Source organism: Paramormyrops kingsleyae, chromosome 21 (assembly GCF_048594095.1).
Source record: "Paramormyrops kingsleyae isolate MSU_618 chromosome 21, PKINGS_0.4, whole genome shotgun sequence".
Classification (NCBI taxonomy): domain Eukaryota; kingdom Metazoa; phylum Chordata; class Actinopteri; order Osteoglossiformes; family Mormyridae; genus Paramormyrops; species Paramormyrops kingsleyae.
This window is the reverse complement of record NC_132817.1, coordinates 6,301,138-6,416,747: the sequence shown is the minus strand read 5'-3', so window position 1 is coordinate 6,416,747 and position 115,610 is coordinate 6,301,138. Positions and strand designations below refer to the sequence as shown.

At 46.4% G+C, this 115,610-nt stretch overlaps 2 protein-coding genes and 1 long non-coding RNA gene across 5 annotated transcripts; 1 reads left to right on the top strand and 2 right to left on the bottom strand.

Moving 5' to 3' along the window:
• Positions 1-11,480: 11,480 nt before the first annotated feature.
• Positions 11,481-46,310, top strand: LOC111847352 (uncharacterized). 2 transcript variants are annotated; one of them, XR_011984575.1, is made up of 16 exons: positions 11,481-14,422; positions 16,206-16,391; positions 16,717-16,837; positions 17,230-17,336; positions 20,767-20,890; positions 21,351-23,294; positions 25,705-25,796; positions 26,116-26,244; positions 26,389-26,515; positions 27,181-27,388; positions 29,736-29,939; positions 30,264-30,490; positions 33,479-41,132; positions 41,379-41,470; positions 42,504-42,599; positions 45,839-46,310. It is a non-coding gene; the product is annotated as an uncharacterized lncRNA (long non-coding RNA). The 2 variants fall into 2 exon arrangements; XR_011984574.1 differs by lacking the exons at positions 11,481-14,422; positions 42,504-42,599; positions 45,839-46,310 and adding an exon at positions 41,613-41,695 and having other exon boundaries at positions 14,525-16,391.
• epha4b (eph receptor A4b) lies at positions 19,722-82,185 on the bottom strand. Of its 2 annotated transcripts, XM_023818438.2 has the most exons (17): positions 81,844-82,183; positions 70,489-70,553; positions 66,952-67,612; positions 48,178-48,333; positions 46,416-46,763; positions 45,020-45,132; positions 43,303-43,465; positions 42,883-42,991; positions 36,031-36,095; positions 35,427-35,552; positions 34,621-34,806; positions 28,789-28,850; positions 27,251-27,460; positions 26,414-26,563; positions 25,179-25,372; positions 24,284-24,421; positions 19,722-23,267 (listed from the first exon to the last, which is right to left on the bottom strand). In XM_023818438.2, exons 1-17 carry the CDS (start codon positions 81,929-81,931, stop codon positions 23,168-23,170), a joined length of 2,934 nt encoding a protein of 977 aa, XP_023674206.1. In that variant the 5' UTR covers positions 81,932-82,183; the 3' UTR covers positions 19,722-23,167. The 2 variants fall into 2 exon arrangements, with proteins under 2 accessions (XP_023674206.1, XP_023674207.1); XM_023818439.2 differs by lacking the exon at positions 24,284-24,421 and having other exon boundaries at positions 81,844-82,185.
• Positions 82,186-101,635: 19,450 nt separating this feature from the next.
• Positions 101,636-105,552, bottom strand: LOC111847398 (uncharacterized). Its single transcript, XM_023818535.2, has 3 exons — positions 105,416-105,552; positions 104,830-104,944; positions 101,636-104,354 (listed from the first exon to the last, which is right to left on the bottom strand). Exons 1-3 carry the CDS (start codon positions 105,528-105,530, stop codon positions 101,930-101,932), a joined length of 2,655 nt encoding a protein of 884 aa, XP_023674303.2. The 5' UTR covers positions 105,531-105,552; the 3' UTR covers positions 101,636-101,929.
• Between the last annotated feature and the right edge of the window lie 10,058 nt (positions 105,553-115,610).

Below are 115,610 nucleotides of genomic sequence, written 5' to 3'. Positions count from 1 at the left end.
CTGAATGCCCTATCACACATCCACACTGTTCTTTTATTTCTCGCTGTGTCTCTCTCTCTCTCTCTCTCTCTGTCTCACTTTCGCTCTCTTTCTAGGGGTGTATTTTGGTACCTGTGTGTAATATCCATCCATCCATTTCCCATATCTGCCTGTCCAAATCTGGGTGGCAGTGTGGCCTATCCCCGGAAAGGCAGGGCACCTTGGACAGGGGTATCAGTCCAATCACAGGGATTCACACACACTTTAAGGGTATATTAAAGACACTGACTTACCTAAAGTGCATGTCTTTGTCCCACAGGCACAAACCTGCATATATAAATATATTAGATACATTTTGAGCTTGTCTGTGAACTGGATCTTAATAGGCTGTAGACTTATACTCCTAAAGCACTGTGGAGTTATACTAGTCGATTTGCAACTTGTTCACGATATTAAATTCCCATTGACGTGTAGATGTATTTCAAGTCATGATATATATATATATATATATATATATACATAGAGGCACTATATATAGCTTTGTGTGTGTTTCTTTGCTGTGTAAGTTGAAAGCTGCACGTCAGACTGTAAGTATGAGATGTCATCTACATGAAAGACTCCCAGCAGAACACATCCTTCTGAATGCTGGGTCTTCTCTCTCTAAGCAAAGTCACCTTGGGCTACGCTAAGATCCGAGGGAGTGAGACGATTAATCTGCATGTCAAAGTAGCCGCATGTTCTTCGCCTCGCAGAACACACCGCACAGGGTACCGCAGGTCATCCCTCCGCAGTTTAAACCCAGTGACTGACAACTCTTTTTACTGTTTATTGGATTTTAACATGTCTTCTCAGCATTCTAATTGAGTTTTCCAACTTTTTTATGCGTAATACGGTAAGAGACAAGCTCCTATTCTCAAAAAGAGAAAGATCAACTCAAAGGCCACAGAGATGAAAAGAGAATTAAGAGGTAGGAAACAGAGGGAGAGATTCGAAATGATCCCCAATATCATTTTCCTAGCGCACCAGTTTCATTCCATGTTTTGCCAGGTCATTCAGATTTGGAGTCTCTGCCTTCCCCCTGATTCCAGCAGAAGCTTCATCTTCTCCTCTCTCAAAGATGGACAGACCCTAACTATTCAAATGAGGTCCCCCTCTTGGCATTTTACATATTCATTCAAGCTCGCGATTAAGACCTTGCACAGACAGGTTCATTTTCTCCAACACCCTCCGCGGTTTTTGCAGCTTCTCCTATCACCCCTGGCCATTGCGGGGGTTGGTTTAAGATAGAGAGCAGTGGTGGTTGACAGGGGAAGAGCTGAAAATGGAGATTGCAGCAGTCACACATAATACCCCCCCCTAGCCAGAGGACCCCATAACAGAGACTTGCCCCCCCCCCCCCCCACTCGCTGTAGCCAGTAGTACATGCTTGCCAAAATCAGATGGTTAGAACTCCACTGTGTGTATAAATGTAATTTGAGAAATTCATTTATTTGTTGTGCTTTCACTGAAGATTAATCACCTGATACTGAGGGGGAAAACTGTCTCACTGTAAGTACAATATTGCCTTCCATCGTATTCTGATGATAAAAGATCGTTACAGACTGTGGCCCTTTTATATATACAAAAAATGCCATTTATATAAACACACACATATACAGACATACATACATACATGCACGTGTGTGCGCATATATATATATATATCATGTTTAGTTTTTCTTTTCTTAGTTAGCGCCTCTCCTGTTTTGTGGTTTGCAGAAAGAGTTACGCTCAATAGTTGCTGACAGAGATGACGGTAATTTATTCCTGTTCGTTTGGCAGAGCCGAGAATCGTCTAATTTATTTGAGTGGTGATTAAAGGCTCCAAGCTCGTGGCACGCCGTCCTTGCGCGCGTATGGTAAACAAAACGATTGCCATGATGTCCAGTAATCTTAAATGCAGGAGGTTTGATGGACACTGCCACCCTTATGAGATGAGCCCCGGGGAAGGAGAAGGCTTGAGTTAGAGCCCGTTGTGCCAGCTGTACCCCCTCGTACCCAGACAGACACGTCGCTCCACGTGTGCGTTTACACTTCTATCTATGCCAGCAATTTCAAGCCGGCGCCACGTTGCCATGGCAACGCCAGCAACCCCATGCTTGGTAGCTGGAGGCTCGACAGTGACTGCAGGGGTATAAGGCGAATGAGATGCCCGGCGTGTCGAGATCAAGAGCAAGTCGCGTCCTACATACATTTCTCTCACGTGTGCCGTGTGAAAGCGTTCACAGCTAGCTTTGTCATTAAAGCGAATTTATTTTAATAGAATTTATATTTTTTTAAATGATCTTTAGAAGAGTTTTCGAAGGAGACTTTTTTCAGTCAATTACCAACCCGGTCTCTCACCTAAACTCTCCCCACTAAACCTTTAATCACTGTACTTTTTAGCCATCAGCTGCTTTTGCTCTCAGTAATTTATGTGGCTTACAGTTTGGCTGTTAATGGGCCTGTGTGTTTCTACTAAAACGATTGAGGTTAAGCGCCTTGACTAAGCGTACAGCAGCCCAGGCTCCCCCAGGCCATAAACCTGTGACCGCTAATTTCCAAACCAGCGCCTGCCCCCCACCCCACCCCCGTTTTTTTTTCCCTGTGCCCTTTATCGACAAAGAGACCCATTACAGCGTATAGGCGATCAGGGATAAACCAAGGGCTCAGATCCGTGTGAATGCCAGCTTTCATCCACACGGCATTCTTCCATCCATGCGTGCATCCATCTTGCTGCTGATTATTCAGTACAGGGTCACAGTGAACCTGGAACCTACCCAGGAAGAGCAGGGCACCGGGCAAGGGAGCACCCTGTACAGGAAACCAGTCCATTACAGGACAAACACACACACACAATGGGAAATTTAGAGTCACATGGTGCTTTTGGTCCTATTTTGAGAAAGAGAAGCACTACACGGATCAGTGATAAGATATAAAGCTGCATGACGTGGAGCTACTGCGCTTATCTGTGGTGGTTAGTGAAGACGTAACTACTGGCTAGGGAAAAAAAACAACAAAGCCGGGCCTGTTCGTAAGGCAAGGCATTAAGTTGCAAAATTCTTTAGTAAGCCATTGCAGATGTCAGCCCCCTCGATCGGTGTGGAACTGCCTCCAATTAAACAAATGCAGTAATTCAATAAAGCAAAAAAAAAAAAAAAACCTCAAATAAGGGTTTTGCTTGGCAAGCATTCCACATGCAGTTAGTCCTAATAAGGTACATATGTCGTTATCCGTCTGCAGTGGATAGGAGGGCCACAGTGGGTAGGGGCCGTGTGTATGGGGGTTGCTGCCTGTCTCAAGCTTGTCCTGTCCTCCCAGGGGTCATGGGAAGCATTTCCCCAGCAATATAAACATTAGGAATGGGCTTTAGTTTCAGTGTGTCCTCAGTACATAGTGGGTGATGGATAGCTGGTACTGGGAGGGTTCGGCCTGCAGGACCATGTCCCCAAGCCCACGAGCATCAGCTGGGAAACTGAAGGGATCGTGACTTGTCATTCACTTTTCATTGGAGTAGGCCGCTATATTGCGTGCCAGATCGCTGATCCGGGATCAGTCTTTGTGGCGTCCATCACAATAACTAATTTTCATGGCAGACACACAGAGCCAGTGGACCTTCTTGTTTGGTGGAGCCTTTTAGGGCTGCATGTATTAGGGTGGGGGCAGTAGAGGGGAATGATGACCCGGTCACTGCCTTGTCACCCAGCTTTTGCTTGTTTTGTTGCTGATGCATCAAAAGGAGTATTACTGGGCTGGTCCTCCCTTGTGGTACCCGTCAGTGCTTTGCCGGAACAGTCTCTGAACGGGAGATGATCTCCCTCTCTGTAAGCAGTTAGACTTTCTCTGGAAATGAAAGGAACAAGTATGGCTTTGCTTTAAACTTCAAAATACTTCAATTGATTGCTGGGTTATAAGGTTCTGTGCTCAATTAAGTTCCTGCACGCCACCCCCCCTCCCCCTCCCCAATGGCATACAGTTGATTGCTCCCTCCTAACCAACCAAACAGTGTTCTTCACTGTCACATTGCACTGGTGTGCAACACATAGCATGTGTCTCGGAAGTTCAGGACAGGATGTTAAATTACTGTAATTGCACATTGACATTTTCCACAAAAATGACTTTTGTTCTTAGATACCATCGAGTGCCTGGATGGCTGTGTCAGTTTCCAAATGCGCGGTGCCAATTTTTCGCATTAGAAAATCTATCATTTGTAGTGCTATATTCTGTGGACAGTTTAGCTATTCCAAAATTCATGAAAGTTTCATGTGCATTACGACTCAAGAGTTACGGTTATTTGAGCAATGCTCAATGTTAGAATGACTTTATTGATGTTGAAATGTCATACAATGTTTTATTTAGGGTGGAAAAGCCTTGTTCACCTTTCATGCATGTTTATTTGTCTGCAGATCAAATGCAGTTTTGGAACAGTGCTGCAATAGAATTCATATATTAACCCAATTGCAACAGCGGGGATATTTTATATTCTTAAAAACAGTAAATGCTGTGAACCTTGTTGACTCGGTGTAAAGTTCTCCTTTTTGAAATCCGGCAACAAGAAACGTCCACAATTAATCACAACGCCAGTTACATAAAGTGTCTCAGGATTGTTGTTTGATTAGATTCGGGTTTGAACTGTAAAATTTGCTCACTTTCTCAGAGCTGATTAAAAATTAAAGCCGAACATTTTTAAATTAAGGCAGAAGCTGGAATAAGAAGCCTGCCTCGACTCCTCGTGCGAACAGCGGGAGAAGCCTCTGTCGGTTTAATTACCGCTTATGCATTTTTATGCACGCATGTTTGCACGCGTCCCGATGAGTATGTGTGCGTGCGCGCACGTGCTTGCGCGCGTGCCTGAAAGTTCCCGGCTCTGACGGATTTTTTATTTTTTTTTGCCACACGCATCTCGCACTTTTCCCACGGACCGACACGATGCATTCAAATCAGTTTAAAGCGATTTTCTATGGTACTGTTTCTGCCAAAATATGTTTATGTCCCTGTCACTCATCTACGGAGGAGCGATTTGCATTTTCCCTGATATTCATCAGCGGTGGGCAAATCTGCTGCCCCTGCTCCCCCAACTAACCCAGTAAAACCCAGGTGGTAAGCACTTATGCACCGTTTCCTACATAAACAGCCTCGACTCTATTTCTGAATGGAAATTTTTTCATTTAAATAATCACAGTTCCATGCATGCTGGGCTAGACCTAGGAAATTAAAAAAAGCTCTTATCTTCCTTATAAGTTGTTGTATTTGTAACTTGTTGATTAATAAAATGTCCCAGAATTTGTTGCTGCTAAAATGCTTTGAAACCAGTGATGGATGATTGTGCTTTAATGAGATTGTTTTATAGATTACTGGATGATGCCCTAATCAAACAGTTTAGCACATTTATACCAATAATGCACAAATGTCAGAATGTGGTCCAGCTGCCCTTCTGCTTATGGCATACAGTGCTGCACACAGGCTGAACTATAGAGCACCACACAGGATGGGTTAAAATTATGCAAATAAAATAAATTACTTTTCTCACGTCTCCTAAAGAACACACATTGTTACACTTTTTGCAGCGTAAGCGTCTCTGATCTTTAGGGAGAAATAAGCTACCTTCAAAGAGCTCTTTTCTGGGTCTGACAGCTGCCACAGTTTTGGGATAGAAGTCTAATGTGCCGATTGTGAAGAGGTTGTGATATGCAGACATTAACAAAGCACCGTAGCCTGCTTGCGGACGGCAGCACACATCAGACCGGATGTAGCCGGATGCATGTGGCACTTCTGGACTTCCCCCCCGCTCTCGCTCTCTGTTGTGTCCCCAGCCACTTCGTTAAGGAGCGCCGGCCCGGAACTGCAGCAGAGCCAGAACCGAGAACAACAGGGTGATTAATGCAACAGTAATCCAATTAATGACATAAGCCATCAGTCAACTTTACGGCAACATATCGGATAGATGTATTAACACTGGACCGCCAATTAACTAATTAACTTCTCACGTTTGTCATGCCGATGACGTCCCACGCCTCGTGAAGTCGTGAAGGCAGCCATTAACTATATCTTTTTATATCGTATTTTCCTATTTAATTGTGTCTCAAACCAAATGTCGAGGTCAGTTACTTTTTGGGAGACCTTATCCTCATTTCTTGTATTTTGACTGTGAGTCAGATTTCAAATGCCATACTGTATAACCAAGGCCATTGAACTGGATTCTTTTTTTTTGCTGGGTTTTCCATCTTTTTATTGTGGAACCTTTGTGTGGAAGAAACACGTTACCTGCAGCTTCCTTCCTGGGTGGGCGAAGAGAAGATCCCTTTGCGAGGACATGGAGCTCCGTTTCATGTGAGTGAGCCCTGGATTTAAGAGCTGCCCATACTGTTCTCCATTAATCACTCCTCTGACAGTGGAGCCGGCAGAGAGCTGAGCCCGGCCGGCCGGCCTGCTCCCGAGGGCAGCGTGTGCCTGTTGGATGTGTCAGGCTGGCAGAGCATTGGGTAGAGCTCTGATGTGTAAGTGGCAGGGACCAGCACCCTCAGCCACTTAACTGGCACTTGTCAGGATGTTTTGAGACAATGTAATGTTGTGATAATGCGTTATACAAAAATAAATTTGTTTGTTGCTGTTGTTCATCACATTATAGCAGTTAATGTGGTCAGTGCTATGGACGAGGGTTTGGGTTGGCTTGATGTTTAACTGCAAGCCTTGGCCTCCCACTTTAGTTGGAAACAGGTCTGGTGGAGATCTTTATATGGTCCCTTGTTCTGAAAATCCAGGGATTAATTCCAGAATAGTTCTAAATATTATAAATTTCCTGGAATGAAAGAGGCAGCTGAACCGAATCTAGTCTCTTTCTTCAGATTTCACCTTGTAATCGAGACCTCTGCCACGGCTTTCAAAAAAACACTGTTAAATAAGCCAAAGCTTCTCCGCTCAGCCCAGCCATGTCAGAATTTCCTGTCAGGTATTCTCAGAAAATCAATTATGGTGCAGGAGGGAAATGATCTTACCCATCATCTGGTATGCACATTTTCTTGTTGATACAACTTGATTCAAATACCGCAGCAACCAGCAATTTTGAACTAATTGTGTCCACAGGGGCGATGAAACCTGTCTTGAATCTTACATACTTAAAAGACAAACTAAATGCACTGCGGTAAATTTATATTGTGTGGCTCCCTGTGGACACTGGAAAATATAGTCTTGGTACACGGAGCCTCAGAAGAGTCCCAATATATGCATCCTCATGTCAAGATGTTTCTGGAAAAGAATAATTGTGCACTGTTAATATTCCTGTGCCTTTTAGGGTGTCGGGTGATGGGGTTGGAACGGCATGGAGGCTGTAACCCCACAGAGCCCTTTTAGGTTGGGGACGAACCTTTGTTTTGTCCCGCACCTCAGGTGACATCGATTCCGGTCATTCGCGAAGTGTTCCCAAGAGCGTTTCACAAACGAGTGCTTCTGGACAAAAGCAGGGATGGGCTGAGTACCTCCCAGACTACATATGGGGCCCGGGGGGGCGGCCGGTGGAGAGGGGATGAGGGTGTCCTTGATCAGGTGGGCTGAAGGTGCTAAGGAGGTTACAGCATCCTGCGAAAAGTGTCAGTGATTGGGACGGCGTGGATCCCTGGGGTGGGTGGTGTTTGGCTCTGGTCCGGGTCCTTCTGAGGTGAAGGTGGACAAGGGTGTTTGCTCCACCCCCCCGGGGACCAATACGTCTGGCACAAAGGACGGACTGTCACAGGTCAGCGGGGGGTAATATAACGGCTTCTCTGCAGCCTGGCTGGCTGCTCTTTCCGTAGGTGTGGCACTGTCATGGAGGTGGCCTATACGGCCTGTCAGGCCATGGCTGTGTGCGCCTGTCTTGCCCAGTAGCATCTGGAGGCCAAAGTTTATGACATACAGTGAGAAATCGAGCGTGGAGAGGTTTGATAATTACATCCCCCCGCATTTTGACGAATGTGATCGCCCCGCCGAGTTTTACGCCTGCTATCTGCAGTATTTCTGTTGTAGCCCTTCTGTTTTTGGAACATGCATGTATATTTATTTGCTGCAAGCTGAAATGGCGATACGGCTTTTTTTTCCACGGGGTCCTGGTTTGTGTGTCTCCGGCACTGCGGTCCCGTGGGAGAGGACAGGAAGGGCATCGTATGAGAGTAACGGTACGTCGTTGGCAGTGGGTGGGCCCAGCACGTTTTTATTTTTTGCTTTCGGGAACATTCGTGTAACAAGCCACCTGGCTTTGAAGCTTCGCCCTCTCCGTCAGCGAGAATGGCGTCCAGTTCGCTTCGTGGTATGTGGGCAGGCAGGACCGCGGTCCGCCACCCCAGTTTCGGATGTGGCTCTGACCAACACTCACCGGACCTCCTTGTCAGCGCTTGGCTGGGGGATGATGACATAATTTGCTGGCGTGTTGGAAATGGCTCGTATCTGTCACCGCTGTATATACTCTACCTGCCCATTCTGTATAAATCCTGCATATGTCCCAGCTGAGAGAATCCCTCCGCCCTCAATGGCCGTTGGGATTCAGAACATTCTAAATGTTCTTAGTGTATTAGTGGACTCACCCATCCAGGGTCACAGGTTCGTTTTTTCTTTGTAGTTGTTCTACATGAGAATCTTCTTGGGTTTAGGTCAGATTCCCATGGATCCAAGTCCAAAGAAGTGTGATTGAGCTTCCATAGATGTCCCTAATTTCTGTAGGGGGGCACTGTGGCATCCCATTCACAATAGGCTCCAGGCCTGTTTGTGACCCTGCATTAGTTTAGTGGTCATAGAATATGAATAGATCAATGTCTAATTGGTTGTGCTGATTTTTTTTCCACATGCTTGTCAATCTACTACTGTCTCCCTGCTTTGTTGTACAGTATGTATTTGTATATGCTGTATATTTGTAGTAAACCAGAATGGCTGTGGACATGATCTAGAATATAATCTCGACTGCATCCTTTTGCTGTCTCCCATCATTGGTCCGCTGTGTGACTTTTGTCCATTTCAACACCCTCAACATTTCTATATGTTTAAAGGCAGGGAGTTAATTGGCTCAGCAGTTGATGTCCTGCATTGACACCAGGCAATCTACATCTTGCTGGTTACGTGGAACACGTAAAACCTTTATTTCTAATGATTGGTTTAATGAGTTAAATCATTACTTGTCTCTCTATATAATTGCTAAACTGATTTCATGGCTAAATCTTGCCTCTGAGACAGTGAGTAAGGGTCGGCCTTGTTACCAGTACGCTGTTGGTTCCAGGCGGAGCGTTCAAGATTGAGCAGCCAGTAGGCCGAGTTTGATCATTTGCTGAATATGTGGAACCGGCATTGACCTCTGACCCCCAAGTCACTGCTCATTTTTATGGCCAGTACAGTGAAGGATGCTTTGCCTGTAATCAGTGATGGAGTGAGCACTGATGAATGGGAAGGGTGCCCTTTGGATAATCATCATTCGCCTGGGATGTGGGCTGTATTTTAGACTCAACTGTGAAGTACAGGGTATGAACACTTGACAGATAAAAGCTTATATGAAATGCATTTCAAAGTATTCAAATAAATGTCCCACAAAACAGAGTTAAATAAAAAAAAAAGCACAAACAAAACTCATTAAACAAAGTCTTTTTAGAAACTCATATAGAACCTGCATATTTCAGAGTTATTGGAAATGCAGAGATAATGGCTAGATTTTTTTATTGCATTCTTCTTTAGAAATACTATTCATATTTTGCCAAAAGCAACAATAAACAATGTGCATGTCCGTGGAGTCAACATGAAAATGTTCCTGTCCATACAGCTGTTGCTCCAACAGTTGTATTGGCGTAGTTTGAAATTGCAATAATCGGCATTAGCCTAATTGCATGTTGTCAAGTTTTAAGCTTAATCGTATTGTACAGTGCAAGCACATATAAAAAGCATGGTGTGGTACACTCTAAAACTGTGGTGTCTGCTGTATCGTTTCCATTTTTACTGATTTAAGTCAGCAGCTTTGTATACATCTTAATTCAGGAGGTCAGTCTCTGCTGTTGTATGATTCTTGTCACACGCTCATTATATTATATATAAGGATAACGTTGGTACAGTGGGAGTAGGAAAGGCTTCCTGGAAACCGGGCAGCCATCTATCTTGGGTATAATAGACAACGAGGAAGCGCAGCAGTTTGATGTGGGTTATGTTTGTGGGGGTGGGGGGGGTTCATTCCCAAAAAGCACCGCAATTTGAAATTGATCGTTGGAGGGCGAAGAGTATGCGGACCCTGCGGGAAATTAAATGGCATCCCCGTGTGTTGATAAGGTCAACCTTCAATCTTCCACTGATGAATAGGGAAAAAACGGACATGGAGACTCTCTGTATGGGTTTTTGAGGATGTCTCTGACATGTTCATCCTCAATATAATTACAAGCACTGTTCTTGCCCTTAATGCTATCTGAAAATATCTCGTTCTATATTTAGTACTTCTCTGTCCCTTTCTCTAGCTAAATATTTCTAGATAGATCAGCGATATCTCTGGCGCCCATGTTCTACTGCTTTACTTATTTTCCATGTTCGCTTCATCCGCAGCAAACATCTGAAATTAGAAAATGCAGGAATACCAGGGCCTTGGTGGTCACTGGGACACTGCGCTTTTCTCCGCCTGCAGGGCCGCTGGGTGTTGTGGGTCATTGAGTCGGCTGGATGCTGTTTGACCCATTGGGGTCCTGACCTCCTTAAGCACGGTCGTTCCTGTGTGAGAGCGTGGCTACAGTGTATTAATGTTAGCCCTTTAACACTAATGTGCAAAGGTGCTCGTATCACTCTGAGACTGGGTCGCTTGCCACCCTGGGTGTGTCCCTTCACGGAATTAAAATGGGGACTCTCTCCACGAAAGGAGGGTGGATGTTTTTAAAGCCAAAGCAGGCTGTTATATAAGAGCTTGGCTCCAGAAACCACTGGTAATGTGAGTATGATCCCGGCATGGTATCACTGGACGTGTATCTGATTAAATCCCCATTAAAGCCCAGAAAGCCAGCCAAGAGTTTGTTTGCCGCCTCATCCTGCATATTTACATTTATATTTGCATTTATTAATTTTTGCAGACGCTCTTATTTACAGCAATTTACATTCCCATTAAGACAGACGTGCATTAGCTGCAAATGACATCAGGTAAACAAAACAAATAATAAAATTGCCAAAATCAGCGGTGATTTGTACCATCTTATGTCACAGGGTGTACTGTGGCATATTTGGCAGCATCTTCATGCAGAATATATGCGTGAATATTTAACGTCTTTAATTGGACATACATACTGATGTCATAAAATGCCAATGGCAGAAAGAATAAGGTCATAGAAATGCATGTCGTATTTGCTTATTATATATTAATTACTTGGATGTTTTGGAAGCCATGTGAATGATTATGGTTCAGTTTTTCTGTTACAATCTCCTTGGTTTGTCGTCGTCTGCTCTTTATTATTCTAGATAATTCTATGGATAGGAGTATGTGAAGAGAATAAAGGACAGAATATTCTTCATGCCAAGGTTACGGTGCTTTTCTCTACTCCTAAACATCTTAAGTACTGTAGCTGTGGTACGTTTTATTTAGTCAAAACAATGTTGCACTAAATCTCCAAAAAAAAAAACACAACATCATTGTAAATGATGATAAATGGAGGTATTTCCACTGCTAGGTTGCCTTTTATTTGGTATTAGATGACACATTTGCTAATATGTGGCTTTTGAGCGGGACAAGGAACTGCTTGATGGGGCCGGAAAATGGATATTGATTATAAAAGGCAGGTTTTTCTCTCTTCCTTCTGATGGTCCAAGTGCAAAGCATGATGGATCGCCAGAGCCGTTGTCACGGCAGCATGCCCAGGCACGGGCTTGAGGACAGCTAATTCAATTACTGGGCCTCCTCTTGGGAGTCCCACAGAAGTCCCAATTGATTCGTATTGCCAAATCCCAGCTATGACAATGAACAAGTGTTGGTATATGGATTAAATTACAAAGATAAACTTGAAATATTGCCTTATGACTAAATCTCAGGGCATTATCCTGTCTCTCTAAAGTTCTTTAGTCTTCATCTCCTACAGCATTCATTAATTAGCTAATAAAAGGACAGCACAGAAATTTAGGCAAGGTTTTGCATCGGGGGAAAAAAAAACACGTTTATTGCTATGGATTAGCGTAGCTACTTACTAGCTTTGTGTTTTTACTAATTTCTTCTGAAATGGACATACCACGACTTGCATGACCAGCGTTTCACTGAGTGTACTTGTGGCTGTGCGACCGAAGCAATTTGCGCGAATGAGGTGGGTGGGGTCAATAAAATTGATCAGGGAGATATTTGCGATTTCCCGAGAGGTCAGAGGGTAAGTCATTTAAACTGTCGTTAACACTCAGAGTCAGGTTCTCCTTGACTGCTTAATGGAGAATAGGGCCTTTGCTTCTGTTACTCTCTCCGGTACTGCTGGTTCACCCTGGGGATATTAGGTATATGCATCGAAAGGCCACTCTGTTCGCGGCCATGAAACCGTTAAGTCGAAAATGCTCCGGATCATTCCTTCCGCCAGCGATGCCTTTAATACGGAGAGCGGAAGCGTGGTCAGGGAGACGAACATAACTTGAACAGAGACGGCACATTCGATTGAGCCGCTCTGCCTGTGTGAAGCCCATATAGCTTTCAAAAGCTGCATGCATTTCTTTGTACAAAGTAATATGAAATAATAAGAAAATTTTCAATTTTTTCATTGATATCCACCAGGGGAAGAAGGACTAAATGGGCACAGACCCTGACAGAAATGAAATATCCTATGTACGTATCGAATCGCAATCGATTGTTCCGCGTAAGGGCTTGAAGGCCGTGCAGGCCTTCAGTAAATGAGGGCTTATCTGTGAGTCGCTGCGACAATTGGAGGCTGATTAAATATGAGAGATGATGGAATGTTTTCCAGCATTTTGAGAGGTGAGAGAAAACATATCAACTGTAATGAGGGGAATTCCCCCTTCAAATTGATTACTCTTTTTTTTTATAGTGTAAAAGTGTTATATCACCTCCAGAGCATGGCATTTGGTTTGCTGCTGGCTAACACAAGTGTTGTCCTCTGTAATTTTCGCCTCTGCTGCTTAAGTTCCATCAGATTCTTTACAAGAGACCGTTAATTATCTCTGATTTGATTGAGCCTTTCAGTTAGAGAGAAAGCTTTCTATTTGTTTGGAGCAGGTTTTTTTTTCTGCTCTTTTAAGGCATAAATGTGAAGTGGACGGTCTTCTGGAGAAACTGAAAGACAGTTGGGCTGAGGGAGCTGAATGGTCATTTGATTGTTTGGGTGCCAGTTTGGCCATGAAGAGAGGAGATGAGGGTACAGTGGACTTTTGCCCCCTGAGCCTATTAAGGGTCATAGGGTCACTGTAGCTCCGGGCTGCCCTGTGGCTACTCTGGCCAGCCCGATTGGATCAGGTGCGACATGTGAGCGCTGCCCCATTGGATCAGGTGCAACATGTGAGCGCTGCCCCATTGGATCAGGTGCGACATATGAGCGCTGCCCCATAGGATCAGGTGCGACATGTGAGCGCTGCCCCATTGGATCAGGTGCGAGATGAGGTTGTAGCCGCTGGCCCAGCAAAGAGATCATGAGAAAGCCCCCCATTGCAAGTGAGCCTATTTGCAAAAAACGCTGCACAAAGAACAACGGTGCCAGGCTGCAGAAGGGCTGGGGTCTCACACCTGCTACTCATCGTCGTCTTTGGGCTGCAGATGTTAACATTTGTATTGATCAGTGCCTCCCGCTTTAATCCCATTTTTAACCCATGTGAGAAACTGCAAAGCCAAGTAAAAATTCTGGTATACTAGTAAAAACCCTAATCACATGGTCATTTTTATGTCAGATTAAGGCGTAGGGCTCAAGTTTGTCTCAAGTTTTTCCCCTTCCAGGTCATCTTCTGCTAATAGAAGGACAGATCAGTTTTATTCATCTCTTGTCATCAAGAATAACACATGTTTGCATTTGCAAACAATGGCCAGGGATGATATGAAATGCCGATGTCTCTGAGAGAACACCGCTTGCTTTTAATGGGAAGGGGGTGTCCACACCCAGCTGAGAAGAATGGCAACCTGCACAAAAACTAAACGATCCGTGTGGCAGAAATTGCCTCATGGTACACTGGAGATTTATATGATAATAGATGATAATCCTTGGGCCCCTCAGTACACACCGATAACGGGCTTTTCATCCAGGAACATGCCACCTCGTGCTTGTGTAGCCCCTAAAGGCTCCTCATCGCTGCTGCTTGTTGTGTCTCAGCCCACTCCTTGCTTTGACATTTGTTGACAATCTCTCTTGTTTTTTCTCCTGACGTCTGGTGGGCGCAGTGTCTTTCCCATTTAGCTCATTCTTCGCCCCAACCCCAACCCCCATAGAGGCCAACAGACAGCAGCTGGTTGCGACGCCGATTACACCGTAATCTCTGGGTGAGCATGGCAGGGCACCCCCCCCCCCTCAGGTGTTACTCTGTGTTGGGGGTTGAGCTCAGGGAACGGCTCTCCTCTCCTGCTTCAATTCAAAACCTTTTCTTTAATCCTGCAAATCTGTCTTTTTTATTTATTTATTAAATAATCGGCATCTTGCTGTTGTACCCTAGTGAAGTGCGATACCGATGTCATTATGCGGTCGTTCTCCTCACTGTCCTACCGACATAAATAGCGTGTTTTTTTTAACAGAATCTGTCTGTGCCGCAGCATTTTACGAGCCCTGTTTGTACCACAGCCCTTCGCAGCATGTTCGTGTTTCAGAGAGTGTGCCTGTAACTGTATCCCCTTGCAGTAATGCATACAGCCCTATTTATTTAAGGCCCTAATGCTCCTCAGAGCCGTATTGTTGACTCGAGCCGCGCCGCTGATTCGAGACAGACCCGGCTTTCGTAGCCCCGAGAGAGGGAAGCGAGCTGCACATTTTCCAGCGTGTCATGGGATTAGCTGCACCACCTAGGTCATGCTCTCGCAGGGAGCGAGGCCCTGCTATCTTGTCTGCTTCATCCCTGTCCAGATCACTCGCCGTTCCCATCCCCGACATGAGCATTTCCCCACATTCCAGCCCTCTGGCCAAAGCCCTCGTCGATGAGTCCGTAAGACCATCTGCGGCCAAAAGCTTTTCCGGCTCTCCCAGGAGGCGTGAGCCTGTATGGTGGAAGAGGAGAAGTAGAGTGCATCTGTTTGACCGGATCTACGTTTTTCTGGACTTCAAAGCACTGTTCTTGAGCTTTCGCATCAGTTGGTTTGATCATGTGATGAAAAAGGGGAGGGGTTAGGGCGGTTCAGGGCATGTCAGTGTCACCATGGGGCACTTCCCCTAATTGCCCAGCTCACATGGTATTTCAGACACTGTGCCCCGCTTTAGTTGAATGGGAATCTGGTTGGGCACAGATGTTTAGGTAATTGGATAATGATCCACAGAAGGCATTCTTTAAGGGTCAGCCCCGTCCAGGAACGGCACAACAGGACGAGAGTTTGGCCGCTGGCTGCAATCACGTCTGCCTCCTCGTTCCACCACCATTTCGAAGGTCCCTGTGGTTGTAAACTGGACCATTAGCAGTGGTCTCTCATGAACAACCACATTCAAGCACCATCTCAGCCCATAAAGAAAGAAAAAAGAAGCGCTTCAGGACTGGCCGGCTCTGTACGCACACAGAGTTGGTGATGCCTAAATCGGCACGGGTTCGGTGTGCTTCCTTACACCTCCACATTTGGTTTGCCTCCAGGAAGTGACTGACAATCGAGAGGCCCGGAAAACCATCAGAAGACCCAACAGATGAGTGGAAAACACAAGCTTTGTCTGAATCCACCCAAATCCAATAGATTATACCAGATCTCGAAAATCCCCTGATCCCCTGATGGAGGATATTAAAAATATACAAATTTGTATCTTTATATGAGTGACATATCAGGTTATTCAACACACTGTGGCTGACTAGCATGTATCATTTGACCAATTAATGACCCATTAACCTAGTATAACTTGATTGTGAGCAGCACAACTGATCTATTAATGCTTCCTTGCTTAATCAAGCCTGGCATGCTGGGGTATTCGAGGAGAGGTGTGTGTGTATATGGGGGGAATCTTATTTAAATTCAATCAGAGAAATGCGGACTCTCAGCAGGACATGCTGCATCTCCATGGAGACAGAGCAGGCCTGCGGTCTCTGGCACACCACTGCTGCAGTTGACTGTTAGCTCCAGTGTTGTCGTTGCTTTCCAGACCGGGGCGGGATCAGTGGCGGCACGTGGCGGCCCAGCTTCCTTTGACTGTCTTCCTGAGCTCGGGATCTGAAGGCCAATGTGGTTCCCGCTCTGGCGGAACGCGGACCCGCTCACCGCCGCGGCCCACAGGGACTGCGGCTCACATTCCGGCCAGCGTCCTTCTCAGATACCAGCTGGTGGAAAGGCAAGTTTCTCTCTGTTGAAATAAGTGCAGGGAACACTTCTGCTGATAAAGATGCAGCGCGACGCCTTCCGCAAATGGTCCGAGGTTTTATTTTTCACATTAAGGGTGAAGCAATTATCAGTTTCATTAGACGTAATTGATTCCCTGATGAGCATCGGAACAAAACACAGAGTGGCCTTACCCTTTTATTTTGGGGGGTGGGGGTGGGCGGTACGCAGGCTGTTTGGATGCACTTTCTGAATATCTGACTCCCCCTTACAGAATGATTGTGGGGCTGTTGCTTTTAGGCAAAATGCCACTTTGCATTTTTTTTTTTTTTGCGCAGTGTGGAGATGGAGTCACTGTCTTCTCACCTTAATAAAATGGTCAGCGCCATCCAGTTCAAAGCCAGTTGCTCAGGAATAATGCAGGCCTGCAGGTGGAGGTTCTACTGCATCTTGAGGCAGGTATATTTGAAGGCAGGGTTCTACCTATTGCCGCCCCCCCCACTCATGGGAGAACGAAGGGTTTGAAGCAAAACACAATAAAGTGGTGGGGAATCTTTTTTATAGTAGCCTAGTAATTACTACCCCAATCCTCTTTACTGAACCCTCCCCCCCCATGCCATCAGGGATGGTGAGCTTTGGTAGCGATTTAATCCTGCTGTGCAGCGAGGTGGAGGAGCAGCATAAGATGGATTGCAATTGATTGGTTAAACCCAGCTTGACAGCACTGGAATATCGGTGATTTGAGCGTTCCAGAATTGAAATTGACCCGGGTCAAATAGGGGCGTGGGGGGCTTGGAATTGGAAACACATCAAATGTGCATCTGTGTGTGTGCATGTGTGTCACCAAGCAGGACATAACATGAAGGACATGGACGTTATGCAGCCGGAGAGCGTTAATGTGTGGCACCGATCATGCTGAGCTGAGTCTGGAGGAGATGTTCTCCACCTTCTGTGAAAGGTCAGGGCTTTGGATCGAATCTCGATCGAACTCCACATGTGTTTGCTATGCAGAAATCCTCCTCCGCGATTTGTACCATTTTACACATGTTACATGGTTCATTATCATGTCAGATTTTAATCTGGGTGCTGTTCACTGGTGTAATAGCCATGATTTGAACCCAGAAGCCCATGGAATGATTGTCTGGCTCCTGGAATGTGAGATCCACACAGGTCGCAGATTTTCTAATCCTAACCAAATGGTGGGTTGGTGTAGGATTAGACCAAGCAGGTAGATGCTGAAAGAAAGGGTCCCCAAACTTCGGCCATGTGGATTAGGAGATCGAACCGGGTAATCTCTTTAAATGTGACTCTGGCCATTGAAGAAGCAACTTGTTCCTACTTATGGAGCGCTGTGGAAGGCTGAGTGGATCAAGAAATGATGACGTTCTCCTTTGGTGATGCTCCTGCAGACCACTCCCTCCTTCTCAGCAGCGGAAAGTCAGTCCTCACACTTCCTTCCTCTATAAACGTATACACAGGTCCGGAGAGTGCGGATACTTTTATACACTTCCTGTTAAGGATGTACGGAGGCACATGAGTGGTCGAAATCAAAAGCAGCTCTGCCGGCGAATTGCATCACTGCTTTGAATTGAGGGTGTTAGTTAGCGTTGTCCTGGTAGCAGAGTTGTGGTGTCTGGACCACTGCTGGTCCTTCGGGGCTGTCTCCTGTTCCCCGATGGTGGTGTTCTGGTTAAAAAAAGCCTCCCCTCTCCCCCAGCAGAGCTCTTAAAATGTCTGGGCTGGCAAGTATGGGAACTTGCCAGTCTGTATATGGTAGCACTCATTAGCTGGCCACAGATTGACAGTAAGAATATCCTTTTCTGTCAGTGCTTTGTTTTAAAATTTGCCAGCAAAGATTGGATTTCCACGTGTTCGAAAACCAATGACCTTGTGTAAAAGCCCATCACCTCTGACATTGTAGCAGGTGAACCTGGGTAAGGAGACACTGGGGCTCTCAGCCAGAAGCAGTGTCCTTGGCCTAGATGTCACATGACACCCAATCAGGAGGAGCTATTTATTCAGCGAAGACAATGGGGACTTTTTCATAATGCCAGTAGAACTTCGGGAAAGGTTCAGCTGAGATCAACCTTCAGTGTTTTGCTGATTTAAATGTGTCTATGTGTGTGCTTTTGTGGACTGGGGGGATGCATTGCATCATAGATCCATGATGAACTTTGCAGGGGGGGGGGGGCAGTCTAGCTAGCGGCATTTGGTTAAATGCAGCTCAAACGGCTGCTTCAGCACCACTTGGCAGCTTGTTGAAGCAGCATAAACTGAGGCTTCCTGGCCTTCATCCTGGGGATATTGCCAGATCCATCACTGGGAGGTCTCCCCCACCCCCCCCCCCCCGTCGTCTCTTTGGAGGAACAATGGCGCCTACCAGAGCTGCTCTGATATTATCTTCATACTTGCTGAGATCAGAGCTCCGCTCTGAACAGCAGGCCGTATTCATCTCCCGTCTGTAATTACCCATCCTCTTTTCTTCCCCCCTCATTCTTTAACCACAAAGTGATATTACACCTCAGCCTCTTGGAAACCTAATGCCGCCTATGCTCCTGTTTATCTCCGGTGCGTATTTCTGTTGTTTTTGTTGATATCATTTTAAAAAGCTAATATACTGTCAGTGCATAACCACAAGCTTGTATCACGCCGTGCAGCGCTCCTGGGCTGTGGGAGGTGAGCTCAGAGCGCCGTGTGTAATATATATCTCATATACTGCTTCAGCTTGTGTGACAGGTCAATCGCATTCCCAGCAGCCAGTCAGGCAGGTTAAGAGGGATACTTGTACCGCTGTAATAAATATTCATTATAATTTCTTTAATCTCCTCTTAGCCCTGATGTGTAATGCACAGTTAAGGCTATATTTTGCAGCCTGCCTGTAACTGGCTGCAGAATCATGAGTTATTCCACCGCTCAGAATTACAAGCTTTCTTGGGGGGAAATAAAAATACAATTAGCCACATTTTCTTTTAATTATTTCGCCGCCGTCGGATTCATTAGGGATGGTTTTCGCTCCATCTCTGACCTCCTGTTGTACCTGCTAGCAGAAATGCGGTGCGTGAAATCCAGTTAGACTTTTCAAAAACAAAAGCTCAATTCAAAAGCAAGGACTCCCCTACCCCCCTCTGCCCCCCCCCCCCCAACCCAGCTACTACAGAGACACCACACCCCGAATCCCAAACCAGGGTAGGGGGGTGATTCAGGTTTCGGCGAGCACCGGAGACAGATTGAGGTTCTGTTCGGGGTCGGGGGGGGGGGGGGGGGGGCGGTTTCATGTGTGCTGTAGCAATATTTCCTCCTACGCTTCCCAGGCAGGGGCGAAATAACAGTGAGACACAAAGCCTTCGGGTGAGAAATTAAAAATATTAGCATATTTATTACAGCAACAGGAAGTCCAAAATGTGTACATCTTTAACAAGCTCATAGAAACCTGCATGAGTAGGGAAAATGAGCACAGGGGCATGAAGGAACAGGAAAACAGTCTGACTAAGGAGCAGAAAACCTTTACAGCAGAGACGGGGCCTGACTGTGAGGTAGGGGCCGCCCTCATTTCTCACAGTGACGCCAGGCCTGCCGCAGTGCCAGGCTGTGGCCCCTGAGCTCCAGCCGGGCCCCTCATTGTCCCCCTGCAGGTGTCATGCTCATCATCAGCAAGGGCATCATACAGAGTGGAATCCAGTTCACTTCCTGATCCTGTCCCTCCTCCCGCAGATAAGCCTGACAGTCGCGGAAGAGCATGAAGGCTCACACACACACAATAGTTTTACACCTTCTTATGCCGGGGCCTTGCTGCCAGTGTGAACCGGTGAACCACGGATAACTCTCCGAGCTGCCAATCACCGTCTGCTGCCTCTCCCGATAAGACCCCCCCCTCCCCTCGCACCATCCCTTCTGCCATTGTATATGTTGCATGTGTGATGGAACAATCCTTGAGTGACGCTTCGGTCGTTTTTTTTTTTTTTTGGATCCTCAGTTTTTGGAGATTCCCCCAGGTCCACCGTCCATGCTAATTAACATGCAGACGTGTCTCCTGTCTTCCAGTGCCACAGCCTTGGGTAAATTTGACGTCATACGCAGAACCCGGAATTCAGTTGTCCTCTGGACATGAAGAACTGACAGTTTTTTAGCTTAATCTCTGAACCCACCCCCCCACCCCCCAAAAAAATAAAAAATAAAAAAATACAAGTCATCCCTACCGGCCATAGAACATTGTATAAAACACACATTCTCTCTGTTAAATTAGATGTTGCCTAAGATGTATATTAGCAGCCTTGAAGCTGGAAGATATCTGAGAGAGCCTCACTTAAAATCCATGTGCATCACATATAAATCATACTATTGCTTTTACATTAAGTTACATTAAGAGTATCTATCTGTGCCACTTACAGAGACTCAAGAACGACCGGAACATCTTGGGACGAAACGACTGTATGCATCTTGGTACATTGTCACCATTAATCAACACGCTCCTCTACGGGCACACACGGCATCAGATGGACGCTGTTTACCACGGTACAAGGAGCTCGGGGAGGGCGTTGCCGCGGCTCACGTTTAACACACTCTGCATTTTAAATAAATCGCCTCCCGCCTCACAAAGGATCATGGGAGCGAATGGAGACGTACGCTTCAATGACTCTCCAATTTAGGGGAGTTCACAACTTATTAGCAGAAGGAGGATCAAACGTGTCTTGTTTATAGATTGTGATGGGCTTATTCGCCGGAATAATCCGGATAAGTAAACATGGGGGGCAATGCGAAGATGACATTGCTTCATGTGAGCATGTATTCTCAAAAAAACCTGGATGCTAATACAAGCGTTCGTAATTATAGCAGTTATCACCATGATCTAAAATGTTTCATTAATTGATTATCGTATGACAGTTTGCGGGTTTTGGGGGGGGGGGGGGGTATTCACTGGAGATGCTGGGAGTAAAAAAAATAGCTGAACACGATTTTCGCCATCCCTCCCCAGAAAATGTTGCAAGACACAGCATATGTGTAATACAAGAGAGAAAAGAAGTTCCACGGCTTATGAATCTGGACAGAGCCGGCTGACATCACATATCCAATGGAAGACGCACTGGGAATGTCCGGCAGGCTAGACGGGCTTCTGTCTGTCTCTTGGAGATACAACAGCTGCCTGTTCCTCTAGGTTAAATTTAATATGTGATTAGAAAGGACCCTGATTAGCCCTGACCTTCGACCCATAGACTTATCTACCTTTTCTCTGAATCCCACAACATGATTCGCTGTTAGCCTTTTTTAAGTCCATAAAGGCTATAAATGCACACGATGGTCCGTAACACAGGACGCATGGATTTAAAGGAACGGATGGGACAGTAAATAAGGCATTTAAATGTCAAGTAGTTTGTTTTTTTACCACTTGCGTGACACTGCAGTCACCGTGACCTATCAGTCAACAACGGAACTAAGTATCCATGCTACATTCCACAAATCAGTGCCCCAACACTGTTGCCTGCTGACCAATGAATTCAAACACATCCCCTAGGGGTTCTCCTTCTTCTAAATAAAAGTACATCATTACAAACATTCTACACTCTTAAATCAACACTGTACATTTTTACACTATGATACAACAATCTAGTTATTTGTTTCCTGGAGGTTTGTTGCTGTAACAACTTTTCTTTTGAAAAACACACATCAATTGGTGGTATATCTCTAAGGTTCTAGAGCCTAGACAAGATGGGTATGGCTGTTTGTACTCGCATGCATTTCTCTGCGGGACCCATTTTACCATAATCCAGTGCTTGATTTGGATTCAGAGTCCAACTCCATGCTTGCATTCACTGTGGCAGTTTTAGAGTTGAAAATACCTTCTGTGTTGCCTCAACCTCTGTGTCAGGGGTGTGTGGGGGGGGGGCTTCAACCTGGGCCCCTTTTTGCCTGAAAACATCTGTATTTAACTATTGAAGGACCAAAATACTGGGGGAAAAGGAAAACCAGGGAAATAAAACATAAAGATCAAACAGCTGTATTTGAGTATTCCAGCCTGAATGTATCTTTCTGAGGTAAGTAATTGGGTTTCTGGGTAACTTAGCACAGACAGCCATACTCATGTTTTCTAGGTGGGGTGTTGGTTTGTAGACTGCCAGTAACTGCTAACCACTCCATTAACATTGTGGCCTCATTGAATGAGGACCAAGGAGGACATAGCAGAACATTCACGAAAGTGATTTCATAGTGCTGGTCCTCATATATATATATATATACATGGAGACTTGTGAGAGGCCATAAACCCACACATAGATGGGTCTGGTCTCCACCACTGGGCATCACGGGTCACGTGACGTGGGACGAGGTCATTCTGAAATGGAATGGTTCTGGGTCTCGGCCCAGTGTGCTGCACAGAGCACGTGTCAATGCACTTGAGCAAACACAGATCACCTGACCCCCGAAAGAACGAAAAGGAAACAAGACGTGAAGCAGACAGTCAAATAAAACTTCCAAATGACCGTATGCTAAACTCCATATGCCAAATTGGCTGTTTTTTATGTTTTTGTTTGTTTTGTTTTTTTTCTGGGATGCTTGGTGGTGACCTAATGTAGATCAGTCTCTGGTTCTCTGGGTGTCCCGGCTGTTGCGGTTGGTGCTACGTGCTCAAACGGAGGGTGGAGTGCTTTCAGCGAGGTAACATCCAGCGCAGGATGAGTGGTGAAGCCTGTCGGTTGAAAGTAACGAGGGACCCTTCTTGCAGTTCTCACCTTCTCCCGGTCTCTCTTCTCCTCTACCGTCTCATTCTGTCTGGTTGGGGTGGGCCGGGGAGCTGTGTTACACTTGGACATGAGTCCCTTGTGTCTGCAGACTCTGTATGCTGCTGAGGATCTTCTTCTGGTGTCCGGCCAGCGTCACGCCCATCTTCCCCAGCTCGCTGTGAGAACAACAGGGCCATGGGGAGGTAGGGGTACAATAAAAAACAAAATGTCATAAACCTGTCCAGCTATGGGGACACCGCTGGAATGACACCATTGTCCTTCAAGAAAAAGATGTACTGAATATTTAACAACCAGTTAGCTCCCTTTTTGTCTTCTGGTTTCATCTTAATAGGCATTTCTTGACTTGCATCAGTAATCCGTTCCACAAACCCTTATGGAAGTCGGATTTACCTTCCCATACCATTTAAGAGACCTTATAGCAAAAAACGTACAGGCCAAAAATATCCTGATAATACTAATGAATGTATATTAAATAAATTAAAATATAAAATGTAAATTTACCTTCATGTGTATGTCACCTTTTAGCGTTAGTGATTCTGTAATCTGTTTAGGGGGATTCTGGAAACGATGTGCCTTTCTGTTAACTAAAATGCAAAAAACGAATATTCTGATTTGGCGGTTAACAGCAGGCGGGCGATGAGCTTAATCCCCGAGGTGCTGCCGACCCCCCTCCTTGCTCTCAGTGACCCAGACATCTCACCTCATGGTGTTAATGGTCTACCTGGGCCACCATCAAACACCTCTAAACAGCCGGCACACACGTGTCACTACACAAATCAGCCTGCTTTTATGGGGCTGCTGTTTTAACACCTGTCTGGAGGCCGGCTAAGTACTTCACAGAGGCTGCCCTGCGAAAGGAGATTGGTGGGATCATGGTTCTCGGTGTCCAGCTGGTTGAGGGGTGTCCCAGATGGGGAACTGCTGTTGAGCCTTTAAGGAGAGCTTGACTTACGCCTGCTTCTTTGGTTATCCTTCTGCATGACACTATGCGGTTAGACACATTTATGCTATAAACTTCATCTTTCTTCAGTATTCAGCTGTTATTTTACTGTGTAAATATATGGTCAAGCCAGTTTCCATAATGAGATCTCAGCATGTTGAAGTGCCTGTAGATGGCTTCTGCCCCCTGGCCAGCTAACGTTGAGTGTAGGGGACCAGCGGCGTGACGGACCTGATGTTGATGAAAAGCAGAGAGTCCAGTGTGACGTATCCTGCGCTTGCGAAGTGCTCCTTGTACTGGCCCATCTTGATAGAGTCAAGCCAGTCCTCAACTGTGCTGGCAGGGGGCTCTGGGGAGGCAGGATCCTCCCTGTGGGACGGGCAAATGGCGTCGTCACGTTTGCAAACCACAACTTCAGGAATCCCCTCCCTGTGTGCTAAGACATCTTGTTTTTCTCAGGCAGTTTGCTTCATTTGTTGAGCGATTGGGGTAGAGGTGGTCGCGTATTTGCAAGGAGAGATGGGGGACGAAGCCGGTGCCCGATTCAACATTAGCTGAAAACAAGAAGCGAGAGCGGCGAGAAAACCACGGCTTTAATTCCGGCTGTCAAGCTAACAGCCGCTGGAGGACGGGGAGCACACTAAGTGACAGGCAGCACAGAGAGGAATTGCAGAAAAGCCCTCTTTGAGCTCAGGGTGCATCTGACAGGTGTGAGAAATAATTTAGAGCCTTGTGACTCAAAACAAATCCACATCCTTTCTATTTCTTGATCCGCATAAAGCAAAGGGTCTCATTGAGTTTCACGTTGAGTCATGAACTGGGCATGGAGGGCAATACGTGCCCAAATTTGTTTCTTTTACTTTTGGGAAGGACAGAGTGCTATGCCTGCCTCTGAGTAGGCCATGTAGAGTTATTTCAACAGGTGTAGCAGTTGGTTCTTGACTGGCACGATGGTCAACAAATCCAGATAATGTTCTTCCTAGCACTCGAGCTTGTTATTTAACACAAGCTAATATAGAAGTGCAAAGATGTAATGTAAAGGCTGCTTGCTGCCTTCATTGTTGACTGTAATAACGACTCAGCAAATGAGGGTGGGTTTGGACACGGAGGATCCGGGGGGGCTTACCAAACAGAGCTGTTGGCCAGCGGCCTCAGGTTGCCAGGACTACGAATCAGCTTGTCCAGGGCATTGACAATCTGCCCGAAATTGGGTCGATCGCTGCGGCCCTTCTCCCAGCAGTCCAGCATGAGCTGGTGCAGGACCAGGGGGCAGTCCATGGGGGCGGGCAGCCGGTAGCCCTCGTCGATGGCCTTGATCACCTGGAGCACCGTGACAGAGGCACACTTAGGACCACATATGTCAATTTCACATGGACATACGCACTAAGCCTTCAGCCCCTTCCCCTGCCTTGGGAGGGAGATGTATTTCCATCGTCCTTTCCGGAATGAGGCCCCCTGCTGAGGGATGTACGTGACAGGCAACCTGAAAGTGGTTGCAAAAAAAATCCTCCACGCCATAAAAAACAGGGATAAAAATCAGTTACGAGGGTTTGGCGGAGGATTCCGCGACTTAACGACAATGGCTTTTTCAAACAATAATAAAAAAACACATGAAACGTGTAATAATATAACAGTGCCTCCTGTTTTACCAGCCTAGTAACCCTTGTAAAGGCCCAACGAAGAGCCACCATTCGGGTGATCCTTGCAGCCCCCGCTCTCCAAGACCCATCCATGAGGCCGTGTGGTGAGGGCACTATTCCCAGTTTGGACAATTTTCCAGCAGGCCTTTAATGGTTCTCCAATGCTTTGTTGGCACACGTCACTGGGAAAGACTAAGACACTGTGGTATGAGTGGGAAATCAGATCGGAGCTCAGAGAATAGATCTGGATTCTGAGTACAGCCTGAATGCTGAAATAGACAGATATTTGCCCAATAAATACCTAATTATTTTACCTTAAGCTGAGCAAGGCCTCCCATCTTGTTTTCATTTTTGTTTTTTTTCCAAAGGTTTCATCAGAGTTTGGACTTGCTGAACCTCTCTTTCTCTCTCTCTGCCTCTCAGCAATACAGATATGCCATGTGAGGGGTGACCCGGGCGGCCGTGGGGAAAACTGAGATGAATCGCAGCCCCGAGGATGGGCCGCTGATGTCTAAATCATAGTGCAGATGAAAACACTGGACACCTGTAAATGTAATCAACATTTGTGTGTGCCAGATGATTGTGTGTGTGTGTGTGTGTGTCTGTGCGCATTGGGGTGGAGGATGAGGGATCTCTCTCCCAGGCCTGATTAATTCAAATATCCGCAGTGGATTTTGATTTACTGTAGCCTCTCAGTCCTCCAGGTCAGAGGGACACTCACATCCTGATTGGACATCTCCCAGTAGGGCCGCTCGCCGTACGATATGACCTCCCACATGACGATGCCGTAGCTCCACACGTCGCTGGCGGATGTGAACTTCCGGTAAGCGATGGCCTCGGGGGCCGTCCACCTGATGGGGATCTTCCCCCCCTGAAAAAAACAAACATGGACAAACAAAACACAGCAGGAAGTGAGTGCCTCGCACATACTATTTTCTTTTCTCTCTCTTGCGAGTTTTTATTTCTTTATCCACCCCCCCCCCCCCCCCCCCTTGTTCTGAAGAAAAAAAAAAGGCTTTGCGGCCTGTTTTTGTCAGCCCATGTCCCTGTGTGAGGAAAGGAATCGTCTTTTTAAAAAATGACTCTCCTTTGACCATTAGTGCATGGACCCTGCAACTCCCCCAGACTCAGGACGTGCCTTCATACAAACCCAAAACTAAAGAGCCACGTCTCTCTAACACAGGGGTCTCCAACCCCGGTCCTGGAGAGCTACTAACCAGTAGGTTCTCTATCCTACCTGGCTTCTGATGAGCCACACCTGCTCCTGGTATTTACATCAGTATAGGTGTCACTCATCAGAAGCCAGGTAGGATAGAGAACCGACTGGTTAGTAGCTCTCCAGGACCGGAGTTGGAGACCCCTGCTCTAACACGCGCTTTCACATGTATGTGCTGAAAAACTAGTCGGTTGGTTGAAAACAAACCTGGTTTGGTTGTGCTACAGACCCATGACGCTCCTTGGTGTTGATTTTCTTTTTTTGCCTTCAAGATGGTCACATATTTTTAAAGATAGAGGACAACAGCCACTCACTGCTCAGACAAGTCAAGGATGGTCTTACCCTGGTGGTGTAGGCGGCCTCCGGGTCGTCCTCCAGGACGCGGGACAGGCCGAAGTCGGACACCTTGCACACCAGGTTGCTGTTGACCAGGATGTTCCTTGCTGCCAGGTCGCGGTGCACGTAGCTCATGTCTGACAGGTACTTCATGCCCGAGGCGATGCCACGCAACATGCCCACCAGTTGGATCACCGTGAACTGCCCGTCGTGTTTCTGCGGAGTAGGGTGGGGTGGGAGCAGAGAAACAGGAAGTCTGGTCAAGTCCATGCACATGTGAAATGGCGTCCAATTTGACGGGGTGCAGAGGCGGAAATGCCTGCTAGCCCCCGGCAGGATTTGTGTTTGTATTCAGGTGTAAAAAAACACTTCTTGCTGTGTAAATGGGGACAGAGCAGAATAAGGTCTCCAGCTGTGATTTCTCTTTGGGATCCGCTCCGGGATCCGCTCCGGGATCCGCTATGCCTCTCTCGCTGATCCCGCTCATCTCCCCCAGTAGCTGGCTTTCAGTGAAACGGGAGAAACGCATCTGATCGCACGGCTGTGGTCACCAGCACAGACCAAGCTGTCTGTATTTACCGAAATGATGTCACCGTTACCAAGAGCAGCAAGTCCACTGTCTCCAGTCTGAAATCGGTACCGGTAATGTAATCTAGTTAAAAGGCTGCGTTTCTGTGTGAAGCAGCATCAGTTTCCAATGTGCCCTCCTCCCTGAATATGGAAGGTAAGCTAATTATGGCATATTCTCTAAAAACCGAAAAGCCCTGATTAATGAACACCTCCAATCAATACCAAGACTCCCTTTATCTGCCTCTCCAAATGCTGTTACTTACTGTAAGAGCTGTCAAGACAGAAATGTTTGGCTTTGCCAGTGAGTGATGCTTAATTGATCTATGTCCTAATTAAACACATGTATTCTGAGGAGCAGGCTATGATCTATTACCCATAAAACTGATACAGTAATTAAATTAGCTTTTATGTAGGCTTTGTGGATTATTTATGATGTTTCATTATGTCCTCCGGGGGGAAATCGAAGGTTTTAGACAGGACGTCTTTTTTTTCTTTCTTTCTTTTTTTTTGTCTGTTTTAATTTTCATTCCAGTACGTTTGCAATTAGGCGAGCCGTGCTTTCAAACAGAGCATGTTTGCTTGGTCTAATGAAATTAGGACCCTCGCTCCTTTCTTTGCGATCAAACGCTCCATAAATTCACAGGCATGTCTTCTGCACGTGTGCGATCAGCCTCAGTGTGGTCTTGTACTGGATGCATCAGGACCGGAACTCCCCCAATAACATTGCTTAACTAGAGTGATTCTGCTGAAGTTGTTTGCACAACAGTGGAACAGCCGAATTCCTCACGGGAATCGAATGTGGAGCCATTTAATCATAATTCCACCCCCCCACCACACACACACACACACACACACAAACACACACTCACACCAGCTGCCTCAGTTACAAACTTTCACATGCAAAGATAATCATCACCATATCATCACGTTGGCGACTGATTCTTTGCCACACCAGCGAAAGGGGGCCAGCTCACCTTCAGGAAGGTGTCCAGGGATCCGTTCTCCATGTACTCCGTTATGATCATCACCGGTTTACCTGGGATAGAAGACAAAACACTGGGATGTGCGGTCTGGACATTAACTATGGGCCACGAGAAAAAAAAAATCAAGAAAAAAATGTTTCTTTGCAAGGCCCCTTTGTAGACTGTGGATTATCACCATGGAACATCTGAGCGGACTTAAGGATGGCCACGTGTTACAGACAGTGTCAGGAGAATGAAACGTGCCCAGCTACAGCCATCCCTGTTATTCATTATGACAGTCCTTAATCAAAGCCTTCAATAAATGTCAGGACATAATTAGAGCAGGGAATTCACCAAGGATATCTTTGTCCAGAAATCCCATGAATGTTAATGAGCTCCTGCGATCCTTAGGGGGCTGGGTTAGGGGTTGAGTGTTCTGGGGGAGGGGGGAGGCGGAGACGTGGAGCCGGCTGTGGTAAATCTTTGCAGAGACGTTCTGATCACCGGTGGCTGCTCGTGTCCTGGGGTGTTGGCTGTGCGTGGCATTAATCTCCCGATTGGCTGTGCCTGTCTGAATTACACTTCCTACGTGTGTCAGGGCCATTACTTAGGACCTGAGCCCCCAAACCCTTATGCAGATAAACAGTTTGTCCCTGGACTAAGACCCAGATTCCCAGCCCGTCACACCTATGCCAAGCAGGAAGAAGCTGGCAGCTCTATGTCTGGGCATTGAACCTATAACCTTCTGGTGCCAAGTTGCAGTAAAGTCTGAAGGTTTTGTGCCCAAACAGCTAATTATACCCTTACATGGAAATCAAGTTCTTAATTTCTGCATAAATTATTCTGCATTGAAAAGGATACTGGGAATGTTTTCTACTCTCAGGAACAGCTGTCACATGCATGAAGATATAAACAAAGACGATCATTGCAAGTGGCGTGTGGGATTGTGTGTTTTCCAGCCCGCCAAGACACTGGATGCTCCTGGCAAAGCATGCTTGGAAGGGTGGAAGCCCACAAGGGTCGGCGTGGTAGTGGATGCACGGCCGGGACCGTGTCTGTCGTCCATGTTCACCCATCCATCTCTGCTGCATTTCCATGTTCCGCCCGGCCAGAGGCAGCAGGTGTGAGAAGGGCGACAGGAAGATTGCAACAGCTGCCCTACAGTGAGTAGCTGTCTGGGGCCGGGACTTGTAAATGAAGGCGATGCCAGCCGTGATGAATTGGCCTCATTTCTCCAGTCTGAAGGCACTAATGCTGGGAAGCCTGAGGGGGACTGAGGGATGGGGATGGGGGGGGGGCAGCCAGGGTCAATAACCGCGCAGAAGAAGCACACCGCGGGAAGCCTGGACACCAAACTGCCCGGGTGAGGCCTGTTACACATCACCCAAATTAAATCACTATCTCTCAGTGATAAATTCCCTCCCCAAACCTCCACACTGCCCCCCCCCCCAAAGAGGAATCCAATTCCTTTTACTTTTATCCTGCAGACTAATGTCGCTGTCACTCCGGACACAGCAGGACAACTGAGGAAACTCATGGTGGGGGGATGGGTGGGGAGACTGCGATGGCTGACCATCTGACGTCCGTTGTCAGCCCTCCGAATGAGCGCTCCGTCACATAGATGGATGGGAGGGCCACGGGAATTGATCCTGCGGGAAACGTCGTGGTCTTGCTGGACAGATGCTGGTGACCGACTGGACTCAGCATGGTCAAGGTAGAAGTATATCTGTATATCTGTGTGTGTATGTGTGTGTCTGTCTGCAAGGATCGCATGGGTTAAATGACTGCTGTACCCTGAAGGACTGATAGGTTTATAAAGAGGCACATTTACCAGACTTAAATCTGGCCCTAAAAATCTGGGAAAATAGTCCAAGAAAACAGATATAATACTATTGCTATGACTAGTGTGCAAAATACAGGGGAGTCCGGGGTGGATCCGACACCCCTGATTAACCCATGAGACCCCCTGAAAGCCTCAAAAGCAACATTTTAAGGGGGTCTCAAGATCGGTATTGCGCAACAATAGGGAGATGGGGACCCCCCCCCCCCCAAATATTGACAGGTATTTCGCTCACTGGCTATGACATATTTAGTGCTATATCCGGTATTCTGGGTAACGGACTTCCTCAGGAGAATAAAAATAATAAGAAAGGCTAAATTCTTGATCTAATAAAAGGACATGTGAAAAATCGCTTGGGCTGGGTGTAGAAGTCACTGCAAGTTACCCATGCGTTTTCAGTTCACTGCCCTGCTGATCAGAACCAGCACAATCTCTCCAATGACCGGGCCTCCGATAGCGTCACAGTCCTAAGCCCAAACACGCCAGTCCCGGCTGGATGCCCTGACCGCTTAAGACAACAGTCCGTGAAAGGTGAAGAAACTCCAGAGGGCAAAACAAGGACAGAGCACTTTGGGTAGGCCTGACCAGCGTGACAGTCAGCTTTTGGTTTGTTATTGTTGGACAAATAGTTTATATTTGCAGTGGTTGTGGATCCTGTTAATCTCTCTCAGCCATGTGCCCATTGCTCCACTTTTGCCCATTTATACTGTTGAATATTTTTTTCCTGTAGAACTTTAAGATTAGTACCTTAAAATGTAATCTCAAGTGTAGAGCCTCCCTCAGACCTAACTGGTGGCCATGAGGTTAAAAGTCCTTCTTAACCACAGGGCTATCGCCCCCACATGTCAAACCGATTTGTGCACAGATGCCTCGACACCACCCCCCCCCCACCCATCCGATGAGACTCTCAGCCGCACTGCCATGTCAAACGGGGTCTACGAGATAGACAGACTGCGCCGTCCCACTGCTCACATCTGCTCACACTCAGAGTGATGTATGCCCATAACTGCTGGCCCTCCTGTTGTTCCAGTGCCATCCAGAAACGGCATGAAAAAAATCACCGCTTTTGTTTCCGTGCATGCGGACAGTCGTTTCCGCGGGGGTGGGGGGTGATTTGAGGACACAATGCTTTTCCTTCCAAGTGAACGTGGAACGTTCAGAGGCACAGACACGGCCTGCCATCGTCTGGGATCACATTACCGCGAGAAGCACTCCGGTTGTGACACCAGGATTGGGAACGGAAGGGGAGATTCTTTTTGGAATGGGGTTTCCTGTTTCAGGAGTGATGGGGAGTGGGCAGAAATGGGATCGACACGGCGACCACAAAAAAAACAGAGGAGCCATTTGAAGAAAAACAACCAAGCCAAGGCACAGGAGTGGGGGATGAAAGAAAGAAACCAGAGGCGGATATGGGCTTTGGGCCTGGCGTCTGGTCTTTGGTTGAGGTTACTGGGGGCAAAACGAAAGAGAACGCACTCTTTTTTGCATAATGCACTGAATGAGGAACAGGCAAAACTAATCAGTATGTGAAACCCTGGTCACCATGCCCCCCCCCCCCCCCCAGCCTACAATTACCTACTTACATGCACTGCATTCACCTTCTGTTTGACCTTTTAGTTGCAACTGGATACTTCACTAATGCGATCTAAATTGGGTATTTTCTGCAGGAGTGCAGGAATACAGTCCTGGGACATAAACCTGTGGGTGTCATCCGGGGGTGCATTGGAAAATATATCCAAAGGTGAAAGGGCAGGGGCCGGTCAGGAAAGCCACAATGGTCCTTCACCAACACGTCATGTTCTGTCCAGATCCCACCAGAAGAAAGTCCTATAGCTACACCTCAAGGTATTCAAATTCCTCATTCCAGAGACAGCGAGGGCTCAAACCTCTGCCTCACCAAGACAGCTCTACAGGATTGGGGAAAATGCAAGCAGGGGTATGGATTTCCTACCTCAGCGGGGGTGTGGCCTCTACAAAGACTTTGCTAGCGTTGAGCTCAGAGGAGCTCAGTCACACCTTGCATCTGCACGCTCCCCAGAGTGATATATTCAACAGGCAAGTCAAGCTTATTAATAGGTTATTAATTAATTGTTTTTTGTTTTTGTTTTTTTTGCCCTGGGGAGGTTGCAAGTCTTCCCACCACACCTGAAGAATGAACACGGGAACAAAGGGGGAGTGTGATTGAACTGTGGCCCCACCTCCGTCATTTATGAAACAATCAGACCCTGAAGGTGGTGTCCGCAGTGGGAACCCAACATGCATGTTAGTTACAGGGACGGAGGCCGCAGAAACAGGAACTGTGCTCCTACACCCGTCTGAAGGGCAGTGGCAGGGAACGAGAGGCTCGCCTTTATTATTCTCAACCAGGATTATTTATGAAAATACACACATTAAAAAGGAGGAGAGAGCGCCATTTGGGGTCCTCCCAGATGATGACTGTTGATAAGTATTACCCAGTTGAATGTTACCTGATTAGCTGATTGTTAGCAAAATAAAGGGAAGATTGCAGAGATAATGATAGCTATTCCATTTTTTTTTTTAAATATGTAGCGTGATAAGGAACAAAAGGCCATTTTCAGCATCCTCCGTCAGCCTGCAATTTGCATCACAATGCGAATAATCAGGCCTTTACATCACCTTCAAATATTTCCCCCATAAAATAACCTCATCTGAGAGCCTGAGACAGATGACCTGCCACAAATACGCACGTGCACTATGGTGAACACACTTTTTTAACACACACCCCCCCCCCAAATGCTCTCTTGCTTGTCCTGTTCTGATTGCACTTCAAGACGAGGCAACAGCCGAACAGCTGGGTCCTCAGTACAGCCCTCCATCATCATGCCCCCCCCCCCCCTCCAGGCCACCACCAATCCGAGCTGTGATCTGTGAAATTGGTCTGGATCTGCTGCCATCATCCCCTACGCTGAGTGCCAGTGACCCCACCCCAGCCCTTGATGACATCACTGTGGAGCCCCTTATCCATGCTGTCTAGTCATGGGTGAGTGCAGGAAGCACACACACTACACACGACACACTACACACGACACACGCTTTCCACACAGCATGCCTGCCTGCTAACCCTGACCCACTGCTCGACTCGATCATTCTTTTTGATTTAACGTCCCGCTAACGACGGCTCCTTGAATTTGCATAACATTAATGGGCTGCCTTTACTGGAAGAGCCCCAATTATGCAACATCTGCTTTTGAAGTACAACCCTAACTGACTGCGAGAAGTTCTACAAATCCTTTAAAATGAACAAAGACGTTTAGAATTAGTATTTTATATTAGACACGTTGAAGAAAAGAATCCAATTTTTTTATGTGCATTATTGCATATTCATGATGCTGGGAAACACATTATGTTAAGTGTTTAAATGATTAATATTAATTACGATGTAACCACGAATAGTTACTTTGTTGTACTAGATTAGTGACTCATGCCAATCATGATTGAGGGTGACAAACAAATTTCTGCTGGGAAAATGCCCATTTGCTTTCATACTTTTTATTCGTTGGGGGACTATGGACAGCCTTGCGGATGTCACAGAGCATATGGCAGGGGACACGGTGGGTGGAATGTCAGTCCATCAAAGGGGAACACACACACACACACAGGCAGAACACACACACACTCCTGCACACAGTGGGAGAATTAGAGACGCCCATCCACATAACCTGCCTGACGTTGTGAGAGGAATCTTAATGCAAGCACAGCAGATTCCCCAGAAATCAAAAGCAGATAGAACCTCAGTTGTGGGCAAACCTTGCCCTTGTGTCTATGTAAAAACTCACGCCATGCTGTCAGACAGAATGAAGGGTGAAAGTGCTCTCCCTTTCTGAACACCGCGCGCAGCCGTTACAGAATAATTCATATTCATGTTCATACTCTAAAGCTGGCAACAGAGATGGGAAGGTGGATGGAAAGAAAAATCTGGAAAACATAGCTCCCTGCAATACCCATAACTGCAATTGGTTTGACCATATTGGACTTTCACTCACATTTGGTGACCACTCCCTCCAGGTGGATGATGTTGGGGTGGTCGAACTGGCCCATGATGCTGGCCTCGCTCAGGAAGTCCCGCCTCTGCTTGTCAGTGTAGCCCGCCTTCAGGCTCTTGATGGCCACGCAGATCTCCCGTTTTCCCGGCAGCTTCAGCCGGCCGCTGCACACCTCGCCGAACTCCCCTGCATGTCGACACCAAGCCTATCCTTAGCATGTGTGGCACCATGAGTATCACAACACATGTTTACATATATGTATGTATTTTGTGGACCATGAAGTTGGCAAGGTGCTCAGCTTTTTTTCTGTTTCTGCGGCCTGCTAAGAGCTCATGGGATATGAGAGTTTCAGATCAGTACTTCTCAACAGAGAAAAGCAGCTTCTTAGAAGAGGAAGAAAGGGACTCAAAGGGAGCTTCTTCTCCTTCAGCAGACACACACACACTCATGAATGCACACACATACAGACACACACTCACAGGAGTTAAAGAGCTCTGTAAAGATCTCTTTTAGGGGGTGGTCATTAACAGAGGTCAGAATCGGAGGGTGACTTTAACTAGCCACGTGGAGGAAGTGAGGAATTCCTGCTGCAGCACATTTATGGACAATTATGCAGCATTATCGGCACAAGACCTAAACCGCGAAGAACGAATAAACCAGTTTTGTAGGGAACAAATCAGGCCTACAGACTACTCCGGTGCAACTTAAAAGTTCATGGATGTCTGTGCTCACAGTGTTGTGCCATTCCCTGCTTTGCCTGGCTGAGGTAGAAATATTGTCGATATAAATAGACAAACTTCACTCACCTGCCCCTATAACTCGCTCGATGCGGATACTGGATGCGTCAATCTCCTTGGCAAAATCTCGGACAGCTTGATTGGGGTCCTCGTAGGTGTGTGGGTGGATGTAGGTCCTGCTCCCTGGCAGCTTGACTGGCAGAGCAAGCGGCAGCGATCAGGATGGGAGGAGCAGATGAACAGAGATGGGGAGTTTTGGTCGGATACTGTTGTTCATTATAAAGCCGTCCACTTACTCAAAGAGGATCAGGCCACATTTTCAACATCATTAAGCCCTGCTCTCTTGGGTACATGGAAAACTACGATTTTTAGTGGTAAGTATCCATCAAACAACACATGACGTCAATATAATCGTTCATCACAAGCCAGTGCAGAGCCAAGACTCATGGATCTTTACTTACTATTTGTCATTGGAATTACAAATGTCTGGGATAGTTTATATTCAGCATGGTTCTTGTGTCTTTGGAAGCAGCCATCCACTCAACATAATATTCGTTTAATGGAGCTGGTTCCTTATAAAAATACATGCACAAGTGCCTTGTCTTAAATGGTTATTTGGAATCAGTTCAACAGGCACAGCTTTAAATACTGGAGGTTTTCGGAAAACTCTTACCACGCCCATGCTGGAACTGCATCTCTTCGTCGGGGTCTTGCTTAGCTTTGATGTATCCACAGTGTCTGAAATAGGGTGAGATGGACTAAGGGGTCTCGCACAAATGAGGCACAGACGGGCACAGATGCACTAAGCTGCGATAGCGACGGGTTCTGTGGAGACGACTGCTTCCCTAAAGACGGCGGGGCTTAATTCCAGTGACAACCTCCGCATGAACTGACAGCTTCTGTGCTGCCGGGAGCCTCTGAATGTGTGACACATAACTGAATCCAGGATGGGCAGTTTCTGCACAAACAGCCAGTTATTCTCAGATAATGGCCCTGACGACTCAGAGGGAGTCCATGGCTCTAAGGAACATCTGGGTCCTGGTCTCATATGGCGTTTTGTGATGACTGAACACCATTTTGTTCTGCTTCTCTATGGGTCTGCTCAGACACAACGGAATCCTGTAGCCTACGGGCTAGAGTGTACAGCAACCTGACTGTTATGCCGCTAATTGGTTTCTGGCCCGTCATTAAGGACCATTGAGTTTAATTGTTTTTATTCATCTCAAAAGGGAAATATGTCTAACATGGGATCCCTCAATAACATACCCTGATTAAAACAAGATGCAAGGAATTTCTGAAGGGGTGTTCATAGTTGCCGGCACACTTCCCGTAAGTAATCGACCATCACGACCGTTCATATTTTGTATTACCTCCAGAAATGTTTCACGTTCAATTAAATATCTGAGCAGCCAGATCACAGGTATGTTTTGGTCCTTCTCCACTCGCTGAGACATACTCCAGCGTTTCTCAGGGCCGGGCTCCCGGAGGATACCACCAGGAATGGCCCAGCAGGCCATTTTTCGCTGGAGGCACACTTTTATGATCTTGAGCTCTACTGCAGAATCTGTCTGCTCTGGAGAGGGCATACTCTGTCACACACACACACACACTCTCTCTCTCTCTCTCTCTCTCTCTCCATGAACCCCCGTGAGTCTGAAGACCCAAACACTGTGTCAGCCCATGACAGGAGAAGCCAAGAGAGCCCCCTCACCCCTGCCGCCTGCACCTCAACCACACCTGACCGGGAGCCATATCCTCTACACGACCCTCAATAACCCTCGGCCTATATTACATTTTAAAATTTAATGTTCACTTTAGGATGACAGGAAGAGCGGAGGCAGAGATGGTTCCTCATTCAGGTTTCACAACCCATACTGACTTTTTTGTTATTTTCCCTCCCTTCTTACTTTTTAACATAAGGCAGAATTATTAATACGGTTTCTCACCGCGGAAGGCAAGTGAAAGTCATGAGGCTTTTATTAGGCATGGTGTAGCCACACTGGAAATTAATATGAGTGCAATGTTAGCAACAACACATGCTGCTGCAGGCAAATGGACTTTGGGTAGCTCTTGCACCGGCCTGTGGAGCCCAAGTCAGTATAAGCTGTGAAGTGCACTATGTTGTATCATTAAGAGCGCCCCCTAGCAGCAGGAATAAATTGGGGGAGGCGAGAATCAACCACAGGCATCAACTGCCCCTACGCAAATCATCCTAAAACACAGAAAATGTTCATAGCGACCCATCATTTAACTCTTCCATCTTGATCTGTATTATATTTGGATGGTTTAAACTGTAGTTGAACATCATGTAAACACAGATAATTAGCTGCAGCAATGGAACCCCATCTGGACAAGTTTCCATCGCGGATGTCAGGGGACCAGGGGCCGCGGGCTGTCTGGTGGGGATGATACTGGATGGGGTGGCATGGAAGATTGTCTGTTTTGCCTGAGGCACTGATCAGAGGGGTGCGTCCATCGGGCTTGGCGAATATTACGGTCTATAGAGGAAAATGAATCACAGCGAACCTTGTGGCAATGAAAGTTCATGTGCACGCGTGTGTGTATTATCCCATTTTTTAAATAAATGAGCAGAAGTAAATCTTTACATTGGAAAGGCAACCAGTTCACAACTTGCCAACCCTTTGTTGTAAACTCAGGCAAAGCTCCAGTGAAAGCAGCAGGAGGCACTGAATGGCCATCAGACTCTCACGAGAGAGAAGAAGAAACTTGGGAAGAGCTAATTGGGCTGCAATCCAAGGTTTTATGTCATCTACTGAAAACCACTTAAACGTACAAAGAAAAACAACAACATGGAGGGCAACAGCAAATCCTTCAGTGCTGGGTAGGGTAGGTGCGTACTCAGGTGGCGCCGGTTTACCACCCCACACTCAAAGGAGCTGTAAAAACGTCTGAGAGACACTTCCGAATTATTGCCACAAGATAATGTTTAATTGCCCATCTCGGTTGTCTCGTGTCTCTTGCCTTATTGAAATGGTGTGAATCCAACCGTAGCCTTTCATTTGGCAATAAGCGCATGACCTTGGAATTAGACCCACTGTATACTAACCTCCCTGAGCACAACTGTTAAAAAGGTTTTTGTGGGTGTGAGATCAGCATACACCCACATCCCTACTGTTTAACCCTCTGTCGCTGTGGGGATTCTCCGGTGAAGCTGTACCAAAATGACATTTAGTTACTATGTCTGGTCTGTGGTCCCTTATGAAGATGTTCAGTGGCTGCTTTAAAAAATGGATTGCATGGTCTGAAGGTGCTTGATGAAAATGTAGGATATCTCTTCAAGTTCACTGCATGATTAAGGCAGCTGATCAAGGATATACAGATAAACGCTATTGAATATCTCGGAAAACCTTGTCTCGAATAAGGTTAAAGACTCAGAACGTCGACGAAGCAAAGGTACATTGACTGAATCTGCATTAAAACCACAGATAGTGGCCCCAATTAGATTTAAGAGAGAAGAGCTTGTCAACATTCAATAATGAACTCATTAATGAAGCTAGATCCATTGTTAATGGATTCCTTTGTTGTTTTTAAAGGATAATAAGCAGGCATATGGTGGGGGGTGGGGGGGCGCTCTTGGGTGCCAGCGAGTTACATTTGTGTCAGACGCAGAGGTTTAGAAAGAAAAGAAGGTGACATTTCATAATAGAATTAGTATCCATAATCGTTCTTGAAAGTGAAAAGGTAGGTGTATCGCCTGTTGATCCTTCAGTCACGCCGAAACTCGCCTGATGAGTGTGGCCGTGCGTGCATCTCCCCAGGATAGGGCCTGTAATCATCCGATTGCGGATGACCTGTGAGAGGGAGGGAACCTGGGAGGGGCTTTTTACTCCACTGCTTTAATCACTTGTGGTGGGCCCTCCAGTTAAAGCAAATCAGTGGCACTCACTCATTTTGTCTGCATCAACAGACGAAATGAGGGGATCCGAAGGTGAGCGGAGTCTCTGCAGTGCCGGGATCTGGGTGTACATGACTGCCAGCCCGGTAGCGTGGCATGGATACCCATTGGAAAGAATCAAATGACCCCTCTGCCCATATCAGAACATCCCAACTGCCCCATCTGTATGCATCACACTGCTTTATTTATTGTAATAAGAATCTTAAATCTTATATTTACTTGTGCCCAACAAACTGGGGTCTGTTCCTCAGAAGCTGTTTTTCAAGCCATAGAGTTAGTACGTCTTCATTGTCTCTAACTGGAACCATGGAGGAATATGGATGGGATCATGGCATCATTCAGGTGGGTGGAGACAAGGTGGGGAATGGAACATGGGCATCTGACTGGTGATAACAAGGAATGCTCAGTTAGCAAGTGGTGTCTCTCTTTTGATCTCCATGAAACCCTACCAGGAGAAAGGCTGCTATTGACAGATGTCAGACTGCGGTGCGTCAGATTAGCAGTAACAGCATGAAAAGCCATTCAGTTCTAAGAACAGTGCATGAGCTCATGCAGAGGTCCCAAAAACAAAGGGGAAGACCAAACCCACAAGTCAATATCAGACCAAATTACTACTACTAATTACTCCTCGGACAGAGTGCTCTCAGTTCTGGACCAGACCTGAAGCAGAAAAATTCACTTTTTATCCTTGAACAATCAAATGGCGTAACTTGAAAATGACGTGTGTCTGTTGGTTTGTGTAAGCAGAGTGATATTACACTGGCTTTTTTTAAAACATACATTAGGAACAAAGTTACGTATTTTAGTTTCTTCTTGAGGAGAACGAGGACAAAGGGAGACGAAAGCGGCCTGGTGAACACACTCCATCTGCTGACTGGTGCGTGCCAGTCGCTCATACCCGCCTGCCTGCCAGGTCTGTTAAATCGGAGTGGCGGCTATTTCAATAACGCGGCCGGCGCCCACTGATGAACCCGTCTGCGAGTTTTTGGCTGTTAGCGGCAGCACCGTCACACCCACAGCTAATTGGCACACAGCAGCGCAGGCAGGCATGGGCATTTGATACCCGCGACAGCCACACGCAGCCAGGTTTTCAGCCTCCCCTCACACGCAACGAGCCCGCTTGTAAATAAACTCTTCTCCTCATAACTGTCCAATTCAGAGAGGTGGGGGAAAGGCTCTGTCACAAGATTTCAATGGGAATATGATTCTGTGCAGGACCTCACACTGACGTAGCCACTGTGTCCCTTCCTCTATGCCGGCCATAACCATGGGATATGTGGCGGCCAGTAGCTGTAGACGTCAACAATACAGCAAAAAAAAAAAAAAAAATGTGGCAGTGTTCACTCCTTGGCTGCAGAGAAATGGAAATAGACAGCATGCAAAAAAAAATCAGTCTGACCACTGCTGAAAAATTATTTAAGGCAGCTATTAAATTTACAAAGCCTGCTTTACTTGTATGGAATGGAAGAAAGCATTCACTAACTGTAAATAAATGTTACTAAATGATTCAGTGTATGGACGTCTTTAACTTCAAGCAGACGTTTTGTTTGTATTTGGTTCTTTCATTTATTCTGGTTTAATGGACAAATAAAGTACCATACACATGTTCAGAGACTAGTCAGACTATGTTTCCTGTTACCCTGTGGACAAAGCCAAGGTCGGCCCACCTCCCCCAGCCCAGCTATTTAACCCAGAGCTCTTCAGCTGTTTGAGGGTCTCTTCCATCACCGGTGTTCCCTCTGGGGCTGGTCTGTAGGACATTCGGTCAATGTGCTGAGTTCTGTGACCCGTGACAGTTTCATCTGGACCCACTACCCAGCAAGACTGCCATGTGCTCAGGTGATCGGCCGACATTACAGGTGATGATTTCTGCATTAAGATTCACGCACACACATACACGAACACTTTGATGCCTTGACTTTATAGTCCACACAGCAAATGCACAGCTAATTTGTCTTCTGGAAAACTCCCAATCCAAATATAACATTCTAGTGGCTTTTCTGTTGACGCCTAATTCATTTATCAAAACAAATCATTACTGGAACAAAATGACATTGGTGTCACTAGAAGAAGGGACTATGGGTAATAGTTATGTGTCTATTTAGGGCTCCAGTGACCCCCAGACTTCCCTCTTCCCCAACCACCACTGTGGGAGCAGGGATAGCATGAATCCCAGAGCTGAGACAGACAGTGAGAGGTAATTACCAGCCTGTAAGCCCTTGGGAACCTTTCTGAGTTTTCATACCTATGTTGGCACTGAACTGCACTGCATATAATTCAAATTGCACCTAAAAATGCTAAACCCCTTTTTTTCTCTCTCCCCCCCCCCTCCGTTCTAGTTCTCCTGCTCTCTCTCCACCTGGTCTTCCTGAGCTGCACTCCTCATCCTGTCTCCTTTTCATTCACCCCCGCATCCCTTCTCATTGTCCTTTCACTCCCTTTCTCATGCTCTTGCCGGCCTTTGCTTTGAAGTGCTTTAAGATCACTCCCCGTATTACACATACACACACTCATAAACGGACATGCACTTTCTCTGAAGGCCTTTTGATGTGTCTCAGTTGAGATGCACCAGCAAGTGCCTCTCATTCGCATTCTCTGTCAACACTCCCCCCCCCCCCCCCCAGCATTTCAGCCCACCTCACCAACGTGCTTTTAATTTGGCCTCCGCAAAATGAAAAGGCAGCAATGAGTCATTCCTGGAGATGTATCGACTGCCCCGTAAAACCTGGTTAGCACCTAGTTTGTCAGATGCCTTCGCCAGCAAGCTGTAATTGCCTCTCCCCTTCGCTTCTCTTTGGCCAGATTTCTTGGCTCTAAGGACTAGACAGCTTCATCACCGATGATACTGGCGTTAGAAACACTTATACCAGTTGGGGTAGAATTTCATATAAAATGGTTGTGGAGGTGGCAGAGTGGGAGTACAGGAAAGATGCATCAGTGTGGGGTGCACGCATGCTTGTGCACGCAGGCTTGTGCACACAGGCTTGTGCATCTTGGGATGAGTTTGTGTATGTGTGTCCATGCATCTTTATGATTCACAGTGCAGAATGTGTGTATTAGATCACAATGCAGTCAATACAGAATACACCACTCAGCATCGCAAGCAATCACATTTGATCAATATTAATGTTTCTGCAAGCTTTGTCATGGAATGGAATTGAACTCTGCCTGAGTTTATACACAACAAACTGTTTAGAGTTTGATACAACAATCTTATGTTCCACTTTCAGTGAGAGGAAACCCAACACAACAAACTCCAATGCTGATTCATTTAAACAAACTTCAGTTTATATCACAAAGAGCACAAGCACAGCAGTGTAAACTAGGTAAGTATCCAGGGGTTAAACCAGAGCTGCAGTTACACAGATCCTGAACACAAACAACGTAAGCCAGGTGAATGATCTTGGATTAAACCATTGCTGCACACACACAGATCCTTAACACAAACAGTCTAAATTTCCTCAGATTAAGCCTTATGTAAAATAAATTTAATTTAAACTGACCTCAATCCAAAAGCTTCTCAATAGTTTCCCACTCTTCATCAACAGACCACAGACATCCCACAATGCAGCTGGGAGAAACCATAGACATAATAGCTAGAGATCTCACCTCCCACTCACAACGAAACAAGCCACCAGAAACACAAGCAGAATGACGCCTCCTGCGATGGATATCGCCAGGATGGTCGACTGGTTGGGGTCCCCGATGGCCAACATGTCTGTCATGAGAAAAAGGAGGGAGGAAAATTGTGTCAAAGTTAACAAGAAATCATCCAAGATTTTCTGCTCAAGTTCAGCATTTAGCCCATAGCCAGACACCTGTCAGGAGCCTGTTAGGTGCCATAAATATCCCTGGCACAGAACAATATAAAATTATATGAACTGTGCAACCTAAAGATTTACATGGCGCACAACATACTTTAATGCAGGACCTGCAAGCAAGTTCAAGGGAACCATGCTAAAATCACTGCTTTTCAGACTTGATCAGCAAAAAGCTGTTTTTCATGATCAAGCACATTCTGGCACTCACCATCATGGCTGGTCTCCAGCTCAATTTCTCCTCCGTAGTTTCCATATCCACCATCCATGCGTGCCCGCACCCGGAACACATAGGTGGTGCCTGGCTTTAGACCATTCACAGTCATGATGTTGGACTTGGTCTTCAGAACTGTGTAATTCTGATCTCGCTGATTCTGATTGACAGGGGAGGCAAAATAACAAACACATATGAGCCCTACATATACATTTTACTTCTGTATCAGGCGCTTTTGTTCAAAGCGACGTATGAGAGCCAGATAGTGCATCGCATGTTTACAGCTGTGAAGGAGCCAAATAGGCATAAGTGCAGCTAGGCTGAGCTGCCAATGAATGCTCATTAACAAGTGCAAATTAGCACTGGAGCAGGAGCTATACAATACATTACAAAAAAGCATTGTACAAACCCAATAGAAGCTATTCAAATCAAAAGTGCAAAAAAACAAGCGCGTCCAAGAACAACACAGGTAGGCGGCAATGAGAGCGCCATAAAAAAAAGGAAAAGGGTATAGGAAACAAAAAATAAAAATCATTTTGAACTGATCTATGTGATGTAGGAGATGTTAGGGTTGTACATAACATTCTTGGTGCATAAATAGATGACTATTTTGTGGTAGCATGAGAATGAGTCAGATTAATATTTATTCTTTTTTTTTTAGACTTGCTTCCATTATGGAACTACCCTTCATCAGATCTTGAGTCCTGCATATGAGAGACCGATGCTGAAATTAGTCCTGACATGCGAAAGCCTCCTTTCGGGGTTCTCTGCACGTTCGCTGCACGTCAGCTCTCTTCGTTATGAGGCACCGGGCGACCCTGAGGGGAGGGTCATCTTTAATGTTCGGATTCACGTACGACAAACAGCTTGTTAAGCCATCACCCAGGAAACAGTGGAATGGCTTGAGGGTTGAGTCCATGTGAACATAGGTTATGGGGATTGACTGGGATGGATATGGACGCCATGTTTATTTGTTTGGCCCACAGTAACGTAAAAGAAATGCAACCCTTTCCAATGCCCCAGGACGGCTCACTAAAGGCCAATGAAAACTCCATTATCTTATGGTTAGATAGTGATGCATCAAGGACGGTGGAAGGCATGTCCGTGTGAACTCAGGGGATGCCTGTTTTCTGCTGCTTCTCCAGTGCATCATGGCCCTGCCTTCCAGCACACTGTGTTTTCTCTGAACACTGTGGCTAATGGCCTTTCGTTTTGAGCAGCCATGCAGCAGCGCCACCAGGCAATTCCACCCCATCAAATGATCTCCAGCCCTCTCTCCCAGCGGGATCGCCGGTACTGGGGAACCCCACCCTTCACAAATGGGGCAGCGTTCTCACTTTGCTTTTTAAAGGCTACTGTGGTTTTAATGCATATGTAATTGCAACTTTCAAGGGAAACAAAACATAAGATCACTGTGACACTACCCGGGGATATGCATGATGGAGCACCCCTGCCTGATACGTTCCGTCATCCGATTTCTCTGCCTCTTAATGTGATTTACAAACTGCCATTCATTACATGCATGTGTATAACAGAAGACAGCCCAGTTCTCAGACGATAAGGGAGAGCTCGGTTATGTGGAATGGCTATAATAGATGAAAGCAGCCATTCCCCAAAGCCCTGGGACCCATAACATGCCTCACTGGCTAGCTGAGCCTTAGTCCCGCTTGGGCACAATACATGGAGCCGGCTGGCCGGCCTGGCAGAAGCTCACCTTCTCGTAGTAGATCACCTCATACTCCAGCACAGCCCCGCTGGCTCTGTCGGGGCCCTGCCAGGCCAGGGTCACGCTGCCCTTCCTCTTCCTCTCCTTCAGCATCACACTCACTGGGGCAGAGATGGCAAGACACAGCCTGAACATTGCCAATGTCTGCTTTTACTTAGATTTCCCTTGAAACTTTTGAACATTGCTTATTTTTAGTATGACATGCAATTATCGTGTCTAAATGCAATGCTTAGCTGTACGTGAATTTTATGCTGCGTACACATGTAAAACTGACGCCGTATGCATTTTCTGAGCTCTCTATGTATGGGCGCACACATGTTTTAAGGGTTGGCGAATGAATTAACAAGTTATCGCCCCAATAATGCATTGAACTGAAACTAAGAGAGGGAGGAAAAGAAACAGGAGTGGGGAGAGAGAGCGAAACAGAGAGAATGGCAGAGATACAGGAAGAGAGAGAAAGGTAGAGGAAGAGAGAGAAAGGCAGAGGTAGAAGATGAGAGAAAGGCAAAGATAGAGAAAGAGAAAGGAAGGTAGAAGAGCAGAGAGAGGTTAAGGAGGGAGGGGCAGGGGGAAAGGAGAGGGAAGGAGTCATGGAAAGGAAGATGGAAAGAAAGGAAGGGAGGTAAGGAAGGAGGTGACAGAGGTAGTTAAAGAGCTGAAGCCCAGCAGGGGAGATCTGGCGCTCTCATCTGACTGGAGGTATAACTGGAGGCACTTTAGTCCATGTGAAACGCTGGTCTGACACCTCCCCAAGTGACCCCCCCCCCCCCCGTCCGCCTGACCAAGAGGCGCTCCATCTGCCCCCAGGTTAACCCTACAAAGCGGTGTGGCCAATGTCCCGACTTCCCCAGACCAGAGATGCGGACAGGCGCATGGCTGACATCTCCTGCGACCCCCCCCCCCCTTTGCTCTCAACAAGCGCCTCTATCCACTTCCAACATCAGGTAATTACCTCCCCCCCACCCACACACTCAGGGAAGTGCACCCTAGGTCCTGAGTCGAGGCCTCATGCATATTTAAATGCCCTGCCCCCAGGCGTCAGTCCGGGGGACGGGGGCTGCCTTCTTGTCATTTCCAAATTACCCACGATGCCCTAGTGAGCCAAACTTTATCGCCGGCTGTGTTTTTTTTTTTTTGGCCATGTTGGGCTTTTTTTTGTTTTTTTGCCCACTGAGAGAGCCTCTTCTCGACGAGAGCTTACAAAAGCACTTCAGAGAGCTTAAAACTCCACAAAGTTCATCTTCTCAGCCTCTTTGCTGAACGGCATTTTTTAAAGAGGAAAAAAAAAAACAAATCATTTCAGCGCTCTCCAGGTTTCAGGCTGACGTGCGGGCAACTTTAAAATATGCCCAGGCCATTATTGTGAGGCCTGTGCGTTACCCACCTGTCTGGCTGGTCGTGATGTTCACAGACACCTGCTGCCGGGGGGTGGGGCTCAGGTGAGACACGCCATTGAGGGCCTCGACGCTGAAGGTGTAGTTGGTGTGGGCTTGCAGCTCCGTGACCAGGACCTTGCCCATGGACAGGCCGAACTGGCGGGGGGTGAAGTGTGGGCCGCCCCCCCCGCCGGGACCACAGGGCCCGCAGCTTCGGCCGGCCCCCGGACAGCGAGCGCAGTGCACGTTGTAGGTGACGTCCCCCCGGCCCCCATTGTCAAGGGGCGGGCTCCACTCAAAGGTCACCGACGTCTCGTTGATGGTCGAGATGGGATTATCTGGGGCAGAAGGGGGTCCTCGAAACAGACAGTAGGGATGGCGTGAGGATGAACACAGCAGGAGGGATGAACCCATCAGTTAATGTGCAAACTTCCCTACGCAACGACTTATTGCCATTAATCTACTGGAATAAATTTGAGGAATCCTGAGCCGCTGCAAGGTCCTTCACAAGGGAGGACGGCGGGTGAAAATGGGCCCCGACTCCTCGCCTGCACTGTCAAAGTGACGTTATGGTAATTCCGTGTCAGACACACTCCCGCTGGTAGATGGTTTCGGCCCACCCCCCAGGACAGCGAAACTCTACACCTCGCTACCCCCACAGCGTGGGGCACGGGGTGGCGAGCTGCCAACTGCAGCCTCCCGTTTAACGCGCGGTCGGCTGTGAGCTGGTCGCACCCCACGCTGTCACTGGCTTCCTGTGCCGCTGCCTCCCCCCCAAGGCCGCACTCGGGGCGCCGATGGCGGAGCTGCACTGCCTGTTTGCGTTCGTTTCTATTCGCGCGGCACGCCTGGTTACCGATTGCGCCGCATACTCATTTGGGCCGGAGTCACACCAAACCTTTTGTTCAGAATGACTCATACCATTTATTTGCTTATTGTTCCTTTTTTTCCAGTGTGCCCAATTAAAACTTCACCTGTTTATGCCTCAGGACAGCTACCACTCGTGTGTGTGCCCAGGCAGTGGTTACCGTGATACCTGGCCTGAAACACGTTTTAATGTTTTCACGCATGTGGCAGAGTGCAGGCGTGCGAGATAAACACCGCGTTTCCGTGTGTGTGCGTGCAGCTGGATGTGTTACCACGTGTGAAGTGCCACAGAAGAGACCCGGCCATGTGTGCACAGGTTCATGATTGCGAGCTGTCTAATTAGATTGGCACATAATGGCCTTGTTCGATGGGTCCCTTATCTAAACAAACCCGTAGATGTTCCCCACCATGATAATTGGGGAAATCATTAAATTAGGACACTTCTGCTTTAAAAAAAAAATAAAATGGCTTGCGCTGAATGTATTGAGCCTGAATTTAGTCTCCTCCTTTGTCCTTCTAAAGCTGTTCGCCTTCCTCCACACTCTGTGTTTCTATTTTTCCAAACGCTGACAAGGTAGTAAAGGGATATACTTTTTCTGTTTGTGTGACGATAGGGGGTACAGAGGAGGGTCGAGTCTCATTCCAATCCGGTAGGGGTCTGTTCGCATGATCCCGAGGACAGTCGCATTGCCGGTACAGAGCCTGCGGTGATAAAGCATCACACTGTCTCTCCCTCCCTCTCCCATCCTGTCCATCTCCGAGGCAGCAAACCTAAGGTCATGTCTCTCATGTCATGTAATCTCCCCTCACGCGCCTGCTGACAGCTACCAGCTGAGTGATGTGCGGCAGGCCGGATAGAGGCCTGCATGTGTACATGAGGGAGGGTGGTTCGGGTGGGCTTACTGGTGCAGGCCATGGAGCGGGAATCCGCCTCGGCCCGGTAGTAGCCCTTCTCGCAGATGCACTCGGAGGCCTGTTCCTGGGGAGAGTGGCTGTGGCCGGGGCATTTGGTGCAGTAGGCATCCATGGCTGACGCCTTGTAGGTACCTGGCCTGCAAGCTGGTGGGAGGGAATGAAGCGGGGAGAGACAGACCTTACAGCCAGGCCATGTGCACGCATGTATGTGCAATCATACACACGCAAACACACTCCTATACACCATACACACCCACCCCCACTCAAGTTTCAGCGATACCAGTACTTCAAATCCTGCAAACCCTCACTGCCAGTTCCCCAAAGATGTTAGAGAAGTACATGTGACATTTTTTTCGTAGGCTACAGAATAGATTTTGGCTGTGATGATTTGCACTGCAGATGAAAAGCTAAAACAGTTCATTCAAATACACTGCAAATTATGAAGTAAATCAGTCCACTGATGTACACTGCAAATTAAAAGATAATACCTCACATCCTTTGGAAGTCCTGGGTAACAAACAGCCTTTTCATTTGTATACCCTGTACCTGTTTAAACAGCAGCCTGCTAGACTCTTTGGTTGTTTCAGTGATTCTAGAGCTACTCCACCTAAAAGCTCCCCCACCCCCGACTGCAATGATAATGGCTGCACACCTGCCAGATGACTGCGGAGTTATGTATACTAGGCAAATCGGCCCAGTGGCACAGATTAAATGGAGACACCATGACTACAAAGCTGTAAGGATCAGGTGCCCCGGTCAGTTTTTTTAAAGAGAAAACCCAGGGAAAGTTTACTTATTTTCTACTGGATTTGTACATCTGATAGGCCACAGCTAACCAGTGCGCATTTGGCGGAAAGCACTGCATCCACTACCCAGCCAGGCCTGCTTCTGCCTCACTGGGTGCCTGTCCACTTTCCCTGAAGTCTGGCCCAGTTTCTCACACTGCCTGTGGGACTGGCTCGCTCTCCGGGGAGGTCCTCCTTGCTGGATCGCTCGTCTGCACCATAGCTCTGCCTGTCCACCTGTCCAGCACAGTACGTTTGCATGTGCACGCATGTGGCTGTTTAGTATGGAACTGGGCTGCGTTGGGGGCAGCAGTGAATTTTTTTAGCATAAGAGGAGAATACGAGAGGCGTCCTATTGTTTGTAGAACTTTCTGGAACACCTGGAAACCACATCAGAAGCCTGACAGATTGCAATTAATCAAAAGGCATTTATGTGCTCGCAAGTCACATATGCAGATGACATAAAAGCATATTTGATGAACGAGAGGATAGTTCCCTTTAATTAAAGGAAGTAGTTGTTTACAGCTTCCCAGAGTGGCATTGCGTACAGGGGCATAAATCCAGCCTGGTAAAGTCATACAGATCCATGCCAAGTGCTGTGAAACAGGGCCAGGCGGACCCCAGGGGGCGGAGCCAATCAAGTGGGCGGAAACTCAATCCAGCTGATGGATCAGCGGCACGTGGGCATTGTTCTTTTATTAAAATTAAAAACAGTGGGGCAGAGCAAACCATCAAAGCCGATTTGAGTAGAAGTGTCAAGCCGGAACAGAAAGCTGACGATAATTAAAAGATCGAGAAAAGCATTCCTCCATCTCCCGAGAATTTTCCCCGTTAATTAAAGAGAATTGGAAAGAATACATGCAAATCCCGGGGACTTTGAGTCGCTGCAGAATTCTTTTGTGGGAAAGGATGGCGGGCTAAAAATCAACATGGCCACACAGGGTATGAAGGAGTACGGCGCACTGACAGCAGCGGTCCTTAGCGTGAATGTCAGACGGCACTTATCCGGTTGGACGGGCCACCGAGTCTGCAATAGGCCTCATGGCAAGTGAAGTCATTCTAATGGGCGGGGGGGAATAAGGAAAAATGCCTCAGTTATCTTAAGGAGGTCTGTCCTATTAAATATTAACATGCCACTGGCTGTTCTCTTTGTTTCTAGCGATCAATTTGCTTGAAATATACTCTGTGAAACCGGCAAGAGTGGGACTAGGGTGGTGGATGGCGGAGAAGTCCAACGAAAACCTGGAGAACCGTGAACTTTTGTTTACTAATTGGTGTCATTCGTTTTGCTGCAAGGAGGGTTGCCGTTCAGCTCCGTCATGCTATCTGCAAGGTGAAACTTGCTTTCATGGTGTATCGTCTTTCTTTATATCTTTCAACGTGTCTTTTTGAGTACCAGTATCGAGGTTAACGCTCGTGTGTGCGAGTTTGTAGTTAAAAGCTGTTTTCATGGGTTTTTGTATGTGATACCGCGTAGTTGAACCCATGCAAGTGGAAGAGAGAATATTTGGTGCAGATATCATAGTTAACGGTGTGTGTAATCAATTATGAAATGAATTATTCAGCACCCCAACACTCGCCGGGGTTCTGCACTCAAAATGAAGGCAAAGGCTGCCGTTCGCTTCCCGCAGTTTACAGAAGGTCACTTTGATCCCTGGTGTCTTGGGACCGCCATACCGGCCTAAGTGCCCTCACTGACAGACAGTCGTCTCACAAGTGCCGTAAGAAGCGGCTCCGGGGGGGGCGTAATGGCGCCTTAAGCCCAGTAACAAAACTTCCCATTGACTCTGTGGTTCATTTGTCTGTACAAAGTCCACCACAAGCGTTTATGGTCAAACATGGATTTCACTAATTAAGCAATATTTCAAAAGCAGACCCAGTGCATTGTATCAAGCATTCATTATTGTCCTCATTTTTGTTGTTTTATAGGTACAGCTTTGAGAACAATACAAAATGACATTGGTGCATTGTTAATTCATACGGGATCAACTGCAGTGTATTAAGGTGTGACTGAATTCCTGTACTTGGGATTTAATATTTAATATCGGCAATGTTCTTTCAGGATGTCTTTTGTCTTTTAAAAGCAAAGTAACATCATCAAGAAAATTCCCATAATGCATAATGGAATTCCTATAAAAAGAAATACAAGCATGTTCTCGTGTACAAATACATCAATGCCTATATTTTTATTGAGAACCCAGTGAAAATGGGATTCGCTAAGAATTACAATTTATTTCTGGCAATTTTTTTCTTTCATAGCTTATCTGACACCTTTATTTTTTCAAATGTATATTTTTTAAAGTCCCTTTTCCCTCTACGCTGCTGCAGGAGTGAGGTAACCCTGTGCAGACCTTCTAACCAGCCATTACCGGCCATTAATGAAGCATTTTTTGGGGGTGGGGGGATGGGGATGGGATTGCATGGGGGGACAGTGGGGGAAAGGGGCGGCTGTGTGGACACTATCTGCACCTGCAGATGCCCGAGCTCTGAGGGAGTCACAGGAGAGCTTTACCGAGTGTTGAAATAGAAACTCGTCAGTCTTCAGCAGAGCAAGCACAAGGGGCTTTGTGTGTGTGTGTGGGGGGGGCTTCTCTGCAGGCGTGAAACTGAGCAGAAATAAAGCCGTGGTTGCCATCTTGATATCTCCTCCACCGGAAAGGTGGTGGCAGCCGGGCAGTGGAGCCCCCGAAAATGGCACACTTCCGCCTATCCGTGATTCACACCCCGGCGGATTTCAGGGAGAGCCGCCATACCGCACCGCCTGCCACACAGGCCCAGCCACCCCCCTCCACCGCAAGACTCCGACCCTCCTGCCTGGCCTTTGATAAGCACTACGTCGTGATATCAGGTACAGACGTGAGTCTGACAAGCAGATTAGCCAACTATACGCTTCCCGGGTCATGTAATATCACAGAGAAAAACTCCTTGGCTGCCAGGAAGACTCTCTCTCCTTCTCTGTCATATTAGTCCCGAGCTGGAGGCCGATGAGGGTGGTCATCAGACAAAGAAGACTGCCTCCCCATAACCAAACAGGCTGCATTTGATTTTACAAAATACAGACGACTAGGGATTATGCAGTGAAACATTACTGTGGTAATGCACAACATAAATTGCAGGGGCAGGGGGAGCGTGTCCTGTCCATGCCTGTTTTGTATGCAAAGTGTTACGTTTCCAAACGTATAAAAAAAATAAAAAATCTGAGGTCTCTGAAGGGAGGCTAACATAATGGTGACCATGGCAACATAATTCTGAAATAGAACCCCTTTTGTGGGTGAGAATTCCGTCCTGAATGGCACATTTCCATGGGATTGCCAGGCCCTTGTTCTGCCTATATAGCTAGGAAATGGACCTATTGAGCAGAGGCCGGAGCTGGCTGAATGTATGGGTCTTGCATTATTGTGAGGAGTCCATAGGGGACAGACATAGAATATGCTTTCAGCGGGCCTCGGTGCTGTGGAAGCGCACTGTGCGACATAAGACGTGTGTCCAATTTATCGTTATTTAATAAGATTCAGGAGTCCCAGAGCTGTTAGCCAAAGCATGGTAAACATCTTTTATGTAGAAGCATATAAACACCTTAGTGAAACATCACCCATCATCCCAGCTCTCAAACCAGCATCTCCCCCAGGAACAGCACACCAACCCCACTCCAGAGCCCAATGCAATTTCCAGCTCCAGCAGAGGATGCAAAGCAAGCTTTTCTAGAAAAAAAAATGGGAAAAAGACATGGCTTTTGAGGGGATTTGTTGACTGGTGCAGTGTGTGGTGACACACTGATAGGAGTGGCTTGCCACAGTCACCTATTTCCACGCTTTCCCGCTGTGTGCTGGTGAGGCACAGCTGGGCTCACTCCTCTGGGCACATCTCCCTGCGCCCCCCCCCCCATACAATAAGTTGCCTCCTCACCCAAAAAACGGTTCCCCTGATGTGTGAGTAAACACACTTGATGAAGGAATCCTCAGTCCTGGCATCAAAAGAAGGACTAATAGTAGTTTTGTGTAAGATCAGCTGCCAAGACAAACTTATTAGCCTCTCCCGTGGAACGCCGAATCCACGTGGACGACCTTTCCGGTACCACAATAAAACCACTGATTCACTTTTTGAAGGCAGCTGTCCAATGAGCTGGTCCTGAAACATTCTAGCGCCTTACTATAAAAGGCGATCCATCAGATCGCTGGGCCACGGCAGGTATAATAAGACGTCTACTGTGACACCAGGAATCGGGTGGGTGGAGTCTCAGGTAGAGGCTCGAAAAGGATTTAATTCAGTTTAGGGTTTTACGGCTGTCACAGTTACTAAGGATTGTTTCTAGCTAAGCTAAATGCCAAATGCTATGAATAAAGGTCAGATCAGTCCACTTCCTTGCGTATTCTGCCTGCAGGTGCAGTTCTGGTTTGGGTTCCATCTCTGGGCTGTGGAGGACATGCGGGGGGGTGGCTTCTTTGCTAAGGGTTTTTCTCTGTGTGATCCTGGAAAGCCTGTTTCCCCCATGCCCATTGACCTTTCTGCGGCCGAAGGCAGCTGCCCACCCCTGCCAGCCTGGCTGTCCCACGACTGGGAGTCTGTCTACCTCTCTGAGAGCTGAGTGCCCATTTCCTAGCCAGGGGAAGCCATCCCAGCTAACACTAACCTGCTGCTACCTCCAGTTCAAGACAGACCATTAAATAGAAGTCTCCATTAATGATAAACTATTATGACTGAATGCAGGATGACGACAGAGCGTATGTTCAGCTCAGTGTTGCCCTCACACGCTGCCTCCTGCACCAGAGCAGCTAGCTAATGGGCCAAGATGGCCTTCAGTCTACTCGTCCAACCAGAACATAGAGGTCTGCCGCTTCTGTTCCGGGTCACTCCCCCTCCCCAGCCACATGTCAAGCTGTCCAATGTGAACCAGCTGCCATCAAACCTCAGAAGCCACCGTCAGACCACATACAAATAAACATTAAAGCAGAGACACCTTAGACGGACACACAGACACGCCCACAACATGTATGCTTATTTTCATTCACACGTAAATGCTTCAAAAGTACTCTCTGTCTTGGGAATCTTGCCCAGTTACTGGGGTTGGTGAAGGGGAATTATTGAGCTTCTTGCCTTTGGAAAGCATCCTGCCTTTTGCTGTCTTCCAAAGGACAGTGGTCTTTAGAAGATCGTCCCCCACCCATTACAGAAGCAAAAGCAATGACCCCAGCCTCCAAGGAACACAGAACCATGGTGGTAGGTTAGAGTACTGACACATCATCATCTTCACCGAATAGCACATCTGTATCCTCTGTCAGGAACGCGTCGTGTGCTGCAGTGGTGATCACATTGGAGGTCCAGAGGAAAGGTTTTTAAAATCCAGCTTAACTCAAATCCACACCCACAGACGACACAAGCACCTTACATTCACCTCACAGGCCTTGTGGCGGTTGTGTGTGGCACTCCTTTCATCACCTCCGTCAGTAGAGGTGTAACCATTCTCCAAGTCTATGGTTTGGTTCAGACATTTTTTTGGTTTTGTTGTTTTTTTTTTTTTGGTTGGATGAATAAGAAAATTCAGGGTTTTATTAATCACCAACAATTTGGAACAGTAAACAGAACAACACTAAAGAACATGTTAGATTACCTAACTTCACATAAAGTACTATAATCTGCTGGATCAAAATGTTCCCACAGCTCTGCCTTGAATCTCAGGGTTATTGTCCATCTTGAGCTAATGAAGCTAGCTTTTACCACAGGTGTGATCCTTCAATCATGATTGAACCAAAATAGTCACGTGACACACGCAGTTGAAAATCAATAAAATAGGTGTAACATAAAATTTTCAAAATACACAGCTTGCCCTAACTTTAAATGTAACAATAATTTTGTGATTTACATATATTATAGTGTGAAATTAAAAATTAGTTTTGTAACATTACTAACGTAACTGAGAGCTCAACAGACTGCACCTGCAGCAGGTTGGGGGGTTGGGGGGGGGGGGAGTAGATATCGTGTTTCTGTCTTCCAGAACTGTCTCTATGGCAGTTTCGATCTGTTTCAGAAGTGTTACACCGTTACACATCTGTCAGGCATTTGAATTTCCTCAAAGGGGGGTTTGCCCTCAGCTCAACATGACCCCACCACCACCACCACAGGGACTTCAACATACAAGACTCAAGCACATTGTTTCACAATATATCTAATTGTGTAAATAGACAAATATTGGATTCTGAAAGCGATGGTTATACATGACAAATTTTTATGACTATTTTACAAGCACAAGGTTAAGACTAGTCCTATACAAGCTCATAAGCCAGCTAACCAGAGAAATAGGCAAAGTAGCTCTAACTTTCGCTTGCAGGGCGTTACGACTGACAGCACAGTTAAACCATGACAAAATCTTCATTACTAAACTCAGTAAGCCGGCATGACCACGGCTGGACGACCAATCTGGGACAATTTAACCAAGCAATGAAAAGCAATCTGAAGTGATTTTTTATATATATACCAGACGTCAAACCCCTTCAGGGTAAATCTAGCAGAACGACACGTGCTTGTTATTCCACGTTGACCTTCGGGTACTACAGAAATGAGTGTGAAATAAAATAAATATTAGCACGGCGGATCTGTTGAAGGTCAGAGCCAGCGGCTGACAGGCAGAGGGACGGGGGCTGTCTAGCCAGCGATGTCCTCTGCGGTCGCCGCCCATTGAGGAAGAGCTGCCATCCATGTCCCCAGGCTCATGTGAGCTCTGTGTGTGCTTGCTTTTCTATCTATAGCTAGAAAAGCTGGAAAAGCAGACATTGTAGGGACGTCCCCGTAAACCAAATACTTCAGGGGCTTAAAAAAGAAACAAAACAGTTGGTGTTTAACTGTGGTTACCAAATGTAATGCTTTTTTGAGTTTAAATGATTTAGTGTGAATAATTGCGTTAAACTGTTCAATGTGAAGTCCCCACAATGTCAGCACGTGTGTAAATGCCTGCATCTTTTCACGGGTCTTGGCTAAATATGTGGGTGTCCATGTGTATATGTATCTCCGCACGGACATTCATATGTAGGGAATGGAGTGAGGTGTCTGCTATAGAGTGATTTTGGTTACAAAGATGATGACACTGACATTTCATACATTGCAAGAGGTGCTACAGTCTGCTATAAACATGGAAGCCAGGTGCCTTTCTGTGGGACAGCGAGGATTTGAGGGCTTAGACCGATGTCCTGAAGTGGAATGATGCTTCTTGTTTTTATTCACGCGGTGATGGGGCAGGAGACTTAAGGGGTGCTGTGTGGAATATGGGGGCTCCTTCAGCTGGCATACTGGGGCTCTCTCTGCGGAGTAGGGGGGCACACTCAGTTACAGGTGGCGGACCATGACAGCCTCACTCTGTGGGTTTCATCCAGATGGGGGGGAGGGTGGGTTTGATAATGCTGACTGCCTCCCAGGATGGGAGACAAACCAGACTGTAAAATATTTAAAAGCACTTTCAGTGCCTCATGTTTGACCGTCAGGTAAGGGAACCGTTTGCTGTGGGTCCACTCCACTTAGCATGGAGGATGGTTATATAAAAGGAGTGTAGCATTCTCGTAAATATCACTGCTTTTTCAACACTTGATGCCACTGCATGACAGAGGCCCCCGATGTAGACAGATTTGTGTGTAGATTAAATTATACCCACAAACAATGTCCCAGCTAAGTGCTAAATGCCTGGTCACCGGAGGCAGATCACTAGTCGTTGAAGAATGTTGCTGATGTTTAACTGTGTAAAGTTACACTCATGTAATTGCTTGTCCCTTACAGCAAGGCAACAGAGCCTCAGCTATTGACTTCATAATACAACAGAGCTTCAGTCAGGGGAGTTGGTGAAGGGCTCTGTCATGGTGACTGCACACAGTGGACATGACTGGGAGAGACAGTGAGGCTACTGCGCTCACATGACCCCCCCCCCCCCCCCACGCCCATTTGCTGACATCATCTGCCACAGGATTCCCCACTAGGTCTGTTAATTTATTAGTTTATTATGAACTCATCTCCCCATTCTTAAATCACATCACGTCTCTGTGACATCTCAAAAAAAAGGAAAGTGCAGCGGAGACAGAACATTAATGTAAAATGTTCAAATACATTTTTGGAGGATGCAAAAATAAGTGAGTAACAAATGGTAGAACGCCACATGGTGTCTGAGCAGATATTCAAATGCCAAAATAAATATGGAGTATTGCAACCATAGTCTCATAGCACCAGTGGATTTTATTGGTGCAGGAGGCCACTCTTGTCTTAAATTCAATCTGTTAACTCAATAGAATAGAATTCACATATCTTAGGGAAATTCATTTTTGGTTCCAATCTACTCTTGGAATCTGGTTTTGTTGAATTAGATTCACTTGTGTCCTCAAACAGGCTGTATTCTTTTCATCTGCTTGTTAAAGGACTGCTCACTTAAGTGATAACCTTTGAGAGCTGGAGCTCTTGACAATGCTACCTGCTCGGACCATTTCCCTAATTCCAAATCCATTGTCTGCAGTCATTCCGCAGGGATGAAAGCGGAAAAGGTACAGCCGGCTTATTCCGATTTTCACTCATTTGCGGTGAGGATTGAAACACACCTCGCTATTCAGTCCCAGCATTAATGAGGAGCGATTGTCTTCTTCTGAAGGGAGATGATTGGGGTAGATAACTGATCTACGTCAAAGAAACTTTGAAAGCACAGACCAGGAGCTTTCATGCAGAGCTCCTCAGCTCCAGGGATGGGTTTGGGGTCTGCATGGACACCTACACCAAAGCCCCTTTCAGACATACACTGCTACCCTGAACTTTTCTAGACATTACCAGGATGACAAAAGTCCAAGACAGCTGTATTGGACATTAAACGGACTTTATCCTGCTAGCTCTCTAGTACAAAGACCAGGTAATTTCCGACTGAGCCCCACATGTGAATGGAGCCGGAAACTCACTGCGACCGAGCGAGCATGTTGATGAAATATGCAAACATCTGCAGGTGAAGAAGAAGGGTCATTTACACCCCAACGAATACGGCTGACTGGAGAGATGACGACATTCGGGAACTTCTCTCAGTAAGGGCCGACACCAAAATCGTCCGACAGATTCACAGAATGGCAAGAGAGTTGCGTATCAAATTACAAACTGGCTACTTGACCGTAAACAAAACGCTGCGATTTCCGCAGCGTACTTTTTGCGTCATGTCCTGCCTCCTGCAAGCACGACCCCAGCGCCACCCTCATCTAAACCAACTGGAGTCTTTCTAGAATGTGTGAATGCATCTGACGCGATCAGTCTCCAGTTGTGTGCCAACCATGTTTAAGAGCAACTCCAGAGAATGTCCGGACCTGATTCTCCAGATAATGTCTGGAGTTCATGCTTTAAAATGAGTCAGTAAACAGACCAAACATTAATCATCCTCAGTCTCTACCGTAAGAACGTTACTCCATCTTAATCGTATGCAAGAATCCTTCCAGACAGTAGTGTGCGATGTATGCAGGGAGGGTGGATGTCCTATCCTGGTGCCCATTTGAGGCTTGTAGCATATGCAATTAGCAGCTTCTGTTTGTCCTCCAGGAGACTGGTGCAGGGAGTTTGGCAAGGCACAACAGACAGACAGCCCCATCTCTATTCTGTCTGTCTTTATCTCTCCCCCTCTCACATTTTCTGTCTCCATCTGTCTACACCCCTGACCCCCAGCATGTGGCCGTGAGTTACCACGACTAGCCATTTCCCCAAGCATGACGGAGGAGAAGCCCAGTTTCTTGCTAATCCTAGATTCCCATTCTAACCCTTCCCGCCCTCTGCACCATGCCTGTCAACCTGACACTGTCTGCCCCTGTGTGTTGGCTCCCTCTCCAATGCAAACTCAAGAAGGTAAGTAGGAGGAAGAGGACCAAACAACTGCACTACGATCCAAAACACATTCACAAAGAAATTTAATTAATTTTGAGCTTAACGGTACATTGCATTTTGTTTATATGGCACGTGTGCATGACTAATGGTAATATAATTTTCCTTCCTTGACAACTCAAAGACAATCATACCCTCCAGTCCCAGCTGCACAGCTGGAGTTTACACTTCAGGGCTGGCAGATGGCCGGCTGGCTTCCACTGACATCTCACTGGGTCAGCTTAACCGCTATTTGCTGTGGGAGTGCGGCTGGTAGATGACGGTGTGGGAAGATCCCAAGGACTAGATGCCTCCCATCTTTGCCCGCGGCTGCTTTCAGAGGGGTGAGGAAGGCACACAGCCGGTCCTGTGACTTCACCACCTAGGCCTTTCTTCCCTCCTGTGGCTCAGTAGCTGAATTATTGAGCGCTCAACTGCAAATTAAGGTGTGGGGGGGTGATGCTGAGGCAGCCTACAGGAGGCTGCGGACACATGCACGCCTCTCTCCCTCTCTTTCCTTGTCACACACTGACACGGGCAGCTCCCAGACTCTGTTTGAACTCACTCAGGGTGCACAGAAGCTTCTACAACATACCAAGATTGTGAAAATTGTAATAACGTGGCTACATTTGCCTCTAGCACAGTATCTTCGGTCATGGCTACATTTAGCAGGTTAGCAAGTAACCCCTACAGAACCAAAGTGCAGATGAGGAAAAAGGGTTCCGCGGATCTAAAATGGGAGACTGCGGTGCGTGGATATCTTGGGGGCCGAGCCGAAGTCAGCTGATGACCCCACTCATTCAATAAATCTGTCCCGATCTGCTTTTTTCTCAGCTATAGTAAACATGCATCCAGTTGCCTTCTTGCGTATTTTCCCTGGGCTGACACCAAATCGGCTGTCTTGTTTTTGTTCTTTCCTGCTGCTTCTGTCACACGCACACACTCCCGTCCCCAAACAAGGCGCCCATTTCCTCCTCCCGTTTGCCTGTCACATGCTTCTGTTCACTGGCCCATCCCATACCGAGTATTACAGCAGACAAGAGCCACAGCCGCTTCTGCTTATGGATGTACATTCAGGATCAGTGTCGATAAACCCCGTAAGCTCCATCAGCCTGGGATTCAGAAGGGAATCTCGGACAACTAATATATCTCAGGAGTAGCCGAGGATGAAGGTGTCTTCAATCAATCGATCAGCTTTAGGTACCTCATCACCTCACTACAACGGTGATGGCAAAGAATACTCTTTGTACCTTAATAAGACAATAGGTACAGCAAAATAAAAGAGTGAAAAAAAGGAAGTGAAAGAAACTTAAACCCACAGTTCACATTGACTGAAAACCACTGCATTGCAGGTCTTCAGAAGGCCCTGGGGATTGTGGGTAATCTGCAGCATCGCACAAACTTTCACAAATCCTTTAACTCCGGTTGTGGTGCGGCAGCCAGTTTTCTGAACACACTCGCACAATCATGAAATCAAAGGGTGTTTCCCGCAAAATCTGTTGCGACACCCCTCTGAGGATCCTGAGGTCAAGGAAGGTCACAGACTGAGAAAAGAGGATACTTCTGCCCTCTTCTGTCCAAACAGGTCAGAGCAGGACCTGGCCCATCCCAAGCTGGACCTGGCACAGCACAGTTCTCCACATATCTAATCTGACCAGCCAGGCAGCAACAAGATTAATGGGCCAATTATGGACTGTCCTCCAGCCGGTTAAAAGTACAGCGACAAAATAATCACAAGCCCGACAAAAAGTCAGGCATGGGTAGCTCTGCTTCCCCTCCCCAAAAGTGACCTGATTAGGATGACTAGAACAGATGTTACGCTTTATGAATGGCCAACACAATAAACTGAGAACATTCTTCTCTAACAAGTCCAGTGTGATGCCTGTCAGCTGACGAGGGTTTGGACGGGAAAGACAATCTGAGGCTAATTAAGTGAAGAAGCAAGAAGACAATGCGGTAAGTTGGAGCCTTAACAAAAATGAAATTCACCATAAAAAATGTGAATGTGAAAGGATACAGTGAAACATTTGGACAAGATAATGCTGAGGTAAATGCGTTTAATGTATCTCACGCTCATCGACCCTAAATGTAGACATAATCCTTCAGATATCACTTTTTAAACGCTTATAATTTTCAACACACTCTATCCCTTTTTACATCAGAGACAACATTAAGAGCACATTTAAAGAGCATGATTTTGAAAATGTGATTTTCATCTATCTATCTATGCACACACACACACACACTTATAGACACGTGTCTATTTATCTATTTGTCTGATCAAGCTGAGGATCTGTTTCACCAAAAGATGAGCTATGAGAACACCGGTTCTGGTCTGCAGGGTGCCCGCCGCCCCCCCACCACCACATGATGACACTTCTGCAATTTCTTAAAGGAAAAAATCAAGGGGGTTTTAATCGTTAGGCAAGAGTTCAAGGAAGTCCTTGTCCTTAAAATGCAGCGCGGATTTAAGGTAACCAGGTGTGCACGTCTGAATCCGGAGCCACTGCTGCTGAAAACGACCGTACACACACACGAGAACACACATCACCACTCAAGGGCTGTTTTCTTTAAAGAGTGTGTAGAGCCGCCAAAGAGAAGCCTTTGAAATGTATTAAAAGAGCCTTGATTTCCCAACAGAGCCTCAAAAGGACCCAAAGAAAAAGGGAAATGTCTTTACCAGCCTTGATGATAACCTTTTTTCCAGTGCAAGCGAATGTTAGTGCTAACGTGTCATTACTTCGTAGTTACTTCAACAAGACAGAAAGTGTCGTTTAATAAAAATTCAGCAAGGAGATTTACCCTTTCAATATTCTCAAATTTCCATTCTTTTCAAGCACCATCAGACCAAACTTCAAGCCTCGACCGCCCGGCGTCATTCGCACACTGAAAGCCCCGCATTGGCAGCTGCGTGAGGTGATATATTAACAGCAGGCATAGAATGGTGTCCAAGCAAAAGAATGCAGCAGCACCACATGTGGCAAGTATCGTGTATTACAAGGTGGGAGCACCATGCAAGCCATGCGGCAACTATGATAAAATCTCACCAGACTGTTTATTTGTCAGAGATACGTTACTTTTGCTGCAACCAATTTCAAAAACTCGTACCACTGATAGTTTTTGGGTCTTTATTATCTGTCCGGTAAAACCATATGCCTCGTGTCCAGTGACCCACAGCGAACACCCAAAACCTAAACGAAAGCGGAAAGCACTGAGATCTGTGTTCGCGTTTCACACTTTAAGCATTTCATTTTTCCCCTGGATCTCGCTGTCTTTCTGAGAAGCAGAAATGCAGTCCTGACGAGACTTTGGATTTGTTTGATGGAATTGCTCTGTGGAATCAGTCATGAAACAGGCCTTTTGAGCAGCCACATCGATAACCTACCACCATAACCCCCCCCCCCCCCCCATGATATTACTTATACATTCCACAAGGAATGTGCTGTTTGCTGAAATCATATGAGTGACATAGAATAATTGACAGCTGTCAGAATAGACAGCATGTTATCCACTACATATACCATAAGGGAAAAAAATTAACCTCAGTATTGTCTAGCATCATCTAGTCTGACTCATTTAAAAATCACTCTAAAAAGTGGCATCGTACATATTTATAGTCCTTTGAGTAACTAGGTTGTGGTGTTTTCAAACATGACTTATTGGCATGGAAGCCCACTGTCCTGGGCTGATGTCATCTACACAGCAGATTAAATCATATGAAATGATTTCTGAAAGTCAGATAAAACAATAAAGCAAAAGTATTATTAGCGCAAGCCTGTCAGAACCTGAAGGTCTATGGACCTGGTCTTTTGAGGTGCGACCATTCAAGTGCGTTTTAACAGCCTAAACATTGAAAAGTAAAAACTGCAGGATCAGACCCTCGAGTGATGGATTTTGAGTGTAGATCTTCTATAGGAAATGAGCTGCATGGTTACACTGTAGCATAGGGGACCCAGTCCAATCCGTCCCAGGGAACCTCAGGGGTGGAAGGTTCCATTACACTGGCTTTGCTTGAGAAGAGGAGGGGGGATGATATTGGCTGAAGCCCGAGTAATTTGTTCAGCTCAGCAGCCAGAGTCATTAGATGTGTCTCCCAGGCCTGGACTGAACCACACGAAGCTGGAAGAAAGTTACAATCATCCCTGTGTGTTTTTATCTCCCCTGTCACAGAATCATCCAAAGAGAGAGAGCAGAAGGAGAGAAAAAAAGTGGGGAGAGGAGTGATGGAGACAGAAAGAGAGAGAGTGAGGTGACGGGTGTCCCAGCTCCACTGGACTCCATGCTGGAGTGGTAATGGTTTCTTGCGAACATGACCCACATGGACATAAGGCTGTGGCTCTCCTGAGGTGGTCGGACGTGAGCAGTAGGTTGCCTCACAAACAGTGCTGGATAATAATAGATTGGGGTGGGATGGGAGAATGTTACAAGAAACAGAGAAGAGGCAAAGGGGCTGTGTAATGACTGCTCAGCTCCATTTCATCATCATATAATTCCACTGTCATTACTAATGGGTCATTTCCTGCCCTTTTCAGGATTCCACTCCACTGCAGGAGAAGGAGAGATAGCAGCTAGTACTTCATTGTGTGGAACAAGTGAAAAGAACGGCAGATAACACCTTCTACAGGGATGGTGCCAGCCAGGGTCTAGCACCTCTTACTCAGCATAGCGATGAGAGGACATCTCGGGCTTCAGAATACTTCCTGAGAACCTCGACACCTGAGTGGTCGGGCCGACGCAGAGGCCATCAGCGGGCCAATTTGCAGAGGCGAGGAGTGTGTGGGCCACAGTAACGAGCATGGGGGCCCCCTTCTGGCTGCACTGCCATGGCGGCCAAGGGGGAACAGACGGCATATAGGACAAACAGTGTCTGGTGTTTAGAGGCAGCAGTGGAACATGGACACACACAGGTAAACAGATTCGTACCCAAATCATTTATCAGATAAAGCCACAAACTTACGCAAAGCATATCAATCCTAATTCCCTCCAGTGCCCTTGATGGGATCAGTGAGGGGGTTTTCTACACAACCAAGGGCTAGAGCAGCCCGCCCTGACAGGTGAGCCTGGGTTACAGGCTCCAAGGGAGGACATCCTGAGGTCACGTCCATCCCCATCTCCAAGCTGGAGTTTTAATGAGGAATAGCTGAGTCTGGCAACAGTCTGTAAGCAAGGCACACTCTACGTGATCACGAAACCAATCTCATTTCAGCAGGACTTCCTCTCCTGCCCCCTCTGCTACGCCACCACCCTCCATCAAAGTCACTGACAGGAGGCAGCTTTTCTGCTCTTGACAGATCCTCTCTTTCTCAGCCGTGTTTCCTCTTAGTTTTGTCCTTTTCTCAGACGTATCGACTCTAAGTGTTCGTCCTGTAGAACGCCGGTGCCGTGTTTTCTTTTGTGGAAGTGCCTGAGCCCTAAGCTTGTGTTGTGTTACTTCTACAGTCCATTCCATGTGTCCCTGCCTGCTCCATCTCGCCAGACCTCAACCACAGCCGCACAGCAGAGGCGGCCTTGGAATCACGCCTGACAGCCAGTCACAGAACGCCAGCTCCAGTCCAGAATGAGCTTGACAAACGACATGCTCCTGTTTTTTTTCCAAGAAAACGAGATCTCATAGGGTTGTTTGGCCTACATGTCACCGTGGGAATGCTGAGCACTAAAGCTTAATGCTTCGCTAAGTTATGATTCAGACATTCACGTATACCTTATCGGCCCATTTAACAAACCCACACATGTTTGTCTGAAGAACACCATGAATTGAATTGCTCTGCTGAGTCACCATTTCAATGCCAAACCTACAAACAAGCACCACAGCAACCCTTCACAAATGGTGCCCAAAAGCATTCTGGATTTCCTTATTTACCTCCCTTTTTTGCATGTGGTTACAGAGCCGGACCCTTGAGACATGATTAATGTAGAACCACATGATTAATGTAGAACCACATCACTGGACTTGTGTAGGAGCCGCTCGGCCATGGTGTTGATGCTGTGCTGGTACCCTGACTTTCGCCGGAAAGCTGCAGCGAATTGGAAAATCAGAGACAATAATTATGAGCAGCAGAGGTGCCAGCTGGAGACTGGGCCATGCTAATGAGATCCATTAGCACCTATCGCATAAAAAGGAGAGATAAAATGCCTGTATTACGGCAATTGCTGTTTTCCAGTGGAAACTAGGCACCGAGCATCCCTCCTTTTCCCCTGACAACAAGGATGCTGGCCCTGTTTACCAAGAACTGCTTGATGGAGCTTAAAAGCTGAGGATTTATCTCCGCCATGGATCCACCTCTCCTTCAGGAGCCTCAAGAGTTCCATCGTAACCGTTCAGAAGGCTTGCAACATTCCACCAATAAAATGCTGGATGTGCTTGTTCAGTTTATCCTGGAAGCCAACTGCCGCAGTACAACATAGGATACCATCCATCGCAACCAGGCCGCGGCTCACCAATGGTCCCCAACTGCTTATTTAATTTTATTTTTTGAAGAGTCCTTCTTCTGCTTGGCATGCAACACAGGCAACGAGAGCTAAGCATTTGCTGAAAAAGCAAGAATGATTTACGGTCCTTTTCTTCTGAGAGTGGAGACCCTCCTGGGCAAGTCATTAAACGTTTTTGGCAGAGACAAGAGGAACCTCTTCACACTCAATCCAAACAGCAGGAAAAGAACTCTCAATGGGCTGGTGTTGGCCTTTTAGTGAAGACATTTTAACCCCCCCCCCCCACCCACCCCACAAAAGCACATTTTTATTATTCACCTCAGTACCACCCCATCTCCAACCTAGCCTTACAGAAGGGTCAAAGAAAAGGTGGGGGTAGAGAGTTTTGCAGTCCTGAAGCCTCACAGCCTGTTAATTGTGACCATGGGGGTGGGGCATGACAGAGGGTGGTGGGAAGCAGCTTTTCCTCCATTGTTAACTCTCCAGAAAGAAGGGGTGTCATCATTTTCCTCTGTTCCCATTGTCTGTTTAGCACGTTAGTAAGACTCAGCAGAGATCCACAAAGCAACGTTATTCCACTCAGCCACTGTCCACACAATGCACATGTGCAATCTCAATTTATCATTGTTTTCCTTTTTCCCCCTGCCCTGATCTTACTCCTTAAGATAAACGTCTGATCCGAGGCTCACTTCGCTATATATGAGGGCAGGACCTCGATCAGTTTCCTGTCACATAATCAGCGAAGGAATTTTGATTTTGGCTCAGCCGCTGCCACACTTCAGCAAAAATTTGACTTCTTGGCTGCCGATCTAAGCAACCAAGGGCAGAAAATGTCTACATAAACGATAAAGACGTCTTTCTTAAACGATCTGGATCCAGGTTCAAAGAGACAGCTCTGTCTCCTCCGTTTTAGGTCTGCAGGCCACTGGGACCCATCAGCTTCACCACAGGGCTCGTGGCACTGCAGTCTGCAGTGCTGTTTGTAGCTTCATTGTGAAAGCAGAGCAAGTCAACAAAGATTAAATTCCTCGGGGTGAGGGGTGGCGATTATTACTGGAAGTAATATTTATCAGAGGAAGCGGGACACATGGGCATAATTGACCGCTAGGCTTGATAACACGCGGCAGTGTTGTGTGAAAGGGGAACCAGGCTGTGACATGCGGCTGGTATTTAGCAGCACGGCTGGGGGCCCCGGGATAACACTTGCTTATTTCCCTCAAATGTCAAGCACAAGCAAGCAGAAAAGCACACCTGCACCACCACCTCCCCCCCCCCCCCCAATCACATAGCATCATCCATTCCCATGCACACCCCAGCGAGCAAAAATGGTTTGGCTCAGGCTAGGCGGAGTCTTTTAGCGAGAGAAAAAAAAAAAACAGCATCCCCCACTGTCTAAAAGCTCACTGATCGGTTTAACTATGGAAAAAAGCTAACAGATATTCCCGGCAAAGCCCAGGGGATATAATACTGATGCTCGGTCTGGTGTTGCACCCAAACTGACATTAAGCCTTTTCGCACAGAGTCAGTGCAGGGCTGCTCTAATTCACTTTCAGGCAGGGGGGAGCGGCTCATTTGGGCTACGGTGCTAATCCAGCTTGAGAGTGTCGTACAGCACGTTTCGGCGGCCTGGCGCGACACGCTGCGAGGTGTTAATATAGGCGGCGTGTTTGACACCGGGGTCAGGGGGAGTACTCACGTCGGCAGGCGCCCTCCTCCTCCTCGAACCCCGGCTTGCATACGCAGCGGCCGATGGGCACCAGCCAGCCCCCGTCGGCGCCGCAATACATGCGCGGCGCCTCCAGCTCCTCGGCGTCAGCCACACAGGAGCCGCGCACCTCCACCAGTGCAGAGTCGCCGCCGGTCACCGTGTCGGGGAACTGCGCCAGGTTGCGGACAGCCAGCGGGCAGCGTTTGTAGAAGACGCGTACGGAGACCAGGGCGATGCAGGCGCCCACGTCCTGGAAGGCCAGGTAGAAGCCCTTCTTGCTCAGGTTGCTGATGTCCCGCACCTCCGTGTTGAGCTTCATCACCCGATCACCCACGTCCACCTGCGTGAAGCTCTCGTCGGCGGCAATGGTATCGATCTTGATGAACTGGCTCTCACGCACGTGCCTCAGGTTGGCACTGTTAGACTCGTAGTAGTACATGTTGAAGGTCTCCTTGCAGGTGCCCGGCACGCCCGGCAGGCTGTTGCAGTCGCGCAGCGTGAACTTGATCTCCACGTAGATACGGCGGGCGCCCTCGCGGGCGATGTGCCCCGTCCGTAGCCAGTTGTTCTGGCTGGCCTCCATCACGTTGCACACCTGGTAGGTACGCATGGGCGTGTTCCTCTCGTCCATCACGCTGATCTCCTCCCACTGTGGAGACAGGGATGGCTGTTAGGGACCCAGGGGCCACCAGACAGATGCCATGGCAGCCAACTTGAGTGTCAGTTGACACGGGTGCGTGTGTTTGCTCATGTGGCATGACGGACGTGCTCGATTTAAATGTCGCCGATCATGCACATGCTCTGGCCTCATGCCGTTAGAGCTTGGGATGAGGCCTTCTCTACTGCATTCAACAGAAATGCTCTCATGAAAAGTGAAAACGATATCCTTCTCCTAACTAAATAATTACCCAGATGCGCTGGTGAAGCTGCGAGCGTGAACATGTGATTCTCAGTGACAAAAAGAATATGCATCGCCAAAATGAAAAGGAGCGATTTTATTGTAACAAAAATCCAGAACTGAAATAGGGAACGATGCTCGAACCACCTAGAGCTTACATTAGCTTATTTGAGGCTTCTTCTCTGCAGCACGCGAGCCTGTTCTTATGTGAGGAACCGTGTGCGGAAGAAACACGTGTCGGCTCTCCCGCTCTGCAGTCAACATCTGGGGGCCCCGTGATCATCGCTGCATGCTGTTACCCCCGGACGAGATGCTAATTCGCCTTGACTGCTGTATAATGGATGTGATGCAAGAAAGGTTGGGGGTGCAGGGAGGGGGTGCAGTGCTTCTGCTGCAAGTTTTGACAAAAATGTTTCTTGACGTACAAATAACCTTGCACAACTTCCATGCATTATGCATCATGTTTATCATGATGTCGGCCGAGGAGATTCCAGGGCTCCAGGTTCTGTTTATTTAGCAGGCAAATCGCTGCCGAGCTGTAAGACTAATTTAGACACCGTTCTCATTCCTGGGATGTTTTAATTTCGTTATAAATGCTTCCTGCCCTGAGATGGATCACTTTGGCCTGGTAGCCATTAGAATGGTGTTTCTTTTAAGACCAGATGTTAAGCGGTTGGGATTTTCCTTCTATTCTGGGGAAACGGCTGCGCAAAACAGTGGTTGTGGGGAGATTTGTTTTCTTTTTTTGAACTGGCAGGCAGGTGAATAAGTGACCTTTGCACAGTCGCTTCGCTTTGAGCTGTAGCAGATCAGACTAATGTATGCCGAGGCCAAAGGTTGCTGCTTGTTGTGGCCAATTGGTGAGAACGTTCCTGATGGGTCCCAGCCCTCAAGATTGAAGTGAAATAAAATGACGCTGCTTGGACAGAAGGGAAAGCTTAGGCTCTCACCAGCCCACACTTGGGGTTTGATCTTTAATTAGGGGCTCGGCCAGGGGTCTGTCAAATGCTTCTGCCATGGAACTCAGCTTGGAGCGGTAATTGAATTTCAGACAGCGCGATTGCTTTGAAGCCCGAGTAAATATGACGGTTCGGGGACTCGGTGAAACTCTTCACTGGCTCATTCTCATTTCGCTGGCCAGTCATTCAGCAGTTTGAGGTACTTAAGCATAATTGGCTTTAAAACCCCAGAGAACGTCTGCTTTACCCTTGCAACTGAAGGGTAAATGGTTTACCTGACTTTTCATTGACCGTGCCGTCCAGCCCCTAGATGAATGCTGTTGATCATCTCAGAATCCAAGGCAAACACTTAACATCTGGTTGCGTAGAAAGCCTGTCGTGCTTGATATGACCTGTGGGACCACCGGCCTGTGGAGAAGCGTATTCACAGGAACGGCCAGCTCCCCTTCCCACCCAACCCCAGGCACCTCACGCTCTGAGGTCAGATGTCAAGGATCAACAACATAATCTCCTTGAATTAAATACAGACATTCGGGCTGTGCAGAGAATGGTTAATGGGGGGGGGATAGAGCTACTAGTTTCCTGTTTCAGTCATTTCTTTCCACTGTGCCATTTGTTTATATCAAGACCTGTGCGTCACCCCAAGGTCAGTATACATAGCCTCCTTATCTCTTTAACATTGGACTTTGTAGGTTCCCTGTAGGCACTAATGCTGTGCCTCTTGACCCAGTTTGTGGCTCTTACTGGGCACCCCTTGATCATCCTTCCCGATCTTGGCCCTTCAGTCCAGAACCCATCTGCCTACGTCCTTCTTCAGGGACTGAGGATTGGGTCCGCTCCGCAGAACTCCTCCTCTTTTCCCTGTAACGTGGTAGGCTTATACCATAGGAAGAACCATCTACTGCAACAGCTATTAAATGATTTGTAACCTCAGCTTGTCTCCGGATTTAGCCGCTAAGAGGTGGTGCCCTGCCTCCCCCCTCCCCTTGTTTTACACGGCATAACGTGGGGCCATCTGATACCAGTCCCGACAGCTCAGCTGAATCATTTAATAGGCCGCTCTAAAAACCCAAAGATTGATTTTCTTTAAAGCTCAGTATGAGTTTTACTAACTTGATTATTTTTAGGTCACAGTGGCTGAGTCATAAAGAAGATGAAGTTACCACTCCCTCTTTAAGGCACGTCGGCCCCCAGCTGCCGGAGCTGGTGGGACCTCATTAGGAGACTCGGCCACTTTCTGCCCGGCCGATAAGAAACAGGAAGTACCGTTGGGTCTCAGTATGCATTCGAGGGAGACGTGGCTCGGCGTGCGTGCGAGGCATGCTGGGATGCGCATAGTTTTGCCTGTCCCACATCGGACTCTGATTTGACTGGGAGGTGAGGGAAGCCCGGAGGGGTTCTACCTTGCACGTAAACAGGAAGTGCGGCTTTCAAGCGGCACTGCCAAGGCAAGGCTGCCGATGGCAAGTCTGGCCGTGAAGACGGCGGACATGTGACTCTGCCGCTGCACACGAACTGGTGATGCGGTGAACCTGGGGTCCGCATGCTGGGGCCCTTGGTGAGAAACAGCGGCAGATACGCAGGGGCGCCTCTGCTTTCCGCACGTGTGCCAATGGGAAGAGGTCGCCCGCAGGTAGTGAGGCGGCAGGCTTTCACGGTGGTACTCACCCCCTCCGCAGGATAGGCCTCCCAGCCCAGGTCACCAAGGGCCGACATGGAGTCCAGTAGAGTGACTGGGAAAACAGACCGGGGGGGTGTAGAGGGAAGGGGAGGAAATGATCAATGAATTGTTCAGAGCAGCACATAGTGCGGTAGTTGAATAAGAAGGACGTGCTGCTTGGACACAATCACAGACTTATTTGGGGGGGAGGGGTCTAGTGCCATGGAGGCTACTATCTTCTGTACAGGTATGGCGTTTGTAGTTCCGCAGCTCCGGAGACTGCCCCCCCCCCCCCATCCGGATCCACAGACGTGCCTGTGGTGCCCCGTCAGCACGCCGATTCCGGGACTGGATGCCGCTCAGCCCTACGGTGCCGCTGCCTTTGCAATAGGGCAGAGCGATTTACTGCAAACTAAAGGGCAGGAGAAGAGAAACGGATAAAAACGAAAGCTAAGTGGCCATTTACATTTTGGAGCCCATCTCCTTAACCCCCCCGCCTGCCCACCCCACCCCCATGGCTGCAATCCCCTGCCTTCCCGAAACTCTCTGAACCACGCTTTCCCTTTTCAGCTTCATTCCAAGCCAATTAGAGTCCCAGCACCGTGAGTGATTAATTTTTAATTACATCCAATCTGCAGATGTTCCTCTCTCACATGTGTTCCCAAACACTCGCCCGGCGCCGGAGCAGAGGCTGAGCGCATCCCCGTAAAACAGAAAACACTGAAAACGGAAACCAGATGCACAGGGATAAAACTCAAATGCAACGGGGGGAGATAAATTGTGCGTGTGTGTGTGCACATCCTGGGGAACCGCGTAGGACGTCATAATAACGCTTCTCCAAGGTCGCTCCATATGGAATAAAGAGTAGAACTGCTGATTTAACATGTACCAGATCTAAAACACAGACTTGGAAAAAGACATGCCTTATAAAGTCACGTTTTCTCTTCTCAACAGCGGTTTGGTCAAGACTAATGAGACACAAGTTCGTTTGCTGTCCTGTGAGCACCTCTGCACACACATACACACACACATGTTTGCTGGAGCTGCATTCTGAAGCCTCACAACCTCTCGTCTCCCTAAGGGGGCAGAGAGCCCACAGGGATACGAGTCCTGGCTGCTGTAGCAACCAGGAGTAAGCTGTCCCCCCCCCCCCCCCCCCCAACCTCGGCCTCATTCTCTCATTTCCTCTCTTGTTCCCCCCCGAAATACTGCGGATTGATGAAGCCCGCTTCCAACGAGAGGTGGCCGCCAACTCGCTCTCACAGAGACGCCGAGCCGCTCTCCTCTTGTGTGATTTGAATGGGCACCTTTCAAAGAACGCCAAAGACGAGGGATGAAATGAGCACCGGGGCATTTGATGCCCATTTTTCTAACAGGCAGGTAGCTGAACACCCTCTGAGGCCAGGACCCAACAATGGGAACAGTGCCGTCTTTTTAAACAGCAGATGATCTCCGCCGCTCTGCGGGCCTGGTTGCTGCTGGGGCTAGACCTCAAAGGGAACGCGGGAGACACTGGAGGTAACCCCGACTGCATATCTGCGTGCAGAGGAAAATCCACAAACTGTATTATGCCAAGGCACTAATCTGACTCCAGGGAAGGCTTCCATCCAGCGCATAAATTCTCCATTTCCATACTGACTCACATTAAAGCAAGAGTCATGTGCTGCCTGCATCGGAGAACAAAAATATGCAGCGAGCTAAGTGCGCGCTCCGCCACGGTGTTTACAGATCAGCTGCACACTGAGCTAAGTGCGCGCTCCGCCACGGTGTTTACAGATCAGCTGCACACTGAGCTAAGTGCGCGCTCCGCCACCGTGTTTACAGATCAGCGACACACTGAGCTAAGTGCGCGCTCCGCCACGGTGTTTACAGATCAGCGACACACTGAGCTAAGTGCGCGCTCTGCCACCGTGTTTACAGATCAGCGGCACACTGAACACTGTCCCGATCACTGCTCACGCATTACTGACTGAGGTTAATTTGGGAAGTGGGTGAGTAGAGGTGATGTCCTCCATCCAAGGCCTCCAGGTATGTTTCCGTGGATGCCCCGGTTTGTGTTGAGGCTGCTTGTGGTTCAGCCACGTCTTCCTCCCTCTCTCCGGGGACTTCCCAAGACCTACACGCTGCCTGGATTTGAAACTTCATCCTGGCTTAACCCCCCCCAACCGAGATAAAACCCTGGACCATTAGTCACCTTGGCTGGGATCGTGTTCGATATTATCTAATAAGCATAATAGGAAACATCCACAGGGTAGGACATAGTGCAAAACCACGGAGGTGCAGAGAAATGCCTTCTCATCTGGGATGATAACAGCGGCAGCAGATGAAGTTTCCGCATCATATTGGATTCAGCTGGGCACATGCGAGGGTGCTGCAGTGAGGCTCAGTCGCATGTGCCTCGTCCTGCTGCCTGTCCTCCGAGACACCACCCCCACCCGCCACAAGCACGTCTGAAACATCATACAGCAGCTAACTCCATTAATAAACACACGATAGCGGCTTCCCAAGGGATACAGTATGGGATTTTAGAGGGCTTTGGGTTTCAAAGAAACATGCACAGTTATTGATTATCATGCATTTTGGGCTTTTTTCAGTTTCGGGGGAAAATAATGCGATGAAGCCAGCAGACAATGAGAATACACACTGCAAAATCATGCCATCATTTCACTTACATGCATTAAATGTGAATTTCTGGGATGTTGGGGATAAAACAGTATTTCCCGTTACTGTAAGGAAACAGAGCTAACGCCCTACTGTTGAATGTTCTGGCAGTTTTTTAAAAGAGTACTGTGTGACTTACAGTCATAAAACCCTCATTACAAAGTCCTCAGGTGGCAAGCGTCCAGATGAGCACTGGCCAATCCATATCTTCTAAATTAAGCAAGCAAGACCCTTAACCTTAGTGCCATCAGTCAAAAGGTAAATACAGTTAGGTGCTCATTACTGGTAGGAGAAATGAGGTTTTGAGGAAAGCTTTGATTGGCAGTACAGTGATCCCACCCATAGTGGATTTCTAAGCCTCATTTCACCCATCGCTGGATCAAGCCGCTTCAGCAAGCTGTTAGCCAGTGGGTCATGGTTCTGAGTGAGCCAAGATGGCGGCTCCACCCACATCATAGCAGCAGTCTCCAGTGAGATGGGGTACATTTCATCTTCTGTCTTCCCTTTGCAAAAGTGGCATTAGCTAGTCACAATCTGGATTTCTCTTTGGATGTCACAACTGTTACTCATTTCGGTAGGTTCATCTACCAAATTAGCTCTCGTCTTCCCTGTTCAATCGAGTACTCTCTTACTAGCATATTTTTTTGATATACCGGGTGGAAGATCCAGTGAGTCTCACTCAGGGAGATATACCACACAGTGGCGGATTCAAGCACACACAGTATCCACACGACCCACTGCAATGCCACTGAATCACGCTAATAGAATTCAAGTATGAGTGCTGCTGTCAGATTTCAAACAGGACTGAAAAATCTGGGTCTCTGTTGAGCTGAAATATGCCATACGGGTGCCTTGCTGAGACTAGCATTCAGTCATGAGAGAGCGAATTTTCTCAATTAGCACACAACATTGACTATATCCAGTTCTACCAGAAATGGCCTTCTGCTTATAAATCTTTTCATGTTGAAACAAAGATAATTGGTCTCTTTGCTAGTGAGCTACTATATGACATTTAACAGACATTACAGCATAGCGAAAGCAGTTAATGTAATCGTCTAAAATAATCATTTCGAAGAGTCCACTGCAATATATTCAGAAACTGGAGGTATTAAAATCAGTAGTCAGTCGAGGTCACAGTAATAACAGACACAATCACTTAAATACACACATTGGCATTTTCAGGATGATTGGCAGTTACGCGTTACAGTATACTCAGGGGTCTTGTCATGGGTGTGTGTGCGTGGGGGGGGGGGGCAGCCACCAAGGGTCACACGGCAGCCAATGTTGCATTAACACCAGTTTAGCTGCCACCGCAAATCACATCCCTCTACCTGAGTACCACTCGATGTGACTCATCCCCAACTATGCCTACGCCATTCATCGTCAGAGGCTGGTCTTGCCATTTGCTGGCAACCCACGTTGATCTGCCAGTTATTCAGGAATCTCATTTGATATCTGCATCTGAGAGGCGTGGCCTATTACTAGCGAAAGGCCAGGGACAGCGCTAAGTAGGGTAATGAGTGTTTGTTCACATGACTCAAGCTGTTGCAGAGAGTCGCAGGTGTTCGTAATTGCATGGGGAATAGTCTTCAGAGGAGCGTTCTGGCTCAATGGCTGAATGTGGAATGAAAACGGGGCCCCCGACACCTGCTGCCGCCAAGCGGGTCGTGCACAGCACCGGAGGAGCGAGGCGTCACGCTCAGACCCGAGTGCCTCTGGCCCCCGCTTTTACCCCAAGCAGCCTTCGCCGCTCCGGTGTGGCTCTGTCTTCTGTCGCAGCACGATTGGCAGCTTGTGTCCCCTTGAAATCTCCGGGTGCAGAAGGAAGAGGACGCAGGAATGGTGGCCGGGAAACAGGTATTCTAAAGCGACGTCTCCCTGCATAGAGACGCTCAGCTTCCGCCCAGGAGCACGTCTCGCCCCGCTTCCGCCCAGGAGCACGTCTCGCCCCGCTTCCGCCCAGGAGCACGTCTCGCCCAACTTCCGTCCAGGAGCACGTCTCGCCCCGCTTCCGCCCAGGAGCACGTCTCGCCCAGCTTCCGCCCAGGAGCACGTCTCGCCCCGCTTCCGCCCAGGAGCACGTCTCGCCCCGCTTCCGCCCAGGAGCACGTCTCGCCCCGCTTCCGCCCAGGAGCACGTCTCGCCCAGCTTCCGCCCAGGAGCACGTCTCGCCCAGCTTCCGCCCAGGAGCACGTCTCGCCCCGCTTCCGCCCAGGAGCACGTCTCGCCCCGCTTCCGCCCAGGAGCACGTCTCGCCCAGCTTCCGCCCAGGAGCACGTCTCGCTCAGCACGGCCCACGTCTGGGGGAGTCATTAATATGAAGAATAGATTCCCTAAAATTCATGAGGTTGCAATCACTTCACCTGCAACTTCGTATCTTAACTTGTGGCAAACATAACATTCGCAGGAAAAGATTCTCCATATTTGTAAATGGTTGTTTTATGAAACAAGGGAAGACCTACACCTTGGCCACAATATAGGATCTTCAGAAGTAATGCAGAGCTAATACTGCCAATGTGTTTGCAGGACCGGCATGCAATACCAGATGGAGGCTGTACAGTTAATCACACACAGCGGTAATCATTTGCTGCCTCTGTGTCTCCCAGCTTACTCCCTGTCCTGGGCCTTTACGTCTCTGACTCATCACAGACACTGATAATGGCACCGGTTAATGGAGGTATGACAACGCCTCCCCACAAAAGGACTGAGTAAACCTCTCAGGGTCACATTGTACCTTGTTCTTAATGCTGCTGTGGAACTCTATCCTGACTCTTTTGCTCGACATGGCACCTATGGGAGCGATCGCATGCAGCACCCAACACTCGCCGGGGACCACCGATATTCCTGTGGTGCATTACAGTATCCGATTCACACCGCGCAGTGACCTAAGAGGGGCTTGTGTCTGCTTAGCGGCACGATGCTCCTATGTGACGAATCCCGGGTCTGATGGAAATATACGCTTTTAAAGATATTCAAAGGTCAGAGCTCTTGTTTCTTGGTTCCCCACATGTGGCGTCGGGCCAAATTAAGCAGCCGTCAGCAAGAGGCAGCAAGGGCTTCTATGGCTGTATCCATAGGGAAGGGTTAGTGTTTTCAGCGTGGAAGGGACCAGAGACTCAAAAGGGCTGATGCAAGGTCAGAGCCACTGGGGGAGGGGGTGGGGGCGGCAATGGCCCCCGTCACAGACAGGCCTGACTGCTAACAGGATGACAAGAAGTACTTTCACTAGACTGACTGGAAGTGGATGCGGACACTGAGGGGGGAAGAGTTGGTCAGCAACTTAACGCAGGCTAACCAGTCCGGAAAAACTCCAGCTGTTTACTTTGCCTTCCATTAATGTTAATTTAATTTCAGAGCGTGTGAAACTGAAAAGAGCACCCGGGGGAAAAAAAATAAAAGTGCTTTCAAAAAATAAAAAAAGAAGTTTACAGGAAACAACCAGGGGAAAGAGGACTGGTGGTCGGTAGAGAGCAGGAACAAAGAATGTAGGAGGTGGGAGGTGGTCAAGGCAGAGGTGAAGGTGTGTGGGAACAGGAAGCCTGTTGTCAGGAAGGTGGATCTGCCATGCTCTGTGCGGCCCCAGGCCAGCCAATAGGAGAGCAGCTCTCCGCAGAGGTCCAATCAGCAGTCAACCACAGCCACTAGTACCATTATACAAGTGCAGCGCGGTAGGGGGAGCGATTCTGTTTCCACATGCATATTCTCTTATCCCTCTACCCAGAAAATGCATTTTATTCAGCGTAGGGTAACACTCTTCAGTTTTGACCTGTTTTCTGTTTTTACAGCTGTATAAATACTGAATGTAGGGTGGTGGAGTGGTTAACACTGAGGCCTCCAGGGTGGGGGATGGGGGGGGGGGGGGTCATATCTTGCCGCTGTCTCTGAGTGTGTGCAGAGTTGGCATGTTCTCCTCATGTTCATGTTCATGTAGGCTTCCTCCTGGTTCTCTGCTTTCTGCTCACATCCCAAAAAACAGTGGAATCAGGAGAAATGGCAACTAAAAACTGCAAATATTTTGAGTGCGAACCTTGTGATAGACTGGTCCCCCTGCCTCGTGACCTCAGGTCAGTGAGATCCCATACTGGGCACAGTTACAGAAAGCAGATGGACGATTAGTGAGGGTTCATCCTGATGGGCCTCGTTCCACGTCCCACATATGGCGTCTGTGACATTTCCAGCCCCAGTCCGGTTCCTCGGCACCTGAGAGCTCGAGTCTCCGGTGATGCTCAGGTTTGCCGCATCTTCTAACCAAGATTCCGGTGAATGCTGAGCCGTTACTCCCCAGGGTGACAGATCATTAAGATGTGCTGAGCATTGCCAGTCGGGGGGGGGGGGGATTGTCATATATACCCGCACCTGCTGAAGAAGTTGTGTCAGAACGAGGTTCCCCTCAGCAACATACTAAAAATGCAAGAAAAAAAAAAAAAAAAAAAACAGCCACATGTAACCTACGATATTAAAAATCCTTCAGGAAAGAGACAGAAGTAGACAGCCGTCCCCTATCTGCTCTCCTGGTGTGGTGGGGACAGCAGGATAGTGCTGTCCCAGGCAGCACAGCCATAGGGACACCCTAGACAGGCCGCCAGTCCATCACAGGCCGCCACAGCACGCACCATTTACCCTAACTAGGGGAAAACCACTCACACAGAGCAAAGGTGAGACTGGACCCCTTCCAAACCTGGTGCTGCTACACGATAGTACTACCCCACTGAGCTACCTTAAAGCTCATTGAAAATCGTTTCATGCTTTTCTCATTGCTTAGCAGTTCTGTGCTTTTTATATGTATTTATTTGTGTTTTAGTGAAAGAAATGTATATATTTTTAATATATTTATATAATTTTTATATATATATATATTTAATTATTTATTTTAAAAAAAATTTTGCTGAAGGATCCAGTAACATCCTGGGATTTAAACCCGTGAGCCTATGGTGTGAGCAAGTAGCAGGTAGACAAATGACATAGAGGTGGGTTTTGGTCAGTTCATGCATCTCCATGGTGACTGAGCAGCTGTCCTGCGTCTACAGATGAGTCAGGTAATGAAAGCCAGCTGACGGTGATCAGCGTGATCACATTGTTAAGGGTTAAATAAGGTCAGCCGGGCTCACTCTGGGAGACTGAGGGCGGCCGAATCACGGTCCCTCTAAGAACATATTTGTGTGCAGAATTAGAAGCATAAGGTTTTGTTTGCTAGGTTCCCGTTTATTAAATTAAAGACCTTTACTCTATGCTTGCTGGTTTATTTAGTTTAATAAGTCTAGTTCCTTAGGTATTCTGTTACAGGAAACAAATCCGATAATGTGAAAGAAGGGAAGGGGTGTGATTCATTTAGCTGACTGCTGCAAAGTCCTTATATCAGCAGGTGAAGTGCTTTCAGAATATTCTCCAGGATGTAGTTGTGCAAATGGCTATACCTGTATATCATGTTGTGCCGGGGAACTCTAAATAGGATCAGGAGAAACAAGGTCAGGAAAGCTGATATCTTTCTGCGAAGCCACATCTCATTGAGGAAATACAGGACTAGCCAAGCATATAAGTATTAGAAACCTGGGCAATTAATGGAAGGCTGACCCTCTGCATTCACCTGGCGGTTCAGCAATCTTGAGTCATTCAGCCCAAGCAAGCCTGTTGAACGAAGTGTGTCTGACAACAGGCCGCCACGTCTGTGTGTGTGTGTGTGTGTGTGTGTGTGTGTGTCACCATGAAGAAGTGATAGCTAAATCCAGCAGCAACACTGGGTAGCGAAGGGGACACTGGACAATAACAACAAAATGAAGCCACAAATGCCAGGGAGAATGAGCGTGTCGCGTTGAGGGGCGAGCGGGACGGTGTCTCTCCCATCTCAGAGCCCCTGACTGGCGCTGTGGGGCTGTGACCAAGGAAAAAGCCGCAGTCTGCCCAGTATTGAGGATTCTTGCTGCTCGCGAAGAGAGGCCCATTAGATGAAGGCTCAGGCTCCATGCAGCTCCGTCGATAATGTCCTCCACACATTGATTTAAAGAAAGTGCAAGGACAGCTGTAAGAATGGGCATCCAGGTGGGAGGTGTCTATCCCCTAAGGTTCTCCTCCAGGGAGGAAAGGCAGGAAAATGGGAGCCTCCTTCTCATGATCGACACCCTTCAAGAAAGTAAACGACCAGCTAGGACTGATTCATTAGCTTCTACACAGTCTGACTGTCATTTGTTTGCTTGCTTTCTAACTGTGAGCATGACAGCAATTTTATCAGCAGGTTTCCAGCTAATAGTATTTTATGCAAATAACATTTGTTAAATGGATATTTTTTTATAAATCTAATAACATGCAAATGGCGCACACAAGGAATTTTAGCGAACAGTTTAGTGTTGGCTGTTTTCGTGCCTTTGTTTTTACTTCGTTGTTCTAACACCATGCAGACTGTTGGCGACCGACAGGTTCCTCTGAGGAATTAAGGTTACGGGACTTTTTCGCTGAAGCCTGAGCAGGTGCTCCTGATTGGCTGGTCCGTTCTGCTCGGCTCTTTGGCATGTGCTGGACTGGAAGCTACACGGACCTCAGACCTTGAAGAGAAGCTTGAACTACCCCCCTCAGTTCATGGTCTCCAACAGGAAGTTCTCCCACCTACAAAGGTCCATTTCACTTGCACTAGGTCAGAAAGATGCGTTACCTCCCCTAGTATAGTACTGCTCTGCTACAAAAACCACTACCAGACCTGAGCCAAGGTGCCAAAGACCACGTCATTAAAAAGAATAGCTACAGGGGCGCCATCTGGTGTATCATGTTGGAACTGCATGTTTCAAAGCTGCCCCACAAGATTTTAGGGGTGCTGTTTGGGCAGCTATAAACACATAAGAAACAAATCAGAGGCAGTTTATCTTGGCCGTGGTATGTATATTCTACATGTAAAGCAATCACCCAGATTTTGAGCAATGTCTTCCAACAACCTTGGAATTGTATTCACTCAACATATGACATGGGGTCAATGAAAAGCCAACTCATAGCACCAGCTTTTTGTGAATGAAACCAATAGCTGCATGAGATAAACATACCAAGAGCCTCTAATGGCAGCCCCTTTACATGAAACAAACAAGCCAGTCATCACAGCCAACATTTTGCGAAATGGCTCAGTCTTGCAAACAGCCCAGCAATGTCTGGACACTTTATAACCTGGTTCAAATTAGGGTTTGGGAAAGATTCAAGCTTTGGCCCTCCCTGTGTCTGGGGGAACCACCAGAATTCGGTGATTTATAAAGAAACCAGAAAATCCAATATGGCAGCCATAGCCGCCTGCTTTGTTTGAAATGCAGTGATGTGGCTTCCTGTACAGCAGAGCGCTTGGCGACCCCAATTTTAACTAAAACCAGTTTAATTTTTCGAAAAACCTTATGGAAGCAGAATTGATCAAGGATTAAATTAAGTCACTGATGACTCATTGATAAACCTAATCTCAAATTGATGCAAAAGTTTAAAAAGGAATAGAACATATTCTTAAATCATTCATGAACTGAATAATAACGTTTATACAATGTTTCTTTGATGCACACAGAGCTTTAATCCAATTTTCCATCGCATCAGCAAAGTTGAACACAATTCTATACAATGATCCATGACCGAAATCCACAGTAGCCTCACTTCAGTTATCAATGCGACGCCGCCTGATCGTAGAAAACACAGACCGCCGACGCTTCATTATAAACATTTGGCGCGCGCCGTAGCTGTCAGGTTAACGCAGAGCTATCGCAGGTGGATCCAAACACAGCACCTGCAGGACGTCTAGGCGGGCAACGGCCACATGAAGATGTTTTACAAGGAGTCCAGTTTGTAGATCCACTGTGTAACATCACTATTCTGGAATCAAGGGATTTTATTGAGTGTATTTATATTTAGGAAAATTCACTTGTTAAATACAGATGAATTAAAGCAGTTGATCGACTTTTAATTAAGAGACTTGAACACACGCGCATGCATGCAATTGCATATATGCTGTTGTGTTCGTGACATTTTAGAGACACCGGTGAGTTACGACGCTGATGTCGTTTCGCCGCCGAGCCGCCAAACTCCGTAAACTCAGTAAAGATCGTAATTTCGCGCTGAGCTTTAAACAAGCGGACTGCCGCTCGTCTGCGGAATCAATGTTATGCACTTCATCCTTTTTAAAAATAAGCCTCCCGCAGTATCAGTTGCGTAAATCAATTGAATAGGCTGTGGCTTACATATCAGTTAGCGCTTGACAAATTGATTGTAATTTCTCTTCCGATTTGCTTTTTGAGATAACGTTTATTACGCGCAATATTGTAAAATGTAGTTGTATTACAGGCTATTTAGCCTATTATACAGTATATGAGTAACAGATAATTAAAACTTAGGTGTTTAAGGGTAGATGATGATGCAACAGCAACAATAATAACGATTGCATTGTTCATGAAGTTTGAAATATATTTATTTATAAAGTAATAATAAAATGTAATGCTTCTTTAGCTATGACTTAAAAAGGCGCTCGGGTATATACATGGGCTACATAGAATTCAAATTTAATGCCAGTGCCCTAGAAAAGAAATGTTACACAATTTTCCATGCTTCTTGGCTGTTTCCTTGCTTCATACGTGATTCATTCCAACCACAGGATCCTAGCAGAGACCGCACTTATATGTATTAAATAAATGGGTAGGTCCCACCACAAATCCGCGACAATTAATTTGGGTCAAAAGTGGTTTAACGAACCCTACCTTCATTCTCCGGGTAACTCCGTAAGGCTTGGTTCTGCGCCACTGCATAGAGGATAAGCAGACAACGGTAAATCCAGCGGAGAGCCATTTTCAGGCTGTGCTGTGTGCCCGACGCATCCCTCTATACAAAGTTACTGAGAACGAGGGGAGAAGGGAAGGAGGATCCGCCGCCAGCCTGCTCTGTCAATCACAGTGGGGTGGTAAGAAAGCGAGACCCTGGGAATCGGGGCGCATCCACACTTTTAAAGGCACACACGCCAGATGAAGGTCTGCATGAGATCTCAATCAGGCTCCAATCAAGCGTCTTTTCAGGCAAGAAAGGGGGCAAAGAAAACTTCATATCGAACGGATGCGGTATTAAACTGCTCCGTGCTGGATGCTTAAATACAGGGTGTCAATGCCCCTTTTTTCCGCTTGTTACACAAGGTTGGGCTGAATGAATTTCAGACGTCGATTTTAGTGATATCCATGCATTGCTTTGCGTAAACTGACGTATAAACTGGGTGAATCGGCTGGATAAACGGTGGCTTTTATCGCAACTGTAACTAATCCTGATATTCATTTAGAAAATCTAAGATTTTCCCGAATTCCCTTTTTAAACAGCAAGTGAGAGCAGTATCTCTGTGACATATCCCACAGTAATTTTTAGATATCTTAAAATTGCAAAAATACTATTAATGCGATGGAGTGGCATCATGCCCAGGGTGACTCGTGCCTTTTGCTATCTGCTCAAAAAAATGCATTATGCATTTATTCATGTAAGTACTGCGAAACACACACACACATAATATACATGTATGAATATATATAAATGGTTTCATTTATCAATAAGCAGTACTAAAATTAATATTTGCAGAAAAAAAGATTTGTAAGAGTTAATCAAAAACTATGCAAAAACAAGCACCTAAGCAGATTCCTTATGAGTGTCTCAAGCAGAAAACAAACCCCTTCTATTAATGCGATTTGTGTCAAATTCTGAGTCTCCAGTTTCACACCTGATTTCCGCAATGCAGTTACCACAGTTTTCATCATTATTATTGCGTTCATCTTCTGTGACGGTAAACATGCCTCTTTATCTGTGGCTTATGTCCCGTCGGAGCCGTGGGAATCCGAGCCTTTTGCGTTCCTGTTAGCATCGTAATGCTACTTATGTAACGCGACTGGGGAAACCTCACGCTAACATTCACAGCAGCGCATCGCAGAGGCTGCTCAGGTATCTCTGAAGGCTTCGGGGCAAGAGGGTCAGGCGACGTGTGGGGGGCTTTGCTCGCTGTTTACAGCCAGGCTTCACGTTGTTTGTGCTGCAAGGCGACAGTATTTGTTCCACCGCTACTTAATCTGCAGCACACATCCAACCTTCCCGTTGACCTCATTATTACTGCCACTAACTGATTTAGTCTTTAATTAGACCTGCGTACTCCGCCGCCCATTAGGAAACAGACTGAGAACCACTAGTTTAAGGCATTGCAAAGGAGGAACTTTGTAAAAGGAGATTAATGAACCGTGTATGTGTTCAGGAGGCAGGGGACGCCCTGCTTGGGATGCCAGCCTGAGGTGCAAGCTCACGCAATCACACAGTCGAAAGGCACAGATTCACCTGCCCGCACACTTCCGGATGCAAACACAGGGAGCGCGTGCAAACTGCACGTGCTCCGAGACGGAGCGGTAACTGCATGGGCCCACAGGCATTTGCATTTACATTATTATTTTACGTATGGGTAAAGTGCATGAGAATAATATGTCAGAGGTGACAATCACATCAGCACTGAGGAGATCAGCTGGACTGTAAATCATACAGGTGATACTCTGCTAAAGAAGCCGAAATGTCTGGAATTAGTTGTGGGGGGGGGAATATGGGTCAGCAGCAATGAAAGGCTCATCTGCCTGGTCGAGTCTTTAAAGGTTATTCACTGGCATTGGGAGCCGCTCACTCTTGTGTTAATGTCTCTATTGTTGGGAGGGGAGGCCATTTAATGGCCAACAGCTTGTGCTCTCGTTTTAATGGAAAAGAAAGGCTCCGGGAGGGCATTCAGCATGCGGCTTGCTCACACCACCTCCGCCGCATTAAACCACCGGGGCTGGCACTGGCCTGCGAGCCCGGCACCGCCTGCACGCGGCTGGGAGAAGAGGGAGACTGAGGAATAGATTCCCTTTCGGCACCTTCCAGATGAAGGAGGGCCGTGACAGGCGGGCAAGCCGATTCATCATGTTACCCGACCCCCGGCGGCACACTAAAGGTGACAGGGATTGTGGGAAAGCATGGCGCACAATGTGACCAGTGTCCGCCCCCCCCCCCCCCAGGTTTGTGGGACCCTCTGCAGCAGGAGTCACCGGAAACGGCCCCGGGGCCCATCTGCGGCTTGGGCCTCAGCCCTGCTGTATCTCAATCTGCTGCTCCGAGGGATCAGCAGAGGATCAGCAGAGGATCAGCAAGCCGACCGGCAGGAGCCTCAACTCATCCGGCCCGTGCATCACATGTGGTCACCAGCAGCCCAGATCAGCCCAGCTATCAGAGCGCGCCGCTGACAGCCCTGCTCTACTCCACATTATTGATGGCATTGAGCATTGTGTTGATTTCATGACTTCTCTGTGTCTGGAGATACCGATTATTTTTTTATGGCTGTTCCCGTACAGGATTCCCTGCAGAAAACTCATTTATTAGTTTTTCGGGGAAAAAAATGAAAACTGTAAATGCTGACAAATAAGTGTTGAAATTTCAACTAAAACATTACAGCCAGACCACAAATCTTACCGCAATCCTGACCACAAGACAGGAAGCACCAGTTATCTGCTTTATGACCAGATTATTGCCGGAGCCTTTCTGGCCTTCATGGATTTGGACAGCACTGTGTGATTTGTCATGATTTCCCCATGAATGGTCACTGGCCATGAGAACCGCAAGCCTATCTGGGTTCTCTATGCGCTACACTAACCCCCCCCCCCCCATTGGTCCACCAAAGGGAACAACACAAGGTGATTGGCTGAACACACACTAGTACGAGTATCGACCACAAACACTATTAATGCTTATTAATGTCTAATGATGGTGGTCAAGTCAAATGCAGAACGTGGACCGTGGACTTAGTCGGCACCTGCCCATCCTACATACATGGATTTCCATGGCAACCATAAGCAACATGCCAAAAATGTAATGCAAGGGGTATCTTATTGACCAATGAGCAGCCTCGACTCAAAAGTCACCAATTATAACCTGGCAAACCAAAGAAGGAACTGTACGTGGATTGAAACACGTCAAAGAGGCCCAGACATTAGAAGCAAGAGGGCGATATATCTCTCTCGCATGTGATGGGCCATAATTGGATCTAGCAGTGCTCCTAGCCGCCATGAAGACACCATTTTCCTCACGCTGAGATTGCATTAGCCGTGTTAGAGGAGCTAAGAATAGCGGGTCTGGACACTGCCCATTCATGGACTGGAGCTGGAGGTTCGAGCAGCAGGCGCAACAGCCAAGCAGCATTACCGCCAGGGAGGGGGGGCGCCTGGGCGGCATTACCGCCGGGGGGGGGGGGCTTGCCGTTCAGTCCCGGCATGGAAAGCAGAGTATAAACTTCAGCCTCCTTCTCTTCCCTCAGCTGCATTTTGTTTAAAATGTTTACATTCCGATTCACGGGTTCGAAAACGTAGTCATTTAGACGAGTACAATGAAATACTTGCTTACCTGCCTCCCTGCAGACTTGCACAACATATAATAATTAATAATAATAAATGCCAAATAAGGGCCGGCGCGGCGTTGCAGAGGGTAGCACTGTCGCCTCACACCTCTGGGACCAGAATTTGAGATTGTGCCATGGCTCCATGTGTGTGGAGTCTGCATGTTCTCCCCGTGTCGTCGTGGGGTTTCCTCCGGGTTCTCCGGTTTCCCTCCACAGTCCAAAAACATGCTGAGGTTAATTGTAATTACCAAATGGTGCGTGAGTGTGCCCTGCCATGGGTTGGCACCCCGTCCTGGGTTGTCCCTATAGGCTCTGGACCCCCCGTGAGCAGTGGATAAGCAGTTTCTGAAAATAGATGAAAATAACAAAATAGTGAGAATAATAATATTGTGTGTGTGTGTGTGTGTGTGTGTGTACACAATACATATGCATATACAATATACTGTACAATAACATCTAAGTAGGACAGCAGGATGCTGAGGTTATAATGCTTAATAACTGACGGTGGAATTGAAATTCTAATGCGAGTTCTCAGTGCGTATGTAGCATTCTTAATACTCTCTGGAAGAAGCTGTTCCTGAGTCTTGAAGTCTGGCTCCTGATGGGTCTGTAGCGTCTTCCAGTGGGGGAGGAGGGTGAAGCACGACTGTACTGGACGGGGGTCTTTTCGGATGCAGCTTAAGGGGTAAAACCAGAAGTAACCCGGTGGCAGCGGTATCCGGGTTCGGAGCGGAGCGGATGAACAGTCCACCTGTAGGAGGCGCTGAGAGCTGAAGTGTTACTGTGGCCTCACAGCATAAAGACTGTTCAGATCTTTGGCTGTTTATGGCAGCAGTGCCATAACCCCCCTCCCCCCCGCCCCACCCTCAATGGAACGATCGTTTCTGCCATCAAAACACTGCCGAATGTCCAACTGAGCAGCGCGAATCGATTACAAGACAAAGCGTGTGAGTTACGACAGGGACGGCGTTTCATAATTTCTTTTAATTACCAAACAGCTGGCTCGTCCTTGGCTAGAAGTGATCAATATTTCATTAAACAGACCGACGCTCACAGGGATGTGCAGGGGCCAGAGAAAGAGGCGGCGGCATCTGAAAACGCTCCCGTTTCGCGGCATAAAAGAGTGCGGTGTTCAAAGAGGCCGAGGGCTTTCCAGCTACTGAGAAAGGGACAGTGTGGCCAGCCAAGACATCCTGGGGACCCCCAGAAAGAGGACCCCCAGTGGGAGAAACAAAATCACAGTGTTTTCAAGCAGTGTTTTCAAACATGCCAAAAATCTTGTTAGGGACAGGTCATGCCCCTCGCAGGGAGAGCCCCCGGAAAAGCCTTTCACCGTGACCCCATTTAACCTGCTTGTCTGAACAGACGACCCGCAAAGTAAATTGAGGTATCCTGTCACACTGTGGCTGCTAAACAGAATAGTTTAGGTTCAGCCCGCAGCCAATGGGGGAAGAAAGAGCAGATGGAGGAGGCGGAGTCAAAGCGGTGCATAAAAATGGAAAAGACAAAAAAAAACTAAAATGGCTACATTTATACAAATTAAGATATCTCTGTGTTCTGATAAACAACAGAAATGTTACAATGATATTATAAACATTACGTTTTTAAAGTCAATTTTAGAAGGACTGGATCCCAAGAATGCTTAAAGGATCATTACATTAAAAATCAATGCATTTATTTTTTTGAACATTGCTACAGTTGCAGATGAATATGCGCCATCTAGTGGTACATAAGCAAATCACATAACTGCAAACTACAGAAAACCGCGGTCTAAAGACAACGTAGTTTGACTGCTGATTTGTATAATGTTTGAGAGGTCTGTAGTTAGATCTGTACTCAGAATGGATGTTTAGAGGTCACTTCACAAATCTTAATTATGGGATAATTGTGTAATGACTGTACATGGTAAACGTTTCCTATTTTTTTTTTATTATTATTTTGAAATGAGGTTGAAGTTCTTCAGTTGATGGGGGTCGTTGGGTTTGTAAAATTGACACAGCAGACAAGCTGGCGAAGCGGTAAAACTCTTTATCTAAAATGATTGTTTCTGGATCGCTGGTTTCTTTGATCTGACGTGAACCGTAAAATCGTCGCAAGCGGCCGGCAAATGAAGCTGCTTATTGACTGCAAACCGGCCCCTAGGCTGCTTTCTCTCGCCAAGCCGACGCCGCCCGCATCCTTCTGCTGCCCAAATATCCGCCTGTGGTGTCAGCGCCGTTTAGCAGACCTATGTTATGTAAATGTCCGTATTTGGATAACGAGGGCAATGAAAAATATTATAGGTGCTGGGGAAAGGAGATAGTACGGAGTCAAAGTGACAATGCAGGGACGTGATGACACGGCCAAAGAAAGCAAAGTTTGTCCTTCAATGCATGAAGTGTGACCATAAATAACGAAATCATGCAAAATAAATTAAAGGGGAAAAAATCGTGGGGTTATTAAGATCGCTTCCTCTTAAAGTTTTATTTTGTGTTTTTATTTTTTTATATTGCTGGCTTCAGTTAAACCCTAAAAAGACCACAAATTTGATCAGTGTCGATTTCTATTTTTATTTTTGCTTTGCCTCTTAACAAGTTCTCCAATTTCTGTCTAATGTGGGAGAGAGAGCTGACGTAGGCGCTTCCTCCTACCGGCATGTGACAGACGTGCATGAAGACCCTCAGCAGCACGTGCGGCAGCACCAACACCGTAAATTACCGGGAGCCTGGCTAAAAATAGTGTATCGTAAGCCACTCTAAAATACCAGCTCTTCTACATATAAATACTGAAAATAGGGAGTGAGTCCTTTATAATATACCTGTCAGACTGCTCCACTATCCAGGAGCCTTAGACCTAACTGTCTGCAGTTCTTTTATTTATTTGAGGGATTACAAGTACTCTGAGATAAGCGGCCAGAGGATGTATGGATGGGGGCAGGGAAGGAATTATAAGGCTGGCCTGCCTACTGTGTTCTGGGTCGCATGCATTAATTAAGTTGACTAATTACCAGTTGGATAAACAGAGGACTGACCTTTCAGTTTCAGTGAAAATTTATTCAGTCCCAAAGCCAGTGAGCAGACATTATGACACATGAAATGCAATGATACTTTCAGCTTCTGCGGGTTACAGATCTGTCGCAGCAGGTCATTGCAATATCTCAGTCTGCTATAGGCGAAGAGAAGTGTTAGTCTCCTCTAGCTTTAGAGAAAATTTCTTAATGTTTCAGAGATTCGGGAGGCGTGTGCTAGATAGGGAGTTTAACGCCAGTCTTAAGAGAACAGGCTTGTGTTGGAAATGACACCTTCGCTGACTCAGCAGAGCTCAGGGTAAGGAAGGCAGGAGCTGTCAAACAGGCTGTTGCATCAGTGCCGCTTCGTCCAGGGATCCGAACTTCAAGTTTTACGGCACTTACAGATGGAAAATTCCCGCAGTCTGGGTGTAGGGTCTTCAAGACCGACTGAAAGTACATGGAAGTGATGATGACTGTAAGGGGCAAGGAACTGGCATGGGACTCAAGCCCATGCAATAGCGATGAACAGTCAGTCAAACCAAAAACAGCACTATGTACAGAAGTGTAGCTGACTTTCCTGCATCAGAGAATAACTGTATATCTTCTATGACTCATGTAGGTTTTAAAAATTTGAATAAGAACTCACTATGGATACGGCTTAGTGTTGTGTCCCATGGGGGTCTTATGTGTCATAGAAACCACCTTCTGATTTTGGGGTGCGTGGTCGGACAAACTACACCTTGCTGGGAACTTAAAATTTTCCCATCATAACTCCCATTCCCATCTGATACGATTGACAAATAAAGAAAAAAAAAATGGACTCTTTTGTTCCGTGACACTTGTAGGCCTTTTAAGATCAGCAGAAACTTGAGCCTTTGTGCTTGAAAGGGAAAAGCGATAAGAGGAGTGAGTCTTCGTGCTCCATCCAGAACTGGAGTGTGCAGAATTTTAAAGAAGGCCGTCTGTGAGCGGGCGGCAGGAGTGCAGCGCGCACGGCCTGGAACGTAACCCCCTGAGTCATGTTTATTCACCGTAAAATATGACCTTAACTTGCTTTCCAGTTTAACAAGGACCATCTCCTTGTCAGCAATTATTGCAACCTTGAGCTTTTCATGAGATGGGGAGCAGGCTGAGTCTGATTCAGCTTGGGAGCCGAAGCAGGCTGTTCTGCCTGGGCTTGTTCCAGCTTTGTCAAGTGCTGCGTTGGTGTCGAGGCCCGTAAACGGGAATGCTGGTATGGTTCATAGCTGCTTCAGTGCAGTGGAGCTTATTTAACTGACTGCTGATGGGCAGAATGGGTTCCCAGCAAACACACGCACGTGTGCACACACACACACACACACACACACACACACACACACACACACACACACAATGCACAAAGGTCATGAGTACTTGCAGTCGGCAGGTCGCTCGTACACAAACAAGCCACAGGATCTGCCCTACTCTAGACACGCTCCAGACACGGCCCGGCTGTCTCGGGTCAGGCAAATCCACCTTCTCGGAAGACCAAAGGGGAGAGAGTATCGATTTTTTTTTTTTCAAAATCTATTCGGACAGTTAAATTAAGCTGTAAGCATCATGAGGTCCTGGGAGTAGAGGAATCTAAGCGAGGTCTCCAGACGGGTGCAGCAGAGAGCTGAGTAGAGTAGTAAAGCACTACAGAAACATACAAAATGTTTGTATATGATGTCATTAGCTCAGTATTGCCTTATAAACTGCATAACCTCAACTTTCCCTGTATCTTTTCTATGCTGGATATCTACCCCCCCCCCCCCCCCAACCCCCCCAGCTCTCACTACCCACAATCTCCTCCCATGTCTTTAGGCTGGGGCCAAATCGCTTTCACTCTGCGAGGTTCACTTAGCAAACTAATCACCTTTCCACTGAGCCCATTATGCAAATGACAACAGTCGTTTCAACAGCCATAAGTCTGCTAATGGTAGACAATGCCAGTCCATTGTTTCCTGCCGTGTCCCTCCCCGTGGATTAAAACCCATCCACGCTCCACAGACACCAGTGGCTGGAGCTCCAGACCAGGATGGATCTCTCCATCACGCTTGGCGTTTGGCTCAGTCTGCAAGCTAGTCACAGAGTATCAAGAATGCCCTGATGTCCGTCATCCCTGCATGTCAGGCTGTCTGAATGCCCCGATGTCCGTCATCCCTGCATGTCAGGCTGTCTGAATGCCCCGATGTCCGTCATCCCTGCATGTCAGGCTGTCTGAATGAATCTTAGAAAACATTTTTGATTTAACAGTTAACCATGATAATTTTTGATCACTTTAACATTCATACTTACTTAAGGGTGATGGCACCTCTTAACGGCTCTTAAAAACAACCGATCAGCACGAGACCTCTTATCTCTAGGGGTGTGGGTTCGATTTCTGCCAGGCTCTGACCTCCCTGGTTATGTGTGAGCTTCTGGTTTCTTATCACAGTCTGAAGACATGCGATCTAAGTGAACTGGCGTGTCTAGCCCGCTCTTAGCGTGTCATCGCGTGTGCGAGTACAGATTGTTCACGATTTACTGTACGACTGGCTTCCCTTCTAACAGACAGGTCATATGTTCAAATGGATGTATGTTTTAGTAGGACAATCTCACTGACTTTTAGCTGTCTTGGGGATGTGTGTGAGGCGGGGATGGCTGCTCCCATACAGTACAGTACTTTCCCATGCTGGCACTGCTGGGCGTATGGGTGACCGAAATTTACTTTTACATATGTTTACTTGTTTTATTACTTTTTTAAAAAAAAACTTTGGTTATATGTCCACGTCATTGTAAGTTGCATAGGTTGTACATTGGGGATAGTCTGTATGTGCCACTTGATGGGCTGACATCACGTTCTGGGTATACCTAGTACCCTCTTTCTCCTGGTATTGGCTCCAGGATAATCGCAGTACTACAGGAAGAAATACATTTTGGTGGGGTCCCCCTCAGTAGATTTTGCCCGCTCGTTATTTTAGTACGGGGCTCCGTACCTGACTGGATAGGGGGTTAAGGGAAATGGTCGGAAAGCAGCACTTTTGTACGTTATTCCTACACAAGAGGAGCCGTTATTCCTACACCAGCACCAGCCATGTTGTACTTCAACCAGCAGGTGGCAGTATACATATGAGTGTTACTGTGGTTACTGTTGGTTTTAGCCTAACAAATGAGAATTGCTCCACTTGATATGGCAAGCAAAACCATGTGACACGGCAGTTGGGCAAGGAACATGTGACACGTTTATTGTGGGGGGGATGGGGGTGATGTCAACACACAGGAAAGGCACAAAAAAGGCAAGAAACGAAAATTAAACTTGGAAATAAAACAAACAGGGCTCAGAAAGTGTCTCGGGATCTGGGTTCAGGTTTATTTTTTGCAAGAAAGAACAGAGCATGTCTTTTCGTAGCTTTAGTCATGAACGACACATGAAGTGAATCCAGATGAACAGATGAACAGATGAACTCACCTTACTCTTCCTCCCAACAGGACCATGCCCCCTCCTACCTTCTATTACCTCATCAACAAAATTCTTGAAATTAATATAACTCTGTCTTGCAGAAGAGTCTCTTCCTCTCTGCAGCTATTTAGGTCAATGCAGGACGAGCAGAAGGAGTTAAGAAACCAGGCTCGCCTCAGCGCCTTCCGGGCTTCACGCGGACTTTCATTGCACGGCACTGAAAACGGCATCAGCGAGGCTTGTGTTTAGCCAAGTAAACAGAGCTTTTGTTCTTCATTGTCTCTCGCTATCTATCTTTTTCTCCAAACAGCTCAAGTTAAGCGCAGTTTGGAGCTTTGAAAATAATGTACCGGCGTCGTGCTGCAGGCCTGCGAAATGTGGCAACCCGGTTTCCATCTGAAACGGCGGCAGCGTCTGAATCTGCCGGCTTGTCAGTCCCCATTCTGTCTCTGGTGGCCCGTTCTGATTGACATATTTCACAAGGCGGTGACTCAGGGAGAGGCGCAGGCCGTATGATCGTGATTACCATGAATACAAAAAAATATATAGCAAATATATTAATAATATAGAAATACAGGAGGGTTACAGGAGTTCATGGAATGAAAGTTTGTTGTGACACCATAGAACCCTGTGTTAGTCCATCCATCCATCAATAATAAAATTATACGTTTTCATTCTAAATGTTGCATGTTCGTGAGTATAAGCATATGGTATGTTGGCAAACACATGCACTGAATACCGGCTTTAATCTGGAGATAGCAATGGTGTTTTATACGTACAAAAACCACACAATAAGTATCCCTGCTTATCTCAGTGGACTGTCCCATGACAGCTGTTTAGAGCTATTGCAGTATATTAATTTCTATTAATTTTAAATCAAGGAAACATTTGAACTGTAATCTTGTTGAGTTGGCGAGAGGATATTTTAACTGAGTTTTAACGATACAATTTTAACTGTAGAAGTTTAGCTATTAAAGAGAACTTTAGTTAGTCAGATGTTGCCTGGAACTGCATGTCCCAGATGCTGTACGAAGTGCAACTGCAGGTTTGTAGCTCCAGATGTTCACTAACACTCAAGTACTTTGTCTCTGACTCCATCGGGTGAATCTGAAGTTTTAGTTCTCTGATGGAACAGAAGTGTAAGAAATTTGACTTTGTGAAAGGTCAACAAATGATGATTTCTGGGCAGCCCATTGCTGAGGAACTGGACTGCTAACATGAGTAGCTATCGAAATATTTTTGTCACCAGACTGATTCTCGTAGGGATGTCACGGTCAGGCCCTTGAGTGCAGTGCTTACCCCATTAGCTCCACGGACACTGGCTGACCCCGTTTTCTCACTTTTATCCAAAAAAATATACAACTATCTGCCAAATGTATACAATGTAATATGTAATGCATTACATTGTGAGGACCTGTTATTTCGACGTTGTGGGGACCATTTTTCAGGTCCCCACAAAGCTCTGTGAATGTAGTCAAAAAAGTAAAAATGCCAAAAGTCTCGTATTTTGTTTGGTTACTTATGGTAAAGGTTAGGGCTGAGTAGGAGTTAAGGTCGTCATGCTGGGATTAGGGTTCTCGCGATAGAAATGAATGGAAAGTCCCCACAAAGCTGTGTGTGTGTGTATGTGTGTGTGTGTGTGTCTGGCAGAGTGAGGTCATTAGCCACTAGCTTGCTCCACCGCCACTGAACCCAACCTCAGGGATCAGCTGAGGCTTTGGTGTCCTCCTGCTGGTGGAGATTGGACTGCAGGATGGCCTGCAGCTTGTGTTGGTCTCCCTGGAGCATGAATAGATGCAGTTACGCCATCAGGGTACTATGTTCTGCCCTGCCCCCCAACCTACACCCACCAACACCCGCCCCCCCACCACGTTTCCTGACCTGCGGCCTGGTATTACTCAGAAACTGCTCCTTACCCAGAAAAAACCACATAGCATGCACACTAAACAGTGGTAATTTTTTTTAGATAACACTTTGCCTTTTAAATAAGCTGATAGGCATAGGTGTTGCTACTCTACACGTTTATTTTCTACTCTTCTGCAGACACTGGTGTCGTTTGTAGGCTTCCTGTGTGCAAATAAGACACCTCGATCAGCAGCTGTGCACAGGTCGGCCATGAAGATGCCTTTATGTTGGGTTGCTTATTCGTATCAAGGTCCCCTGGACTTTAACAAAGGTCTGCTTTGTTCCGACACCCAAAGTACAGCCTACAATTCATATTCCACCTCTTTAACCTGGACAGAAAGGAGGGTCAGGACTGTGTTGGACTGGTGAATGTGTTGTGATATCCTGTGCTCTCCTATTCCAATCACAGCCCTGACGTTGATTCCAAAGACGATGACAAACCCATCCTAATCCTACTTATAAATGGACATGGGACAAAGAAATAAATTATTATTTTATAATTTATTATTTTATTTTATATAATAATTATTTTATGGGGTCTAAATACCACCATCCCATTTAACGTTCAGTCAGGAGTTGATAATGTAAATGTTTATTCTACTGTTGCTGTAATAATGTCTGTTTTCAAAGGTAAGAATACTGCCTGGAGGGTTGAATCGGGGTAAGACCCCCATCCAGCTAAAGTCAGTAAAAGTTATCTGTGTTTTATTTGCAAAGTGATACTTGACTCTTTTTTTTTTAGCTTAGTGAAAAAGAGACGTCGCATTTAGGTGTTCATATCTTCACACTGGGGTGTTTTATGTAAAATAAAAGGCTTTCAGCATCCAGTTCCTGCACAGACCTCAGTTTTGCATTTATTCACGATGGCCTAGAGCAGTGTTTCCCAAGCTGGTCCTAGGGGAACCCCAAACAGTCCACAATTTTGCTCCCTGCCAGACAACCCACATGTTTGCTCCCCCTCAATCATCTTGGGAGGAAGCACTATCCGGGGGTCCCCAAGGACCGGTTTGAGAAACACTGCCACAGAGGGTAATTTCCCTTCGGTTTGAACTACTTTTGCAGTGCTACTCCATGTCGCCCTCTAGTGGGAATATTTAAAAACATTAGATGTGACAGTGATAATCACTCTTATGCTTGTTTTTCCTGTAGAATGTCAAACAAGCGAACATTATTACAGAGAAAGGGGCTGTTATTGCTTTTAATTTAAGGAAATAGAGGAATACAGAAATAGAGTCTGTGTGTTTCATTGTGTGTTCGTATGACATTTGTGATGTCGTAATGTGTGAGTCTGTCATGTGTGAGTATGGGATGGAGAAAGAGCATTTCTCTATGTGGTATGGGATTAGATAGTGAGTGTGTGTGTGTGTGTGTGTGTGTGCACTTTTGTAGGAGGAAAGTATGACAGCCTGAGCAAACACTAAGAAGGGGTGACCTTTCTGTGGCGGTACAGCTTGTCACTGCTGCCACTCACACCCTTGCTGCTGGCCACAAGCCTCCCCCCCCCCCCCCCCCCACCTTCTCCAGAAATGCAAATCTATCTACTCATCTCATTTTCTAATCCCTTCTTAAGGTGCCTTCTCTCTCACTGCAGCACCATTCAGATACGGTATATATTACTGATGCTGTTATCACTTCTGTCTGTCTGGTGCCTTGATTGGGACGCCGCTTCGATGTGTAAGGTTAAGCACCTCTCTCGAAGTAACAGCTGCCTTCACGCCGAGTGAGATCTTCCAGCCAGTGTGCAGATCCTTGGGTACATCACTCACTGGCCCGGCCCCTGCACCCTTAACAGAAGACAGGGCCCTGATGTCACTCTCATCCTCAGACTTTGACCGCGTAACATATGGATTCCGCAAGCGCCAGTGCGCAGACGACAGTGGGGTCAAAGGTTACCCTCACATGTTCCTGTTCACCCTGCCCACCCCCCTCACGTTATCTGTCTCCAGCAGTGTTAGGAATTTGCATAATTTTATGAAGCGCCCCTTCCCCCAGGAATCGTCGCCATCTGTGATGCAGGAGCCCCCAACGAGGGCCTGTAGCTGATGCGCTCGCCGAAAGTGTCACGACCGAGTTCAGCTGTCTACCCTCCTTCCCGATCAGTACCAGTCAGCTCTGCCCTTCCCTTCCCTGAACTCCCGTTCCCTCTGTTTTCGCCCGTCACCCTGACTCTCCCAATCTGAGAACCGCACTAGGGAGTGTGTGTCCTGATAAGGATGCGGGAACTCAAGCGCCTTACAGCGAACACATTTTTTATTATGTACCTGAGTGATGTTATTCAGGGAGTACCTGACTTTGCATTACATTACAGCATCACATTTGACTTTACAGTCTGCAACTTAACAAGCCCTTCAGTCTATTTACAGCCCATATAACACTATGCGACACAGGCGGTTGGAGAGCCTGTTTTGGGGGGGGGGCCTCAACCCCCCCGCCCTCCCCATTTTTGTTCCAGCTGCCCCAGAATAATATGTTTTTTCTAAAGCTATTTAGTGATTTGTCCCATATTCCCGTAACCCTCCACTCAGCAAACTTTACTGTGGGGAACCCTCCCCCCTGGAAAATTAATTTGTGTTGGGTTGTCAGAATAACAGACGGAACACAGGCTCGCTTGCCCGATGAGCATGAGAAGGGTCAGCCCATTCCCAACATCGTGAGCTTTCCTCCATGACTGCTGGCTAGAAACGCTTCGTATGGGGGGAGCGAGGCCCCCGCTGATGAACTGCGCTGTTTCTCCGCCAGCTGCGAGGCCTTATGGTCTGAGGCTGAACACCTCCCAGAGCAGGACGTGACACATCCGCAGAACATGCTCTCTATCTTTCATGAGTAACAGACAGGCCTAGTTCAGACAACGTTAGCAGAGATGGGATGTTTCTGGTCCATGTGAGGTCCTACCTACTGTCATCCCCAAGGTCGTTGGAAGAGAGGGACCTTGTTGTGGACCCTCTCCACAACACTCCCATCGGCGTTCTTGGGCATCACTCTACCTTGGCTGAGGCTGGCAACTTCCTCTTTGCTTCTCACCTCTTCTGCATGGCTGTTGCAGCTCAGGTCCTGCTGGGCTATCCTGCTGGGAGACTCCTTCCCAGTTTTGATGAGCCTTTTGTCCACCTATTAGACCAGTGCTTCCCAACCCGGTCCTCTGCGACCTACAGACGGTCCACATTTTTGCTCCCTCTTAGCTTCGGGAGCTGGGAAGAAGCAAAAACGTGGACCGTCTGCAGATCCCCAAGGACTGGATTGGAAACACTTTGCTTATTAGACAGTCCATCACCCTGCAGGTAATTTTATCAATTATTTCCCCTTTTTCTTTATACTCGTCTACACACTCATGCACCTTTCTCGCTTCAATTTCTCCACACATTTACTTATTTTTAGGTGATTTTTAAAGCTTTTGCTTGTCTATTTACCCCTGCTTTAATCCATTATTACTTCAATCATTCTGAAGGCCTACATCTTGGTTATTCAAATCACGGTCCTCAAGGGCTGATTTTCCCGCCTTCCTTTACCTGTGAGCCGAGTATGAAGCCTCTGGCCAATCAGAATCAGTAATTATTAAACTGACTACCTGGAAGAACTGAAACCAAGGCCTGGATTTCAAATTGAGGACCAGATTTGAAGAACCCTGTTCTAGATGTACCAAAGGCATCTTTTTTATCAGCCAGAAGGTAATTAAGTCATAGTTTATGTTTGGGGGTTCAGACCCAATACTATACTGTGTTTTTTTATTTGCTTGCCTGGACAGGGTGCGGGTGCATGCAGCAATAGTAAAATACACCCCCGCATTCACTTAGGGAATACTCACACTTGGCCCGGCTGCATTGTACTGTACCGGAGTATGATTCGCCTGCTGGCCTGTGCTCACATTGTACGTAAAGATCCTGGTTGGAGCTTCTGTCATCACCGTGTTTTTCTGTTAAACAAAACATAGGAAATAAAACGCTATCGCGCAGCGCAATGGGGTTCGCGATTAACGTCTTTATTTTGTGCCTTTTTTGCAGTCGTTTTGGGCACGATGACACACAGATACATCATGTATGCAACGCAGTGATTTTTATTTATTCGTGCTGCTCCAGTAAGAAGACAGTCCCACATTTTACCAAATATCTCAGAGATTGTGCAGACTAGTGTTGCACTGGATACCGGTACTGAAAAAGTACCGCGGTACCGCATTTTTGAAAGCTGTTCGGTATTAAATTTCTTTAATACCGATACCAATTACACTATTACAGACATCTATAACGCTAACTATCGAATCAGAACCATTGACTCAATATGTCTGAACCATCATGCTATATGGAATACTAAAATATCAGCTATTTAAATATCTCCCAAGCTTCGAGTCAGTGATTTATGTGAGGGATCTTATAATACGGCATTATCCTAGCAAAGTCATCCTTTGCCATCCTGTTTGTGAAATGTTTGTCGCTACTCGAGTGTGTGCATTATTTTTTTCACAACGCACTACGCGGCCTGAACAGCCTTTGCAGGCTGTGTCCTTGGGATCTAATCCATTTCTGGGCTGCATATGAAGGAACCATCAAAATGGGACTCGCTGCTGTGACACATTCGGTCTTTGAAAACAGCATTTGAAGGATGCAGCTCTCGTAATTTGGTTCATGTATAGTGCACATGTGTGTCAGTCGCGTCATTGACGATCGTCTGTGTTCCGTACCTGGGCCCGGTTTGCGATCACACTAGGTGCCCAAATCCGACTAACTGTGCTGCGGCCCAACTCACCAAGCAGGCCAGCGCACTGGTACGGACTGACCGCAGTAGTGAAACGAATTGGAGTTTTGGGAGTCAAACGTGTTCGGGCACAGTACAGATCGATTAGTGCGAGTGCACCCTCAGACGGCGCTGTTGCCATCGTACTCAGGGTTTCGCTGTGTGACGGAGGAAAATACGTCGGCACTCACTGTTCTTGTGGTTGTGACTTTCCTTTCTCGCTCAGTGCACTGCTGCTCTCTGCATCGCAGACCTCAGAGGTGCGACGTGGAGCAGTTTAGCGAGTTGATGAGGAAGTGGAAGAACACAGGCAGCAGACCCAGAGCGAGCTTCCACGACGCAGCGTGATCTTCCAAGCGGAGTGTCAGACACCTCTGAGCAATAGCTGGATGAGGGTCCCCCCCATTGGGGTCGCGTCTCGGTCAGTGGGTTATGACACAAGGCCAGTGATCAGACATTCACCTGTTCAAATCCCAGCTTTAGCAATAAGTCGTCTTGTTGATATTCTTTTCTCTGCACATCTGGCATTGCAATCCAAAAGTAACAGGAAGAAATCAGATTATGTTTCTTAAATATTGTGATTCTTTGATTGGGTGACTGACTATGTTTCTTGCCAAGTTTTTGGTAATTACATTTCTAAAGTAACCCTTCAAGCCCCGGTGCTCACACCCACAACTGAGCCGGCAGGCTGTAGGGCCGATGCCCCCAGGTCGTGCAGGCCGGCATGCGGAGGCAGCACCGTGGGTCAGTTCCACGCCGGGAAGCCCGGCTTTGGCCGCGCGCTCCTCCATCATCATGCCTCTCCAGCTCGCAGAGAGCAACGCTCACGGGGTTTTTTTTTTTTTGGCATTTCCGTTCCACTCACCGCTGCTAACACCCATGAGTCTAACCGCTCAAGAGAGGGGCCATGGAAAGCATGAGATCATTTACGGGGTCCTAAATGATCAGGTGTCTGACCTGCAAGAAAGGGAGTGGGCATGGATTAATGAGTAAACTGCAAATAGACGTCAGAACAAAGGATCTGAGAAGTACCGTTCTATTTATATGACAATGAATCTGTCCCTTCATCAGAATTGATTTCTGCCATTGACTATTTCATTATCTATTTACTTAGCATCACAGTGTTCTTTGCAAATTTATCTATGTATATATTTACATAATGATACAGAAACCACATTCACAAATTTGACATTCGTGGTTTCGGTTTTTCATGAGTTAGCCATTGAACAATTAAACGTGAATATTTTTGAAGCTTGCAGAAAGTCGCAGAGCAAAGGTGAAAGAATTAATGAAATCTTGAATCACATAAAATCATGTAATATCTAAACATTAGGCATAAAATTTTTGGTTTACTGTATCCTGAATATTAAACACCCTGATTTGGGTACGCCGTGTATCTTTGTCTCGATTACCAGCTGCATTCGTGTGTTCGCTGTCGTTGTGACAATGGAATCTCGCTTTTCTCACAGTAACTTTCAAACTTTTCAGTGCCGTTAATTTTAGCATTTTTAATATTGGGTCCGAAACGTAGTGCTCCCAGTTTGTACATACGGGGGCATAATTTACATGGTTTGTATATTAAATAAAAAGGTCTAAATGGGAAATGACAAAGTAGTTTGACACGAAAAGTGTGCAGTACAGTACAGTACAGTACTAGCAGACTGTTATGGGTTGAGATTAGGGAGCCCAAGTATCATCTGTGAACTTTCACATTGGCCGGGATCTTCTGCGCTTAACCTCCATGAATGTGAAAGGGGGGGGGGGGGGGTTACTGTAATTATCAGGACCAAGCCCAGGCTGGCTTTTCCAACTTTTCTGGATCCTTTAAAATTGTGCCTAATCCATCAGTTTTCCTGAATCACCCGTCCAGAGCAGGTTCATGGAAGCCTGGAGTCCATCCCCAGGAACATGCCCGTCCATCGCACGGCACACGCTCACACTCATGTACACTATAGGAAATGTACTGATGGGGCTCCAGGGACAACATGCCCGTCCATCGCACGGCACACGCTCACACTCATGTACACTATAGGAAATGTACTGATGGGGCTCCAGGGACAACATGCCCGTCCATCGCACGGCACACGCTCACACTCATGTACACTATAGGAAATGTACCGATGGGGCTCCAGGGACAACATGCCCGTCCATCGCACGGCACACGCTCACACTCATGTACACTATAGGAAATGTACTGATGGGGCTCCAGGGACAACATGCCCGTCCATCGCACGGCACACGCTCACACTCATGTACACTATAGGAAATGTACTGATGGGGCTCCAGGGACAACATGCCCGTCCATCGCACGGCACACGCTCACACTCATGTACACTATAGGAAATGTACTGATGGGGCTCCAGGGACAACATGCCCGTCCATCGCACGGCACACGCTCACACTCATGTACACTATAGGAAATGTACTGATGGGGCTCCAGGGACAACATGCCCGTCCATCGCACGGCACACGCTCACACTCATGTACACTATAGGAAATGTACTGATGGGGCTCCAGGGACAACATGCCCGTCCATCGCACGGCACACGCTCACACTCATGTACACTATAGGAAATGTACTGATGGGGCTCCAGGGACAACATGCCCGTCCATCGCACGGCACACGCTCACACTCATGTACACTATAGGAAATGTACTGATGAATCACCTAACCACAGGTTTTGGGACTGTGGGAGGACACCCCCCCTAAAATGAGTAGAATATATAACCACCAGATGTATGGGGGCAGGAAGCAAACCCACAGCCCTGGAGGCGTGCAGCCACAGAGCTACCCAACACAACACGGCCCCTCCCCGAAACAGGACTGAGTACATCATACGGTCTCAGTCATACGGAGTACCCAGGCGCGTCCCCCCAAGGGTCAGCCACACAATCATTTAGGGGGTCAGCCACACAATCATTTAGGGGGTCAGCCACACAATCATTTAGGGAGTCAAGATCTGAGGTTTTATGCATCAGTCTGCTTCATGTTTTTTGACTTCATTGAGGTGTCAAGTTGAATGAAGCATCACTTTGTTGTACTTTACTGTATAAATTATTTAATTGGAATTTAGTACATTAATACCATAAAAGTACCATTGCTATCTATTTCCATTCATTAGCAAACAAAAATTGATTACAAAAAAGCCCCCCAAAACAACAATTTGGTATTTTTGGTGTGCTTGTTTAAATTTGTTTACATTCATTTATTTAGCATTGCACTTGTTCAAAGCAACATACAATGAGTTAAGTCTCTTCTGGAATAAGCAAACAAGGAATTAATTAAAGAAGTCTGAAGTTTTAAGTTGCACATGAGAAAAGCTACATTTAGTAGTGATTTTTCATCTTTCAGTTTTGCAGTTTGATTGAGGGATTTGCTCGGATACCTGCCAACATTTTCTTGTTGTTTCTATTGTTTGCGGGATTTTCATTGGGAAGAGGTGTGTCTTCTGTCTTTCGTTTGGTCTGGCATTTTCGTTGAGGGGTGCGGCACATCCTACGGGAAGAGGCATGCCTTTTCATCTTTCGTTCGGTCTGGCATTTTCGTTGAGGGGTGCGGCACATCCTATGGGAAGAGGCGTGTCTTTTCATCTTTAGTTTGGTGTGGCATTTTCGTTGAGAGGTGCGGCACTCCTCTTGGGGCAAGATGTGTTTTTGTAGTTTTCGTTCAATATTGCATTTTTGTTGTAAGGTGTGGCGCTTCTGTTTGGGAGAGGTGTGTCTTTGAAGATTTTGTTTGCTGTGACATTTTTGTTGTAGGATGCAGCTCTTCCGTTGGGAAGAGTTGTGTTTTGAGTGTAACTGTTCTGCTGTGGGGTCTGCTTCTGCCGTTCTTGGATATAACTGTATTGCTGAAGAGTTTGGTTCTTCTGTTGTTAGGTGTGCCTGTTCTGCTGTGGGGCCTGATTCTTTTGCTGTTGAGTCTGACTGTTCTTCTGTAGGGTTTGATTCCATTGTTAGATGTAACTGTTCTGCTAAGGGATCTGGTTCTTCCGTTGTTGGGTGCACCTGTTCTGCTGTGGGGCCTGATTCTTTTGCTGTTGGGTCTGGCTGTTCTTCTGTAGGGTTTGGTTCCATTGTTAGATGCAACTGTTCTGCTATGGGATCTGGTTCTTCAGTTGTTGGGTGGATCTTTTCTGATGTGGGGCCTGATTCTTCTGTTTTTGGGAATAACCGTTCAGATGTGGGGTCTGGTTCTTCTGTTGTTAGGTGTGCCTGTTCTGCTGTGGGGCCTGATTCTTTTGCTGTTGAGTCTGGCTGTTCTTCTGTAGGGTTTGATTCCATTGTTAGATGTAAGTGTTCTGCTAAAGGATCTGGTTCTTCCGTTGTTGGGTGTGCCTGTTCTGCTGTGGGGCCTGATTCTTTTGCTGTTGAGTCTGGCTGTTCTTCTGTAGGGTTTGATTCCATTGTTAGATGTAAGTGTTCTGCCAAGGGATCTGGTTCTTCCGTTGTTGGGTGTGCCTGTTCTGCTGTGGGGCCTGATTCTTTTGCTGGGTCTAGCTGTTCTTCTGTAGGATTTGGTTCCATTGTTAGATGCAACTGTTCTGCTATGGGATCTGGTTCTTCAGTTGTTGGGTGGATCTTTCCTGATGTGGGGCCTGATTCTTCTGTTTTTGGGAATAACCGTTCAGATGTGGGGTCTGGTTCTTCTGTTGTTAGGTGTGCCTGTTCTGCTGTGGGGCCTGATTCTTTTGCTGTTGAGTCTGGCTGTTCTTCTGTAGGGTTTGATTCCATTGTTAGATGTAAGTGTTCTGCTAAGGGATCTGGTTCTTCCGTTGTTGGGTGTGCCTGTTCTGCTGTGGGGCCTGATTCTTTTGCTGTTGAGTCTGGCTGTTCTTCTGTAGGGTTTGATTCCATTGTTAGATGTAAGTGTTCTGCCAAGGGATCTGGTTCTTCCGTTGTTGGGTGTGCCTGTTCTGCTGTGGGGCCTGATTCTTTTGCTGGGTCTAGCTGTTCTTCTGTAGGATTTGGTTCCATTGTTAGATGCAACTGTTCTGCTATGGGATCTGGTTCTTCAGTTGTTGGGTGGAACTTTTCTGATGTGGGGCCTGATTCTTCTGTTTTTGGGAATAACCGTTCAGATGTGGGGTCTGGTTCTTCTGTTTTTTCGGGTAACTGTTCTGCTGTGGAGTCCAGTTCTTCAGTTGTTGGGTGAAAGTGTACTGCTGTAGGGTCTCTTTCTTCTGTTGTCGGGTATAACTGGTATGCTGAGGGGTCTGGATCTTCATTTGTTGAGGACAACTGCTTTGTTGCAAGGTCTGTTTTTTCTGTTGTTGGGTGTAACTGTTCTGTTGTGGAGTTTGGTACTTCTGTAGCTGGGTGAGGCTTTCCTGTTGAAGCGTTTTCCTCTTCTATTGTTGGGTCTGGCTGTTCTACTGTGGGACCTGATTCTTCTGTTGTTGGGCGAGGAGAGAGATGTTTTCCAGCAGATGTCAGTGGCTCTGGCTTTTCCTTTGTTGACTGATACATTTCCATCAAGGAGAGGTGTGTTATGGTGGTGGTTGCTTCTGTCTGTTCTGTTGTTGGATTGAGTCTTTCCATGTATTGCTGTTTGTTTGTTGTGTGTGATGTTTCCATTGAAGAGAGGTCCTTAATGGAAGATGTATGTGGCATTTCTGTTGAGAGGAATAGATTTTCTGATGGACGTGGCAGTTTGGCTGCATAGGTATTTCTCGGATGTGGCTTTTTCTTGGCATCCAGATGCTTAATGGCTTTAATTGCCCAATTATCAGATGGATCTGAGCAGATGGTTATACCCTTTACAGTAGTAAATCTGTGATGACACAGGGGGAACATTGTCAGACATGGTACTACATACTACAGTATGTTTCCTATTCTGAATGGGACAGTAAGGTTCTCACAACTGTAGTGCAATATAAAACACAAAGCATTTTGTTATTTTGGATTATCCAGGAGTTAATAGTTGGGTTTGACATACATAATTAGGAGACTTGTAAAACTTGAAACTTAAACATTAAACATAACGTAAAACATTAAAATTACCTTTAAAATCACTTCATAAATCATAAATGCCCAGTAAGAATTTTTCCATTTTATTGCACCAGAAATTCTTGGGAACTTGATAAAACATGTAATGCTATTAGACAGATTTAAAACTCAATAAAAATATGTTTTATATATGTAGGATATTGTCTGCATATAAGCAATCCAGACTAAAACTGGGTGAGCGTCCCCTTTAAGGAGCAAGTAGATATTTTTAATAAGCCGAAATAAATAAGAATGCTCACCGAACTGCCTTCACTGGACACATGTCAGTTTGTATGTAGTACATCTTCAGCTTCTCCATGGGGACTCTGGTTTCACTGGTTTTCAAACAACAGCTGACAGTGGGCCCAACTACCGCTGAAACAGCACATCGGGACACATGGCATTTTAACAGCACCAGCACCAGGAAGACTCAGCCCAGTATCGCACATGGGATAGCAATCGCATTTAACCCATAACCTCGCATTCCCCCTTAGTAATGTCTTCTCCTGCAAGGAGCCACGTGGAATACAGAACATCACACAGCAGTGAGGTGTAGCTGTCTCTTATGTAGCTAAATATAGACCTATTGAGTGTTTCAGACCTTCAACATCTCTTTCTCTTTCCTTTGATTTTTCCATCGCATGTGTTTTGCCAGTGAGTGACTTCCTGTTTCACACCTCACCGCTGTCTGCCCAGCGTCTGCGCAAACCCATGCAGCTAATGACAGAAACTGCATTTGCTGGGTTTTGTCATTGAAAAACGTATTTCTCCGCATGAAAGAGGGATGAAAGCTGTAGGGGAGTCTGTGCCCTGGTGGCCCCAGGGTCCGATCTGACAGGGACTCACCTCGGCCTGAAGGAGCCGATAGCAGCAGCAGGAGCAGCGAGAGCCTCAGGACAGAGCAGCTGAGTGGCATCACTGTGACCGCTGGCTTTCTGGTGTCTAGTCTCATTTTCTTCATGCAGGTCTATCTTATATGATCTGACTGAGTAAAGCTTATAAGTAGTAAGTCACAGTTGCTCTTTCCACGCAGCCCCCCAACCTTTGAACCAATCAGCATTTAGTCACAGTGACAAAAATAATGATACTGGTTTGCACAGGAAGTAATTTTGGTTCCATGGTTCATCAAGTTAAAATAGCACCTATTCAGCACCAGAAGTTACATGACCAAGTGCAATTTAACCCTTAACTTAACACCGTGTGTGTTGCCTTTACTCTCGCTGACCTACTTTTACCTCGTATCATTCTCTCCATGTGAAATCTTTGTCTCACTGATAGACTATCAGAAGTCTTCTTAGAAAACATGTGGTCAAATTCATCGCCGTGCAAACAGGACCCGTCTCACAGAATATGATTATTTTCCCGATAAGAAGCAGATTCACAGACTGAGAAGATGTTTCACATGTCATTTAATAGAGACAATTACATCGTTGTGTACAATGTAATTTTCCTTTTGAACACCAATATCAGTGATGGAAATACCTAAAAAGGCTCTTATTATATAGGATTGTCTGTAGTCTTTATTGCTTTTCAAAAATACTGCACACAACAAAGACATATGTTGTGAGTATTATAGTATATTAATACTTTCCAGTTTAGTATTTCAGCGATAGGACAGTTGATTGACTAGAATGTGTTAACATTTAGTGTTTCAGTATATATTTATTGTGTATGTGTGGGCATTATTAGAAGCTAATTAATACTAAAGAAGGAGCATCAAATTGAGATTTTAACCAATTTGTACATAGATTTTGGTACCTTGGGACAGAATAGTACAATACATTTTTCCTGGAAGAACTCAGGGGTCAAAGGTTAAGCTGTAAGCATCAGAGCTGGCAGGTGCTACTGGGATTCCTGTTTCTGCGTTCGCATCTTTCTTTGCCAACACTGGCAGGTTTGTTGTTGCTAGAGCCGCACTCAATATCTCACTTTAGTGACCCCTGGCCCCCAGTGTAGTGACTCTGCTGGCAATAGGGGGCCTCAAACATTGGGGCCCCTTGCAAATGCATGGATTGAGTGTTTTGGTAAACACTGTCGCTGCTTGTCAGTCAGGGACCGCATAGCCCCCTGTGCCCAGGGGTTCGATGGATCCAAGCAGATGGTAGCGCCCCCAACAGTCAGTTTTTTAATTCATGTGATGGTTAATTCGCATACGCTGTTAATTCTACCATGAAAATTCAGCTCAAGGAAAAGTTTTGGAAACCTTTGGGAGTAATTAAAATTCTTCTTAAGATTTAGGAAGAATGCCGTTACAATGGCTATTGCCAACCAATAAAACAAGAGCATTACATTATTAATATAGTGTTTTATATATTAGAAAAATTCAATAGTGTGGAACTTTACAAAATTTCGAACACCTTAGAGTAGGAGAATTTCCTGTTTATTACCGTTTTGCACAAAAAGAAAACAAGACCCCGACTTACAAATCAACACACATTTTATACCTTTTCCAAGATAGATGTCGTTGCACAAGATCAGCAGATGTTCCTTGTTATTTCCTGTTAGCTCATCTCTGGCCTGCAGTCGTCCAAGGTCAGTCACTCCCTATTCTCCCTTTTCTCATGCAAACATTTCTCCCCCTCTCAATATTTTGGATAACTTACAACACCTTCTTACGGGATATAATGTTAAACAATACACTTCTTCATCAGTTTTAAGACTACAGAGATTACATGTACTTACCATTCACTGATTCAGTTATATGATTCATTACCACTAAATCCAGCTACATCATATTGCATATGCTCCCTACTCTAACAAAGCAAGAGTTAACTTCATATTTGTTTGTTGTTCTGTTCTGCACATAACTGGGGCTGCATTCCCCTCCCAGCCAGGCAGGGGGGGAGAGGGTGACTCAGAGTCCTGCTAGCAAATTGGGATACATTGTTCCTTCATCTGCAGCCTGTGCAGATATTTGCAGTACATAGTCACATTCATGGTGGACAAGGCCCAAGGCATTGGCAGCAATCCCAGCAGCCCTCAGCTCTGTCACTCCACAGGGCTACCAGACTTCATTTTGCATCCACAATAGCAATAATGAATTTGTGTAAAATGAGTATTAGTTCTGAGTTTAAACACACAGCAGTAATTCTCTACTTCAGATACAGCATATACAGCATAGTTACTACTTCTGATGATCAGAATCTTATTGTATAAGATTGCGGAAAACATACTGATGACACTTAAATATTAATTATAGATGAATGCTTGATGGAAGATGGACAGGGCTGGCTTTCTTTGCCATTCCCAGTAGCTTCTGAGTACAGGAGTCCGCTGGATCAGCGCACATGGTGAGGATTTTAACACTGGTGAACAAGAGACAGTAAAGCATTTTAAAATGAGCTGCCTTGTTGTAATTTTAGTTGGCTACTTTTATTCTCTGATTTGTCACCTTTTTCACACTGATACATCTTCAGAGGTAACGGTATTGTCATGTTCATACTCATCTGATACTTGCAAGCGAGCTTCAAATTCAGGGGTGGCAAGGTTCTGCTAATCTGCTAATTAGCAAAGCTAACTTTTTCGTTAGCAGATTAGCATTTCCATTATCTTTGAGAACCATTAGCAGAAAAATTAGCATTTCCTCAAAATTTAGTTCTGGCAACTGTAAATCCACTAATATTTTATGCAGGAAAAGTGAATAAAGTTTGCAAGCCCTAAAATCATATATATTTATTCCTGTCTGTTGTGAGCATGTCTGCAACAGTTTATCTGGCACGCTGTTGGCTGACTACGTGTAAACACAAGACGGGATTGGTTGATAACTCGTCGGATTTAAGGAAGTCTGGGTTAAATGTAAGTGAATGAAGATGAATGAGTTTAAACTGGGGTACTCGGAAGTCAGTGGAGAACTGGGGCCTGTATCACAAAGCTGGATTTCTTGCTTAGCCAAATAACGCTACTCGGTTGAGTAAGGCCTAAATATCCCCTGGTAATCATTCTAGTCTGATAGATGGGACTAAAATGTTAAACAGGTTAAAATTTTAGCTCTCTAAGTGTCATGCTTATGCATTGTGACACTAAGTATATTTTAACGGGTTTCTGAGTCACAAACCAAACTGAAGCTAAATTCATATAAGTTAATGGTTAATGTTTATCATTAGCTTCTGCTAAATGTTTTAGCTGTTTATTGGTATAGCATTATCGAATTACACTTTGGAGTTAGCAGATTAGTGGTCATTAAAGCTAACTCTTTGGTCAGTGTGGTGTATGTGCTCACACACAAAAGATTAAAAAAACGAGAATTTTAAATTGCGAACTGTTAGCTTTGCCCAACACTGCTTCAAAAACAGTATAAGAGAGCAATGAGATCTTCTACTACAGAGCATCAGGATCCCTCACACAGACTGTTATCTTCCCAACAGGAAGCAGCTGTGTTGTTTCTTGGATTCTAGATGCTGCTGTTGCCTTTTTGTTCTGCTTTGTTGTGTCTTCGATTCTCGATGCTGCTGTTGCTTTTTTGTTCTGCTTTGTTGTGTCTTCGATTCTCGATGCTGCTGTTGCCGTTTTGTTCAGCTGTGCTGTGTCTTCGATTCTCGATGCTGCTGTTGCCGTTTTGTTCAGCTGTGCTGTGTCTTCGATTCTCGATGCTGCTGCTGCCTTTTTGTTCAGCTGTGCTGTGTCTTCGATTCTCGATGCTGCTGTTGCCTTTTTGTGCAGCTGTGCTGTGATTGCTGGGAATGTCGTTGCTGTTTTTGTCAGTTTCTTGCCATCCAGGTACTGCATGGCCCTCTGTGCCCAGGGGCTCGATGGATCCAAGCAGATGGTACGGCCCAGTACAGTCCTGAAACTGGGAAGACAAAATGGTAACATGACTGATCACTTGTTTTATTTACATATTGGTTAATTAGCTGGTAGTTTTACAATGAAATTTCGGCTGAAGGAAATGTTTGCGTGACCAGTGTATAGTACTGTAAGATTTAAGATGAGTACTCATTACAGTGGCTATCACCACTAATAAAACAAGATTCTAATATATTAGTTGGGGCTGTTTTGTACACTTGCTGCAGCTTGTGATACACAAAGCGCCTGCTATTGCAATGAAATGTAAGGGACGCTGTTGCCAGTGGGGGAAAAATTGTGGAGCATTTTAAGAAAAAAGTAAAATGAGCTCTTGTATCGGAATCTGTATCAGTATCGGCAGTTGTGTGTCGGAATCAGATCGGAACTGAAAAAATATGGACCAGCCCACCCCAAGTTTAAACTCACAAAAGTAACTTTGTCACGAGGCAGAACAGCGGGCGCAGGGGGGCAGAATTCAGGGCAAACAAACAGGGTTTATTAACACCACTGACACCAAATAAGATCATGGTGGATCAAGCCGGGGACTTGCGACGTCAAATGGCGAAACTAAACTGTCACTAGACAGGAAAACACTTATAGGAGCTAACAGGGATCAAACAAGAGGCAGCTGAAGTGAGTCACACGAGGGCTGGAACAAGAGGGCAGACAAACAACAGGTGTGGCTTATATAGAGCCACTTGGTCACCTGCTGATGATCAGAATGAATTTAATAATTATCTCTGTAATAGATACTAAGGATATTTGAAAGTTAATTATATCGGAAAGCTTGTTGAAGGATACTCACTGGACTGCTTCCACTGGACACACTGCATGCTGCATGTGGTAGCTCACCAGCCTCTCCAGGGGAGCTTTGATGTCTTTGGTTTTCAGACAACAGGAGGCTATTAGAGGTACTAATGCTGAATAAGATGAAGGACACGTGTTAGATGTGTGGATCTTAACAAAATCCCGGGGCCCAACTTGAATTAGAAGAAACTTGTTTGGATAGGAACCTCAGCATCACAGACCTCATCAGCAGCAGTAGTATATTAAAGCAGATACTTTTGTATTTATTGTCATGTCATACACATCAACTTATTCCGACCAGATCACAGTTAATGCTTGGATCATTTAATTTGTCCATGCATCCATTATTATTATTATTATTATTATTATTATTATTATTATTATTATTATTTACTGTTGTTTTATTATTTTCTTTTTATTTAATTGTTTAATTATTGTTTTTTTATTATCGTTTTATCGTTTATTATTATGTTAATTTATCGTTGTTTATTATGTCAGCGTATCGCTGCCACCATAAAAAATAATATGGTCCCAGTTTCTTGTAACGAGATACGTATCTTGTTATAACGAAATCCACTGAACAACAGACCGAGTTGATGAGTGAATAGGTGAACAAGAGTCTCTTGGTCACCCCTTTGGGACTTCTGGTCTCTAGCATTAAAACATGACAACTGTCTCGTTACGAGATATAAAATTATCACGTCATAATGACATTTTAAAGTATCTTGTTATAACGAGATATTGAAGTATTTTATTATAACGAGATATGAAATTTTCTCATGAAAAATGAGTAAGGCTTGCGGTATAATGTAATACCAGGGGTGTTTCTATAGCTATTGAAAATATCCGGGGCTAAGTCAAGTTTGCCTGAGACTTTACTTTTTTTAAGATATGTAAGTTATCATCATTTAGCTATCGACTATTAAATACCACTAATATAATTCATCACATTTTGTACCTCAATAACATTTTATGAATACTTTTTTGCTTGCGACTCCATATGTATATATATCGTAAAATTCAATCTATAACCAGTATACTTTTGTATAATATTGCTGGTGCGGCTGTGAAACTATTAACGGTAAATCATTTTTGAATTCCGTCAAACCGAAAGATGTATGTCCCGGCCAGATTTAATAATGACATGTAAACATCTCAGGGGTCGTTTGAATAAGGTAAAAAATGGGCTGCGTCCAATTTTGATCGTGATCCTCCCCATAATTAACAAATAATGTAACAAAACAACTTGCTCATTATCCATTGTTTTGGGTGGTGTAGTTCGAATTAAGTGTGACGTTCAATCTACAAGCTTTTCGCTTTTTGCATGTCCCACCCCAGCTGGTTTGGTACTTTGAGTACTGGTACCTGATCAGAATTCAGTGGAAAGGGTAAAGTACTGATTTTTTAGTACCAAAAGTACAGCACCTGATGAAGTGGGAAAGCCCCCTTTCCCTCTTCTATTACATTCCTACATCACCTATGTTTTGCCAGTGAGTTTCACATCTCACTGCACATTTCACATCCTCCTGTTTTATATCTCACTGCACATTTCACATCTTCCTGTTTCACATCCCACTGCTGTCTGCTTAGCGTCTGTGCAAACCCAAGCGGCTAATGACAGAAATTGCATGTGCTTGGTGTTGTCTGTGCTTTCCAATGACAAGTAAAACTGGATGGTGGCCCCAGGGTCGGATCTGACAGGGACTCACCTCGGCCCGAAGGAGCGTATAAGAGCAGCAGGATCAGCGAGAGCCTCAGGACGGAGCGGCTGAGTGCCATTGCTGTCGCTCCTGGCTTTCTGGTGCCTGATCCCACTTTGTTCGTGCCACCTTATATAATCTCACTGAGTAGAGCTTTAAAAAAGCACACAGTTGCAGTTTACTCTCCCCACAGTTTCCCTGCCTGCTGAACCAATCAGCATTTAGCTTTAGTGACAGTATTAATTTATCTGGTTTGCACAGAAAGTAGTTCCACTCATACCATGAACTTAAAATAGTATCTGTTCAGCAGCAGGTGTTACATGACCAAGTACAACTTAGTCCTTAATTTAAACCCAATTATGTGTCTAATTATGACAGACACCCTGGGCCTCTACCAGTCACACACCTGTACCTCACACAAATTGGTACAAGATCACATTCAGAAAATGCCCAATCCTCCGACATTTTAGCATACTAGGGGTGGAATACTCTAATGCTAGACTTTTTCTTGGTTATGGCTGATGTGTGCTACCAGTGTACTTGTTCATTCTTTTCACTTATGTTACTGAAAAGGTAGATTTTGGTCTTTCCTTGGCACATTATGTTTCTGATGTTGGGTCTCCCTATTCCAGTGTCCCCTGGCCTGTGTCAAGGGGTCAGCTAGATTGGAGCAGATGGTGAGGATTTCAGCGTCTGTGAACAAGAAACATTCTGACATTTTAAAATGAGTCGTCTTCTCTCTCTCCCTGAATTGTTTTTACTTATTATCATTCTCTTCTTGCGACATCTTTGTCCCACTCTTACATCGTCATAAGTCGTCTTATAATACATGTGATCGTGTTCAAAGTCCTGTGAACAGGAGCCATTTCACAGACTGAGATTAACTTGGGAAGTTGTTTCACGTTTTGTTTAATGGTGTCATTTCATTTAATGTTTCACATTATGGAGGTAGTTAGATCAATTGTACATTTAAAATTTCTGTTAGAACACCAATGTCAGTGGTGGAAATACTTAAGAAGGCCCTCATTACAGTCTTTTGTAGCAGAGCTGGGTGATATATCAATAAAATAACCAATCGTGATTATGAACATTCATATTGTTAACAATTTGAATATTGTGAGTGCTGTAATATAGCCTAAACATTTGTTTTCTTGAATTGTTGAGTTATTTAATGCACAGTCGTTACACAAATTCTATCAAGGAATGAGTCTCTTGTCACAAGCTCCATAACGATTAGTAAAACAATTTGGTCGTCATTATCAGAAAAACTGAAAAACAACTGTCATATTTTGCTGTTTTACACTTCTGGAATTTTAGAATATTATGAGAAATCTCAATATTGATGAAATCTCTGAAAATATTGATATCATTTTCAGGGCCTATTACTACGGAAGAGGATTAGGGCCACCATGAAAATATTATTTTAATTCTGACTTTAATGTCAGAATTCTGACTTATTTTCTCGGAATTCTGACTTTTTTTCTAAACTCAGAATTATTACAACTATTACGGAAGAGGAGCCTCATGATTATTATCTTCTTCCTATTATTTTGAGATCACCACTTATTCTACTTGTGAACTCGAGATAACAGAAATTTATCTCAACATCGCAAACTTTATTTCCTGTTTTCTTGACGCAGGTGCCTGCCATTTGCTGTGCACACAGGACCACGCTGTCAAATAAACTCCCAGTTTGAGATGGGGAGAGGGACACAACTTAATGATTTAAATACAAAGGTCTGTTTATTGGGGGGACAAATGACATGCCCCCACCCACACCCCTTTCCCCAGTTCGTATGCCCCCCCCCCTTCCCCGGTTCATATGCCCCTGACCCCTATATCGAAGCTTAATAATCAGTCTTACTGAAAATGTATTGTTTCTGTCCATTATTTCTGTTACTATCTGGTACAGATCTAGTGAGTAGCAGTGGTGGACAAGGTTCTGCTAATCCGCTAACCTCTAATTAGCGAAGATAACTGTTCTGTTAGCGGATTAGCCTTTCTCTCAACTTTGGAAACCATCAGCGGACCAATTAGTTTCTGCTAAATTTAGTTCCATTAACTGTAAGCCTACTAACGTTTTTCTGCTAGTAAAGTAAGTCAATGGTCAAAAACATTTGTAAATCCTAAAATCATACATATGTATTCCAGTCTGTGGTGAGCTTCTCTGCGACAGTCTATCTGGCACGCTGTTGGTCAACCACATGTAAACACAAGACGTGATTGGTCGATAACTTGTTGTATTTAAATTAGTTTGGGCTAAATGTAAGTAAACCAAGATAAAGTCCATTTAAACTGGGGTACCCTGCAGACTGGGTTCGTATGGCATTCTCCTCACAGTCAAACTAGTTGGTCTGTCAGTGGTTTTTGATCATACATTACATATGTTGGTTTTATTTTTCTGGTACTGGAAAAAAACACAGCATACTCCTCCAACCAATAGCAGTAACACATGACACATATTCTCACTGATGGGTGAAATTACCATACAAATTACTCAAAGTGGGGGAGCGTAATCTCCAAACCTTGAATGCAATAGCATGGCATGATCACTCACCTTGGTCAGAAGAAGCTCCCAGAAGAGAAACTCACAGGTGTAGCAAAGCCAGACTTAGGAATGTCATTGTCACCTTCTGCTGTCCGCCATGCCATGCGGCTGACAGAGAAAAACAGTTGGGCTTCCTTCAGCATGCTCTGCCCCCACTGGCAGCCAACGTGTCAAGCATCAGCTGAGCAGGATGACTGTCTAACAGAGACAAACTGGGCAAGAACCTGCATCACGTGTCCCCACTTCCAGTGTAGGGTCCGTGGTGAGCCTGGAGCCCATCCTAGCATAGACACGGTGGGGAACACCCTGGATCGGACCCAGGTCATCCTAGCCAACGCATATCTTAGAACACTCAGAGCAGTGTTTCCCAACCCGGCCCCTAGGGGACACCCAGACGGTCCATGTTTTTGCTCCCTCCCAGTTCCCGGAATGTGGACTGTCTGGCAGGGAGCTAGGAGGGAGCAAATATGTGGACTGTCCACGGGTCCCTGAGGACCGGGTTGGGAAACCCTGCCTTAGATGATTTAAATCAATGTAAAGCTTTAAGAGAACCTTTGAGGCTTGAGCATCAAGGAGCAGATAATGGTTAGAGAATCTCCAACGGAAGTGCGGGGGGCCACCCAAATGCCAGCAGTGACTGTGCAGAAGTGAAGACCAGTGTGGAAAAAGTGACAAGTCTGAGCGGGAGTGAAATTGAAGAGCACGCTCACTGGTGGTCCGCACTGAGGTGTGGGTAGGCAGCACACATTCTGAGGGGGCAGGGGAATACCCGTTACGCAAGGCGTCCCCACATTGGCCGAGCCGCTGTGGCTCCTCCCACACAAACTGAGCATGCCGCGTCATTGGCCACGCTGAGAACATTGAGTCCTTTTGGGTGTCATACCAGAAAAATGCGTGAATTTCTTTTGAGGTCTGAAAATGTATCACTAAGGAGATGAGAAGATGGCATCGGGGCACTAACAGTGCTGTGTGCATTTTCGTACTTAGATTTTCCACATAGAATTTTTTTTTAGAAGTTCTCACTTAATCATTTCTTTCTGTTATTTATTTCCTTGAAAGGATCTACTGTCCAATCACACATCGTAACATAGTATTTGATAATAACCGTTTTATTAAATAAATATAGCTTATATACATGTATAGCTTTGACATAAATACAACTTCTAGGTGTAATTATGTGCACTGTGCAATCACGTAAATGAAA

What these genes read in the sequence shown, in the direction of transcription:
- epha4b (XM_023818438.2), bottom strand. Translation starts at nt 81,931, where the DNA reads ATGGCTCTCCGCTGGATTTACCGTTGTCTGCTTATCCTCTATGCAGTG. An exon ending in AGGCCTATCCTGCGGAGGGG is followed by an intron (nt 67,613 to 70,488) that starts GTGAGTACCACC and finishes CTGTCTCCACAG; the next exon opens with TGGGAGGAGATCAGCGTGAT. An exon ending in GGAGGAGGGCGCCTGCCGAC is followed by an intron (nt 48,334 to 66,951) that starts GTGAGTACTCCC and finishes CCCTCCCACCAG; the next exon opens with CTTGCAGGCCAGGTACCTAC.
- LOC111847398 (XM_023818535.2), bottom strand. Translation starts at nt 105,530, where the DNA reads ATGAAGAAAATGAGACTAGACACCAGAAAGCCAGCGGTCACAGTGATG. An exon ending in ATCGGCTCCTTCAGGCCGAG is followed by an intron (nt 104,945 to 105,415) that starts GTGAGTCCCTGT and finishes GTGCTGTTTCAG; the next exon opens with CGGTAGTTGGGCCCACTGTC. An exon ending in TGTCCAGTGAAGGCAGTTCG is followed by an intron (nt 104,355 to 104,829) that starts GTGAGCATTCTT and finishes GTGTCATCACAG; the next exon opens with ATTTACTACTGTAAAGGGTA.